General features: G+C 47.2%; 1 protein-coding gene across 2 annotated transcripts; it reads right to left on the reverse strand.

Moving 5' to 3' along the window:
- Positions 1 to 16,055: 16,055 nt before the first annotated feature.
- Positions 16,056 to 97,018, reverse strand: LOC139050047 (double-stranded RNA-specific editase 1-like). Of its 2 annotated transcripts, XM_070526187.1 has the most exons (12): positions 96,284 to 97,018; positions 88,976 to 89,096; positions 73,166 to 74,432; positions 71,562 to 71,709; positions 67,096 to 67,282; positions 64,505 to 64,516; positions 54,444 to 54,537; positions 53,455 to 53,610; positions 51,048 to 51,157; positions 47,839 to 48,021; positions 44,668 to 44,905; positions 16,056 to 26,601 (listed from the first exon to the last, which is right to left on the reverse strand). In XM_070526187.1, exons 1-12 carry the CDS (start codon positions 96,539 to 96,541, stop codon positions 26,373 to 26,375), a joined length of 3,003 nt encoding a protein of 1,000 aa, XP_070382288.1. In that variant the 5' UTR covers positions 96,542 to 97,018; the 3' UTR covers positions 16,056 to 26,372. The 2 variants fall into 2 exon arrangements, with proteins under 2 accessions (XP_070382288.1, XP_070382289.1); XM_070526188.1 differs by lacking the exon at positions 64,505 to 64,516 and having other exon boundaries at positions 96,284 to 97,017.
- Between the last annotated feature and the right edge of the window lie 29,231 nt (positions 97,019 to 126,249).

Below are 126,249 nucleotides of genomic sequence, written 5' to 3' on the forward strand. Positions count from 1 at the left end.
CTTGTTATTAGGTAAACAGAACAACGACACCTTTTCGGCCGTGCCCTTGTAGCCGGAACGGCACCCAGGCACGCAACACGTGTTCGGCATCGTTGTCCCACCCCACCACTTCAACCAAACAGCCCAACACTCGAAAAATAGCACAGCACACGCACAGAACGCACCCGAAAAGTCAGCTCGCCTCGCACTGCACGCATTTCGGTACGCGAACGATGCCCTCTGTGGCACAGTGGCGCCGCGTCGCGGCACCTTTTGGCAGCATATGAACCTCTCCCATAGCGTGACGGCGGAGTTTCGTGACCAGAAAAACATGGACGGACTCTGCTTGTATGCACGGCGGATGAGGACGTCGACCTTGTCGCGTTCCGATTTGAGAAGACGAGTATAAGGAAGGCCGTACGTGAGGCGGGAAACGACGAAAGTGTCCACTAGGCGGAGGAGATCGTGTTCGCGCATGCCCATGCGCCGCGCTCGGACACGAGCAAGCATGCGCGCGGTTTGCTGAACCGAAAGCGGGAGCTGGTCGATGGTGTGAGCATTATGGCGGTTTGACTGTACTATCAGCCCGAGCACCCGGAGATGCGAGACGACGGGAACGGGAGTGGAGTTGGCGTGAATCGTGATGGTGGGGTGAGGCGTCTTGTGGCGACGCCGGTCGGGGGGCCGCATGAGGAGGAGGGCCGATTTGGCCGCCGAGCAAGCGAGACCGGCCGCGTGCACGTGACTTGTGACGACGTCAGTTGCGCGTTGCAACGTCTGCTGCCCGTCGGAGCCAGACGTGACCCAAAGAGTTACGTCGTCCGCGTACAGGGTGTGTTTTTAGCAGAACATAGCGGGTCTGAAACCGCGCATGCGCATCACTCTATTACAGAATTTTCGCTTCGCGCGATACGTTAGGCCCTTTGCGCACGTTCCGCTTCTCCACAGAGCCGCGGTATAGCCATAAATGGCCGAAGCGCCCCGTCCCGAAGCTTTCCCGTAGATCATTTTCGGGGACGCGCTCGCTCCTGCGCGGCTGATGTCACTCGTGACGTTTCGCTGGAGCGACGGTCAATTTGCATGTACGCCGGCGCGGTGCGTGCTCGTTAGAGCGGCGCAGGAGGGCTGCCCCTGCGTGACCGAACGCCCCTGCAGGAAGACGTCACGCTTGGTGTCTCGATACGCATATATAATAATAATGGAGGTCCAAAGTGAGTGCTTGCGCACTCACTTTCTCCGGGAGAACAGCAGGTGACCCCTACTCAGAGTCGTCGCCGAGGCTGGACCCTTTGACTGCTGAGCCACGTCGTCGGGCACTCTGATTTTTGACACTCGGCGTCTATAGTTCTTGAGGAGATACTTTCTGACAACGTTTCGTTTTATTACCGAACGCCATAATTTCGTTGCAAAATGGAACTTTATTTGCATGATCCGATTTTTTCTTCGTTTTTTTCCCCCCTACAACAGTTTTATGGTGCTACAGTAGCTGATATGTTTAAAGAAAGATAACTCCCAAGACGCTGCGGTGCATCTATGCCATATATAGGAACGCTAGAAAAATCGCTCATGCAATCATTACCTGCACAGCGCTTATGCTCCATTTGGGCTATGACTTAAGGTAATGTTCTGAAATGCTTGTTTCACACGAAGCGCCCCAATATATTGCTTTACGCTGGCTCGGGTTCTTCGTAAGGCACAATGACTTCGCAATATTTTTTGTATACCCTTGTTATTTGCCTATGTATGTTATGTTCACGGATCTTGCATTGCAGCAAGAAGCTGGGCTAGTATGTGTTCCGTATATATGATGCGCGAGTCTCGCCTGCATTGCCGCGCGCCACTGATTACATACGTTTCGCCGAAACACTGAAGCACCACTGGCCGTGCGTATATACAGGGCCGGCGGCATCGACGGTAAAACGGCATCGCATGTAAATGGGCAATAGTCCGAACCTTTGAGTTTGAGTTCTAGATATGTATACCGCGCTTACAGAACAAAATATATTGAAAACGGTGATCTAAGCAAACATTGTCACCTGTTTTCTTTGTTGTTGTTGTTGTCGTTGTTACGCGACAGCACTTATTCTCATCGTTCAACGAACCTGGCTCTATGAATGTGCTCGCTACTCGTGGCAGCTACAGGAGCAACCAAAGGGTTGGGCCGAGCCCACTATAACATGCCGGGGTGAGCTGTGTCACGGTGTAAGTAGTCAAGTTTAACTAAAGCTTTATTTTTTGGCGAAGCTCATCACTGCAGCACAAGCCTGCGTAACTTTGTTTTGCTCGCTAACTCTTTCTCCGCCCTTCCTTCTGACGTTCCAGACCACATCGTGCTGCCATCAACGCATGCATTAACGCACGCGCAGCAGCGAGCACTTATAGTTTCTCGAGAATGTATTCCAGAGAACGTATTTCATAGCTTAGCACGCTGGGCAGCAACAGAAATGAATTCGCAGTTCCCCCGTGAAGGCGAAGCACAGATTGCGATAGCAAATTAGTCGGTAGCTGTACGAAGTAAGGATAGTAGTTTTAGCGGCCGTATGAACTTGTAAACATTCGCTTACTAACTAAATTAACAATGATAGAATGCCTCAGCATTACTCAACAAGGACGTAGAAAGAATCACAACCACGGAGACAGCGCTGTCTTTTGTGTCTGCTTCTTTCTAAGTCCTTGCTCAGTCGCGCTTACACATTCTATCATGGATTCAAACCTACTAGCCCGTCAACGTGTTTCAACTAAATTAACCAGCACGGTGTCACGCGCGCACAGGTAAACATGAACACACCTCGCTCGATGACAGCGGAAACTGTCTTTGAAAAGGCTGGAATTAGGAATCGCGGCAGCAGCCACGAGCCAATTGACCTCCGTGCATATGTCGTTTCAACGCGTACGAAGCGTCGAAAGCACAGCGTATACGAAACTACCGGCACTACGCGCACTCTGCAAACATCTCCGATCGCTTTGTAGATGAGGCCCGCGCGGGCGCGCACTTTAGTCACGTCGCAGATCACTTTCAAGACAAACGAGCGCCGGCAACGCGTCCCTACAGCGTCCGCCAAAGCGTCTACTGCGGCGTCCGCGATTCGCATGGCCAACGCCGTATGAGACGCCGCGGTTGTCTCCACTCTGTACGGAACGGCTGAAGAGGACAACTAGGCACTGTGGCAGCCACCGGAGAACGCCCTTCTTCTTCGTGATTTGGGAGAGGGAAAATACGCTCAGTTCTGCAGCTCATATGGGAGCACGGCGCAGGAGAACGCCCCTCCTCCCTCGCCTCACCCCCCTGCCTCGCGCGCCATAGGAGAGGGCACGCATCCGGGCCGCGTTCCTCGCTCGCGCACGCGAGATTAAGAGCAAGCTTTAGCTCGGGTGCTCCTATCTAAATACATGTAAAAGGAGAATTCGTTTTTTTCGGCAACCACTGCACTAAATTTGACTGGGTTTGCTGCATTTAAAAGAAAAACTTAAAATCTAGGGACTGTTGGTTTCGAATTTTCGAGTTAGGCCGTCAATATTTTATAAAAAAATTGACAAAAATTGCAAATTTTCAGAAAACGAAACTATCAAGTTTACAACTCTGTAACTCAACAAGAAAAAATGATATCGCGATTCTGTAAATTGTATTTGATAGCACATCTAAAGCGGACAAAATTGATATGTTACACATGAACCTCAAAAAATGTAATAATATGTAATTACAACTTTTGCAGAACCCTCGTAAACAATGTAACAAATTCACTTAAGATGTAAAATGACATATAATATTTGTCCGCTTTGAATGATCTAATGGATGCCGTTTACAGAACCGCGATATCTGTTCTTGATGCAGAGCTATTAGTTTGTAAACTTCATGCTTCTATTTTTTTCAAACTTCTGAATTTTTGAAAATCTTTCCAACAAACTTCGAGCCCTAAATCAAAATTCTGCTTCCGACAGTCACTAGAATTTATCTTACTCTCTCAAATGCAACAAATTTCATCAAAATCGGTCCAGGGGCTATCTCAGAAAAACGTTTTTGCGTTTTTACGTGTATTTGAATAGGCCGCGTCGGAGTTGGGCCCGAGCTAAAGCTTCCTCTTAAACCGCGTTCGCCGGCTCACCCTCGCACGCTTTCCCCCATACGGAACCTCACGGCGACGGCAGAAATGCGCCTGGAGTGTCCGTATAATTGCTAGCGCAGTAAAAAAGGATTGTTCCGATGCAGCAAAAAATTATTGCCTGACACTCAACTAACGACACCTAACTTGAGTTGCTCAAAAATTCTGTACGGGATTTTCTTTTTCTCTGATATGTGTTTTGAGCTTTGCGTAGGAATTTTCTTTTCCTGTGTGAGATCGACGTTTAATACAAAACTCTAAAGAAATTTCAGATGTTGAAAAAAATTCTGCACCGACCTTATGAATATTTTCCAAATCTTGCTGTGAAACGCTCGGGCGCACGCCGTAACCATTACTTGATATATGTGCCTCAACAATAGCCGTCGTTCCATCCGGCTGCCAAGTCGCCGCAGCTGAAATTGAATCAAGTGCAAAACAATGCAGTACTTCAGGTTGTTATCATTATTATTTTTATGCACCTAATTGAACCACCCGATCCTTGGCCAATGTATATATATATATATATATATATATATATATATATTGTAGCGAAGAGTTTTTAGAAGAGACGCTAGTGGGTTCAGCGCTACTGGCTCTAAACGCTAGTGGGTCGAGCGCTCCTGCTCAGCAACGGCTCTCGTGCTTGAAAGTTCTGACTGCCCTGCCCGTCGACGTTGCGCTGCTCCCGAGCTCTGCCAAATAAACACCTTTAGAATTGGTGGAGGTGCGGGGTAAAGTCAGAGGCAAAAACAACAACGTCGTCGAGATAACACAAGCACGTGTGCCACTTCAAACCGCGGAGGACTGTGTCCATCATGCGTTCAAAAGTTGCTGGCGCATTACAAAGTCCAAACGGCATGACGTTAAATTCGTATAGGCCGTCGGGTGTGACAAAGGCTGTCTTCGGCCTATCGACGTCAGCCATGGGTACTTGCCAATAGCCGGAGCGTAAATCTAGAGATGAAAAGAATTCTGCTCCTTGTAGGCTATCGATGGCGTCATCAATTCGCGGCAGCGGGTATACATCTTTGCGAGTGATCTTGTTGAGGCGGCGATAGTCTACACAGAACCGTATCGAGCCGTCTTTTTTCGTAACAAGGACGACAGGGGATGCCCATGGACTGTTCGAGGGTCGGATCACTTCGCGGCGAAGCATATCGTCCACTTGCTCATTAATCACACGACGTTCCGTCGCAGAGACGCGATATGGTCGTTGCCCCAATGGTGGTTGGGAGCCAGTGTCAATATGGTGCGTGACAGCAGACGCCCGGCCCAAGGAAGGTTGCTCGACATCAAAAGAAGAACGAAATTCTTCTAAGATGCGCAGAAGCTGCGAACGCTGAGGTGGGGTGAGGCCATCGGCAATAGATGAATCGAACACACCTGTGGGCAAAGGGTCGGACGTCGACAGAGAACCGAGCGTGTTGTAACTGGCGCAGGACGTGTCTTCGGAAACATCCGTAATTTGTACGGCGTCGAGCACTTCTACGTGGCCAAGACATTCGCCTTGAAGCAGCATCACAGGGTATGAGAAGGGGTTACATACAAAAATAGCTGTGGAGCCCTGTTTGACGTTCACAGTCGCAAAAGGCAGCAGCAGACGTTTTCGAGTGTAAAAGCGGCCCGACGGAGAAAGTAGTGCGATGGCGTCAGAGAGGCTGTTGCACTGCATTGACACAATCACTGACGAGTTGGCAGGAACGTTTGTGTCGTGCCTGACGAGTAGTTTGTTCGCAAAAGGAGCATTATCGGCAAGCGTCATATCTGCTATCGGCGACAGTTCTAGTTCGGCCCGTGCGCAATGAATGACGGCATCGTGGCGGGCGAGAAAGTCCCACCCCAGGATAACTTCGTGGGAGCACGAGGAAATCACAATAAATTCGACGGCGTATACAACGTCCTCGATGAGAACACGAGCGGTGCACGCCGCAATCGGGTGAATACGCTGTGCGCCTGCTGTGCGGAGGGCGAATCCACCAATGGGCGTCGTAACCTTTCGAAGGAAGCGACAAAGCTTTGCGTCCATAACTGATACAGCGGCTCCGGTATCCACGAGGGCAGATGTGCGCACACCGTCAACTAACACGTCTATCACATTGGTCGGGCTACGTTGAGGACTTCCGCGTTTCGACGGCGTCGCAGCCCTTGCCTCATGGACTGCGACGATTAGTTTTCCTCATCCCGAGCTTCGGGACGAGGCCGCATCGGTGATGGGGAGCGTCGGCGTGGAGAAGTTGAGCGGCGGATGTTAGCGGACCGGCGGAATGGTGGTGACGCAGCCCGAGGTTCGTCATCGTAATAAGGGCGCGGAGAACTCGCCATAGAACTTGGCCCATAAGGTGTAGCGCTAGGCGACTGCACGCGACTACAGTAGCGTGCGACGTGGCCTGCATAGCCGCACGCAAAACATATTGGTCGATTGTCCGCTGTACGCCACCGAGTCGTTGCGGGAGGTCCCATCCATGTGGAAGGACGCGTTGGACGTGGCGCCTGGTGAAGTGATTGCATAGCCGGCTGTTGTCGGGGCATAGCGAGGACTTCGGCGTACGTGAGAGGTCCCCGTTGATGGAGTGGTTGAGGCTGGGTGACGACTTCCGCGTAGCTGAGTGGCGCAGCCGTCGGCATCTGTTGGGGCCTGGCCATCACTTCAGCGTAGCTGTGAGGCGCAGCCGCAGGAACACGCTGGTGGTGCTCAGGCAAAACCTCGTACAGTTCTTGCGCTATGACGCGGCGAAGCGGAGGCGCAAAACTTGGCGTAGGCGTGTGTACCGAATGCGGCTGTGCAAAATCCATCAACGAGAGTTGCCGGGCAACTTCCTCGCGGACGAACGCCTTCATTTCTGCGAGCAACGCTGCCTGGTTGGACATGGCAGACAAACCAGCGAGGTGTTCATCACGTGGTAGAGATCGACGGGTCAGTGACCGCTGCCTGCGGAGTTCTTCATAGCTCTGGCACAGTGTGACAATTTCAGCCACAGAGCGTGGACTTTTGGCCAGCAGCATGTTAAAGGCGTCGTCTTCTATGCCCTTGAGTATGTTTCGGATGCGATCAGACTCCGCCATGGTCGAATCGACTTTCCTGCATAGATCCAGGACATCTTCGATATAGCTGGTGAACGTTTCGCCTGGCTGTTGAGCTCGTTCTCGCAAACGTTGCTCGGCACGCAGCTTGCGAACAGCAGGGCGCCCAAACACATCGGCGAGGGAAGTCTTAAATTCCGACCATGTCTGGAACTCTGCTTGGTGGTTGTTATACCACAGGCTGGCCACTCCAGCGAGGTAGAACAGAACATGGCTCAATTTGGCTACTTCATCCCACTTGTTATGGTCGCCTACTCTGTCGTACGCCGTGAGCCATTCGTCCACGTCAGTGTCGTCCGCTCCAGTGTAGATAGGAGGGTCGCGATGACGAGGCACCCCGGGACACGCAGTGGGCGCAGGAGGAGGCGTTTGCTGGGAGGCGTCTTGGGGCATGGTAGATGGTATGGTACGGGACCGGAGTTCCAGGATGATCGTCTGAGGTTACCCCGCACACTCTGATCCACAGTGTGCGCATTCGGGACTTTTCAAAACCTACCAGCGCCTCCGACGACGCCACTACTGGCGAGGAATGTACAACTACATTCAAAAGTTTGTTCGTTCATGCCACGACTGCCAGCGCCGAAAATCTTCACCCCACCTCTCGCCAGCTGGCCTGCAGCCTCTACCCTGCCCTACCCAACCGTTCGGGCGCGTTGGCATCGATTTGTATGGACCACTTCCCCTGACGTCGGCTGGTAACCGCTGGGCCATTGTGGCCGTAGATCACCTGACACGATACGCCGAAACCGCCGCTGTCCCCGCAGCTACAGCGCGCGATGTTGCATCATTCCTGCTTCGCCGATTCATTCTGCGGCATGGTCCACCTCAAGATTTGCTCAGCGATCGCGGACGCGTCTTCCTGTCGGAAGTAGTTGAAGCGATTCTCAAAGAGTGCCACGTTGTTCATCGCACAACTACGGCGTACCACCCTCAAACGAATGGCCTCACAGAACGCTTCAACCGTACGCTCGGCGACATGCTTTCAATGTACGTTGCCTCCGACCACACGAACTGGGACGCCATTCTGCCATTCGTCACCTACGCGTATAATACCGCTACGCAGAGCACCACTGGATTTTCACCCTATTTCTTGCTGTATGGTCGACACCCTTCGCACACCATCGACACCATTCTTCCGTACCGGCCGGATGCATCCGAGTACGTCCCTATTTCTGACACGGTCCGATATGCAGAAGACTGCCGTGACCTCGCACGGGCCTTTACTTCCGATGTTCAAGAGCGCCAGAGGAGCACTCGCGGTGACGCCACTGCCACGGTCACCTTCGATCCGGGAGCGCTCGTGTGGCTCTCAGTCCCTTTAACTGCCCCTGGCCTCTCATCAAAACTGGTCCCTAAGTATGAAGGCCCTTATCGTGTTCTCGAACGCGCATCTCCTGTAAACTATGTCATCGAACCAGTTGAGCCATCTGAAGACATGCGCCGCCGGGGACGCGACCTTGTCCATGTCGACCGTTTAAAGCCTTACTACGACCCGCTCATCGTGACGAACTGTTAGGTCGCCGGACGGCTCCCTTCTCGCTCCCGGGGGGTGGTTGTAGCGAAGAGTTTTTAGAAGAGACGCTAGTGGGTTCAGCGCTACTGGCTCTAAACGCTAGTGGGTCGAGCGCTCCTGCTCAGCAACGGCTCTCGTGCTTGAAAGTTCTGACTGCCCTGCCCGTCGACGTTGCGCTGCTCCCGAGCTCTGCCAAATAAACACCTTTAGAATATATATATATATATGTGTGTGTATATATATATATATATATATATATATATATATATATATATTTCTGGCTTCTATCGAAATATATATATATTTCTATATATATATATATATATATATATATATATATATATATATATATATATATATATATATATATATATATATATATATATGTATATATATATATATATATATATGTATATTTCTGGCAAAATTTCTGGCGTAGCCAGAAATTTTGTTCGAGGAAGCTTTAGCTCGGGTGGTCCTATTTAAATAGATGTAGAAGGGGAATTCGTTTTTCCCTGCAACCACTTCACCAAATTTGAGGAGGTTTGTTGCATTTAAAAGAAAAAGTTTAATTCTAGTGACTACTGTTTTCGAATTTTTCATTTAGGTGGTCAATTATTTATTAAAAATTGGCCAAATCGAAAATTTTCAGATAACGAAACTATCAAGTTTAAAACTCCGTGACTCAACAATGAAAAATGATACCACAATTCTGTGAATTGCATCCAATAGTACATCTGCAGCGGACAAAATGGATATGTTACACATGAATCTCAAAAAAAAATTTAGTATTGTGAAAATACGGCTTGTGCAGAATCCTTGTACACCACGTAACAAATTCACGTAAGATACAAATTGACATAGCAAACTTGTCCGCTTTGACTGTTATAATAGATGCCGTTTACAGAACCACAATGTCTGTTCTTCATGCATAGCTATTAGTTTGTAAACGTCGTGCTTCTATTTTTTCAAACTTTCGAATTTTTCAAAATATTTTAAACAAAATTTAGGCCCTAAATCAAAGTTGTGTTTCCAACAGTACCAGGATTTAGCTTTCTCTCTCAATTGCAACGAATTTCAACAAAAGCGATTAGTAGGATTATCTAAGAAAAGCGTTTCTGCGTTTTACAAGTATTTGAATAGGTCGCGTCGGATTGGGCCCGAGCTCAAGCTTCCTCTTAAACTATTTGTCAAGGGGTCAATCCATGAATAATAACTGCATTGTCATTGCCAAAGATGCTGCAAACGAATTCTTGAACGCCACCCACAGTCAAAACAATAAAATATATATTTTTTCATAAAAGAATATACTCGTATGTGCCAAAAATTTTGCCCAAAATAACTGATATCAATGCTTCCATATTTTTGTCTATTTAAGTAAAGAAAATATCACACGAACTTTAGAACTACATCAGTTAGAAACCAGGAAAGCAGTGCATGCCACTGATATGAAAAATTAAAAGGCAATGAACTGAACAAGTTGAGGACAAATATGTTAACCGAACTTTGTCATTCAAGAACCGTGCTTACATTCTTGTATATATGCAACGGCCAGTGAAAAATCTTAATGACGCTGTCATTTGTTTCAATGTATGACGCAGGAGCAGCTGTCACCGGTCGTGTATCGTGAGTAATTTCACCGAAATCATAGTCGCAACAGAGGGCGCGTATAAAAAGCAGGAATTCTGCAAGATATACGAGGGCAAGTCAAATGAATGTGAGCCAACAACGGGGTACTTTATTTAAAAGTAGCCTTCATGAGAATTTAGACATTTGTCCCATTGACCAACGAGCCGCGTGATTCCCGTCTTATAAAACTCCTTGGGTTTCTGCTTCAAAAAGTCTGTATCTGGTTCCCTTGAGCTGTTTTTTCGGTTGCCCCAAAATTTAGAAGTCGCAAGGTGACAGGTCTGAGCTGTATGGCGGATGCTGCAGCGTTTCCCACTTGAACTTTGCCAGTTTTGTATTAACTACATAAGCGACGTGGGGACAGGCATTGTCGTGGAACAAGATGAGCCCATTCGTCAATTTTCCACATTGTTCGTTCTTGATTGCGACACACTGCCTATCTGGCGTTTCACAATATCGGAAACAATTGATAGCCTCTGAAGATTTAGCAAATTCTATCAGTAATGGACCCTGACGACCGAAAAAGTCAACAACACCTTTCCAGCGGAAATGATGGCCTTAATATATTTGCGTTCTTTGGGCGTGGTAAATTCGAATGTTTCCACTGTAAGCTTTGCCGTCGTGTTTCAGGCTCGTAGTAGTGGCACCAAGGTTCGTCCCCGATCACAAATACAAACAAGAAGTCTTCATCCTCATTGTGATACCCGATCAGATGAGTCAAGGCAGCGCGAAACTTCTCCGCCTTCTCGCGATGGATCAAAATCATGGGGATCCATTGCGCACCAAAGAGCCGATAACCGAGAAGCTCATGAATTATGGCGTGAACCAAACCGTGACTGATGTTCATACGGTCTGCCAGTTCATCGATGCTTATCCTCCGTTCTTGTTTCATCAGCTCAAGAACCTTTGAAATTGTGTGGGGGGTGATTGCACGATGGTTTTGGCCCGGTCTTTGAATGTTTTTACAACGTCCTTTAAACCGTTTGCTCCAACGCTTCACAGTGGTCAATGAAATGCCGTGTTCAACGTAAACGGCAGCCATACGGCGATTAATTTCTGTTTTGGAAACACCTTTAGCTGTCAAAAACTTCGCGACACCGAGCTGTTCAACTTTTGAAGTGTCCATTATGTGACGCAACCATATTCAACCCAGCGTATGAGAGCATTAAAGAACAGTTATCTTCACACCTGCGTGTCACTTTTGTAAATGAGACATGCCGTTCTCCTACGCGCATGCCTCGCAGTATGAACCGTATGAACCGAACCATTATTGCGCGGTTAGGGTAGGCGCACTTTTATTTGACTCGCCCTCGTACATTAGAAATGCAGATACAATGGGATATACAAATGCGAAAATACGGCTTGATAAAGGACAAAAAAGTGTCACTGGAAACAACGTTCACTGCATGTATACACAAAACCTCGCAACAAGATATTGAAGTATACGTATAAGTCTCCAATCAGTCTATGTATGTAAGAAAAAGTAACTGTATGTAATGCGTCAAACAAAGCAAATAAACATGTTGCACAATCATAGATTCACAGAATCCTAGATTCCGCCCCCATTCCATCCACTCCCCCCGATGTATTGCGCGCGACGGAAGGCGGCGCGCTTGCTCCCCGCTTTTCTCCTTTGCGCACACAAGACTGAGCCACCATCGTCGGCTCACCCATTCCATCTCCCCTCCTACGCTTTCACTCGCAGATACAGCATGCAGCGCGTGGTCACGATTTTATCACCCTTGGACTTTATACGAAACATGAGGGCGACGGCGACGGCAGGAATGCGCCTGGAATGTCTATATAATTGCTTTCGCAATAATATAATAAGAGTACCCGGAAAGTGAAGCATCCCGTCGCCCATTACTTTCCGCAAAAGAAGTATCAAAATCGAACTTTCACCGTGCGACTATTCGTTGCGCCGCAACAATGTATTTTTTTTCTGTGGGGCGGAGGCACCGAAATGAAAAAAAGAACGCATAGGAAACTATGTTGGCCAGAATCGAATGCCTACATCGGGCACCTAATGGGGCTACGGAATTAATACCGAAGAAAACATGAGACGATTGGCCCACTGAGAACCATACACATACTGCTCAGTATCCTACACCGGCGAAACAAGACTTTCCGGAAAGGTTCCGCTCAAGGAACGCGGTGCAATCCTTCGAGTCCCCACAGTGATGGCGGCGAGCGACCATTTTTTTTTTCTTGTCTGCTAGCCAGAAAGCTTCCAAAACTGTCAGGTGAAAATCCACTCGGCCAGAGCAAACCGAACGCCCACCGAAGTGCACCGCGTGGTGGTCGGGGCCATACGAGAAAAGCATATGCGCTCTGGCTCGCTCTGGCAGCCCGCGGGTAGGGTAGCGAGAACAAAAAAAAAATGAAGGGGCTCAATGTGTCCTCGGCGAATAAAAGTCAAAGCAGAAAAAATAAATAAGAATGTAGTTACTTTGGCTGGCTTTAGTGTCTTGACATGGATGTTCTGGCGTAGGTTAAAAAAAATGTTGATATTTCTTTATGTGACATGATGGCACAAATGAACCACCCCAACTCATCGTCTCATTGGACCTCGCTGCGTGCTTTGTCAACTCGTCTGCTAGTGTGTTGATTTGGCTTGTCTCGTTGTATGTTCCGATGTAAGACTTTAGAAAAGTCAATGGACCTTTGGCGTCAAATGTTTATAACAACATTAAACCCACAAAGTTCCGCAATTGAAAATGGAAAGCACAACTTTGGAAATGTCAATGCACGTTTCACATCAAGAGCTTATGAGATATATACCCATAAAGTTTCGCAATTGATATCCATGCGCTCCATAGATTCCGTGGCCTCAGTGAGATGCCGCGGCGAGCCCACTCACAATCAAAGCGCCCTTGAAACTTTGTGCTCGAATGGGACTGCTTGGCGTTATGTGACTGCCGGTGTATGGGCGTTGCCACGAAATCCAGCCCGAGTTCGCAATCTTCGCGGTTAAATGTCTTTTTGAGCGTCAAAAAGACATTCTAGACAAAATCCAGAGTGATTTCCGGCGCGGGGGTCGCTTTGGTCGGCGGTGCATGGACAGCACGAAAAAATTTCGGGGGGGGGGGGGGCTGAAGCCCCATAAGCCCCCCCCCCCTGGCTACGCCCCTGTGTGCCACGACCACTCAGGACAACAACAACCACTTCAGGTTGAAGCACCCGGCAGTTGGAGGCATGTGAACACAGCCAATGAATCCTAATCAATAACAGGTCCAAATGCAATATACGGTTATTTAGTTTTCACTAATTGGCATTAAACAGAATGTCTCTGAAAGTATTTTTCAGTATGTTTTTAAATGTCCCCATGAGCAGCAATTCGATCACAGAAGTTGGTTTCGAGAGACCTGCGTATATGCCCCTACTACAAATGGTACAAGATCACCAGTCATGAATGGCGCATTGAATTTACCAAAGTTGTGTTTTGGAGCATTTGGCCAGTGGAATTCCATCCACGTTCACTGTGAGGAGGACGAGAGGAGGAAGGTTTTTTTTACGCGCCTTAGCGTATGCGGCAGGTCAGACACGAATCCAAAGTGTATGTACTCACGACAACAGCTGAAAATTTGTTGCGGCAGGTTTTGGCGGAAGCTGTAAGGATGCCGCCCACTTAGTTCGCATCGCACGGAAGATCCGAGAAGCCCTCTTGCTGCTTCAACAATTTTGAGCGGCCTCCTATAAAGCAACTGTTTACCGCCATAGCGCCGTAAGGAGCCACTGCAACTTTCGCCAGGCACTGCACCATCACATTCCATGGATACGGAGTGTAGTATCGCGCTGTGCTGGGCTCGAAAATCGGCGTGGCACACCCTGCTATAGCATCAGCACTGTCGCCGCTGCTGTCACTGGCATCTACTGTCCGCGTTCGGCAGGAGCCGTTGTCTGTATAATCTTCCCTCTGATTAGTTGCCGTGGCTTCCTAAGCCTCCTGCTAAGTGTTTTTCTAACCTTCCGTGGTGGGCGCAGTACGTCAGGAACCGCAGCGTCGTGCGCTCTACGCGGTTGTACGGGACTGGTGACCACGCATCGTCACGCAACTTCCCAAATAGCGACACGGGTCGGTTTTGGCACTTAAATTGATAGAGCAGTAAACGAGGAATCCGAAAGAACTGGGATTGTTCGCAAACATGTATATTTCTCAATAATTCTTCCATGGCTAATTGAAGAAACGCTACTTAATTGAAATCTTTATTTTTTACTTTCGTATGTTTTTTTGATCTTGGCAGCGTTCTTCCTGCGCTTCTGTCATGCGCGGGTACATTTGATGTGCTTCCTTGTTTGCAAAGTAAAGAAGTGGTGTATCTCACAGGCGTACCTATGAGGTACACCTTATTTCAATTCTCTTTTGCAGATTTATGCGTCCTTAAGGCGAATGGTGGCGTTATTCACATTTGTACTAGTAAAGCTACCCCCCCCCCCCCTCACTTGCATAGGAACCTTGGATTGCGCCCCCCCCCCCCCCTGAGAAAAAAGCCTGGGTACGTGCCTGCTGCAAATGCTATCATATTTCGATGCCTCTTCATGCCTCCGTAACGGAATCGTGCACCTTTTTTAAAGCAAAGCTTTCATTGCTTCTTCCTCGGGGTTTGGCGTTTGTTGCAGCTTCTTCGCCATGCATATTTGTCAACGTATTATACACAACTCGGCCCACAGGGCAAGTGCTGGCTGCTGCTTTGCAAAGTGGACAACTTGGGTCACTGTGCGTGGAGTTTGCTATTAAGATTATTTGAGGGAACTCGGGCATTGCAATCGTTTAGCTGCCATGGCAACGAAGGTTGGATTTGTCTGGTCTTCGTGCATGCGGCTTCAGACGTTCCGGTGGCTTTGTTTACTACGCTATGGCTGCTCGAATTTCGAAGCCATCAAGCTTTCGAAAATGCAGAAAGCCACAAGACTGAGCATATGCGTAATCGCTGTTGAATGTGGCATTTATAACGGAACACCGAGTAGAACACTGTCACTTTGCAAAGTCGCAAGGCCATTAGAACAAATCCATGTAATAGCCATCATTACCATGCTGGCTGAACCACCTTGCCTGCAGCATTTGTGGACGCTAGTGCCAGCAATTTTTGTGAAAAACTCTGTGCAACTAGGTATGCGTTCTTGGCGAATCCCCGAATGTATGTGCCACTTATGACACAGGGGTATGAAGAACTAAATGTATTTACATACATGTCACACTTCTCTGTGCACTTCTCCTTTCACCCTTTTTCTTTTCTTATTGTTATTCTTCGTTTTGCATTCTTCAGACTTCCCGAGCATTTCGTGTTAATTTTGCCGCATTCGCTTATTATTGCAAGAGGATGTTCACAAATTTTTTATTGAATATGATGTTTACCTATGCACTGTAATCTTTTTTTTATTATTGTTATTTCCGTGTTCTGTTGCTGCCGGTTTTTATGTGCAGGGGTGCGCCCCTCTGTCAAGCCAGTCTTAGGCGTTTTGGGTGCACCCCTAACATCCCTGATGTTGAACTAAAGGTATTTGTATTTGTATGCACCTCTCAACATTCTTCATACATCACCTTCGTCTTCGCAACGCTGATAGTTGCAGGCAACAAGGCAGAGCGCTGTGGCCATCTGCTACTGCTGATACCTCGCCAACTTTAACAGTTAAGGCTTTGCGGCATTTAGATTACAACATTGTATTTATCGACATCTTTTTTTTCCTAATGAGCACTCATCGAAGCTTAAGCAACATTCAACAAATTAACACAGAAATCACTAACAAAAGACTGTGGACTGCATTTGTGACCTTTATTCGGATATTCAGTTTACATATCACAACACTATGGATGTATTTTTTTTATTTTTTTTCTGTTTAAGTGTAGTACACAGTTCTCAAACGTGTCGCTTCTGAATTGTTCAATTTTTCATTTTCCTTTTTTTGCTCTTTTTTTTTTCAACCTGCAGGTTCGAGAAACCTGATCGCAACAAAGAAATGTGTGATGACAGAGATTTCTTTCTTTTCCGTTAAAAAAAAATGGAAAGAACACGAAATACAAAAAAAAGTAAAACAAGGATGGTCTACGAGAAATACAGCACATAAATCAGAGGCAGTTTTTTTGTTTACTAACACCATCATCATTCGTCAAACGAAGATGACAACTCTTTCGCACCAGTTTTCCAAGTCCCAGCCATGTCCTGTTTTTGGATGACTAGCATTGCAATGGGTTTGTGGAGACAAGCCCAACAAGATACAAGGAAAAACCTTTTCAAACCTGTTTTCTCTTTCTTACTCATTTTTTAAGAAAAAAAAAAAGAACCTAGCAACACACATGCATATAAAAACACAGAGACACTGTTAAAACTGACAAAAAAAAAGTTAAAGAACAAGATCACAGTTGGAAAATGTGCAGGTCATGAAAAATGCTGTGAAGGTTTCGGAGGGCAATACACAAGTCCCAAGTTTAGCTTTTAAACTTTACTTTGATTAATTTTCAACTCGCCATTTCATTTTATCAGAGGAACACATGCGATTAGACATTGGGTTAAGGAAAAAAAAAGAGGTATCGATAACACCGCAACACCTTTCTGCACTGTCTGCAACACCATCAGTTTTTTCAACAACAAATGCACCACTATATACAGCTGCACTTGATTTGTTCAGATGAAAACGAAAAACTAGCTGCATTGCTGAGATTTGACCAACAATGGCTCCAAACACCATTGCACAAAAGGGCAATGACAGGCTATGTAAACGGTGGCTCAACTGATGAGATGCTTTGCAGCCGAGCCCCTTCACGTACCCCCATTTAACACACAACTGACGGCTTGTTGCAAGCTTGACAATGACGCAGCTTAGTGAAAGATGGAACCAGCGTCCTGGACGCAGTTCACAACGGCAACTCAAGAGTGCCCCAGAACACATCAACAAATGTGGCTCTCTGCTGTACGACGTTCAGCCAGCCGTTGGACCATTTGCCATAGATGCAATTCTCCTGCCGTTTCGAAAAGAACATTCAGGAACGTTATTCTGCGAGCGACAACTGTGCCATCGCGATGCGACAGAGCGACGGTCATGGGCAAGGCATGTGACCAACACACGCAGTTATAAACGTTTGTTGAACCACCCTCGGCAATCCTTTTGACGGCTGGGGTGATATTAGTGGCCTTGCTCACTTGCTGGTTTGCTCACAAGCTCAAGTTCATCCTTGATCATACACACAAAAAATCATCATGGACTCGCTGTATCTTCAGAATGGCTGTAACACGATAGGGAAATGCATGCACGCTTTTCTTATCAGCGCCCCTTTAAAAAGTTAATTCGCTAGTTCCAAGAGCGAGCGCCGTTCTTCAAGTTCTCCTGTCAGCTCTTCACTTGGCTGATACCCGCCTCGCATTATTTACTTCAACACCACCATGCGAGCATTAAACTTCATTAACACATTACATAACATGGCCATCTACATAGTGCCTTCATGCTGTTCATAACTCATTTGATGTAAAAAAGAAAACTGCACACTGCACTTTAGCTGGCCACATGCCTCACCATGAAAGCTGATCATGCATCCTCACTAAAGCAGATTTGACTAATAAGACCTCAAGATGCATTCAAATGTTAGCCCCAGGTAACACTGCATCAGGTGCTGGTCAGGGGATGGAGCACTGAGCTTCCGGACAGAAAAAAAGAATGGAGGGCCGAAGAATCGGAAGGTTACTTCAAGTGGGACGGTTGTCACAGTCTCCGCTACCGAAAAAAACAGGTATGTATGTTCCAAGGAATATCTTACCCGAGACATGAGGTGAACACTGAAGAACAAATACACCCAGTGGACATACAACGAAAACATGACGAGGTGACAAAATAAACGTAACACGAAACGAAGAAAAACAGAGGGAGCAAAACTCCACCCCTCTTTCCCATCTGCTCGCATATATACATATATATACATATGGCTATGTACATATATATATGTATATATACAGAGAATGACACCCCCCACAAAAAGGAAGGGTCACAGATAGCGTGTCGGGACGGACGTTTCGAAACCAAAGCGCCGCCTACAAATAAGATGAAAGACAGACTCAAAAACGTACTAGGCAGAAAAGAAGTGGCCAACGGTGGTGGAGTTCAGAAACAAAAGCTAGGGCGTCGCTAGCACAGCCCCGAGATGGGATGAACAGGGCGTCCGGCATACTTATGCACCAGAGGCATGTCAGCTATGGAATGTCTTTTTCTCCTGTCATCCCACCTGGCTGAATGATAGTGACAGTTTGGAATAAAAGAAAGGGGGAAAGAAAACGAGACCCACTACTGACTGACGACCAGAGTTAGGGCTGCAGGAGGCGTGGTGGGAGCACTTGGTTTATAAATAAGATTCGTGAAGAATCGTGAATTATGCCGCCAATAAAGAAATGGCACAGAAACGACATACACAACACGGAAGGGGAAAGTCGGGAGTGATTTTAGATGCTTTCTTTTAAATGTGTGTTTCTACTGTTCTCCCAAAAGAATGAAATCTAAGTGAGGGGCCAATATGAAGTGATGGGAGACGACGTGGCTATGGGAGGCAGAGGAAAAAAGAAAAGCTAGAGAGATGATGGGGGAAAGACGGGTGGACACAGCATGACGACGGGAGATGGAACTTCACAGCATCTTACATCGTCTGCACCCTTTTTCTTTTTTTCCTTTCCTGTTGTCAGTTACACCACGGGCCCGGTTTCTACATCGCATGCCCCGCGGGTCGCCGCAATACGAAGGCAGCGAAGCACAAGGCTGTTCTTTCCTGCAGCGCGACCTCGAGAGGCATGCGAGTAAGAAAGCAATCCGTCAGACACAGGTACGACGGGGCCCATGCTAACGTCACAGAGCGTGCGAAGGTGTGCCCGCTGCGGAATGTGGACTGCATATACCAGTGTCTCGCGAGAGAGAGTGAGAGAAAAAAAAAAACAGCAAAGAGTTTGGTTCCGACCACGCCTACACGACTCCTGTTGGGAAGATGCGAGACGGGGAGGTCAGCAGCACGGTTCGGACGCGGGCTTTGTGTCTCTTGAGTCGGGCAACTGGCAGTCTTCTTGGGGTGCACTCCAATTGTCCGGATGAAAGGCAAGAACAGAGCTATTTATTTATCAGCAATGTATCGACTGTTCATGCAGGCAATGTGCTGAACCGTAGTTTTTTGCCTGTAAGGCGATACAAAATTGCACTCTGAACAATGCCTGCTTCAACACTATGTCCCTCAAGAGGTGAACAAAGTTCTGAAAGTCTCACCGCCATCGATCTCGCATTCTTACAGTAAGCTTCTGTCATATGATGCTCAGCTCTGTTAATAGTAACTCATTCAACTATGTCACCTGCGCCCTCCATTTTTGTGGTCGACGTGAGTCGCTTCCACGTGTGCCTGCTTGCACCAAGGGTGCAAGCAAGCCTTGAAGACACCGCAAAATGTGCCAGCTACCGAGAAGTACCAAGTATTTTACTGCCTGTTCGCACCAAGGAACGTGATAGGGCGCCCCGAGAACACAACCCGTACACAACGGCAATGCGGCCTGAAGACCACCACGCCTGCTTTCTGCAGTGCGTGCACATACCCCTGCACAATGCGCCAATGGTCACAGGCATACAGATCAGATAGCAGTGTTGGGCATGTTATCGCAATTTGTTACAAGATCTGAGCTCTACACAGCGCCTATGGTTAGCTCAGCAAACAAGCAGCCCCGCCCCCAATACAGCTCCAAACATGTCTACTAACTGCATTTGATTCCTGTTAAGCATGGCCTGCGTGTAACACAATACGGCCTCTCATCCTGCAGAGAATTGGAGTGCAGTTGCCCTGGGTTTGTTTTACACTGCCGACGGCTTCTCGAAGTCGGGAAGGTGTGACTCCGTTTCTTCACACACTCTTGGCGCACATGTCGCTGCTGCCTGGCCTGATGCAACAAAGTCCACGCAGTGTGCATGTGTAGCAAGTGTGCGTGTGCGCTAATTCACGCCTCTTCGTGTTCTTGATTCGCCAAGTCGGCTGTAGGTAACGAGACAGAAAGAATAAAGGAAGAAAGCTATCCACACCGGGGACTGCCAAAGGTGCCCGACTGCCACGGCGTGCGGACCCGTCTCCCAACCTTCCACGATTAAACTGAGGAAGCGAGAAAGTTGTCAGAAAGGCGCGAAGTTCAAAGAAAGGAACAAATGTTGTAGAAAGACTGTACCATGACAACAATGAAAGCCAGCAGCCAAGAAATACAGATGCCGGAAGGAAACTAAGGAAAAACAACGCCAACCAAACGTTTAGACGACGATGCCGAAACCAAGTTCTTCGTTTTACGCTTTCAGTGGTTTTGTCTCCCTTATTCGCATTTTTTTTCTCTTCCAAGCAAGAGTGTACACGCGCAGTAAGACACGCACAAAAAGCACAGACAAGACGAGAAGACACTGAACCTTGTTTCCTAAATCGCGCTTTCGCTAGATTACAACGACGCGACGATCTATCGCCGCTGTCCGCAACTACACAGGGGTCGCGGACGTCGGCCCTAGGTCGGCTTAGGTTCGAGCTTACTAACACTCACGAGATTGGTTACGTTCACGAGCTACAATAAAAACGATAAAACTACCCAGAAAGTTAGATAGAGTGAAGAGCGAGTCAAGATGCATGAGGAGGAAGAAGACAAAGGTCCCCGTGCTAGCAAGGCAACTAGGCTCTACGCACGAACAGCCTTGGCCAGACTGAAAAATGGAAAAGCGATGGAATGCCCTCCTTGGCACCGTCCGTTTGACAGTGTGATCAGACCAAAGGCAGTAGCTCCACCGTTTGCGCTAGGATCCTGGCCCTAGCAAGCCGAGGGAGCCAAGTGAGTTCACTCACCCATTGCAGAAGACAAACCAAGCTCTCCGAAAGCGATGCAGCATAAGAATGGCAATCGAACGAATCTTGACTCGAAGCTTGGTGCCCTGAAGAGCAACGAGAGTGAGTCCCTAGACAAACCACGAGAACCAAAACCCGTTTCTCCTTAGGGATCCAAACGGTGTGAGAAACGCAATAGCAGCAGACGAAAAGAATATGGTGAGAGGGTATAAGCTTACTGGTGCATTTATTATGCCTACAGAGAAGACCCCTCTATCCCAAATGGGAGGAAGGGGGCCGCAATGCTACACACGCAACTAACGAGCAGGTTAAATAGAGCCAGAGCATGCATGTATGCCTTACCTAGGCGGACACGTATCAGCAACACGAGCAGCATTCACAGACATCACGTGCACATGACAAAGAAGAGAGGGGTGCGGGTGAGTGGAGAGAGAGAGTGAAAGATATACGCTCGAGCGTTCCAGCAGAGATGGCTGCTGCCTCGGAGAAGGGTCTGCGCTAACGCTGTTAAGTATGTCCGGTCCAGACCGCCTGCGTTCCGCACCGACGACTCAGTCACAGCTCATCTTGCTGCTGCTGTCCGACCGTTTTCATGTGCACGGGGTGCATGTGACGAGTACAAAGAAAAAAACAAAGCGCGTGTGCCATGGGGCACGAAGTCCCCCACCCGACGTACATGCCACGCTCGTACGAATGCTCGTGCCTCGTCAGATGTCGACGAAACTGGCCGGGTGGCAGCCATCGATGGCCTCTGTTCTGCTCTCGGCAACCCTGCACGTCGCCGGATGCGGCCAAGGAAGGGAGGACGTGGCTGGTGGGCAGGAGCCATCTTGGTGCGCGCTGTCGTATGTGCCGTGTGTTCTTCCCCGCTGCACAAGCGGCACAATGACAGTGGCAGCGCACTGGGCCTTCCAAGCAGGCGGGAATCGGTGGCACCATCTTGTGGAGCCACATGCGCCGCGACTCGTGACAAAATGATGCTTGCCTTCTCGGCTGACCAGACCACGCACCTCTCTCTGCCCCATACTGCGCCCTGTCGGTGCGTTCAGCGATTGCAACCATGCAGACTGCGACCATGGCGGTCACCTCAATCACTTTCGTGTTTATCGTGCCTTGTCCAACCCCTGCTCAGAAAGGATGGCACGTTTAGACTTCTCTCTCCGTCGGGAGAGGATTCTCCAGCTTCTGCGCCTCTTCTTTTTTTGCTTTTTGGCACATCCTGTTTGGAGTTCTGCTTGTTTCGCAGAAGTGCGTCTTGAAACTATAAAAGAAGTAGGTAGAGCGTAAATGCAAAAAAAAAAGAAAGGCGGCTAGGACTCGAGATGTGCATTCAAAAAACCTACCGCGTGGCGCAAAAGGACAGAAACTGCTGAAGAAGCCAAAACCACCGCAATCTTCTAATACGGCAAACAAGACGTGACAACACACAATGCGACTGGGCACAGAGTTCGGTGAAAATGAAACCACTGCTGCGCAAATAGAAGTGCTGCATTCAGTTTTAAGAACAGCTATCACGCTTGCAGCAATTCATGAGGAAAAAAAAAAGAAAAATGAGGAAGAAGAATGCAGCAAAAATTTTTGCTCGTGCACATTCCTTGAACAGTGAGCTCAGCAAAAATCGGAAGCTGCAACGCTACATAAAACCAGCACGTGAGAAAAAAATGGAGGAAATCAATGCATAGCAGGACCAAAATGGGGAAAAACTAAATGGTGCATGATGACAACGCCAGGGGATGAGTGTAGGCGGTGTCTCCATGCATCTGACAAAACATTGCAACATAGACGACGAAGGTCAAACGCCTGTTCCGACATGGCGAGAGATGCATCAACTAAAAACAGGAAGCGATGCTCGGCGGCACCGCACTTATGTACAACGCGACAATGTGTGCGGCTTCGAGTGAGCCGCCAGGCATTTAAAAAAGGCGTGGTGCAGCACCTCGCTTTTGAAACATGCCACACATAAGACAGGGCCGTGCCTGACTCTTGCAGAAACTAAAATGGCATCAATGACGCTACAGCGAGAGCGATGCAACGTGAGGGTGACAAACATGTAGGAGGGGAAAAAAAAGGACAAGACGCACTGGGATGGCATCCATGCTGAACAGTTTGCAACGTAAACCCATTTCGCAAGTAACAGTAGTGACAACTGTAGGAATAAGACATGGCAACAACATGATGACTGTGAGAGAGTAATAGTGATGATACATAAGGTGAAATAGCTGCACTGTGATTACAAGAAAGAAGCAAATATATACAAAAGACTTGAAAAGGCGAAGAAAAGAAAAAAAAGTGCTGCGATTACCAAGGACATCACTCTGCATTCTGTGGACAGAATCAGCACATATAGCGGCCAATGGCCCACGAACAGATGAAACTGGTTAATGCCTTCGGCAATGGCAGGAGCCCTTTACATAGCGTGGCATTCATGACACCCGCAGGAGGTGGAGGACACATCAGTGTCGTGTTCAAGTGGAACACCACTCTGTTGTCGGCCATACAAAAGGTGTGCAGAAGACAACAAAGCAAGCGAAATAAATAAACAAAAAAAAACACAAGGGAGCGAGAGCTGAGAAGCAATGAATGTCGCTTCAAATTCACATTGTGCTGTCAGAAAGCGCCTTGTCAAGAGCAGGACCTTTTTCACAAATCGTGCAATGCAATAGAAAAAAAATGCAAGACAAGCACGACTCGCACAATGCACGAAAGCACAAGCAAATGCTGGACTTCTGTTGGCAAAATAGAGAGGGAAAAAGCGGGCTAACTTTTGAAGTTCGCCAGTGAGCAAAACGGGAAAGAAGCACGATCTACCTCACAATGCATTACAAGTAGACAGCACCCCCTCTAGCTAGGCAAACGGTGCCCCCCCGGCCCGGCAGGCTTGTTACAAAGTGAGCAAAAACGCTAGGCCTACTTTTGAGTACAACAAGCCCCGCTGGCACTGCAACCATACCTGGAACCCTGCGGCCTAGATCGCACCGACGAGACTGTAGTCATGAACCGGCACTACAATTCCTACAAGTTGGCATGCTTTAACGATAAGCAACATGCGTGGCATGCCAGGCTCGAAGAGCGTGCCGGGTACACCATTTTGGGCCTGCCATGTTTACACCGGGGTCCTCCTCGTCCACACCTGTTGCTCTTTGTACTTGCGACCTTGCGAAAACGCTATCTGTTTTGGCTACGTCAGTCACCGGCCTTTTGTACCATATGCACACAATGTATTGTGCAAACAAAGAAGACACATATAAGTGGCTCTTCCAATTAAACCATGGGTTTATCCCATTTGCGATGCACTACTTGCTGCTTTCATTCAGAATAAGTCAAGGCCACATTCCATCTGTGGCCACGTCAAGCAAGCATGTAGACCTTTTCCCAGAAATAGAATGGCCACATCATCTGACAGGGCATGATGACACTGTTCCTTTCGCTGAAAGTTACTTTTCAGGTCTCCCACCGCAGCACACAAGCAGTTTCGTTTGCAGAGATGAGTACTGTGGCTAAATATTGTAGCAAGAAAAATGCCATGCTTTTGCTGCAGAAAATTTGAGCCGGAACAAGCCTGTAATTTATCAGGAAGAGCCAATGATACCTGGCTGCCTCATTTACGCAACATTTGGTACAAAAAAAAAGGGGGAAAGGAAGGCAGCTTAATGGCAGGAGGACAAAGGAGGCCAGTACCATCACCAACGGCAATGCAATTCAGGCAGGGGCTTTGAAGCGGGGAACTTGATTTTGGCGAGCGGCCTGCAACCCAAGCACACCTGCCATAAATGCAAGTAACCCAGTAAAATTCCAAGGTGACTGCAGCTACTGCGGGTCATGCCGGGGTTGTGCGACTTCCCTTACACACGAGCTAGCCAAATTGGATGCATCGCAATGTGAACAGCTGCGGCCATCCAGTCGAAATGCTAACTGCGGGACAGCCAAGCAGATAACTGCCTAACGGACCGATATAAATGCTTGACTCCACAGCCTGGTGGATGTGCAAGAAGAGGGGAATGGGTGCGTGCCAGCGAGTCTTGTAGGATTGCGGGGATTAAGCTGATAGAGGGTAGAAGACGCAAAGTGGAGAGACAAGACGTGTTGTCCTTCCATTGCCAGTGCGCAAAGGGTCGCATCCTCCCCGATGCCCAAAGTAACGATAACATACAGGAGTAGTTGCTCTTCCTTTCATACTGCCTTAAAGGAAAACAGTAGCTCTGGGACAGGAGCACTCCTCCTAGGAGCACATTCTTTGAAGAAAAAATAAAAGGACAAAGGAACAGTTCCAAGATCTAGACATCGCCTGGCCAAGATGAACCAAGTTTCACAACAGCCTAGCTGCCTGCTTTTCTCTGCAAAGGAAAGCCCCAGCAGGCAAACTTTCTAAAGAAAAACGAGTGCCTGAACAAAATTAACATAAAACGGGTACAGCAGCAAAATTTGTTCATCATCACTGCCGTACGAAAAGAGGCATGTGCTAAATGCGTTTAGTGGGAAATTTGGGATAACCGATGTGCAAGCTACTCCATTTTTCACAACAGCGTTGACCAGCCAAGCCACTGAAATGAGCGCTGTTGTGTATCCTTAGAATCATTCCTCGCAGATGAATCAGAGCCCTGTGATGTGCCAGCATAAGAGAGAGCTGAAGCGCAAGGCTTGCGGGGAAAAAACGTTTCTCCGGGAGCAAGTGTAAACATGGTGGAGGAAAGTTTCGGCTCTTGATGTTTCCCACGCGTCCTCTGCCCTTTGTACACCGGGCGTTTCAAGTGCATCCGGGCCCAAACCAACAAAGATGGAGCACAGCTGAGAGAAGTACCTACAGGCGCATGCAGGATAATGGTGGAGGAATGCTTTCACTGCCTTCTAGAGTCACAGGCAGGCCTAAAAAGTAATACAGAGTATTAGTGTAGCTATAAAAGAGAGGGGTGGGTAAGCAAGCATACAGTGCCGGCAAAGAGCAAGTTTCCGAACATGCGGCGGTGTGGAAATGGTCGCCCGGAATGGTGCGAGTGATGATTGAAGTAATATGGCCACGAGACGAGAAGCTCCTGCCTCTGGCGACGGCACGATGAACAGGGACAAGAGTTGTGAAAAAGAAAAAAAAATGCGTAACACAAATAATGGCGAGACGATGTGAACTGATGCGTCATCAGCAGGAGGAGGAAGAAAAAAAAAGATAAAGAAATGTGACGGTAATGATGTGTGACAATGAAAAAAGAAGAAGAAAAAAAAAGGGGGGGGTAAATGAGAAGAAACAAGGAACATCCTAGTGGAACATCTCCTCTTCGGGTGGCTTCCGCACCCAGCGGCCGCGGTCCAGCTTAAGGAAGCGCTCGAAGAGCACCTTCTTGGCACCCTGGTAGCTCAGCGCCGAGTCCTTGGTCTCGCCGTACGTCTTGCACAGCAGGTCCTCGCGGCCCAGCAGCTCGCAGGTGTCCTTGAAGAGGGAGAACAGCGATGCCTTGGAGACGCGAGACTCCAGGTTGGTGCCGCTCCTGACGAGCAGAGAGAGAGAAAAAGAGCACGGTCATGGACCAGACACACATACAACTGCCTCGGGCAATGTGACAAGACAGAGAGGAAGGAGTTGACAGGACAGGACAGTGCTTCGGGCTTCCAAGTTCGCAATAGCGTCTGGCAGGAGCTGTCTGCAGTACAGAGGAACCCCATCGATACGTTCCTCGATTTTACGTTTTCCTGGCTGCTACGTCGCATTTTCGAGATTTCAATTTAAGGGGGGACGTGGCGTTCGATGACAACTTTCTTATTTATTCGTGTATTTTTATGAAAATTGGCAGACTTATCAGCAACGTTTTTGTGATACTACTGTATAAATTTCATAAAAATATCTTTAGAACTTCCTTATGTAAAATATGTTTCTTCTTCTGGCCTTGTTCCAAGCCTGAATCGCTTAAAAAAATATGACAGAACGCTTGTGAAAAGCACTGTGCGTTCTAAGATGAATGGTTGAGGTCGTGACATTCAAAAAATTTTTTTATTTGCAATGCAATTTTTTTAGTTCTCATTTTTTAAGAGGTGACTGTACCACAGGTGTTTAGGCTCTGAGCAAGTAGCCGAATCACTAATTGTAATAAAGTCAAACTGCAAAAGCAAGAGTGTCATGCCCTGGAGAGTACATCCAGGAATACAGGGGAAAAAATGGAACTGAAATAAACCTAGTGGTCACGAAGAAGTCAGTGGTACAAGCAAAGCAGGAAGCAAGAAAAGTCATTTTTGAGAAAAGGGCTTTAAAAGTTGTACCTTAGATTTTACATTATCAAAAGGCACTGGGGCTGTAGTCTTTCGCACCCTTTTCAGTTCACGGCTTCTCGAGTGCCCTGCCTTTGGTTCGATGTGCCTTGCTTGACTTCTTTTTTCCGCAGGACAGCCTTTCCCGCTGCTCTGCGAAGAGCATGTTGTCCCGGTTGCAGTCCAAGTGTTGCACAATGCTCAGCATATGCACGGCGGGCCCCAGCATTGTATTTGCAGACTGCCTCATGGACAGCTGTCTCTGTCGCAACCAAAGATGCGTTTTTATCTTTTGGCAGCAGCGACCATATCGCTGAATGAAGGCTTTGGGCAGTGTTTTGGGTTTTCTTTGCCTAGGCAACGGCTGAGGAGCTGCATGTCAGAAAGGCGTTGGTACACAAGCAGCAATGCATCGGCAACAAGCTTTCCAAGCCGGTACTGGTGAGGAGGTGGAGGCTGCTTCTCTGCTTCTGCAGCCTGATGTTGGCACCAGCTTTGGGACCCCTGCAGGCAAAGGTCATGATGGGGGACTTCATCGGTAGATGTTATATGATAATATGTTGCCATCACGGCCTTTTGCATGTCTTGAACATTGCCGTTGTCACGCAGAGCCATGGCATAGTAATTTGTCAGTTTCTTTATTAAATCTTGAGTGAGGCCACCTTTCCCTCCAAGAGGTTGCCCTTTCTTGCCTTTTGTGATCAGAGCTCGCAGAGCCATCCCCATCCTTTTCTTGACATGATTAATGCAGTCCTCCTTTGTGAACGGAATAAATCCTTAAGTCTTGTCCTGACAGAGTGCTACAGAGGTTCTAGTATCAACATCACAAACAATGTTTGTATGTCGCAAACCATGTTTGCTAAGGGACCTCCTGAATTTCAGTCAATGCTGCTTCAACCTCCATTCTGCCAGAGTTAACATCTGTGTTTTTTTGGCAGATGTGTGATACTTTCCAATCATCATAGCCTTGATCCCCTTCTTTGGGGCCAAGCGCGCAACCATGGCATCGGTTCGATAGGACCACACAGTCAAGCACCAGCCCTGTGAAAAATTATATTACAGTGCCGACACCTATGTGGGATGTATGGCCACATATTAACCATGTCCCATCATAAACCACTGTTATGTTGTTATTAAAGGCATGGTCCATCTCTCTGTAAACATTGCGCACTGCCACCACAGCATCAGAAAAAATATTGGCAGCAGCTGTCTCACTGGCAGGTCTGAACTCAGCCTTGAGATGTTTCTGAAATGTTTTATGATGCAACCCTCTATGGGAGACATTCATTATTGACCAGAAATCAGTCAAAGCCGTTGCCCCTTTGCCAATACCTTTAACAGCCTGTACAGCCCTCATATTCAAATAAAAAATTTTGCGACCTTCCTTTCGCAACGATGACCACATTGTTGTGCCGCAAAACGCACACGTCAGTATCATTTGAACTGCTAATCCATGTCTTGTTGCCAGCTGAACTGAAAGTCCTGGTTGGGAGCACTGCTGGCACTTAGATTTGCCGAGAAGCGTGTTCGGGGCAGTCATTTGAATGATGAGAAACTCCTCCGCTTGTTCCGTACCGGCAAGCACCTCGCCTTCACCCGTCAGTTCCATTTTCCGTGCGGTCGCCGGCACCGAACTTGGTTTTGCTTGCACTTTCGCGGCGACCTTCCAGGATGCTTCGGCCGATACAAAACGCGGCTCCAGGCACGCCTGAATGGTGCCGCCCATACTTGTAGACAGTGTAGCAACATCGAACTGAAACGATAATCGGACACATTCGAGGCGCGATCACTGGATGCATCCGACGATGTGGAACGCGGCATGACAAGCTCAACGGTGCCACTGCTGCTCGCACGAGATGTTTCGCCCGCGTAAGAAAGGCCAGACTCCTCAACATCGTCGACACAAGTAGGTATTCCGCCTGCGCGTGAAGTGCTCAGCGGTGGCTCCTGAATGGCATCATCGACACGCGTACGCATCCTGCTTGTATGTGGAGTCCTCGGCTGCTCGTCTGTCACTTCTGGGCTATGCTGCACAGTACTGCCACCCGACATTGAAGCAGTCTTTTTCATCATTGCCAATTTTCGCTTACGAGTCCCGTAAGCATGAGTCGTTTCGTACTTCAGTGGTCGCCGACCCAAGGTCACCAGTAAACTTCCGAAACTACGCCTCGCAAGCGCTGATGAATGCGTTGAGCTGATATGCCCAGAGTAGCGTATCACAACACAAACCAGCTTTCGAAATTATGCTCCTGATGTACTGGCAGCGAGCTGATATGTCCAGAGGCGCATATCACAAGTCAGCTAGGTTCCGCAAGTACTTGCGATCCTGGCGAGCCGAGACGCGAGGAGGCGCTTATCACTTGTGGAGTCCGCTGCCAAAACTATGCTCCGTACATGCTCATAAACAATGCGAGGCGATTGTCAGACACGCGAGTCACGGGCGATATCAGATGCAAGTTTCTGAAACTACACCGCACATACAGACGAACATAGCGCGCCAAGAGGCGTGGCCTGCATGCGGCGGCGCGGTAGCAGAAGACGCGCATCGCCAACGAGACCAATGGCGAAGCTCCAGTTGACCACGTGACGGGCGTGGCCAATAGAAGGCCTCGGAACGGCCTTGAATCATTTGCTTTTTGTGCACTTGCTTCTGAATGGAGTAAGTAGCTGGCGCGGCAAATTTAAAGATGGAGAAATGCTCTTTCCAACACAGGCAAAATGGCGGCGCTTGATTGCGCCGTTGGGAAGATATTATGGCTTGAAAAACGCTGTTTTCTCGTGATTTCTGTGTAATTTTTTTTGTCACGTTGGCTGCTACAAAAATTTTTTTTAGCACTTCTACGCGGTTTTTCAACGTTCATATTTCGGAATCAGATAAAAGAACAGTTATAGAAACGGAATATGTGCTTTTCAAGAAAATCAATTTTTTTTTGTCATTTTTCGCAATACAAAAGCCGCGTCCTCCCCTAAGGGTGGACATGGGTTGTGGAGATTATTTCCTGCATCTTATGGCCAAATCTGATGAAAATAAGCAAGCTTACTTAGTTTTTCGCACTTATTTCAAATATGCAATAATTTTTCCTGTAGCTCCATTAGTTTAGGAGATTGACAGAGCTTCCACTCTATTGTTTCCAAAGACAAAGGAAAAAAAAACTGCTCAGCAGAAAGTGATTATTGCATAGCTAGATACTACAATGTGCAATAACTGCAATGTTGCAAGAAGTTTTCAAATGAAATTCTAATTAGCCATTCTGCAGGTGATTAAAATTCTTTCCTCGTCCTAAGGCTACCACACCAAAAGAAAATTAATGAATTAGAAATACACATGCGCACAAATTTGAAATTCTGCTCTCAGCACTTTGTAATATGCAGATTAAGCTTTCAGCTAAAGAAAATTATTGCTCCAGCTGTTCTAGATGATAAGATATCGCTCCGACAGTCTGGTGAAGTGACCCAAAAACATGTTTTGAGAAAAGTGAGAAAACATGCAAAACCCTATTTTATTTACAAATTTACAGCTGGAACAGCTCAGTAGGCACCAGGCATGTACAGTCGCCGACCGTTTATTCGGACCTCACGGGGACTGCAAAAATGTCCGAATAAACAGGTGTCCGAAAAAGCAGATTAAGAAAAAAAAATGAAATCCTTTATTTCCACGCACTTATTCGGGCTCGGCAGTAGGCTTGAAGAAATCGTGAATGCGCCATTGCACGCCGTTTTTTCCGTTTACGCGCAATCAGATAAGCCTGATCTCGAAGAGGGTCGTACGATCACTATAGGTGGCTGAAGCACAGTCACTGCTTGTACACGCTCCGCATGCGACGGCAGCGTAGCACATGGTGTGTCATCTTCCGATTCAAGAGTCATCGCCCAGCGGTGCAGCAGAAATTTGACGAATGATCTCGCCGTCGTCGAGTTCTGCGCACGTCAGTACGGCAGTGTCGGCACCTGTGAAACTGTCAAATGAGACGGTGTCCGGACTCGCAATGCAACCACTGCGCAGGTCTCGGCAGAACATTTTCCGCGTCAGTAGGGAGCACATCGGAAGGCGACAAATCTTAGGCCTCCCGGCACCCGCTTGCCGGCATTCCCCAGCGCAGTCTGCGCGGGCACTGTCGGCGCCATTAGACACTTGACGCGATGTTTCCGTATGTCGCGTTGGATCACCGAAACCTCGACAAGCGCACAACGCAAACACCACCGTGCCGACACCAGTCGCACAAACGAAAAACGTGGCCTGCTCGCAGCGTCGTGCGCGAAGAAACAAATCAGCTGCTGGATTGTCTTGACATGGCTTACTAAGCTGAAACCGGAACTGTTGTAGAGCCACTCTATCGAACCAGTAGAAACGATGATGATGAGCGGGGATTTCCAGTAGCACCAGTTCGTGGGGCAGCAAGGAGGCTCCGTTCAAAACAAAAATGGCATTCAGCAAGTCGAACCATGCGCCCGTGAGAGTCTGTGCATGGTGCTCTCGATCAAGTTGGCTCAAGGAGTGTCCGAAAAATCAGACGAGAGGTTGCAAGGTGTCCGAACTTTCGGCAGTTGTTATACATTATGGTGTATGGGGAGAATGGCGGTGCCGCGAAGCTGACCGAATAATCGGGCATGTCCGAATTTTTGGAGTCCGGAAAATCGGTCGGCGACTGTAGTCCTGCTGACTCCCAGCCCCTGTGTGCCACGTTTTGAGGGATTGGCGCAAGTTTTCTAATGCTTTGCGCTTCTTGGTTAATGCTGCCATTCGACGCCTATCTTTCTCGGCCATGCGGGTGCAACTTTGCTGGCTTGGATTTCGACATAGTTCTTTCATTATGTCCTTTGAGACCCTTGCACTGCCTGCATTGAACTTTAATACTGCCTCTGTCACAGCAGCCTCCACCGTGAACAGAGAAGCGTTCAGTTCGGCGTAAAGTTCGCGAACCGACTGCTGGCGTCAACTTCGCCTTCACGTAGGTCTGCCACGTTTTCGTGTGATGAGCCGGATGGCCGATGCACATCAACGAGAAAACGTCATTGAACACGGTCTGTCAGTTCCCTGTTGCCTGCATAGCACACGTGGCCAAAACGTTCACAGCAAAGGGTTTCATTCGTTCAGCACTGTGAAATCAACGAGAAAACGTCATTGAACACGGTCTGTCAGTTCCCTGTTGCCTGCATGGCACGCGTGGCCAAAACGTTCACAGCAAAGGGTTTCATTCGTTCAGCACTGTGAAATCAACGAGAAAACGTCATTGAACGCGATCTGTCAGTTTCCCGTTGCCTGCATGGCATGCGTAGCCAAAACGTTCACAGCAAAGGGTTTCATTCGTTCAGCACTGTGAAATCAACGAGACAACGTGATTGAACGCGGTCTGTCAGTTCCCCGTTGCCTGCACGGCACGCGTAGCCAAAACGTTCACAGCAAAGGGTTTCATTCGTTCAGCACTGTGAAATCAACGAGAAAACGTCATTGAACGCGGTCTGTCAGTTCCCCGTTGCCTGCATGGCATGCGTAGCCAAAACGTACACAAAAAAGGGTTTTATTCGTTCAGCCCTGTGAAATCAACGAGAAAACGTCATTGAACGCGATCTGTCAGTTTCCCGTTCCCTGCATGGCATGCGTAGCCAAAACGTTCACAGCAAAGGGTTTCATTCGTTCAGCACTGAAATCAACGAGAAAACGTCATTGAATGCGGTCTGTCAGTTCCCCGTTGGCTGCATGGCATGCGTAGCCAAAACGTTCACAGCAAAGGGTTTCATTCGTTCAGCACTGTGAAATCAACGAGAAAACGTCATTGAACGCGGTCTGTCACTTCCCCGTTGCCTGCATAGCACACGGAGCCAGAACGTCCCCAGCAAAGAGTTTCATTCGTTCAGCACTGTGAACACGCGGCGAGCTCCACACCGACGCAATTTCTCCTCAGTTTGCGCACATAAAACGCAGCAGCTTCACAGCGAGTCCGTATTGCAGCTCGTCTCGGACGATTTCTAACGCACCATTGCAGATATTGCAGTTCGCAAACATTACTAAAGTGTTCATGGCACTCAAATCCATAATCATAAACGTAGTCCCATAAGGCGGGCGAAGTGCATCGTCGGTACTGTCACCCACGAACTCGCATTTCCTTTCAATCGCTGGAGCGGAAGACAACTCCAATAGCTTTGCTTTGGCTTTCACTTCCTCCTCCAGCTCGGTGGGTTGCCGGTAGATCGTACCTTGCCGTACGCAAGCACTAGTCCAAGGGTCCGCGGCAGCCGATGCGGTCGTTAGGCCTGCTATATCGCGTTGCCAGCATGCCTTCACAACTGCATAGTCTGTATCCAGGATCACATTGGCAGCCACAATGGTTTCGTCCACAGAAGTTGCAGAAAACAATAGTTTAGTTTTGACTTAGTGCGCACATTGGCTGTACGTGCCTTTAGAACTGTGTTACCATCATCCACGATAGCATCGATAGTGAGTGCGATATCGTCCGCAGTTGTTGCAGGGAATAATGGTTTCATTTTGACTGGGCGCGTGCGTAGGCCATGTGCCTTCTTAATGGCAAGATCATTGTCTATGACCTCATCAACAGAGACCGCGGTTTCGTCCACAGTGGTTGCAACAAACAGTGGTTTCCTTTTGACTCATGAAGAGCCCCGGCTAACATCTCAATCTGTTGGTGACAGCCGATATGTTGGCAACTAGCTCATTGGTGAAAAAATGATCGGGGCGTGCGCGCAGTTGTGAAAAGCGTCTCAGATGGAGCCGCGTACCTCGGCCGTGCTGCGAAGGAAGTCACAAGGCCTTCACTGCTGCATGAGCCAATTAGTCTAAGATTTAGTCTAAGATGATGAAGATTGCAGCTTCCGCACTGCTTTTGTGCAAAATAGAGACAGGATTTGCTCATTTATTCAGTAAATAATATAGTGTTAACGTAGTAAGCATTTGTTTATTGTTTTCTTGACACCCTCAATAATTGGACATTCATTAATTAGGAAATTTTTTTTCACTCCCATGAAGTCCGCATTAATGAGGTTTTACTTTATTTCTATTTTTGATGGCGGAGGTTCTTCCGCATGAGTATCTTTTTATGATAAAACAGAAACCGCGTCTGGAACTAAAAATTCCAAGAATCATACTAAGCCCTGAGGCTTCATAGGTCGTCACTATCACCAATCCCGTGACACTTTGTTTTGCCGTCTAGCACCACGCCACTGAAGTGTGAGACAAAGAGCACTCGCTCAAAATGTCAATGAATTTACTCCTCTGACTTGGGCGTAAGGGCCAAAACATGACCAAAAAAGCTTTGGTTCCCGGCACCTAAATGCCCAAGACAAGTAGCTAATTCCTTGCTTTACGCCTTCGCTACCACCCGCTCGGCACTCTGTTGCACCTGGTGTTCTATGTTTAAGAAAAATTGCTCCAAGATCTGCTACAGACATCGCGAGTGCAAAATGTTTGATTCATTTTGTCCCCAAAAGGCTTCCGCATCAGATGTGGCAAAAAACTAGAAAGTGAGCATAATAACAATTTTCAAGAAGGGACGAACGCAGAGTGCACTTTTGCGTGTTTCTGCACGCGGAAGACCTCTTGGGCTTTCAGTCTTGGTCCTCAAAAACTAAGTACAGCATCGAATGTTCTGCTTTGCAGTTTACAGTGGTACGTGCTTAAAAAAAAAAGTAAACGAGCCCACTCGAAAGCCTGTACGCTTTTTTTTTAAGCCCGGTGCTCTGGTTGCAATGGCTACAACAACAGAGCGGAGTCCGACCAGCATGAACCTTTCTGCAACAAGCAACCCTGGCTGAAAGTGCACACAAATATGTTCGTCTAGTGCAGGGTGTTTACCAAGTTGGCATTCCGAAATAATTTTCCAGCTTTTCCCTGAGTGCCTTTGCAATATTCCCTGAGTGACACGGAACTTTGTTTTATGTCAAGACGGGCTCCCTACATCATGTCGCCCAAAGGTGTCGGGGTAGTGTTTATTTTATTCAAAAAGAAAACAGAAGGGAGGGGCCAGTAAAATGCACAGCGAATAAAATATATTCGAAAGAAATAGTAAAACCCATTGCAAATTGAGTCGGACATTGTCAAATATGAATAAAAAAGAGATGCATACAGAATACTTTCGAACATGAACTATTTCTATCCACTGATAGCAAGCTAATTGGTAGGAGGCCTGAACTTTATCCCAAGTGAGATTCTCTCGCAACAGCAGGTAAGGCAACCTCAACTGTCCTGACATACTCTCAGCCCACGCACAAAGCCTCAGTGTTGCGTTTTACTGTTCTAAAGAGTTTTTTTTGCTTGGATGAGGGACACCTGCATCTCAGTGTCAGCCAACACTTTGCTTTTAGAGTGCAAGCCCCTTCAAAAAAGTGGCAGCATGCTTCCTTTCCGGTTCATTTCTCAATACGTAGGTCCTTTGTCTTCTTGTTCTGCTTCGACTGCGCATTCGCCACACAGACTATTTGAAGCATCCTCTTGGACAGTTGTGCAGTCAGCGTCCCATTTTTCGGGGCCGCGAAAACGTCCAAAAAAATGAATGCATGTCTTTTACAGCCCATAAGGGCTCAAATTGCCACAGGCACGCACAAAAAAGCTTTGAAGGCCTGCCAGTACACTTATTAGGCATATCAGTGCTCGTACTGTGACAGAAGGTTGTGGGTGCGCGCGTGTAATTAAGGAATACATACTGTGTCCCGTGACAGTTGCCCCTTTCCACACTTCTTATTCTTCACAGGGTACCGTATTTACACGATTGTAAGTCGACCCCTTTTTTTAAATTTGAAAGTCTGAAGTTGGGGGGTCGACTTACAATCGAAACCAAAACATGGCGCCGCCAAAAAAAACGATACCAACGGGAGCTACAATGTAGTTACAATTTTATGGTTCCTCTATGGCCCTACCCGTATCTTTTCACTATCCCGCGTGTTTGTTCGCTTTTCGGAAGGGTTTTTCAACATTTTTGAGAGTTTTACAGTGCATGCAACAATGATGGGTGAGGGGGTGTCGATAGTTGATGGAAGCGCCGCTGTTCCCATTTGCGGCGGCACCCTCAGAACGGCGGCGCTTGCGGGGAGCATCGGTAGTTCATGGAAGAGCAGACAGCGCTTGCGGGTTTCTCTTTTCTGTTAAAAGGCTAGACGCGTTCCACTTGACTGCCGGCTATGTGCTACTTCTATGCTTCCCCAGTAGTCATGAGTGCTCCAGGCCCACTAATCGTTCGGGACTCGTTCACAGCAGCGTTCAAGAGGGCTGCCATCCTTTACGCCGAAGAAACAAATCGCTGCGCAGCGGGCCGCAATTTCGATGTTTCTAAACGGGTGGTGCGAGAGTGGCGACTGCAGCGAAGCGGAATTTTCACCTGTGACGGCAAGTGAGAAATTTCCCACGTGCCGAAGTCTGGACGCTTTCCGGAGCTGTATGCTAAGCTCGCGGCGTACGTCGCTGAAATGCGTGATCGGTCCCTGCCAGTGAAGTGCGACGTGGTCATGAAACAAGCCCGGACCTTCGCCTTAATTTTAAGGTTCTGCTCCGCCGTGAGTACAACGAGTGGCTGGCGGCAGAAGACTGCGAAATTACGCTAACCGGACCTGTCAAAAGAGCCTCCCTGACGGCTGCGTGTGGTTAGGTGCATTTGGCGTGGGCTGCTGTTCTGCAAGATGTTTGCCAAATTTGAAATTTCGCTGGACCACGACGCGCTGTGGGACCGCAGCAACGATGACGATGGCAGCACTAGTGAAGACGAGTAGTCCAGTGACCATGTCAGCTACTAATAAATTTTCGTTATCGAATGCGCCCTCGGGTATGCACTCTTATTTTTTTTTTTTTTCGGTCACGCGATATGGGGGGGTCGACTTACATTCGAGTCGACTTACAATCGTGTAAATACGGTAACATTACTGTAATGAGGTGAAGCTGACTTTCGGGAACAGGCATTACGCAACGCGTCATGCTTTCCGAACTTCAAAGCCAATCGCGATGACAATAAAGGCACTGTCGGTGCCATTGCTGACAGCGGTGAATTCTTTCAATGAAAAACACGGCACAGAACGGCAAGAAGCTTAAGGGGGGACATGGGTTGTGGAGATTATTTCCTGCATCTTATGGATCTTATGGCCAAATCTGATGAAAATAAACAAGCTTAGTTAGTTTTTTGTGCTGATTTCAAATATGCAATAATTTTTCTTGTAGGTCCATTAGTTCAGGAGATTGACAGTGCTGCCACTCTATTGTTTGCGGAGACAATGGAAAAAAAACTGCTCAGCAGAAAGTGAATATTATTGCATAGCTAGATACTATAATGTACAATAACTGCAATGCTGCAAAAAGTTTTCAAATTAGATTCTAATTCGCCATTCTGCAGGTGATCAAAATTCTTTCCTTGACCTAAAGCTACCACATCAAAAGAAAATTAATAAAGTGCAAATGTACATGTGCACAAATTTGAAATTCTGCTCTCAGCACTTTGTAATATGCAGATTAGGCTTTCTGCTGAAGAAAGAATTAGTGCTCTAGCTGTTCTAGATCATGAGATATCACTCCGACAGTCTAGTGAAGTGACCCAAAAACATGTTTTGAGAAAAGTGAGAAAACGTGGAAAACCCTATTTTATTTACAAATTTACGGCTGGAACAGCTCAGTAGGCACCAGGCATGTAGTCCTGCTGACTCCCAGCCCCTGTGTGCCGCTTTTTAAGGGACTGGCGCAAATCTTCTGACGCTTTGCGCTTCTTGGCTGATGCTGCCATTCGACGCCTATCTTTCTCGGCCATGCGGGTGCAACTTTGGTCGCTTGGATTCAGGCATAATTCTCTCATTATGTCCTTTGAGGCCCTTGCATTGCCTGCATTGAACTTTAGTACTGCCTCTGCCACAGCAGCCTCCACCATGAATAAAGAAGCGTGCCTGTCTTTTGGCGCCAGTGCCCAGATCATCGAATGCAGGCTTTCATTGTTATTTTGCGTTTTACCACGCTGGCAACGTTGCAGCAGTTTCTTGTCTGAAAGATGTTCATAAATGGGACGTAAAGCCTGACAAACATGAGGAGGAAGCTTTCGAGGATGTTTTGGAACCGGCTCACCCTTGGCCGCTGCAGCATTTTGCTTGCACCAGGAGTTTGGGCCTGATGGACAAAGAGTGTGATTAGCCACATCATCGTTTGATGTCACGTGATGATATGTGACCATCACTGCATTTTGAGTGGCATCTACGTCTCCTTTGTGGGTCTTCAGAGCCCAACCATAGTAAGAGGTTAACTTGGAGATTAAGTCTGCTGTCAAGCGGCCCTTTCCACCAAGACTCTCATGTCCAGGGCCTCTATGTTTTGCCACCAAGTTGCGCAAAGCCGTCCCCATGCGCTTTTGCACATGATTCACACAGTCCTCTTTTTCAATCGGGATATACCCATACACTTCATCATCTTGTAAAGCGAGATAACTGCGGCTGTCCCCGTCACAAAGCACCGTTGTATACCGCAGATTGTGCCGCTCCAATGAACGCCTGAAAAGAATGAGGGCAGCTTCCACCTCCATCTCCCCAGCTTTCTTATTAGTGTTCTTTTGACACTTGTGGCCATTCTTCCAGGCTCCATAGGAAGGGTCACTCTCCTTAGGCCCCGACTCGCACCCAGCACAGAAATTGCTCAATACCACAAAGTCGAGCACAAGTCCGCTGAACAACTCGATCACAGTGACGATGCCGATATGGGACGTATGACCGCGGGTCATCCATGACCCGTCGTACGATACCGCGATGTTCCCAGTATGACCTACGTTCAGTTCGGCGTAAAGTTCGCGAACCGACCGCGCGCAGTCGCTCGTCAGATTACGCGCGGCGCGATCGGCCGCTGGCGTCAACTTCGTCTTCACGTAGCTCTGCCACGTTTTCGTGTGAAGCGCCCGACGGCTGATCCCCATCAACGAGAAAATGTCATTGAACGCAGTCTGCCGGTTCCCCGTTGCCTGCATGGCACGCGTAGCCAAAACGTTCACAGCAAAAGGTTTCATCCGTTCAGCACTGTGAACGCGCGGCGAGCTCCACACCGACACAATCTCTCCACAGTTCGCGCACATAAAACGCAGCTTCACAGCGAGTCCGTATTCCCGCTCGTCTCGGACGATTTCTAAAGCACCATTGCAGATGTTGCAGTTCGCAAACGCTAATAAAGTGTTCACGGCACTCAAATCCACAATTGTGAACGTAGTCCCATCAGGCGGGCGAAGTGCATCGTCGGTACTGTCACCCACGAACTCGCGTTTCCTTTCCGTCGCTGGAGCGGAAGACAACTCCGATAGCTTCGCTTTGGCTTTCGCTTCCTCCTCCTCCAGCTCGGAGGGTTGCCGGTAGATCGTATCTTGCCGTACGCGAGAGCTGATCGAAGGGTCCGCGGCAGACGGACTTGTCGCAGTATCCGCAGCAGCGGATGCGGTCGTTAGGCCTGTCGTTGCTGCATCGACGATTTCGGCATCGGATGCTGAGGTAGTGGCGTCCTGGGCGTTTTGCGGTGTTGAGCAGCGTTTTTTGAAGTTTTCGGTGAGCGCCCGTCGCACTTTTTTCGCACCAAACTTGTGCCGCGTTCGAAATTTGCGCTCCGTTTCAGACATCACGTCGACACTGGGGCAAGATGGCGCACCTCAATGCGCGGCCAGCGTGGCTCCAAGCGCGGAGCAGACGATGGCCATGCAGCTCCGCCAATCGGGAGGCAAGCTCAAGTCACGTGCGCCGAGTGACGAATAGGATGACGTTCTAGTACCTTTTTTTGCCGCGTATTTTCTAAGTGGCCAATGGCCGAACGGGGCCCGTTCTGGCGGGAATTTGAAAGGGAAAAGTCGCCTCTTTCAGATGAGACCAAGATGTCCGCGCTAGCACTACTGGAAGAGCAGGCGCGCGTTTCGGAAAATGTGCCGTTTCAGCGCAAGTTCCGCCTGAAATTCAGCTAGTACATGTCGTATAAGGCGTCACTGCGGCTAAAATACTGATGTTATCGGGATGAAATTAACAATGTAGATGCAATAATAGCTGTACACTCCAAAAATGCAATAAAAAAATATCGAGTTTTTTCGCGATTTTTGGTCGCCACAACCCGTGTCCCCCCTTAAGGGGGGACGCGGGTCTTGAAATCGCGAAAAATGGTCAAAAATGGCAATTTTCAAAAATTGCGTTTTTGAAGTCTTTAATGTCCCAACTATGCCTCTACAAAATATTATGGCTCAATTCCTACTCGAAGTATAAAATAAACGGTAATTTATAAACGTCGGTGAGCCGAAATTGAACGCCAAGCGCGAAGATTTGCCTCATTTTCAAGGTGCCGTAGCTCCGCGCGACGCCAACCGATCGGCGCCATCTTGGTCTCGTTTGAAAGCTGGTTTCCCGCTCTCCATTCTGGCGCCCCTCGGCACGCTGTAGACCCTCGTGCAGCGGAGGGATTGGCACCCGTTCTCAAGCGGGAAATCGGCGCGAGACAGCCGCTGATTGGGTGAACCGGGCGCCTCCTCGAGGCGCAGCCCTCTGATTGGCCGTGACGTATGCTTCGCCTTCCGCGGCCGCGTTGTTCGACTCCTTCACGTCGTCTGCTTTCGCCTGCACGCACGTCATTTTTCGCGCTCCTCTTTGTTTCCTAGTATTTTTCGTTCTGCCTTTTTCTTTATCGTTCTTCTAGATATTTTCGCTATTGGGTCGCTTCTTTTAACCACGAATTTCTTGCTTTTGCGTGCCTGGTGGCTTTGTTCCGCGTGTCACGATGGCGCGAGACGCGCGCTTGAAAGCAAGCACGCGAAAAGTAGTCAGCAAAAAGAGACGCGCATGGAATAAGAAGAGCGCTACATCGTCGAGAACTACAGCTTCGGTGATGCCGCAAGCTGCTGTGCCCTTGGTGGATGCGGCAGGACTGAGCTCGCCAACAACAGCTTCGCCGGTGGACGCGGCTGAAGAAACCCCGTCGACGCTAGCTTCGCCTGTGGACGCGGCTGGACAGTGCCGATCAGTGTCAACTTCGTTACCGCAAGTCTGTGCAGTGCCGATGGATGCGCCTGGACTAAGCCCGTCGAAAATGCCAACTTTTGAGACGCTGCAAGTCGCTTCGGTTTCCGTGTCGTCGGAAGCGGCCGAGCCGGCTGACCTAAGCCTAACGTCGACTTCGGCGTTCCCGCACGCCGCTTCGTTGCCGACGGACGCGGCTGAACCGAGCTCGCGTGCTCAACGCTTCGACACGGTGTTTTTCACGGAGGCGGAGTGCGCGGGGCGCGAAAAATACGCAGACAACATTAAAACTTCATTGGCGAAGAAGTCCGCGACTTCCCGCAAGTTCGAGCTAATGAACGTCGGCACAGCAAGTGAAGATGACGATCGCGGCACAGAGTACATCATCGTTGATCTCTCAGTGCTAAAGAAGATGTTTGTGTCCACAAGCTGCAGCAAGTGTGGGATGACCACTCTCCAACTCGCAAAGTGCAGTGAGAGAGAATACGGCCTAGCAGTGAAGTTGGAGCTCACATGCTCAAATTGCAATTTCGCCGAGCGGCACTTCTCGTCGCCACGAGTGCCCGGGAAATCCAACATCACGCCCTTTGAAGTCAATTTGCGGGCAATGAAGGGAATTCAAAGTATAGGCAAGGGAGCGACTGCCCTAGCAGATTTTTGTGCCACCATGAACCTCTCTCACCGAGGACTTCACCACAAGACTTTCAGGGGGCATATGTACACCATGGTGAAAGCTTGCCAGGCAGTAGCTACTGCTACAGAAGCAGCAAGCGTCAAAGTGGTGAAGGACATGTACAAGAACTTCCTGAATCCACCAGGAAATGTAGATGTAATATTTGATGGCACATGGAAAACACGTGGTCACAATTAAAATATTGCAGTTGGCTGCATCATAGAGCTATACACTGGCCTAGTACTGGACCATGTTGTGCTCTCGAGGTACTGTCGTGGGTGCCAAGGGGCACCTGATCCCAGTGATGATGGGTACGGTGACTGGGCTGTGAACCACAAGTGCATGAAAAACATCGACTGCAATGCCGGCCGGATGGAGACTGAAGCAGCAATCATATTGTTCAACAGGTCTCTGGAAAAAAATGGGTTGCGGTACACAACTATACTTTCTGATGGTGATAGCCGCACCTTTCATGCATTGACCTCGGGAGAAGTGTATGGATATATATCCATTGAAAAGAAAGACTGCTTGAACCATGTCCACAAGCGGATGGGGACGGCTCTTCGCAACTTGGTTGAGAAGAAGAAGGCACAAGGAGAATCTCTTGGCGGAAAGGGCAACCTCACCCAAGATAAGATAAAGAAAATTACTAACTACTATGGGTATGCCTTGCGGAGCCACAACCACGACGTTGCAGGCATGAAAAAGGCAGTGCATGCCACACTGTTGCACATGACCTCGACAGATGAAGCCCCAGACCACAGTTGCTGTCCTCAAGGGGTTGATTCGTGGTGTGCCTTCAATCGCGCTTTGGCGAACCAAGTGGAGCCGCCACCACACAAAAACCCTCTGCCAGGCCACGTTCGCACTGCTCTTGAGCCAATCTTTGCAAGGCTGGGCGACGAGGCCCTCTTGGAGCGCTGCAAAGATGGCATGACACAGAACGCCATCGAGTGCCTACACTCTGTCATTTGGAGCCAAAGCTCCAAGAACACGCATGACTCTTTGCTGGCTGTTGAAAGAGCTGTTGCAGAAGCAGTTTCTCGCTTCAACCAAGGAATGGCAGCAACCAGCAGAGCTGTTGCAGCACAGCTTGGTTACAGTCCTGGGAGCTGCCTCGTTCGTAGGAGCCTTGAGAAAGATAAACAGAGGCTGTGCAGGTCTGATAAAAGTCACACCAATGCTGAAAAGGTGAAGAAGAGGATGGCCAAGAAACACAAGCCTGACAGAACCCAGGACTACTGCCCAGGACTTTTGTGAATGTGTGGCAGATTCATAGAAAATAGCAGGTGACTTTTTGAGCTTTTTTTTTTTGTCAAGTGCCAACGCAATACAGAAGTTTTCACAATTTTTACATGAACAGATTTCTGTGAGTTTGGTGTTATTGTGTTCAGTAATGACTGGGCTGCATGCTAAAGCATTAAATTTTTCCATGTGATAGGTAAACAAAAGTGGCAGAGTAAGCAAAACTTTAAATGCAATTTTCTCAACTTTGCTTTTTCGATCAAATGCCTTTGCCTTACGGAACTTTTCATAATGTTTGCGTCAACTGATTTTATTGAATTAGGTATCATTTTTTTCAGTGAAACCTCAGCTACATCCTAAAGCTTTCCATTTTTCATTAAACCCAATAGACTAGCAATTAGGTCAGGTGTAAGCTAATTACTCCTGCATTGTTTTTTTCTTCCTACTTTGTGATTCATTCATGACCTATATGATGACTTTTAAAAAATTTCTTTAGCTTTAGGATGTGCAGTGGGTCCTTGGAAATGACAGCTATTCTTTAAAACTAGTTTTTTTAATTAAGAAATTACCATAATGGCCCGTAACAAAAGACCTATGTGGGATAAGTTATTTTGCGATATCTTCATTTCTAAATGAGATATATCAAATCTGAATATATATTTGGAATCAGCATTCAAAGATATATCTGCATGCGAATTTTCAGGAAGATACGTTAAGAAATAAAAAAAAAGTTTTCAAGACCCTCATCCCCCCTTAATACCGAACCTCGAAGCAGCTAGGCCTAGCATCGCCGCGGTGGTGGCTACGGCTGCCAGCGAATCTGCGTGCGAGTGTGCCGATGTGAGGCGGTGGTTGTGGCTTTTATTAATGCCGTTTCGGACCTGCAATCACGGCAAGAAGTCCAGAAAATCGGACAGCAATGGGTTCTTGCGTTCGAAAGCTCAGACGTTCTTATACAGTGACCCATGGGGTACATAGTGGTGCCGCGAAGCCGTCCAAATTATCTGGCGTCCGGAAAGTTGCTCGTTGACTGTACTCTGGCAACTCCTCCAGCCGAGGACGCGGCTGGAGGAGTTACCTCTCTGTTACTCAGGACAGCATTACCATGACTTATGGTTCCCTTTCAATAAAATTACAGCTAATTTTCCTTGATAGAAGCAGGAATTCCCCGAGTTTTTCCTGACTACTTAAAATCCCTGAGAATTCCCGGTTTTCCCGGTTGGTGGACACCCTGGTCTAGTGTGTGTGAAACTCGAAACGAGTAGAAAATAGCCCGCAATGTGCTGCCACCTATGAAAAATAGCCCAAAACAGCTGTCTGCTGAGTGGCCGGTGAATCGCTGGCTGTGGAAGCCAATGGGTAAATAAAAAAAAAACGTTGAAGAAAGGTGGCGCCAGTCGCCAGACTTCACTAGTGCATCTGAATGTGAAAGGCGCGGCTTCGGGACGCTCACCTGTCCTGGCGCATGCCGGTGCCACTGTTGGTAACCTCTGGGCGCTCATCACCCACGCACCAGTTGATGGAATAGGGCTTGGTCTTCTCGGTGTCGCGGGGTGGGTTGTGGCCGCTCACGCAGCCCAGTGTCGGGTGGTGCAGGGTGTAGCGTGTCGGCAACAGGCTATCCAGCCCGGGCTCTCCTTCCAGACGGCAACACACCGCCCGAGACAGGTGCCCGTGGTGATACAGATTACCTGCGCGCACGTGCCCCCCAGAGATGTCAAGCACACCTTGGGTCTACAAACACTTCACATTGCAAACAAAGACAGAAAGATTTCTATACTAAAGTGACTCTCTTGCTCCCTTGACCGAGACTACAAATTCAGCATCATCATCAGCTTAAGTATTTCGAGTTTCCAATCGATAATTCAGACTCGTTGTGGACCGCCAGAAAGCCCAAATTATCAGTCTAGAATGCCGGCCAGATTTGACAGAAAATAAGTGACTTTATTCCATAAGTGGCTGAGAAAAAAAAAGGTATGCTGTATTTTTGGACTGTCGCTACTAGGGTCATCCTCCACTTTACGTGTCTGACGCAAGACACGACGACATCTACGAGCGATGGCATTCTTGGCACAGTGCCAAGCATGCCAGCATTGAATAATGAATGTTCGAATAGCTTCATTCGTGAATCGAAAAGCCAGGGTTTGATTTTTCTAATATTCTACATATATTAGACGTATTCAATTCATACTATTCAATTCGGCGATATCCTGTGTATTTACGCACCCCCAGTTATCGTCCCTATTTGTAGTATCGCAATGTCCGCAAATCATTACTATCACTATCATCATCATCATCCTATTTTATGTCTACTGCACGCAAGGGCCTCTCCCTGCGATCTCCAATTAGCCCTGTCTTGCGCCAACCGATTCCAACAAGCGCCTGCGAATTTCCCAATTTCAGCGCTCCACCTAGTTATCAGAGCCTAATTTTTCCATGTGTGTATGAAACAAAACTAAAATTAAATTTGGGGGTTTTGTGAGCCGAACCACAATAGACAGTTTTAGTATAGCGTACGCTATACCATTGCGTACGCTAAAAAATAGCGGGTCGTCACTGCGCATGCGCTGAACGCTGAACGAAATAGTGGGTATAGCGGGCGTACGCAACGCAAACGAGTTAGCGTTAGCGTTTTTGCGGGGCTTGCGGAGTTTGCGGGACACATGGTGACGGTCCCGGCTGCCTGCTTCGAATTGAATTTGGCGTTGCTTTTGTAAAATGCACTTCGTTCGTAGCAAATGACTGTGTAAACGGCTATCGCTTAGTCTCAGGCCGCTTCGACGACAGAGTATTATGGATAACCTCGTGGTGTTTTCCAGATCGCTTCTTGTTTCGAACGAGTCGGAGCCTAACGAAAGAAACGTTCAAGATGTCAGCGCCACCTATCGCTACAGGCGCGAAATAGCCGCAGCGACGGCATATGGCCTCTGAGATCCGAAGATATCACCGGCCAACTAAAACTGTAGAAAACGTGCGCTGCTTAGCGTACGCTATATCACAGCGTATAGCGTACGGTATACCGTATTTACTCGCGTAATGAACCCACTCGCGTAATGAACCCACCCCCCACTTTTGTCGTCGAAAATTGAATTTTTTTTTTTACGTCGCGTAAATAACGCGCACCCGCCCGCAGGGTCGGTGTTCAGCATGTTCGCGTTATCTCGGCTCAATTGGCCGGCGCTGTCGACTGTCGACGATCATAAAATTGTCTGATCGCGCAGTGATAAAATAAACATCATTTGAAGCCAACGATGCTGAACACCGGCGTGATTTCCACCGCTTTGTCATTCGGATCCGTGAGGACAAAAAGTTCCTGCTGTCGCAAATCGGGAACGCGGACCAGACGCCTATAAACTTTGACATGCCAAGAAACAGCACTGTCGATATGAAAGGTGCGAAAAGTGTGCAGGTTAAGACGACGGGCGCCGAGAAGCAGCGGTGCACCGTGATGTTAGCTGTAACAGCGGACGGCAGGAAGCTGCCGCCGTTCGTCGTCTTCAAAAGAAAGACTCTGCCAAAGGGAACTCTTCCTGCCGGTATCCACATTCGCGCCCAGGAGAAAGGGTGGATGTCGGCCGAGCTGGTGTCCGACTGGCTGAAAACAGTCTGGGGACGGCGGCCCGGGGCTCTTCTCCTGCCATCGCTGCTTGTTATGGACAGCTTCCGCGGCCATCTGGAAAAAAATGTCCGCTGCCGAATGAGCGAGTTACGCACGGACCTCGCTATCATCCCAGGTGGCTTGACATCAGTGCTGCAGCCCCTTGATGTTTCCATTAATAAGCCCTTTAAGGACAACGTGCGCCGGCTCTATACAGAGTGGATGGCCGCGGGAAACCACGACCTGACTCCCGCAGGTAAGATTAGAAGGCCCACCATCGACATGCTCTGTCGATGGATTCTAGAAGCATGGAGTGTGATTCCCAGCGAGATGGTCGTCCGCAGCTTCAAAAAGACTGGCATCTCCAACAGCCTCGACGGCAGTGAAGACGACGCGCTGTGGGAAGACGACGACGCCGACGAAGTCGCAAGCGATATGAGTGGAAGCGTGGATTCAGATAGCGAGCCCGAGTGAGACAGACCATAAGCAGCCAGCAGCATGAAAATAAAAATGAATTTTTAATTCACATTCATCGCGTACGTGTTTTTACTATAAAGGTAAGGTTGGGATTGCGATTTTCCTATCTTCATTGTGACATGAAATTTCGACCTAAAAAATATCTAAATTTTTTTTCCCCGCGTAATGAACCCTCCCCCCAAATTTATGTCAACTTATCTGGAAAAAAGGTGGGTTCATTACGCGAGTAAATACGGTAGTTACGTACGCTAAACTAAAACTGTCTAATATGACCATTAGGCACACCGTAGTGGGGGGACTCTGGATTAACTCTGTCTGCCAGGGGTGCTTAAACATGAACATAAATCTAGCACACGAGCACTTCTGCATTCTGCCCCCATTTGAATATGGCTGCCGCGGCTGGGATCGCACCCGCGACTTCGAGCTTGGCAGCACAACACCATAGCCACTAAGCTATAACAGCAGGTTATTGTTAATTAACTTCTAATAATTGCTGTCTTAGGTGTCAATCAGAGTGCATATGCAGGGGTGTTCAGCACCACAACTCACCCAGGGTGATGGAGCTCAGATAGACAGGCTGCAGAAAGTGGCTGAGCAGAGCCCCTTGCAGACCGAGAACGTTCCAGCGAGCAATCTTATCGCTGCAGGACATGGTACGCAGTCGTTCACCTTGCAGGATGGCATCCCAGGTCTGGTAGTCTGTAGTCAGGTCCACGGGGACCGTGCCTTCGCCTAGAAGAAGCAGAGAATGCAGCCACGGACGGTTGTCACCATGGTGAAATGACGGCTGTTAAGAATGGCGAGCTGCAAGGCAAAATTGCCACCCAATTACGACAAGGGGGGCAAAACGCACATTCCGCCCTCTCCGTCGCTACAGCTAGGAGGCGTTCGAAGAAGCGGCCTTTGTGCTGAAAACCGCCTCCTTCCACCAGCCCCATCGACATTGTGACGGAACAAGTTCGGTGTGTGAACAATGGTTCTGGAGTTCTCCAGCGCGGACCTGATTTGACACGCATGGACAAGCTGCCGCGGGAAAGACGTATTTTGGTGCTTCTCATGCCTTGTCCGTGACTCAAGACAACGAGCTACCCACGATTGGCACCGATACTTCCCGGAACGGCACCCCTCCAACGCTGTCGTTTGGGCATCGGAATGTGTGTGCCTTTGTGTACGTAAACTGTTCCGCGGAGCGGCAGCAAGTTGCCGATAAGTAAACGAACAGTCGCCGCCTCGTATGGCCGGCGGACCGAGTGTATAAAAACTGTTGTGCGAATGCTGGGGACACTTCTCTTGAGCGGTCATGTTAGACTGATTCACTTCTCTCATGCAGTCATGTTGGACTGATACTCTTTTTCTCAAGCCGTCATGTTAGACTGATTTAATTTCTGTAAATAAACCCATTTTCCTCGTTCTCGATGAGAAGCAGTTCTTCACTTCACCAACGACCTCAGCGTAAATAAGTTGGACGACGGCATGGGCCAGCTACCTTCGAATTCATGCCGTACTCCAATCTTTGCAAAGGACCACGAGCGATGGGATTGAGCCCCCAATCCTGACACGGCGCACTCCGTCCCGTTTTCTAAGCTATGCATTACTGCAGTTAAAATGGACACTTGCCAAAGAGAGAGAAAACTAGAGAGATGACGACGTCCTCGGGTCCCTATGAGTACCTTGTTGCACACTTGTCTGTAGGTGCCGTGACACATCATCTAGTGAAAACCAGGAGGCAGCACTGTTTGTGGATGGACATGCAAGTTTCTCATCCCCATCTTTTCTTGGTTTGTTACTCACGTTTTGAGATCATGTACCTTATATTTTTTGCTCAATGTAAATAAAACTGTTGTTAATTGGTACATCATCCTGTGTATGTGATCGTAATTCTTCCTTTGTGTCTTGTTAGGAGTTAAGCAGCACGTCTTCGCATTCATGATAAAGAACCAATAAGCCAAAGCACAAGCTTTCCTTTCGGAAGCCCTTTACTTTCTTCCTCTCTGATCAGTATGGCCTGTCATTTCATTTTTCTGTACCCCCTTGCCGTACGATTTGTGTACGGTGACTAGTAAGTGGCAAGTTTAAAAATGGAGTCAGAAGCTCTGCCTAATGAACACGTGCTGTCCCTGCTATTCATTAATCCAGGCTCAGAAAAGGAGTGCAATCAACGAAATGTGGGAAGAAGGAGCTGCTGTTGTTTAACAGTAAAGAATGAACAAAACTGGAATTGCATACTGCATGCAATAATAGACTGGCAGCTGCGGGACAAAGAAGACTGCTCACGCACAGTACAAAAAACATTCAGGTACAATAATAGGACGGGGACTTTGACAACAGTTTTGGAGAAGAATTTATCCTGACCCAGACATGCTTTGTTTTTTGTTTTTGTTTCTAAATGATAGAAATGTTTCCAATCTTTGTATTTCCAAATGAGAGAAAGTTGCATTTCTGTATGAAATAATGAGTTGCACAGCACTGTAAAGGACTTCTCTTTAAGTCACGGAAAATGGGTGTGCGTTACAATTGAGGGCGTGTTAGAATCGAGTAAATACGGCAGTTCTATGCATTTGGTTGAACACATTGTCATGAGATACCTCTGCAAGCAATGCGGTTCACACGTAAGTCTTCTGGCACAGTCAACTTCCGTTAATTCAACCCTGATGGGACTGACATCAGCTTCGCCAAACTACAGCTGTGTTATACAGTAAAGCATAACAACGCCGTAAATGTAGTTATGGCTTCGTATTCCAATTGCACCGTGCCCACTATTTTCGGCAGAATCTTCCGGCGGAGAGGGGGGGGGGGTGCCATAGGGATCAGGCGCTTGGCATGTTGAATGGTCAAGTTTGAATTGTCCGGCAAAGGCCAATTTTAGTATCGGATCACGAAAGTTAGGGCCCATAGAAACACATGGGCGATGGCCGCGACCTTCGATGGCAATCGAATTAAGTGAAAAATCAAGTTAACCGGAGTCGAATTAACAGAAGTCTGCTGTACTATGGTGTATCTCTATGCAAGTAGGGCTCTACGATAACATTCTCTGTTGAGCTGCAATGTTGGCTACACAAAGCCACAGATGACTCAGGCTTGTCTGAACATTCCGAGCGAGTTAGGCCACTGCAGCCACCCTTGCAGTGGACAAAGGTTAAATGTAAGCAAGAGCTTTGCGTGAACACACACACATTTTTGTGTGTGTGAGAGAGAGAGAAGGTTTAGCGGTATCTGGAGACGTATCTGTGTGTGCCTGCATCTGGGCTTCATGCCAGATCTGTATCACTACTTGTTGCTGGCCTAGTGTAGCTGGCCTATACTTATTACGTCATAATAGGATGCAAAAACTTGTAAAGAAACAGTCGGACAAGAGAGAGTGCCCAGTCCAATTGTTTTTCTGTCCAGCTATTTCCTGTCTGGTCACTTCTTTACATGTTTTCACGTCTTTTCCAACCGCAGGAAGATGCTGATGTCCCCCGGCTTCAAAATGCCCAACTCTATTTGTCATTCGACTGCACCGCCATCCAGCCACACACTTCTGTCTAGAGTGCTACGCTGCAGAGAACAGAGTAACATTAAACAGGGCAGGGGTAGGAGTGCTGTGGGGCCCGCACACCCTCATGCTTTCCCTTGTTTGCAAAAACTGTCCCTCAAACCGGCTGGCAAATGCAGAAACGGCGATGTCTTTGCATCGTGGCGCACCGATTGAGTGCCCTACGGCCCCCTACATGTGATCTACTGTACTGTACTGTACGTTTACTGTACATGGCTCTCACCTGCTTCCAGCTTTGTTCGCAGGAGCCCCTGGCAGCTCTTGGTGAAGAGTGGGTGATGCTGTTCGCTGTTCTGATCCTGTGTCTTGTTCTTGTCGTCTGGCTTCGTCGTGCTGTGTGGGCAAGAAGAAAAAAAGAAAGTGTAAAGCTGAGGCCCACCTCCCAGCCAGCTCTAGCATGCAATTTCAGCAAATGTCTCGCAACATAAAAAATTCGTCTTATTAGATCCCCCGACTTATGGAGGTTTCCCTCGACTACTTCTGCTAAATTTCTGACAATGCCAAGTTTAGGGTTACCTTGAGAGGAAAGAAAATAAAGAAGTGCAGGCTATGCAACTCTAACAAGTGCCTTCATAATCATGTGTTTCCACGGAGCACAAATTTCAAAGCCCTTTGATCAATTTTCTTGTGTTTTCTAGGTAGCCCCGACAAAGCACCCGAACCAAGGAATAACAACTGCACAACAAGCTGCCTTAATGCCGATGGAAATTCCATGCTTCGTGCAGCAGATTTTCACAATGTCGCTGTTATAACATGATGTCATAATGATCAGTGCTGCTCAGCTGCAGGACCTGTGCCAGACCTCACGAGAACACTTTACTAGCACAGAAAGGTGCCCCCAATTTGCCCAACAAAATTCACAATCTCTTCCAGAAGTTACTTATTTTCTCTATTATTGCGCACTCTTTTTGCACATACAGTAGAAACTAGTTGATACGTTCCCGTTACGTACATTTTCCAGGCCCCAACGTTCGCAGTTGAGAACACAAAAAATGACCCAATAGAGTTAAGCTCAATTTTTACCGGTTCATACATTCCTTGAAAAAACGGTTTTTCAGCACGAACGTTCAGTATGTCTCCAAACTGCAATCATATGATATGTTTTTCGGCCGCTGGATGCCATGTAACAGAAAATGCAAAGAATACGCTATCACGAACTGTATATAGCTGCCCGTTGCGGCAGTTTTACCACAATACTCGCCTGCCCCTATCACGTGACGTCAGCGCACCCCGTTTCTCATTTTGGTACCAGCAAATCTTCTCCAGGGTCGGCGCACGCGGAATTCACAGCTATTACTGCCAATCCTATTGCAATAAGCATTTTCGCCAATCTGTTTCACAGCGCGTGGCGACGTCGAAAGCACAGCGCACACTTTTAATAGGCAATAACCGAAACATGCCGCCGTTCCCTGCAGCAGACTGCGATTGCATATAATTTGTGGCCGCCAGACCCCATGCGAACAAGAAAAGGCACGAGGTACTCACAAACGAGAACAGTATATAGCCACCCGTTTTACATGAAAATGATGGTACCAGCAAATCTCCACCCAGCCCCATCGCACGCCGCATTCAGAGCTATCACTGCCATACATATTGCAATAAGTATCTTCACCTATTTGTTTGACAGTGCGACGTGCGGAGTGCCATAAGTAGCATACTGCACGCTTTTAGCAGGCGATAAGCCAAACGCGCTGCCGTTCCCTGCTGTAGGTGGCCCGATGTGCACATCACGTTTTGCTTCAGCGACATCCGGCATCGCCCACCAGCTCGACTTTGTTTCGATTTCCCATCGTCCTCTTAAAGCACCCACCAATAGAAAAAGAACAAAACGCGTCCCAGGCTGCTGGAGCGCCACCAGTTCGATGGACGTCGGCGTCACATGCCACAACGACCTGCACGATGCTTCACATTACATAGATGTCAAAAACAGTTGGGTCTGTCATATTTTTTTTTTTTACTTCGGATCGTACGTCTTCCTCATAACTACGGTTTCTCTCGCGGTTTTTCCCCCAAACGTATGAACGAGGTTCTACTGTAATTCACCGAACAATGACAGAGTCGAGTATAAAATCAAAATCACTATAGCTAATGTCCCCTTCCACCAATCTCGAAGGCCATACTTAGGTGTACTGCGGATTCTGGAAGCTTCTGGCAAGTGCTGCAAGTCTGTCAACGTTGCAGAACATCTAGGACTGGTGTCTGATAAGTGATATTCGGTTCATTCAGATCAAATAAATTTTATTTTATCACGTGAAAACAAATGACTGTTTCTCTCTCTCATCATGAAAATCTGCCGAAGGAACAATTAGTGGCACTGTTTCTTGTGTCTTGTTAAGTACGAAAATTGCAGCGCCCATTACAACTAATGGCATTGCAATGTCCATTTATGGCCATGAAAAATCAGGTGCACATTAAAATCGAGGATGAACTAGAGCTGGGTATTTATTGAATTAGTAAATACGGCATAAATTTAGTAAGTACAGTGTTCCAGAACAGGTGATAAGACCAATCCCAAACAGATAAAAATTGCCACGCTCAATTCTGCTAAGGCCCTTCAAGCTTTAGCACACCATAACGAGAAAGCTGCAAAGGCGAGACAGAAGAGAGAAAGAAGTGGGAGAGGAACGCACTGGGCAAAAAGGGCCCCGTCCCCGCAGGGCGCGGTGGAAATGTACAAGTGGAAAGAGACGTCCGGCTTGATCCGGATCCGCTGACCGTCCTCCGTGGGCTCTAGGATGGCATGCTCCTTCCCCGGCCCGTAGTTCTTGAGCTGCTGGTATAGAAACCTGCAACAACGCGACCACGGAAGACAGCAAACACACACTATCAATACACGGCTTGGAGGACGGATTAAACAGAGAGAGAAAAAAAATGCAATTGCTTTCTGAATAAAGATACAATTACACCCTTCTGATAAGTAGTGCCAGAGAAAAGAGCGTAGTAGCCAAGAAAACTTAGTAGTATGCAGAAATGCTGAACATGCTGTTAGTGTCATGCAGACTCTGCGTTGAGTATACTTTAACTGGAAAAAAACGTGTTGAAGCTACAGATTATGCCTTACTTCATGTCACTGATGGTACCATCGATGACAGCATCATAAAAACCCTAAGATAAATGGTGACAGAAGCTCACTTAACCCCGCAATGGTGAACATACCATAAATGCTACGTAGCGCTTGATACCTCAAAAATTATGATTTAAGCACTGGAACTTACTGCGAAGCTGACAACTGCATGCATGATACACGGAGTGAAGTTTCATTTATGAATAGTTTCGAAACCAATCAGTACTAAGCAATTACTGCAATATCTTATATTTAACACAAATAATATTTCATTGTTTTTTGGTATGAATGTGCTCTCCATAGACAAAAATAAATATCAACAAGTTCTAGTTTTCCATGATGTGGAATGGTGTCCGGGCTCTGCGGGGTTAAAGCGGCACCAGCACAAGTCATACAGTCTTGCGTCCTTTCCGGTGTAAGCAAGCCTTGCTCTCCCCCCCACTGCACAAGTGACCCGCTTGCCATTCTAGGAGTCTAAACTACAACGTCTACATTAACTTGAATTTATGTTTGATGTCATTCTATAGGAATTCGCGAGTGCTAACGTTGGCTCACCTGAGGAAGCTCCTCCTTGTTATTACTTCTGCGTGTGAATCGTTCACCACGGTTCCATCCTGGCTTAGCTGTTCGCCAGTAATGCATCGGCTCCCTGCATCGTTCACAGGGGGCAGGAAAGCAAGGGGCAAGCAAAAGGTGCACGAGATTGAGGTAAACGTGAAACTTGAGGACAACTTTGACACAATAGTTCTGTGGAAACCCGCAACGTGGAGAGAAGTAACTTTTAAAGGAAAAATCAGACATCCACCCGTTCGTTGCAATTGCTACAAGGAAACCCATTTCAACCCAAGGTTCCTCGAAAGAAAACCTCGCAGTTGAATAAAAATTCCTCCTGGTCCGGGGCTCGAACCCGGGACTACCGCCTTTCCGGGGCAGCCGCTCGACCATCTGAGCTAACCAGGCAGCTAGCAGATGGCAGGGTGAAGTCAAATTTGTCAACAACTGGAAGCAAAAGCAAGAGTTTGACGTAATAGTTCTGTGGAAACCCACAAGGTGAAGAGAAGTAATTTTTAAAGGGAAAATCAGACATCCACCCATTCGTAGCAATTGCTACAAAAGAAACCCATACAAGTTCCTCGAAAGAAAAGCTCGTGGTTGAAGAAACATTCGTCCTGGTCCGGGACTTGAACCTGGGACCACCGCTTTTCCGGGGCAGCTGCTCTACCATCTGAGCTAACCAGGCGGCTAGCAGATGGCAGGGCAAAGTCGAATTTGTCAACAACTCGAAGCAAAGGCAAGAGTTTCCATCCTTACTTTAAACCTGCAAAAATTGGGTGCCTGTTCGATTCAAGCAAATATGATAACACAGTAAAACCTCAACCTAACAAACTTCAACATAACGAGCTTTTTGATATAACGAAGTACTTAGCTTTTCGTACTCCTGTCCATAGAAAACTATGTCATTCTGAACCTCCATATAACGAAGTCTTTGGTCAGGACGGTGTGCTAGCATGGCTGCGTGTAGCTGTCACAGTAGCCAGTGCACCTTAGTTTAGAGGTAAACCTAACGCATGTGCAAACAGTGGCCAAGCTGAGAGGGTGTTGCATCGTGCACTGTCTTCACGTGCGTTTAGTGCTGGAGGTTGCGTAATCTTGAGTTTTGGAGACCCAGTGAAGCGAGAGGAAGACAAAGCTCCCTGCTGCCAGCGCTCTTCACGATAGCGTCGTTCCCCTTTGGGAGACAGTATCGGCCACGGGGGCAGAGTAGACGCAAAAGTGTGGCTGGCTTCACTTCATACTGCTCATTTGAAGATATTGCCGACACAGCACAACACCGTACCTCTTTTCGCCAACTCTCAAATTCAACAAAATTAATTTGTTTTTCAAGCGTGCTTGCTTTTTCTTTTAGAGTGCCCGATAATCCGGAAAATTTTGCACCCCCTTCCATGTAAGATAACATACATCGAACACTGTAATTAGAGGGAACCCTCGATTATAATGAAGTCGGAAAAATTGGCAATTTGCGTCATTATATAGAAATTTGACCTTTTATGCAAATAAGTACAGTCACCGATAGGAAGGGGCCACAGAATTTTCCTAATTATCGGGCAACCGAACAAAAAAGCAAACTTGAACGAGAAAACAATTCATTTTGATCAATTTGGGAGTTGGCGATGAACGATACAGTTTCGTGCCACATCAACGATATCTTGAAATTGGCATCATGAATCAAGCAAAGCCAGCCCCACTTTCGCGTGCACTCTGCCCCAGCGGCTGATAGCGTCGCCCGAAACGGGGAGCGAATGCTTCCTCCGCCTCCTGCTCCAACGAGTCACCGAAACTTGAGATTACGCAATCTCCAATACTAAAGGCGCAGGAAGACAGCTTACACGATGCAGCGCCGTCTCGGCACGCCCGCCCTTTGCATGCGAGGAAGATTACCTCTAAAGCAGGGTGCGCGGCTGTGTATGCGCTCAGCCGCGCTTACAGCCATGTACAGCCGCGCTCAGCCGCGCTTACAGCCACAGCCGAGAGGAGAGACTCGTGCCAGAAATCGAGACGTGCGCAAACTTACCCCCAATCCACCGCCCACTCTTGATCGCGTTACTGCAAGCTCACTGCCCTCCTCCTCTTTCCCTTTGCTCGTGTGGGAAGGCGGTGCTTATGAAGCCATCATCTCTCTTGTCTCACCCTCGCACACTTTCACACGCATCGAAAGCACACAATGCGAGGGGCACGATCCCAGGAAACATGATGGGACTCCACTTCGGGGCACACTCTTGTCGCCCAGTGTGATTTGAGAGGTGCTCCTGGAAGCAGTTGCTCGTAATTCAATCATTTGACTGTCTGCATCCGCGGAAGCTTCATTCAATTGTCTCGGCATTCCTTCGCGGCAGCGGCGAAATTTCGTTATATTGAGGTTCTAAATGCATGGTTTTCTAGGGATAAGAGGTTACGAAAAGCGATATACCGTATTTACACGATTGTAAGTCGACTAGAATGTAAGTCGACCCCCCCACATCGCGTGACCGAAAAAAAAAAAGAGCAAACCCGAGGGCGCGTTCGATAACGAAAATTTATTAGTAGCTGACATGGTCACTGGACTACTCGTCTTCACTAGTGCTGCCATCGTCATCGTTGCTGCGGTCCCACAGCGCGTCGTGGTCCAGCGAAATTTCAAATTTGGCAAACATCTTGCAGAACAGCAGCCCACGCCAAATGCACCTAACTACACGCAGCCGTCAGGGAGGCTCTTTTGACAGGTCCGGTTGGCGTAATTTCGCAGTCTTCTGCCTCCAGCCACTCGTTGTACTCGCGGCGGAGCAGAACCTTAAAATTAGGGCGAAGGTCCGGGCTTGTTTCATGACCACGTCGCACTTCACTGGCAGGGACCGATCACGCATTTCAGCGACGTATGCCGCGAGCTTAGCCTACAGCTCCGGAAAGCGTCCAGACTTCGGCAGGGAAATTTCTCACTTGCCGTCACAAGTGAAAATTTCGCTTCGCTGCAGTCGCCACTCTCGCACCACCCGTTTAGAAACATGGAGAGAGAGGTTCTTGTTGGGGAAGGAAATAATTGGAAATCGCGGCCCGCTGCACAGTGATTTGCTTCTTCGGCGTAAAGGATGGCAGCCCTCTTGAACGCTGCTGTGAACGAGTCCCGAACAATCAGTGGGCCTGGAGCACTCATGACTACTGGGGAAGCATAGAAGTAGCACGTAGCCGGCAGTCAAGTGGAACGCGTCTCGCCTTTAAACAGAAAAGAGGAACCCGCAAGCGGTGTCTGCTCTTCCATGAACTACCGATGCTCCCGATGCTCCCTGCAAGCGCCGCCGTTCTGAGGGTGCCGCCGCAAATGGGAACAGCGGCGCTTCCATCAACTATCGACACCCCCTCCACCATCATTGTTGCATGCACTGTAAAACTCTCAAAAATGTTGAAAAACCCTGCCGAAAAGCGAACAAACACGCGGGATAGCGAAAAGATACGGGTAGGACCATAGAGGAAACATAAAATTGTATCTACATTGTAGCTCCCGTTGGTATCGATTTTATTGGCGGCGCCATGTTTTGGTTTCGATTGTAAGTCGACCCCCCAACTTCAGACTTTCAAATTTAAAAAAAGGGGTCGACTTACAATCGTGTACAGTGAAATCTCGGTACAACGAACTTCAGGGGACCGCGGGAAAATGTTCGTTATTCTGAAAGGTCGTTATAGTGAAAGCCCAAAAATTAGCCATAACAATAGCATTTCAGTAACGCAAGCGTCCTACCTTTGAAACGGTACCTCCTTGAACTCGTTTCTCACACAATGCACACGTGATCGTCAGACAAGGCACATTTATTTGAAATAGTCCGTGATCGTCTTCTGACGGGTGCAGCACAGACTCTGCAGCACGAACGATTCCAGACCGACCGCATTCTTATGCACGCCTTCGGCCGCTGTGCCGCGTTTGGCTATAAATATGCGGAGTTTTCGCAAGCAGTCCAACGCATCTGTGGCCGACACGGACTCGTCGCGGTCTTCGGGTGCTGCCGTAACGTGCAGCAAGATTCTTGCTGGTGCTTACAGATTTTCTCCTTATCTTTGAGAATCGTGGCGATCGTCGACCGCACCACTCCACGTTCTTTAGCCACGACGGTTTGTTTCTTCCCGTCTTCTATCTCGCGAAAAATCTCTACTCTCTCGCTCAAAGAAAACTGCTTTCGCTTCTTCACCGTGCTTAGAGTTGTTGAGCTCATGGCAACGCGAACGCCGGCACGCACTTCTAACACAATAATATAACCAGAAGAAAAACAAGATGGACAGGCCTGATACGGGTGACAGCGCGCGAACAACTGAGAAAACAAGCAAGAAAAACGTGATGCGTCGTCACCTCCGCAACAGGAAAAAAAAAAAAGGCCCACTTCAGCGTTATTTACTACTTTTTTTTTTTTCTTCTGCCGCACCGTCTCAGGTTTTACGAGCCCATGCTCCCCGCCTCTCCACTTCACAAGACCTGGTGCGTCGTTGCCTCCGCAAGGGAGAAGGAAAAAAAAAAAAAAGTCTCCGCCCGCATCTTTCTCCTTCCGCGCCATCTCAGGTTTTTGCGGGAAGCAAGTTGCAAGGCGGCCCGCTCTTCGCGCTGCGTCGTCTGCTAGCTTAGAGCTCCGACTGCCGTGACGGACACACGGAAATCTAAGAATCCTCGCATTTCGGGATATGAGTTTGTAGTACTGAGGTGTTGTTAAGATGACACGGAAATTAAATAACGATCGTTATTCTGAAATGTTCGTTATTCTGAAGTTCGTAGTAGTGAAATATTTTTACATTGAAACTATAAGCAGTCGGCACGGGATTTCATAAAAGTTCGTTAATCTGAAATGTTCGTTAATGTGGTGTTCGTTGTAACGGGGTTTGACTGTAAATACGGTATTCCGTTATAGCGAGAATTTCGTTACATTGAAGTTCGTTATATCGAGGCTTAACTGTATTTACATTAGAAATAAAATTTTAATATTACGAACCAAACTACCGATTTTAGCGAATTATAAAAAAGTTTAACTGTAAAATTGGCATGGTAACACAATTTTATTGTTTATGTGGATCATTTATTGAAATCTTGCAATTATCATTAGAAACATGCCTGCAATTGCCTATAATTGCCACTACAGGGTGTCTACCTAGTTAACATTTCCGAATTCCCTGAGTTTTCCAGGTTTTCCCTGAGTGCCTTTGCAAAATTCCGAGTGATGCAGAACTATGTTTTTTGTCAAGCCAAGCTGAAACCATATCGCCCGGTGCTGTCACTCTCTAGTAAGCATATGAAAAAAATTTTTTTTTAAATGACTCAACCCAATTTGAATACTAAGGAGTAGTGTTTATGTTATTCAAAAAGAGAATAGACGGGAGAAGTTAGTAAAATGCACAGCAAATAAAATCTCTTCGAAAAAAATTGCTAATCGAGTGGCACATTTTCAAATACAAATAAAAAAGGAGATTCATACAAAAGCAAATATTTTCGAATATGGGCTATTTGCATCAACTGATAGCAAGCTCAGTGGTATGAGGCCAGAACTTTGTCACAAGTGAGATTCTCTCTCAACAGCTTGTAAGTCAACCTCAACTGTTCTGACATACTCTCAGCCCGTGCACAACGCCTCAGTGTTGTGTTTCACCTATTTAAAGAGTTTAATTTGGCTTGGATGAGGGACACTTGCATCTCGACATCAGCCAACACTGTTTTTTGAGCTCAAGCTCCTTCAAAATGGCGGCAGCACGCTTCCTTTCCCGTTCATGCCTCAAAGCGTTGGTCCTTTCTGTTCTTGTACTCCTTCCACCACTCGTTCGCCCCACGGACCATTTGAAGCATCTTCTTGCTCAGTTGCACAGTCCGTGTCCGAGTTTTTGAACGCCTTAGGGGCCGCGAAAACGTCCGAAAAATTAGCCAGCTTGAAAAAAATGAATGCATGTAATTTACTGCCCTTAAGGGCTCAAACCGCCACAGGCACATTAGAAAACGCTCTGAAGGCCTGTCAGTACACGTATTAGGCATATCGGTGCTCGTGCTCTGACAGGAAATACCGGGTGCACGCGTGTATAATTAAGGAATGCCAGGGGCGTAGCCAGGGGGGGGGCTTATGGGGCTTGAGCCCCCCCCGAAATTTTTTCGTGCTGTCATACGCCGCTGACAAAAACAACTCTCGGCGCCGGAAATCATGCTCGATTTTGTCTAGAATGTCCTAAATTCACGCCCGAAAAGACATTTTAGCGCGAACATTGCGAAATCGGGCTGGATTTCGCGGAAACGCCCATGCATCGGGAGTCACATATCGTAACGCAAGGAGACCCACCGAGCACAAAATTTCAGGGGGGTTTTGATGGCGAGCGGGCTCGTCTCGGCATATCGTGGAGGCCGCGGAATCTACGGAGCGTTTGGATTTCAATTCTGAAACTTTGTGGGTATAAAGTTTTCATAACAGTTTGATGCGAAAGGCGCATTGACATTTCCAAAGTCGTGCTTTAAATGTTCGATTCCGGAACTTTGTGGGTTTAATGCTGTTGTAAACATTTGAAGCCAAAGGTGCATCGACCTTTCTAAAGCCTTACATCGGGATACAAGTTGACAAAGCACGCAGCGAGGTCCGATGGGACAAAGCACTGTGGTGGTTCATTTGTGCCATCAGGTAACAGAAAAGAATATGAATTTTTTTTTCACCTGCGCCAAAGCATCCATGTCAAGGCACTAAAGCCACCATTGTAACTACGTTCTTATTTATTTTTCTACCTAGACTTTTATTCGCGAGCATACATGAGGCCTCTTTCTCATATTTTTTTTTTCGTTCTCGCAACCCGCGGGCTGCCGATCCTGCCAGAGCGCATGCGTTTTTCTCTGGCCGACTGCAATTTCACCTGGCAGAGTTTTGGACGCTTTCTGGCTAGCAGACGAGAAAAAGAAACAATGTATAGTCGCTCGCCGCCAGCACTGCGGGGACTCGACGGATTGCAAACGCGTTCGCTTGTGTGCGCAAGGGAGAAAAGCAGGGAGGAAGCGCGCCGCCTTTTGCCGCACGTGATACATTTTGGGAGTGGAGGGAGGGGGGGGGGGGGTGCTATGATCTGTGAATCTGTGGTTGCGCAACCTGTTTATTTGCCTTGTTTGACGCATTATATTTAGTGACTTTTTCTTAGGTACGTAGATTTATTTGAGACTTATACGTATATTTAAACATCTTGTTACGAGGTTTTCCGTATATGCGCAGTGAACTTTGTTTCCATTGGCAATTTTTGCTTTGTATCACGCTGCTTCTTCACATTTGTATACTCCATTGGATCTCCGCATTTCTAATGTACGAAGGCGAGTCAAATGAAAGTGAGACAAGCCGCCCCGCGCAATAATGGCTCGGTTCATTATTTTCGAGGCATGCGCGTAGCACATACGCATCTCATTTACAAGTGACATGCAGAGGTGAGGTTAAATGTTCTTTAATGTTCTCATACACTGGGTTGAACAGAGTTACGTGACTTAATGGACACTCCAAAAGTTGAACAGCTTGGTGTCGTGAGGTTTTTGACAAATGAAGATGTTTCCCAAAAAGAAATTATTCGCCATATGGCTGCCGTATGCGTTGAACATTGCGTTTCAATGGCCACTGTGAAGCATTGTAGCAAACTGTTCAAAGAAGGACATGAAAGTTACAAAGACGATCCTTGGCCGGGCCAAAGCCACCGTGCAATCATCCCCAACACAATTGAAAAGGCCGTTGTTGCTCAGTGGCTATGGTGTTGGGCTGCTGAGCACGAGGTCGCGGGATCGTATCCCGGTCACGGCGGCTGCATTTCGATGGAGGCGAAATGCGAAAACACCCGTGTACTTAGATTTAAGTGCACGTCAAAGAACCCCAAATGAGGGTGACGACATTTTGTCTGCAATTGTGACCGGGGATGACTCATGGTGCCGCTACTACTAGCCTGAAACACTACGGCAAAGCTTACAGTGGAAGCATTTGAATTCACCACTCCCAAGGAAAAAAAAGGCCGTCATTTCTGCCGGAAAAGTGCTGCCTTCTTTTTAGATCCTTAGGGGCCATTATTGATCGAATTTCCTAAACCTGGAGAGACTCTAAATCGTTTCAGATATTGTGAAAGGTCGGATCGGCTGCGTGTCGCAATGAAGAACAAATGACGTGGAAAATTGAGCATTGGAAACATATTGCTTCACAACATTGCCCGTTCCTACGTCGCTCATGTGGTTAATACGAAACTGGAAAAGTTCAAGTGGGAAACATTGCAACATTCCTCATGCAGTCCAGACCTGTTGCCTTGCGTCTTCCACATTTGGCAAAATTTGAAAAAAACTGCTCAAGGGAACCAGATTCGTGTCGGAATATGTCGTGTAGTCATTTACAGATTTTTGAGGCAGCAACCCGAGGAGTTTTATGAGACGGAAATTATGCGACTCGTTAGTAGGACAAGTGTCTAAATACTCATGGTGACTACTTTTAAATAAAGTACCCCGTTTATCATATATTCGCATTGGCGCACTTTCAATTGACTCGCCCTCGTATATTTTGCAGAACTCCTGCTTTTTTACATGTGCTCTCTGTTGCGACTACAATTTCGGAGCAATTGCTCGCAATACACGAGCGGTGACAGCTGCTCCTGCGCAATACATTCTAACAAAGGACAGCGTCATTGAGATTTTCCCCTGGTCGTTGCATATGTACGAAAATGTAAACAAGGTTGTTGAATGACAGATATATATATATATATATATATATATATATATATATATATATATATATATATATATATATGCATATGTATATATATATCCCTCGACTAATTTTATAAGGAGGAGGCCGAGCTGCAAAGTGAGCCCCCCACGAACGAAATTTCTGGCTACGCCACTGAGGAATGCATATTGTGTCCTGTGGCAATAGCCCCTTCCCACGCTTGTTATGCTTCACTGCAATACTTTTGCGTATGCTTCACCAAGTAACATATCCATACGGAGGCGAAGCTCACTTTCGGGATCTGACATTAGGGACCTTTAGCGCGTCCGGTATCCGGGAAAGCGCGGGCGGTTTTCCGGTTTAGCGGGGGGCGTAAAGGTGAGCGGCCCGATCGGTGGCGCCAGCTGGTGGCGCAAAGCTCAACCACACAACCACAGAGCTAATTACTGTATTCTGCTTAGCTGCTGGGGTAAATATTCGAAAGTGGCGTAATCGTGTTCACAATTACGCCGCTGCCAAAAATTTGCACGAGTGGCGAAGCAGGATATGGTGAGTTACTGCAGTTTTAGCTATGCGTTTGTCTGGTTGAGCTCTGCAACACCAGGCGGCTTCACCGCTCACGTTTACGCCCCGACCATCCGGTAACCCGCCCAAACCGCGCCCGTTTACCGGATTAGCGTACAAGCTAAACGTCTCTATTATGCAACGCACCGTGCTTTCCAAGCTTCTAAGCCAATCGCGAAGGCCGCAAAGGCGGAGTTTGTGCCATTGCTGACAGCAGTGAATTCTTTCAATAAAAAACACGGCACCCAACCGCAAGAAGCTTCATAGCGAACGTTGAAGCAGCTAGGCCTAGCGTTGCCGCAGTGGTGGCTACGGCTGCCAGCGGATCTGGTGCAAGAGCGCCGATTTCAGGCAGTGAGGTAATCAAAATGGCAGCAGTGGTGGCGTTAATGCCGTTTCGGACCTTCGGTCACGGCAAAACATTTGGAAAATCGGACGGCGAAGAGTTCTTGCATTTGAAATTTCAGACGTTCTGATACAAATTGTCTCTATGCAACACGTGGCGGTGGCACAAAGCCGTGCAAATTATCGGGAATCCGGAAAGCCGGTCGTTGACTGTACACTGGTAGCACCTCCAGCCGACGACAGGACGTCATAGATTCCTGTCTGCTACTCGAGCCAGCATTACCGCGACTTTCAACTCTTTCAATAAAATTACACCTAATTTTCCCTGATAGAGGCACAAATTCCCCGAGTTTTTCCAGACTACTGAAAATCCCTGGGAATTCCCGGTTTTTCCGGTTGGTTGACACCCTGCACTATCTATGAATGCGCAACTGATGTCATTAGGCAAGGATGAAATTGATGCAGAAGTGTTAGAACACTCTGGCATTTACTTACGCACCCGTGAACCTTTTTCGAGTTGGAAAGGACAAAAAGAAAGCACTGAGGTCAGCCAAGGTGCTAAACTGACAAAGCTAAGCAAACCACTGAAGGTTAGACTTGAACAAAAAATCATGTGAAAGAAAGAAATTAAAGTAACTAGGGGAGTTTTAGATTTTGTGTATGAAAACAGGATTGGGTACCCAAAGAGACCTTTACATACACAAAAAGCCATGCCTGGCTTGCGCGCCTTTGTGTTCCTAAAGGTTTTTTCTTTTTTTTTTTACCTTTCTGCATTCTTTTGTAAGACCGCCGGTTTGCGTCCCCCAACTTTACGTATGCAAAATCTGAAGCTCCCCGCTTGCTTTTGAAGCCTTTCAAGCACTTTCCAAGCAGCTTTCATATATGAATGCTCTGACAGTTATTATACAGATTCTGAATAGCATAAATGTCAATAAATGTCAATGTTAACCGAAATAAATTTGTTGGCTCAAACAGCACAAGGGAGGACAAAGGCAAAGTAAAGGCATTCATCTGCTTTACTGTCCTTGAACATCTTGAGTCACTTGTGTAACCAAAACAGCATATCCAATTAACTCAAATTCTAATGCTTTAAAGGCTGCAATGGGTCGGAAGAAGTTGCACAAAGCATTCGAGGGGACTGGATCATGTAATGGGCACGAGCAAATGGGCAGTATCGGAGACTATTAGTCTGGAATTTTAGCAATGCAATGAAGCTTCAAACGCAGTGAGCAGGAACGCACAAAAAAATAAGCACTGCAGAAACTGCATATATCCCCATCATATTAACAATGTATTGGCTGCAGTGGACAGTGATGCAGTGTGGAAGTGTCAACTTCCGTTTCGAAAACTGAAATACCTTACCTAGCATTGCACAAAAAAAAAAGAATGAGAATATTGCAGCCTTCTTGGTTTCTTATCCTTGGCTCTATATAGCACGAAACGCTACAATGAATAAGTGGGCTATGCAAGGAAGGTTTGCAAAAATTTAGTTGCTGACATATCATTAACAGCAAACAACAAAGTACACCTGACAGTGCCACTTAATTTTCCTCTTGTAGGTGGTTTACTATGCTTTGCAAATGGCGGTGCAGACATGGCTGTACAGTCAAACCCACTTATAGCAATATTCAAGAGCCTAAAAAATTCTATTGTTATAATCAATAATTGTTGTAACTGGGTTGCAGAAAAAAAAATTGAAATGGAGAGATGACAGAGCTGTTATGAGAAAACTATAACGGCGGGGAGGCCAGTGCCCCTCCCCCCCACCACCTTCCTTCATCCAGCTGCTGATTGTGTTTACTCGTTTATCTGTTTAACTCAGCTTCTTGTGCATTCTGATCGCGTGTAACAAGCTGTGGCTCTCACCATTAAAGAATGGCATTGCTATAACAACGACAAAGAGGGGTCACGGACGGCAAGCGATATGCGAGCTCCATCAAGGCATGGCTTTGGTGGCCCCAAACAAGGCGTCTTAAAAAAATGTGAGAAGGCTGTCGCGGCAGCCCGTCAGCTCGAGCAATCCAGAAGAAACGCTGGGGCGAGATCACAAGTATCTCGCCATCCACGCACTTCTCACTGGCTCGCATGAGAAAACCCCATGTCCGTCTGTCTGCCTTGATTGCTTTACGCGAAGCTGGCCAACCTTCTTCTCCAAGGCGCCCAAAGTGCTCCACGTAGTGTAGAGGAAGGTTCCTCACAAAAACAAAGTCCCGGAGGGTCTGAATCATCTACAAAGCCTCCTGTGGGGACAACGTTAAGGCAGCCTACCCTATTGTTTCATCGTTGCCGTAGTCGCCATCGCTATCCGGTGCAAGCACGTTCGCGACGATCTCCTCATCAGTTAGAAGCACTTAGTTTCCAAATATATAGCATTGTGCTTTTTTTTTCACCAGCAACCCGTTTCAGCATCGAGTCAAACGAGACCAACAAACCTCGTGGCCAGGAACGACCTCATCGCAACCAACAAAGACGAGCGTCAGCGACTTAATCAGTTGACAGAACTGCGCAGAATGAGGGGCCAGCGAGCAATTTGGGAGCAGTGCAGTTGCTGCGGTCCATTCGTGTTTCGGAGGGTGGCGCACCATAGAGCTATGGGCGCAGCTCACTCATGTTCGGAGGGCAATGGGAAAGAGGCGCGCGTGGCTGGCGATGCAGAGAAGGCTGGAAAATAAACGCACGGCGGCTGCTGGAGCAGCCAGCCATCGAGCAGCGGCTCAAATTTCTCCTTTTCTTTTTTTCTGTTCAAGGATTGCACATTTCATTATCATTTAGCACGGTCACCCAGTAGCTATATTTCATCATTCTAGCTGATAATGGGGGCATTGTAGTAAGCAGGTTATTTCAACATGGAAAGCATACAAAAGTTGACGGTGCAGCAGCTTCTCATTGTTATAACCTATATATTGTTAAAACCGGTATCATTATAAGTGGGCTCGACTTTGCTGCCCTGCTTTGCTACATTGAGTAAGGATGCCGAGGGACTCGTGTAAGGAGTCTCGAGGCACAGAGAGAAGGGTGGCAAGATTGGCGCCAAGTGCACAAGAAGACCGCGAAGGCGGCGAAGCCAGAGCGCGTGCGGCACGCACCTGTGCCAAAGCAGACCACGGTGCCCCGGTCGGTGGGTCCGGTCTTCATGACGAGGGCGGCGAGCACCTTGCGGCCGCCCACGTACTCTGGCACCTCCAGCACTTTCTGGCTGAACTCGCGGTGACTTAGGGCAGCAATAATATCAAACATGGGGATGCTCTCATCCTGACTGCTCAGGATGTCCGTCTGCACAAAAGGGGGGGAAGGAGCTTGTCACGACCATGTGCAATGCACGTAACATCAAGTTGAGCACCGATGCGAAAATTTTGTGCCACACTTCTTGATGTTATTGCGTTTTTAGGTGCCCACCGACTTCCATGAGTACAGTGTGAATCCGCAATTTCTTGAGAGAGTGCAACAAATCATTAAATACACAGTCCGTCCAAACCAGCATCAGGTGCAGCACAGTTAAAACGTGAAGAATTAGACTTATCAAGTCACCAAACACGGGTGTGGCAGTCGCATGGTACCACCAACTTAAGCCCGCGTGTCGGACCAGCGTGATGGCTGAAGGCCATACAGTGACTGCATTGCCGAAAGCTGCCAAACTGGCCTTCCCAATTGATCGCTCCTCTTGTAAACACGGGGACACACTCTCCGTTTTTGTCCCGTCAAGTGCTGAATGAACCGAGATTCTGGCAGCACGGCCATCGTAAGTGTGTGCGCACTAGTAGTATCTGTTACCGTGACACCACAATAACTTTTGATGACATGAATAGCCTCCTTTTCGACGTCCGAAGCCACACTGCATTTGGTAAGCGTTTTGAATTGGTCACGTTAAAACATAATGGAATTAGTTATTTGTTGCATTTGCAGGAAATTGAGTACCCATAGCATAATTGCTAGGTTGACGGCGTAGAAATAAATACTAGACGAAACCTGTATGCCAGTACTGCTTTGGCAGGTTAACGTAGCGGAAAAGGAAAGCTGGGCTTATTCGTCTCACAGACAACTTTCTGCTGCTATGAAGGGAAAGCTACAGAGGCAAAGTGCACACATGTGAGAGCGCTTCTGAAAAGAGTCCTGGATTTTCATCCCCGTTAGTTTAAGCTGGGGAACAGAAAAAATAAACACCTTATTAGCGAAAGTTAAGTAAGACAAAACACACCAGTGAATGTAAAAGCTTACCTTAAATTCTGAGCAAGCGGCCTCGTACGGTGAAGGATAATACAAGAAAGTTTGTGGGGGGGGGGGCTTGCTTAATTGCAGAGCGAAATTTAAGGGCTATCGGCCTTGGATCCGGCGGCCAGCGAGCTAGGCCTATACTGTCTCTCAGCGATCGCAAGCCTGCATGGCTTGCTCGTTTGCTTCCATCACTGTCGACAAAATCACATGTATTGCAATTCAAGCGCAACATAATTGTGTAAACGCTGTGCTGATCAACATAGGCACTTTATTACGAGCTGCATGCACTTGTGTCGCAAGCACCACCGGTCTCAGGTTCGACAGCCCAGCGAGCTAGGCCTGCCAGCTCCTAGTCATCGGCGGCTGTCCCCGAAGCCAACACTGTGGACATGGCCTTGCGGAAGCACGTCTACACTGCTTGCATAGTCGTGTTTATATTGGCATCTTTTGTTTAAACGAGAGGGTTGTGCGAACATGTTTGTTTTCCCTTTATTTGCGAAGTCATTCTGAGCATCCATGCAGGGGCTCCAGATAACCGCTTGCTCATTCGTACCATGCGTCCCGAATCGTCATATGCGGCAAGTCGGACTCTGACGCGTCGTACGACAGATTGCACACATGATCACACCATTAATTCAAATGTGACACTTTGCATGTTTGACCAAAATGGTGACTGATAAAGGCTATGCAGATACCTGGCTATGGTGAACTATCAGTCCTCGGCAGAACTGCGGCTAAACAGTAAGTTTCTTTCTCCCTAAATTCCGTCATTTTATGCAGTTTAATATGCAATTTCAAAAGAAGTTGATAAAAAAGAAATCTGTAGCCAAGCGGTCTGGTGAAAATGAATGAAGTGGTGAATAGAGTGAAGAAAAGGAGGGGGCGTTTGCTCGGTAGTTGCCGCCACTTTCAAATCACTCGACAGTGGAGGTGGACGCTTGCCCAAGCTTGCTTGGTTGGATGTTACACTTGCTCAGGATGTTATGGTAATTATTTTGCGGCTCTTCACTTCCACATCTAGGCAAACACGAAACCATTGCATGGGGAAGCTGTGCCGATTCAGCGTCTGTTTGTGTCTGATTCAGCGGGAAAGCTCCGCCCTCGTAGCTTTCCCTTCATAGCCACAGAAAGTTGTCCGTGAGTATAGTGCTACTCATCAAGGATAACTAGCTATAAACAAACAGGATCATGGAAGCAAGAGCATGCTCCAGCATATTTCCTGTGCTCTTCTACCTTCACCCTGCCTGTTTAGTGCAGGCTGACTAAACTAATCATGATGCATAGCGTATTACACTAGTTGATGGTGCAAGTTGCATTGCTCAAGTGACACACACACACACACATACACACAAAATGGACACAGACCTCTGTGTCCGTTTTATTGTACTTGTCAGCATGCACCGATGCATGTCACCTGAGCAGCACAACACTACCATGTCAGTTACTCCTCGGCTCAAACAGGCAAACTTTGAGTGCGTTCATTGTTACAAAATGCTCCCTTAAGCTACTTTTCACTTACCTTGAATGCCAACATCAGCGTGCATGTTGCTTCCTTTAGGGAACTCATAGGGAGACGAAATTGGAGGGTAGACCTTTACTTCGACAACAGTGCGCAGTTCCCCACTAAATTTAAGACTGTATGTGCCTCCAGACCTGCAGCTAACACATGTCCCCCTCCTCCTGTTTCCACCATTTTCACGCACTCCTCGCCGGTTCACGCAAAAAAAAAAATGGACAGTGGCACTCCCCGCTCGTGCTCTCCTAAGCCACTGGCATGAGCTTCAGGTGGTTGTGTTGCACCCAAAACATTTGCTCCCCGTGTTTTTGTTGAAGTAACGCGCGCAAAGGCCGTGTTACTTTAACATGCACTTCGTACGCAGCATTGCGTGCGCCGGTCATCAGTGAGGCCATGGCATGAATCTACGTGCCCATGCATTAAGCTATGCAATGAAAACATAGCTACACTGACGCATAGATACTACGAGGAATGCACAGGTGTATGCATGGCTACAGAGATGAATGCAAAAATTACATAATGACTTAAACACTGCTGCTGAAATGAGCACCTTGCGTATGGCCAAGAATGGACTTTTTTTTTTTTTTTTGGCTTCGCTGCTGAATAAAGCAGCCCAGTCTGAGAACTCTGTAATCTAATTGACAATGCAGCCAACACTGTTGCAAAAAACTTTGTCTTTAGAGACATGCTAAGCCAACTTATTCTAATCACCTGCATGAAACACAGCATCGTTACCTGCGACAACTAAAGGCCCCTTGTCAGCCTATGCATAGCAGCATCATTCAGTCACAGTGTATGCAAAGGAAAAGCAGCAACAATTTTTCGCACGCCTAGTACAGCTCTCAGCCGCAACAACCACACACCCCTGCTGTCACTGCTAATGCATTCACAAGTCACAACGGGCAGTGTCTGTAACTGCACTTAGAAAAATTGGTGACTATGCTCAAAGCCTGGGCTATTGGGTTTCATAGGGCACTTCCCATGTAACATTGCCACCAAGGCTTCCAAACTGCGCACATTTCTAATGTGAGGCTGCAAGACCGAGACGGCTTTCCATGATGACGCAGAAAGCCCAGCTCAAGTGAATGCAACTACACTGCACAGGTATGACAGTGAACGGATGCATGACTAGGCAGAAAAGGCAGGACAGCGCCTACCAGTAAAATGAATGAATAAGAAAAGCAAAAAATTAAATGAAAGTGATGGTGTAGAGAGCACAAACTCGGGCATAATGTCCTGGGAAATATCACTAACGAAACCAAGCGAACAGACGGGTAAAACCAGAGCTGCTAAGCATGCCATAAAAAAACTGCAGGGAATACGGGACAACAGTAAATAAGTAACAGGCAAGGCGAGGCTCACAGTCAGAGGTCAAAACAAAACTGATCACAGAGAAAGGAGAGAGAAAAAAAAAAGGCCAAATAAGGCCAAAGCAAACAAAATGGGTGGAAGACAAGGTGGAAGATGGAAGATTGTTCACAACAGTGAAAGGACTTTCACGAAGAAGTAAAAGCTTGCAGCGGGCGTGGCAATGCTGCGACTTACAACAAAAACTGCTCCTAGCCAGAGCAGGTGAAAGTTCATGCAAAAGTTACTCGGGTGCACGGTGGATGCAAAGCAGTGCCACGCAGAACAGCTCGGACCAGCTGGATTCAACAAAAGCACACGCAAAGTAGGAAGTACCGCGAAGAGCAGATGCTGGTCACCTTGGCAACAAGCCAGAGACCACCCACACAGCCAGGCGTGGCTAAAAAGTGTGCAAGGATGCACACACTGGGAGAAGGCGAGGGGTGAGGGAGAAAAAAGAAATCGGGGTTTGGTCACCTCTGGGGAGGGGACGTCGGAAGCGAGGGCACCACTCGCCACCAGCTTGCGGAAGGCGAGTTCGGCGGCCTGGTGCTTGGCTTCCTTCTTGGTCTTGTCCCAGGCCTCGGCCACAGGTTTCTTGTCCAGAAATGCAACTGCTTTGAACCTGTCAAAAGTCACCAACGAGCAGAGCTCGACCTTGACAGGCTCGTGAGCCAGCGCAGCGCATGTCCCAATTTGTTTGCAAGTGGTCTGCAAAAGCACTACTCGTGGCTTACGTCGCAAAAAAAGCACTAAGAGTACTTCAAGCCAGTGTCTCAAAGAGGGAGTGGATAGTATACCCATTGCTTCGGTAAAGGAAGCAAAGGTGGCAAAGCTTTGCTTTTGCTCTGGCATGAAAAGAGGTTCAACTACCGATTTTGCCAAGGACTGTTCAAGCCCCATCAAGAGTAATGTGCCAAGCCACCCGGAGAAAGGTTCTGAACGAAATCAGCTGTAAGAAAATTGTACACTGCACCGGAAAAACACATTTTTGATGTAGTGAAGCTACACGACACACACTGCCTCAATTCCAAACAGCACCTGCAGCAAGCAACAACTTGCAAATAACTCTGCGTGCTTTGACTGAGGAGGTGGAATTCGGTGCAAGTGATTAAGTTTATGTAAAAGCACAGTCAAAACTAAAGTATAAATAACATTTGATACAATGAAATTTCTTTCCTACACATAAAGAATGCCGTCAGAAGACAGCCATTTTTCTCAATATAGAAGAACATCTATAGTGATTTACTGAGAATGTATCACAGATTTCCAGTGTACCTTGGTACTTTTCTTTAAACGTAACCCAACAAACAAGAAGCTGGTTTGTCTAGTTGGAAAGTTACCTGTTAGTTTAATCAGTGCCAACAAGAAGCAGTGGCAAAAGCAAACAACTGGGTCATTCACTGACACAAACACTTTGTGGGCATTCGCAATATGCACATTCCACTTATCGTCGTGGTATGCAATGAAATTTCTTGCTGGCTAAATTGGTCGTAAATGAGAAGCATATATATTGAAGCTATCTTTGCAGATTTCATTTCCTTATCAAACAGCCTTTAAAGGGCACATCTCAATAGATGACGTGTGGACCTATTGGTTGGCGGACAAGACACAAATCCCAGCACATGCTGCATGAAATTTTCAGTGCGCAGAGGGTTCCATGGAATTTCGAAAGTCATGCTGAGGGGCTGCCCTTGTGTTCTTAATGTTCTGGATTCTCTGCCAGTTTCGGTGAGGAGTGAGAACAGCTTTCTTCGGTTATCCCAGCTCCAAGTTCATTTACTGTGACAACGGTTACTTTTAACAATGCACTCAACTTTCTCTTCTGCAATCCTATGCACAGTCTCTGGACTAGGCTCAGTGATGGTGACATGACGGCCTAACAAGATGGTACAACAGTGAAGGCATGACACCATGCCAGCCAAGGGCATGACAGCGGCATGACGATTTAAGTGCTGTCGCAGCAAACCATTAAATGTGGCCATTTGTATTTTACGCATCATGACACATCGGGACATTGCTACGGAACAGACAGATGGGGTATACCCTGGGGCTGCGAGCAAGTGAGACGTGCCACGTACCTTGGGTTGTGGGGTGGGCCATCTGTGGCCACAATGTCTATCTTGGCCTCGACGTGCTGCATCTGGCCAAACTCGTGGAACGCGCTCACGGGGTTCTTGGTCAGGGATGCGTAGCTGGGGAACTTGGAGATACTCTGCGGTCCTGGTGGGTTGGAAGGTGGCGCCGGAGCCGGCGCAGCCGCAGGTGCTTCTTCCCGCACAGTCCCATTGCTGCCAGCATCACTGCCGTTGCTGCTGCTCTGTTGCTGCTGCTGCTGTTGTTGCTGCCCGTAGCTAACCTCTAGTGACTGCGACACCACTGACTGGGTGATCTTGAGGTTGGCTGCCGCGGCCGCCACGGAGGCTGGCGGGGCCTGAGGCGGCATGACCCCGCCGTTGGCTGCCGCCATGCCAGCCGCCGCTGCGGCGGCCTGCTGTTGCATCATCATCTGCGCGAAGGTATTGCTCAGCCGCAGCAGTTCGTGGGGGGGAAGGGGCTGCCTCGCTGGCTTCGGGGGTCCCTTGGGCCCTCCCCGCGGCCCTCCGACCCCGTTGGGCCCAGTGGCGACCATGTTCTCATCGTCGCCGCCAAAGTCCGGCGGAGCGGCTGCGTCGCGGGGTGGCGCCTGCTGCTTGCTCGCAGCCGCAGCTGCTGCGGCGGCCGCAAATAGGTTGTTTCGTTCCAGGTCGCCGTAGCTGCCCGGCACGAGGGTCCAGGCCGGTGGCGTGTCCCACACCTTGGTGAGGACGCCCCGGTCCTGGAGCCGGTACAGGATGGGGTTCACCTCGCGCTTGTGCTTGAGGCCCAGGGCCTTGACCATGTCCTTGGTGTACACGGGCGTGCCAATGGTGCGCAGGTGCGAAATGACCAGCGCCGTCAGGTCCGTCTGCAAGATGTTGTTGGAGGCCGCCACCGCAGCGGCGGGAGGGCCCGCCACGGGCTGCTGTGCCACCGCCAGAGCTGCCGCCGGGTTGTTGGCAGTCGTGACGGCTACACTGTTGGGGGCCACCGGCAACAGGGAGTTGGCGCACGGGACGAGCGAGTTGTTGGGCACGGGTGCGACCAGAGCAGAGCCCAGTGGAGGCTGTGGCTGCTGTGGCGACTGCTGCTGCGGTGGAAGAGGTGCGCCGCCCAGCTGCTGTGGAGCCAGGGAGGGAGGCGCCGCGAACCTGCCACCTCCGCGGGTGACCACCAGGTTGGGAGGTAGGTTGGGAGGAGGCGAGCTCTCGGGCAGCCGCACCGGCCCCTGCTGCTGCTGTTGCTGCTCTTCCTCATTGACCAGCGCATCTGTGCATGCAGAAGGTGCGTGGAGTCAGCGGTTTGTGCAGCATATGCATGGTTCCATTTAGTCAAGGTCAAGAATGCTGTGGCAAGTACCACTCGAAGGAAACCGTAGCATCACCTTTGTCACTGCGAGTCCTCATTCATGTTAACCATCAGATGTGGCACTAGCCACAAGTGAACAAGAACAGGCTTTTGTCACTGACCAAGCTGTATGCCCACAGCCACTGCTTTCTCGTTCTTTTCTGGAAAACAATTCTGGACATCGGCATGCCATGAAAGCTGCCATTACGTCGTCCTGCAGAACTTGCCCACATGTGCCCGCAATTGACTTGTCCGATTCTATCTTTCATTCCGTCCTCTAGTGCCACCTTTGACTCTGTCATGCACTGTCATGCTGTGAAAAGGTGTAGATGGCGTCTGAAAGATATGAACAATACACTAGGTCGTCAAAGAATAAGTTTCAGCTTTGTCACACACTTCCTTAACTGTCTGCGAGGAGGTTCTCAGGATATTAAGCAAACTCAGATATCACCCCTCCTAATCGACTCTCAAGGTTCCCCGAATACTGTGCATACCAAGGGCATGTTCGTTGTTTCTGAACCATTTGGTCATCCTGTTTGAATTACTCTCTGGGAGCGCGGAGGGATGCAGAGCAGGTGCAGCACTTTTGCAGGAGCAGCTTCTCCTGCATTCCTGACCTGCCTCCTACAGCAGGGTACTGTCAGTAGCATGGTAAACTTAGTTTCAAATGCTCGATCTCATTTGATGCCTGTGAGGAAGCCATCAAATGTCAACAGTTCTTCAATACCTCTTGGATCCAAAATTAGCAAAGTGTTGTAATTTTTCTTTCTTTTTCTTTTTCCATTTCCTGTTCGTCGTAAACAACGCTTTGGCCATGATTGATGGCACCATGAGGGACTATAGGCTCATCTCCATCACTTGCAATTTCCTAGCGCAATGTGCAATGAAACCTCAGTACACCTACATTTTATTGTGATAACTGTCACTGCACAGGCTTTCGTTGAAACATATTTGTAACAATGCAGCAATGGCACCACACTGCAATACATTAGATTCACACTGGCACATGTGAAGCAGCCACTGGAGGACTGGAAGTATTGGTGAGCAGGGTAGCTTCTTGCATGCTCCTTATCAGTCAGTAACATTTAGCTACCCAAGAGTCAATGCATATGACTTACAATGCACATGAGTGACTACTAATACTAGTGTATCCACACAACGAACTTCTCCGTGGACGGCTGTTCCAAAGCCTCTCTGGCTGCAATGAGCATCCATATGATATACGAGGCACGCAGCCAACAGAACCAGAAAAATCTTGCTACCTGCTACTGCAATACCTGCTACTGCAATGTCTCTGTTAATACTAACTTCAAACCGTCAGTACCCGTCTGTTTTGCATCATGCCGTGCCTCCCCAAGTTCTGCAACATGCTTCATCCATTCAACGCAGTGTACTAGGCAATCACACAACGCTGTCCATCAGGCTCGAGTCACCCCATTTCGAGAGCAATAAGTACAAATACATGGCAGACTACTTCAAGCAATAAAGAAAAAATCTGAATTCATTCACTTTCCCACATTTCATTAATTCGACCTATTGGGCGATTCAACCACACCTTGTGATACCACACGGGTTGAATTGATGGGGATCAACTGTATAAGCATTGCTAAAGGTAGGAAGACAGCCTGCATGAACTATGACTATGTCTTGTGGAGCATGCTTCTAGGTGTGTCCCCTATCGCTTTCCATGTTCTGCGAGGCATACGCAGGGCTTAAGCTATATGGAAATGCTAGAAAAAGAAAGAGCCACTAAGAAAAACCTGAGGTGGTCTGCCAAGATGCATCACAATACTGCCACGCAGTAAGGGGGCAATGACAATGAATGAAACACACTGCGCATGCACATTCAATCGCATTAACATTTAATTGTTTAATTTGATAGGAATGTACTCTCTGTGGCAAGAAAAAATTATAAAATTCTACTTTTCCATGATGTCAATAGAGCTTTGAGCTTAGTGGGATTGCACATATGCTTTGTAAGCATTTTCTTCGTGTTCTGGTTATAAAAAGAAGGAAGAAAATAGGAAAAAAAAGGAAAAAGAAAAAAGGTGAATGCAGTTGCACAGTTGCACTACCCGATGTAGAAGCATCGAAGATACCCGAGCAAGCTGGAGTGAATGTGCTTAAAAAAAGAAAAAAAACATTCTGGGGTTTTACCTGCCAAAACCACGATCTGATTATGAGGCACGCCGTAGTGGGGCACTCCGGATTAATTTTGACCCCCTGGGTTTCTTTCACTGGCACCCAATGCCACAGGTGTTCTTGCATTTCTCCCCCATCAAAATGTGGCCACCAGGAAAGTTGCCATTGACGATTGTTCTGCGACTGCTTGAACCCCTTCTGTGTTATGAAACAAACACCTCCTGGGAAGCGAAACCAAAACTGACCATTCTGAAAACTGCCAGCATTTTTTACTCTAGGATTTTGAGGTTGACAACCCCCAATTACAGCAAAGAAAGTTAATAGTTGAACGACTTGTCTTGTAATGCCAGTACATCTTAAACACAGTCTTCACTGCTCCGTAAAAACTTGCAGTTTACTAGTAAAACGGACTTTTGGGTGAGTTGGTACATGTTCAAAGCTAAGAAACTGAGCACAATACGAGAATGAAATGAAAATGCTTGGCTTCCTTGCTTTCGATTTATGCTGACATGTACATAAACCTCAGAAGGCAATACAAATTTGATATAGCACATGCCACATAACATGTCAAGTGTTGCCACACATGTGCTATACATGATCCCTGTGACATGCGAAAGTTTTACACCAGTCAGATGTGATGTTTTACTAGAGGCAGGTTATGCAAGCATAGAAACTTGATTTCAGGAGACACACGTGGTGATTCACCACCGGATAACAGAAACTGAATTTCCAATAAATTTAGCGCCACTACATGCAACAAAACCTCAAACTAGCTCACAACTGCTAAAGTGTATAACATAAGGATATAAGGCCATCAAAGATGCATAAGTGTACCATGGCTGCATGGCTTGCTCACGTTTTCGGTTTTATTTTTCTAGTTTCTTTTGTGCCAAATGGTGTTAGGTGAGCACTAGTTTCCCCTTTGGAAGGCCCTTCACAAGCAGTTTAAGTTAAGCCCTCGTGGTACCCACGTTTTACCCGTCTCTACGTTGTATCTTTTCACTGGTTTCGTTCGTCTGTAAGTAGCATTCATGCCTAGGTGCAATCGAAGGGAACATGCAGCCTTTGCAGTAAGAGCAAACATAATGAACCTTAGCGAAGCTGTAGTGAGAGTTACTACACTGCAAAAAGAAATGTTATTTACTTTGATGTGCATCCATGCAGGCTGCTACGCATAAATGAATGTGTCATTATGCTGTACCCCATCTTGGCTAGTAATGCCCACAGTGTCAACAGATAAGTGCCAATCCTGAATGTGCCAGGTGCTAAATATCCTGAAGAGATCCAAGGTGGCCTTGCCATAACGTTTCCGTATGCAGTAAACAACAATGGATGGAGCGTGCCTCAGCTCAAGATACAGTGAAGTGGCAAGGAAAGAAAAGGTAAGGAGTTTCTGCTGCTACAGATCATGCAATGACAAAATGCTGCACAGGCTGTGCCAGTCGTAACCACAGAGGCAGCCAACTTAGTTGGTACCAAATGAGCAAATGTGAGGACAAAAATATGCATTTCCATAAGTGCAAGCATATCTTTTACAGTGCCCATTACAAGGCCTCTAACTACCCCTGCTCTAACACATCTCGTTATTCCGACCCTGATGGGACCTGCGAAATTGATCAAATTGTATCTGGCAAATCGAATTAAAGAAGAGGAAGTGAGAAAACGCATCACTGATTCATTAGGTAGTATTTACCCATTTATTGTATAGACTCGTACACGGGCCGCATGTGTAAGGGCTGCACGGCCAACATGGCAACAATTGTGTTCAGTGTTCCGATGCTGCACGTATGCATTGGTGGATTTTCGTGTGGTGTGTACTTCCGTGTGCTGCTACTAGATGGCAAGAGCTACTAGAAGGGCTGCACCTCACCAAAATTGCTAAAAAAGGAAGTGCAGCCCTTGTATGGGTCTATACAGTATAACCTGCCCCCGAGCTGAATTTGCATCCCCCCCCCCTTTTTTGTGAAGTCACATTAGAAAACTAGTAGTGAAATGACACTAGAGCTCCTAGACAGAGTAGAAATCTAACATGCACGCAATTGTTCGCAAGAATACTGTGGCATGTCTTGGATTACGGCAATCAGAAAAAGATAATCTAAGCAAAGTTTACTTCTACAGAAAGGAAATGTATAATGTACTTAATGTTGATTGTTATCATTCTCATTTTACTGCTGTCTATGGAGCACATGTGGTCCTCTGTGGCCCACTGTACGCTTGATATTTTACATTTACCAAACAACTCTGCAACAATCACAAATGTAAAAGTCACCCATACCTTATTTACTGTATTAGTGGAATGACTGGATACAACAAAGTAAATCCAAACATTTCTCGCTGATATCATAGTGCAACGAATATAAGCTTAAAACAAATATGATGTAATGAAGGTGTCAGGGGCGACTTTGGTATAACGAGGTTCGGCACACTCACTTCAGCGGTGTTGGCACTCTCACTGGCCCATCGAGCGCGCACAGTCCCAGCGCACTTGTGTTCTCTCTCTTCGGCTTTGATAGCTGCTTTTCAGCACACCGGCATGTTGCCATTACAAATGCCTCGGGGGCAATTTATAGTCTGGTGTTTAAGCGTGCCAGGCAGCGGCCAGCGAAGTCTAATACGTCACGCCTGCGACGCCAGATTCGCTGAAAATTTGCTCCCTGTATAGTTTGGCACGTTCAATGTGGCCTGCAGCAGCATTGCCATCAGCTTTTAACACAGCACATGTGCAGTGAGCGAGCACTTATTCGTTTGGTGAAGGCACAAGCTCGGCATGCCCTCTTCAGCTTCAGTGCACCCAAGCTGTAGGCCAGCCAAGCTAGCATGCAATGCACCTTGGTCCAGCGGATTCAATACGAGGTAGAACATGATTATTTCTATGCCACACATCGCCAGTCAGGCTGACTGCGCCATGTATGGTACGTGTCCGTGCTACGTTGATATAAATTGCCTTTTTACACATTCTGAGATACTACGCAGCTGTAGGCCTTCGTCAAGGCCACCCGCTGAGTAGAGATCAGTGAGGCAGGCTTGTTGTTCCCGCCTGCGTGCGCTCAAAGGTGACGGTACACATGTGCACACAGATGCGCATCTCTCACCCAGCTCTCCTCCCTCCTGAATTTTAGGGCATCTCGATATGTGCGCCCTTCCTCCCGCCATGCATGTAGTGAGGCACCCTATGGAAGTCGGGCACTTCACATCATCTCACGTAGAGCACGCCCTTTAAGTTAGATGGCACTTGGCAGTGGCATGTCAGAAGGCGACACCTACACAGGCTAACATCCCACCCGCTTACAGCTAGTTACACTCGTCTTTTACTATATCCTTTGTTGCTGCTGACTATTGCTACGTGTTCTCGGCATGACAAAATATCATTTAATACCAATGCCATGTTCACAGGACATCTACAAGTCACCTAATTGACCATTTTGCGATGACGTCCATGCACCTACCGACTGGGACACCCCAGCGGGGCAATGACCAGGCGCCGTTAGCGTCACCTGGTGTCATGCCTATTTGTACACGTCGCAATGATTAAACGGGGATTGTACAAGGGATTCTTTGACTGTTCCCTTGCCCTTCTTTCCATGTCATCGGCCAACGACCTGCGCCCGGGCCACCGTCGACAATATCACCATTTACGACGAGGTGAAAAGGACTTTTACTACAGCAGACACTACTTCCTAACCTCACCACTGCTACGCAACTGCGTTTTTGGATTACGCTTCTGCAATGGATGCCAGGGACTTTGCTGCTACTGAGATGCAGCCCTGTTGCACTTCTACTACTGCTGCGACGCGTCCATGTTGCTGCCTATACTGTCTATGAAGGACTCCCTGCTATATACTACTGCAATGACTTACACTATGTAGGACGCTGCTCTGGCCTCATGCAGGCGCTCATCGTCGCCAGGACCAGACGGCATCACCTACGCTGCTTTATGCCACCTAGGTGAAGATGGCCGAAGCAGACTTCTGGAATGTTATAACCAGTCATGGACTGATGGCGTCGTTCCTGAGCGGTGGAAGTCCAGCCGCTTGATACCACTCCTGAAGCCTGGAAAGTCGCCACTTGACCTAGCGTCCTACCGACCCATTGCGCTGTCCAGCTGTGTTGGGAAGGTCATGGAGAGAATGATTCTCACCCGCCTAGAATGGTATCTTGAGCGCCACAACGTATACCCCGATGCCATGGCTGGTTTTAGAAGAGGCCGTTCGTCTATTGACAACGTCATCGATCTAGTCACGTCTGTACAACAAGAAAAACACCACAAGCGTATACCGGTTGCACTATTCCTCGACGTGAAAAGCGCCTACGACAATGTAACGCATGAAGCCATCCTTGATGCCCTGGAAAATAATGGAATTGGTGGACGCATGTTTCGGTGGATTCGGAGCTATCTATTCAAAAGATCCTTCTTTGTGCACAGTGCAGATGGCCGAACTACTGACCATTACACTTATCGTGGCGTCCCTCAGGGTGGGGTTCTTAGCCCCACTTTGTTCAACCTTGCAATCCTTGGCCTTGCCGACGTTCTACCGCATACAGTAAACCTCTCAATATATGCTGACGACGTATGCATATGGGCCTCGGGAGTTACACGTCTCCAGGTGCGTGCACGGCTCCAAAAAGCAGTGACTCTAACATCATCGTACCTGCGTGCGCAAGGCCTAAGCATTTCGACTGAGAAGTGCGCCTTAGTTGCCTTTACCCACAAGCCCATGACCTGGTACCCCATTTCTATTGACCACCAACCAATTTCGTACGCAAAAACTCACCGATTCCTAGGCGTTATTATAGACAGAGACCTTTCATGGAGCCCCCACATCTCATACTTGAAGAAGAGGCTTACTTCTATCTCCCATATACTAAGGTTTCTTGCCGGTAAAACGTGGGGCACATCCGTGGCATCTATGCTTCAACTATACAGGACGCTCTTCCTAGGATACTTGCGATACAGCACACCAGTGCTGTCCAATGCTAACAAAACTAGCATCCATGTCCTACAGAGCATTCAAGGTCAAGCCCTTCGAACATGTCTGGGGCTACCTCGAAATGCTTCAACCGTGGCAACAATTGCCCTCGCGAGAGACAACCTAATAAGGACCTATATAGATATCGACACACTCCGGGCGCATGTTCGCCATATATCCAGAGTCCCTGACCACCATCTCGCTCACTTGCCTGAGAAAAGACCCAAGGCAGCGTTCTCCAGATCGATTGCGGCTAACCGGCACTCTTTGTCTTTGAGGCACTCACCCGCAACAAGAACGCCATCCCCTATGTGGTGCTTGAAGAAGCCTCCTGTGTACCTTGCTGTTCCAGGAATAGTGAAGAAAGCTAGCCTGCCCACCGCGGCTCTCAAGCAGACCACATTGGAACTTCTACATTTTTCATATGCTAACCGAATTCATGTTTACACGGATGGTTCCGTGTCCGAAAATTCTACGGGCGCCGTTGTTCTACCATCTCAATCGGTCGTCATCAAGTTCAAAACTTCTCACGTAACGACATCTACAGGTTCTGAACTGGCCGCTCTTCGCGCTGCTGTCGAATACATTGAAAAAGAACCGCCCAACAAATGGGCAATATTTTGTGACTCGAAAGCAGCCCTCCAGAGCTTGCGAAGCTTACGACGTGGCAATTATGAACAGCTGGTGTCACAAATCAACGAAACCTGCCATAGCGCATCTGAACGAGGACATGACATCATATTTCAGTGGCTGCCGGGACACTGTGGCATCGTTGGTAATCACCTCGCCGATGACGCTGCCCGACGTGCCCAGGCTGGCTCACCGACAGTCCTTATACCTTTATCCAGAGTCGACGCTGCAAGAGAGCTTCGCAGTCTTGCTCGTGCAATCACGTTAGGTGTCTGGCATACACCACAGAACTCTAAGTGTCGTTTACACAGTCTCGACCCATCACTAAAACTTACATTACCAGCGAACCTTCCACGACGTGACGCAACACTGCTGTGTCGGCTGTGGGTAGGAGTAGCATTCACCAACTCCTACAGCTACCGCATTGGAATGGCGGATTCACCAATGTGCGCTAAGTGCAAGTGTGAAGAGACCATCAGTCACCTTCTGTGCCACTGTTCTCGCTTCGATAATCAACGTGAGACTCTCCAGTGTGCATTAAATAGACTGGATGACAGGCCATTCACGGAAGCGAAGATCTTGGGAGCCTGGCCTCACAGCTCATTGGCCCAAAAAGCAGTTAGAGCGCTTTTTCGCTACCTGAAGGCAACGGACTTGAGTGCCCGACTATAGACAACCTACACTTAAGTTCTCTCTCTTTCTCTCTTTCACTCCCCATTCCCCTCCCCACGCGTAGGGTAGCAAACTGGACTCAGTCTAGTTAACCTCCCTGCCTTTCCGTCTTCCCTTCTCTCTCTCTCTCTCTCTCTCTACACTACGTACTTCAGATGCCATAATGTAAACGTGTCTCTACTTCCTGCAACCCTGTTTTCGGACTTAGAACGGCTTAGATGCTACCCGGGCGCTAACCCTACTTTGAATGCTGCGGTGACATGTCCACCATGTCCACGGATCCCAGGTATGCCTCGTTTGCTGCGACGCTGCTGCTGATCTGGACGTGTCCTTTCTACGACTGATTCAGACCAATGGACACTGAATGCTACAGTGTATTTCATCAATGCTGACATGGACTTAGACACTGTCAAGGCACAGACCACTCCGTCTACTAACGCCTAGGATAGCGCTGTCTTACCGGCACTCCAGAGTACTCCTACTAAGACAAAGACCCTGTTCCAGAAGTGGTTACAAGATACCCGGATCCCAGATACGACAAATCCGTATGAAGTCAGCTAAGAAGACCTTGTCTTCAAATTGGTGGCTGCCAGTCGTGTGCTGCCGGTGGCTCTGATGTATTCCATGTTTGTTGCCAACATTCAGTGGCACTAATTTATCCCACTACAACAATAGTTGGGACAATAGTCAGTGGATGAAATTGGATGGTACTAGAGTCACTGTATAGCTCCCTTTAGGGGGCCAGAGCTGCGCCACTGTTTTCCGCACGCCGCCTTCAGTGACTTAGTGCCGGTACTCGCTGAGTGCCATCACGTGGTCAAAATGGGCTCCACTGCAATACGGAGAAGCTAGCACTTTGGAGACGCCAACACTCATTAGGAACCGGCCGACCAAGCACAATTGACCGTGGTGCTCTTATTTTTGTTGCTTGTTCCTCGATTCTGCTAGCCTAAAGATGCGTTTGCAGGGTTTTTCTTGGTTAAATTGTGGAATCAATACCTCACGATGCACTGACAACTCTTGGTACTAGTATAATGGAGTGTAAAAAAAAAGTTTTTTTTCTTGTTTCTTCTTTAAATCCAAGCATGGCACTGCAGAAGTTGCACAATTCAATACACCCACGAGAACTTGCAAAATACACATGCAATGCATGCCTCCTTAATCAGCCCGTCTGCTACATATGAGACCCTTAACACGGCTAAACTTGTCTGTGACATGTAAAACACGACAAGAGAAAACAAGCCGTACTGGAATCTGAATCAGTGGTGCCGGGGGGAGAGGGGGTCAATACAAACAATGTATGAGTGCATGAAATTCATTGTGTCATTCACCTGGATCATATTTATCTTTCATACTTTATACACAAGAAATGTTGAATGTGACAGCACTGTTTCTTGAATATGAGCATTTACATCATTTACCTGTCGCAAGCAGTGATCACATGCATGCCTAATAAGGATTATAGCTAATCTATGAAAGCTTGACATTATATTTCACACTTTGCATAGAAAGTGGAAAGGCTCACAGACGTTGCCACCACATGCTGGTGGATGTGTTCGTCACACGCTGCGCTTTCAGTAATCACGACACGAGCAATCAGCTTGTACTCGAAAAATAATAAGGAATAAAAGAAAGCAAAAAAAGAAAAAGAAAAATTGGTCCTGGCATTGCTGCACGAGTGCAGCTACTACGTGTACTGGAAATGGCTTTCCTGCGTAACTCTGGAGCCTAAGATGGCATGCCTTGCCGCAACACCGGTTCCTTAAAGGGAAGCCTATACAGTATCTCTAGACGATACCTACTGCCAACGCCTCCTTGTTTTACCTTAGTGTATTTTCACACACAAGTAGTGAATTTATTACCCCTATGTTATGAATTTCGAATCTACAAAATTGCTATATAGATATGCACTAAAAAAATTTCCTTTTCTAAATGCTTTCTTTTAATTATTTTTTGCTGGCATTTAAAGAGTTAGCAAAAGCCTATTTATTCCAAGTTGTCATCCACCCTATTTGCACATATAATTCTCCAGCAAAAATGAGGAGGCCCGTCTTCACTTAAAATCAAGAAAACTTCGTAGACCAAGTGCGATGAATAAGCATCATTTGATTGCTCTCAAGTAATCAGCTGATGGAGTTTGATGTCACGATGTTGCTTAGGGCTCTGTGGGATGCCACACTGAACAGCCAAGGATAAATTTTGAGCAGACATGTTTTAGAGCGCAGCTCTTTGGCGTCCGTTCCTGGGTTTCGCGTCGGCGTTGTCGTCGGCCTCGTAACCAGCTCCGCCCCCCTTCGCTGGAGTGGGAGACGAAGGACGCGAGCCGCGAATGGCGGAGACCAATGAGAGCGGCCCCTTCAGTGACGTGCGCGCGCGATGCTGGTGTCATGCGGACCCTCCTTACGGCTCGATGCGCACTCGTGTCTGGTCTCAGCCGATCCGCTCGTTTCGTACTATCGTCTGCTCGCGCCACAGCTCTCGCCCGCGCCTGTTTGGTTCTGTTGGGTTGGTCTCGTTCGCGCTTGTTTTGGTTGTTATTGTGTGAGATTGTTTCTTAATCTGATTGTATGCGCTATGCGAATTGTACAGTACTTTCTGGAAGCCATGCGGCACCAGCGATCACACTGGAACCTTTGACGAGTCATGTATAAACGCCGGCTCGCTTGATCCGCAGATCAGATTTTCGACCATTACCGACTCTGCTACATGTCTCTCTCAAATTCTTTGCTTCAAAATATCGCGAAATGGAAACACGTATAGAGCTGCGCTCAAATTTCGCATTAGGGAGTATCGTAATCGTCGGATAATTTTTTTTAGAAGTCTATAAATGTTTTCCGTGTGCCAATATGGTGCTCTTGTTGCAAGGAATGAATGTGCCGCTTCGGCTTCTCGAATCAGATCACCTGCACCAAAATGGACGAGTTGATGCAATCTCTGTGTTACGTTCCTGCCTGCCACACTCTCAGCATCAACCAGTGCTGACGTCACATGAGACACACCACAGTACAAAATAGGTGGCGGCACTTTGCCTATTCCTTTTCGCCATTTTCTCGCTTACAAAAGCTCTGTTTTTGCTACGAACTTTAATTTTTTATCACAGAAACCTAATCTTTCAATCTAGCTCAACTAAAATTTTTTTAAGGGGTCCTTTCAATGTGTATTAAAATCTCAGTACACGAGTGTTATTGCCTTCCGCCAGGCATTGAACTTTTGTCGTTCTGCCGAGGAGCAGACTGCCACAGCCTCAATGGCTGGAACGACAAATAACAGGCAGGTTTTGTGAACATTTGCCAGTGGCATTTGCTGACCACTAGGACACAGTATGGCCTGCAGGGCTCTTGTGAAAATACTATGCAGTTTCCTTGTCTGTTTAGCGCTGTTACTTTTCGAAACATGAATAACCACCACCTTGCCCAAGTTTCCCTTATCTCACTGTAAATTAGCATTCATTTTTTTCAATGCACATGTACTCATAGGGCAATATGAGAAGGAACACCCTAATTTATGTCAAGGGACCACAGCGGCTAAAGACACATGCCCTGTACAAGTGTACTCAGTGAGACAAAGTGTTTGGTGGGAAGGCTACTTCTCGTATACTAACACATCAGTTTTTAATCACGTAAGAGTACTGAGATGACCGTCTTGACTTTTCTTTTTTTTTTTTGCACTGAATGAAGGTCCAAACATTCCAAACCATAGAAAATATACTGGCAAGCGCCAGAGTATCCTAAATAATTTACTGGAATAGAATGAAACCTTGATGAAACAAACATGGATATAATAAAGTAAATATAAAATGTTCTTTACCACTATCAGAATGTAACACATGTATGCTCATAAACGAATATCAGATATAAGGAAAGTATTTTCAAGTCACTTGCGACTTCATTCAAAACGAAGTCCTACTGTACTTGTTTCTATATGAACTAGTTTCAGTACTGAGAAGGTGGATGCATCATAACATCATGATAGAGTGGCCGGCTCCATTCCCATAATCCGTGCAGCTGTCACCCACAAGCGCAGCCCTCTCGTTTACTGTTTTCTGAGCAATACCATCACACAAAGCCTTATTCTTATACATGTGAACAAACCTTCCTGTGTGCCATGGCATCATGATAATGTTCACGATGCCAGGTTTGGCCTTTCAAAACAACTATAGCATCAAATTAGGAGGATACAAGCATTTTCCAACCTTTACACATGCCAAGTGTCAATCCTTCGCAAGCGAAAAGGGTGCTGTAGAGCTTCTAAAACTTAGAAAATATGTGAAAATACTACTCTAATATTGAATTCGGTGTTCTCTATCATACTGCTCACGACTGTACCTCTACAATCACAAACGGGCCTTGACTCTATGCTCTTAGACTCTACCAAGGGGAGCACAGCGCAACTGTGCAAACGAGCAAGACACTATGCTTGAAGAGCCCCTTGGCCATTGCATGACGAAGACTTGCTTGAAAAACACACCTTCATGCTAATACATCCAACTATACATTCAAAGCGCCTATACTATGTTTCATACATAGCAAGCTACACTAGGAAGGCTACAGAGGCATCTCTTACTGCTGGAATTTCTGTGACCAAGAAATAGTGTAATGCATATCAAAAGAAAGATACAGGCATACCATATGTAATCGGATCCAAGATACAGTCTGATGCTTTTACGTTGTGATAGATGACGTACCGTATTTACTCGCATAATGATCGCACTTTTTTTGTCAGAAAAATTGACGCAAATTCAGGGGTGCGATCATTACGCGAGTTAAATTTCCCGCGAAAAAAAAAAAATTTTTTTTCGTACCGCGTTTGCTGCGAGATGTGAGATTGCGGGTGCGGGACACCAAAACAAAAATGGCGGCTGGCGGAGCAAGCCGAACGCGATGTTTTTTTCTTCTCGTGAGTACATTACGTGCATTGAAACACTTTCTTCCGTATCAGTGATGAATAATATCGTTAATATCGGCAAGTTTGCGGCAATAACGTAGCCATGTCCATTTTGAGGGGACAGAAACAGGTGGGCGCGCTTAGCAGCCAGTGACATATAAACACATGATGGGCATGCTGCGGAAACTGCAGCATCTGTCTTCACTACTATGCTAATACGGCACGTTTCCGCTAAGGGTGGGCGAATATCTTAGCTGTGTTACAAGCGTCGGCGTATGAATAGGGTACACTTTTAACGTATCAGAGTAAACGTGGCTAATATCATTGCCGCGCGCGATTTGTTGCGTGCTCACGAGTGCAAAAGCAGATGAAAAGAATCGAAATGGGCCTTTATTGTTTTTGTTGACATCAGCCATTATAAAGCCAACCCATAATAAAGGCAAGTTTGGTTGTACCTCATTTTGTCATAGAAGTGCGGAAAGTGATGAAAGTAATGAAATGAGGCATCTACTTAAGAATGTTTAGTGCGTGCAGGCCGCTTGGCTTGTCATAAAGAGTCGTTCGCGTAGCATTCGACAGGTGGTAAGCACGATCATTATTCGCTAGACTTAGCACACGACATATCGCTGCGACAAGTTCGGGGCGCGATCATTACGCGGGAAATAAAAAAAATTGAATTTTGACGACAAAATTTAGGGGTGCGATCATTACGCGAGTGCGATCATTATGCGAGTAAATACGGTAGTTGTTACACGGAAGGCGCAGCACATCTTAACCTATTTACCACCAAACGAGCAGAGTTACCCATTTCTGCGACCAGCAGCCATAGCAAACAACTTGCACTTACAACCAAAACGTAGTACATCACATACTGGAAGTACAAAAGTGCTCAAATAATATGCAATTATAGGCTTAAACATATGTCAGCAAGTTGTAGTTGCAACATATGACAGTAGCTATTCCACAGAAAGTGTCCCAGATATGAGCAGATTGAGGTGTGCAGAGTACAGCTACAAAGAGTTGGCTCGAGAATCGTGGGGTGCATTGGGAGTTTCCCTCAAGAGGCAGCAGTGTTATGCCCTTTCTAGAGTTGAGGCGGAATGCCAGGAGGAGGGGCGCACGGTGGTTAGAGTGAACTGTGACAAAAAAAAAAAAAGAAAGTCCACTCACCCGACACATCCGTCGCTCCCGTGGGGAAAGGTGGGGGCGGCGAACGGCCGTCTGCGATGGCCAGAGGCTTGCCAGTCGAGTTCTCGTCAGGATGCCCTCTCAACTTATGCCAACCATCGGCCTGCAAAAGACCCACCAAGAATGGCACACACAAATCAGTGACCTGCAATGCTTACCAGGTTCACAGCAAATTCTGTGTGAAAAATTTCAAGAGTTTTCAAGGACTTTCAAGGTGCTAACAAAGCATTTTCGAAAATTAAAATCCCATCATGCCTGACAACATAAAAAAAGCAGAGCACTGTCTTATATGGGTGCCACATGGCACACTTTCGGTTGCGATTGAGTACGATCAGGATTTAATTTCTTGATTGAGAATTTCAATTTGGATCGGGCTCAATCAGAATCGGAAGTGTCCGTGCAACACCGGCGTTAAACAATGAGCAAACACTGTATTGCACAGGGATTGAAAAATGAGCTCGCTAAGCCTTTTTCAGATCATCTCATCACCAGCCACCACAGACAAGTTGATTATCTATCCCACCAATTCTTACTGAACTGGCTCAACTCTTCGCTTGCACAAACAAGAAAAGATACACAAATAAAATGTACAAAGCTTAGCATAAAATAATTTGAAAATATTTAATCACACCATGTAAATTTAAGGCCTTTCAAGGCCTTGAAGATGGCTGTTTCACCCTCATTCAAGGGTTTCAAGGATCGCTAAAGCCCCGTGCTTGCAAACGCAGACCTACTAAGTTTAAAATTTGAAAACTGTTTTAGGGGAGTTGCTATGGTGAAGAAATGTCCTTTTGTTGAACTGTTGGCCCCAGCCTAGGACATCCCTTGTACACAACCACTGTCGATTGCTATGGTGTTGGGCTGCTAAGCACAAGGTCGCGAGATCGAATCCTGACCCCGGCGGTCGCATTTCAGTGGGGACAAAATGTGAAAACACCTGTGTACTTAGATTTAGGTGCACATTAAAAAACCCCAAGGGGTCCAAATTTCCATAGTCCCCCACTACAGCATGCCTCATAATCAGATAATGGTTTTGGCATGTAAAACCCCATAATTGAATTAATTTTTCTATTACTAAAAATTGCTTTATTCTACTCATGATCTTGACTTTGTTTTAAATGGATGCTGTGAATAGGTCCTCTGCTTTTTAGTTGCAGCCAGAATGATCTGCGCCACAGACAAATATAAACATTCACAGACTTTATGAAACATTCATCGAATGGCATTGAAAGTTGGGTTGCCATTATATATATTTATTATATGGAATGAGTGGAAGAGCTGCTGGTAGGTCAGAATAATTGAGTTAGTCAGAAAAATCTAGCTCTGAAAATGTTCAGAGCTAGAATTTTTTCAGAGCTAGGGTTAATCTTCTTGAGATGTAAACATCTCCCAAAACGTGTACTTGACGAATAGAATGTGCATATAATTTTAATAAGAAGAGGTATTTCTATACATTCTTTGAAGTCATTCCACTTATTTGGGGTTGCTTCGAGAGGGTCATCCACCCACTGGTTCAGATTCGCCTGGCTACTTCGGAACAAATTGTGAGGTGTTCAATTGTGTGCCATCAAGCAAGGTGCAAGTACAGGAGATGCTAATAAGAATGCTTTGCTTGTGCTAGTTGGCCCATATGTGACACTAACATTAAAACAATGCAACAGGCTAAGGGCAATGTAAAGGCACAAAGAACTGACAAAGAAGTGTCAGTTCCATGTGTCTCCATGTTGTCCAATTTAGAACTGGTGTTAAAGAGGGGTTGCCATGTAAGACAATCTCTTTCTCTCCCCCCTCCCCCCCCCCCCATTTGAATCCCGATAAACCAACAGTTCGGGGATTTTTGCATAGTGTACTATAGATTCACTATAGTCCTGTTACAATAAACTGTCTAAAAAAGTACTAGATACTTCGGCTACATGAAAAGAATGAACATTTCAGGGGCAAGTTGGTAAGGTTGCATTCTTGAAGACTGGGCATTTAAAAATTGGATATGCAAATCATGACGGGCAACAATGATTGGGGACTCAACTTTTCTTAAATCATAAATCGCAAAATAAACCACATAATCGCCCCTTCCATTTCGACTTCACTGAACAAGTCTAAACAGGAAAAGGAAAAGAGATGGAAAAGCAAAGACTACTACAGTTAATACATGACATATGAAGGTCTTGATGACCAAAGACGAATGGCAATGTGGAATCAGTTTGGCTTGACATTGTGCTATCTCATGGTTTTGCTGTATTTGCTGATGTTCTTTGCATGTGACAAGTATTGGTACCACAGGTTGTTTACTATATCGACATTTTAAAGTTCCCATGTTTTACCTGAATGTTTTATCTATGACACTGGCAGTTCAGGCACAAGGAAACAGTGGTAGCTTATAGGTTTCCAAGTTACTATGCCAGTCCACACTTCTCAGCAACAATTACCAGTAAGCTATAAAACAGGGACGCATTATCAGATTTAACTGAATTACATGCTACATGATATCGCAGCAATCTCCCCTATGTTGTCCTTGGCGTCTTTGTTTTTTTGCTTAATAGGATTAATAAAAATTGGGCCCCTCGCTTCCCTTTCTTCTCATTCATTACGTTACAAGGGTCTCGGATCTGGCAACATCGATGCCTTCAGGTAGCTGTGCGAGTTCATTGGCCAGTTGCCGTGACCCAAATAGATCACGTACTAATGACTGTGGCAGAAAGGATGTCCCCCATCCACCACTTAGGTTCGTGAGTGGTGACGCTGGCTAACACTCCCAGGGTTAGTTCTAGTAGTTAAATATAATATACCCCATAAAGTGGATGGGAAAATGGCACCGCGGTAGCTCAATTGCTAAGAGCATTGCACACGTAATGCGAAGATGTGCGTTTGTATGCTACCTGCAGCCAGCCGTTTCTTCATCCACTTTCATTTCCATTAATTTATCATTTCTTTAATTCAATTAGTAAAGTACAAGTAATTTGCCCTATGTTGCCCTAGGTGTCTCTTTGTTGTCTTTTATAATATGATTTTATATATAAATAAATATGTACACATATGTACATAGATATATATAGTAAATTAAAAAAAAAAGAATTACACGGTTCGAGGAACTGTTCAGGTTACATTACTCAACACAGAATGGAAGTCCCCAACTTGCACGTGTGGTGGTCTTGATCAAGTTGGCTGCTGTCCAGGGCATCCTTGCAATTCCCTAAGGGTATAGACTATGAATACAGCTTGGACAGCTTGATTTCTGCTAAGCACAATATTTGAACCGCTATTAGTTGTGAGATATTTAAATCCCTATCCAATGTGGCTCTCCTAGAACGCCTGAAAAGGTGTCCATCCAATTTCCTTTATCAAAAATACCAGATAATTCAAAGTTTGCATGTTCTGTTTCTGTAAATTTTCGAGGAGCATGTATAATAGATCACAGGCTGCGTCTTTTTAAGCTTCCAGTAAACAAACCAAAACGCCAGTATACTGCAGCAGCACCTTTCACTCAATACTATTCCTTTCCTGTCATCCAACAATTGCGACTGGCTGATCTCAGTGATTGTGTTGTCTGACTTCCACTTGGACCATTGACAAGAGGCGGAATGGAAAAGAGTTGATGTGGAATCAATATATTATCCTGGCCTTGTTCACCTTGACTATTAAAAAAATTTCTGAGCGAAATAGTGATCTGGGCCGCCATCTTGTATTCATTCGAAAAGCAGATGTTCGGTTTTGTCTCGCACAATTGACCTAGGCCGCGCCGATATCGCACCTAGGCCAATCAGGTGAAGCGAAACTGACTGTTGGCTTTACAAACGCATACAAGATAGCGGCCCTGCTGCCCAAGAAGGATTGGCTAAATGTTTTATCAACCGATTCTTTTATCTGCTGTCCATATTAATGCTTTCATGTCAGAATATTGTATGTAACATTGAGCCACATCGATTGCCAGAGTGTGTAGCATCTTAAAATCCAATCAATCACTGTATCTGCTAGTTTTAGTTATGCTGCTAGCTTAGGTACGCTAGCTTTAGTGGACCTGGCCATGTTTATGCATAAGCAAAGGGTGCCTAGGTACCCCCTGCGGCAACTGCTATCAAAAGATTTCGGAAAGAGATAGAATATGATGGGAATGTTTAGCAATAAACACTGTTATCTAATGAACATGGTCATTTTCCTGCTGCACCATTGGCACAACAAAACAGAGCAAGGCACATAACATCACCAAACTCAAACCTGTGGGTTACTGCACATTTGAGTGGGAGAAAATAGTGTACACAGTGCTATCATGTAGTGTTGCACATGTGTCGTAACGCAGTTACTTTGAAATTATTTCATGACACATTTCAACAAGAGAATTGTGTGAAGCCGATCCAAGCCTCACACTACCAGCACTTTTCCCAGAATTCCTCTCAATTTTTTTGCCACTGTGCACTTTGCAGCAACGTTCTGTGTACAATGCCTCAACGAAAACATCAACAGAAGGAAAATGTGCATAACGCAGGGTCACCTGCCTTTTCCTATTTCCTTGCTACTGGCTCTTTCTATATGGTGGCGAAGTCAACACACGGATGACCGGTGAATGTCATAAGGTAGCCATCGTAGCCTGCTTCACATGCAGCGATTATACACTTCGCAGCTACGATTTTGGCATTTGGAAGCACCTAGTGGAAGGATGAATTAATCTTTGTGTCACTCCGCTTCGGTGAAGAACAGGAAAACAAGCTAGACATGGTTTTCGTGAAATGTTTTTTGTGTTTGAACTCGTTACTATGCCAAAATAAAAAAAAATAATAAATATAGGCAGCGGGCCACCATGACGTGTACGGCAACCCGTGTTGTCATTGGTTGCCCGTTCATACCTGATGTGTGATTCCGCATCGAAGCGACAGACGGCTGATTTGCCGCAAATAAGAAATCTCAAGTAAAATCGCAAAAAACGGGGCTCAATTTTCCCGCACGTATTGAGAAAGCGAGCGCGAGGGAGACAACCATAAGGCAACTGCAGAAGAGAGAACGCTAATAAAGAGGTCAACTCCTATCAGATTTTTGTTTCGAGGTAACGCATGAATTGCGCCAAAAGCGTTGCACGCGGTACGGTGAAAAGAGTAAAAACAGTTGACAGTTCGTCGCACGTTCACGGCCGCGCGATAAGCGAGTATCAACGGCTCGCGAAACAGAAATCAAGGGGCACCAAGAGAAATAAAGAAACCAGAGAGAGAGAGAGAGATTTCGGCAGTCAAGCTACGCGCTACGATCGACCAAGCAGCAGCGGCAGCAGCAGTAACGGGCGGGCGTAGGGCTCATCCCCGATGCGCGATCAAGAGCGGCGGCCGACGTTTTCTACCTCATATTTTCGTTCCTTATTCCGCGGCCCCACGTCCAACATCAAAAAACACAAGAGGAAAGGACACGACGTAGTGTGGCGGCAACGTCGTGCAGCACGCGTTTCGCCGCGATTAAAGCCCGGGTCTCCGTGACTTCACGGGATTCTCGACGTTTTTTTTTTTTGTTGCTTCTCTTCCGCGCTTCTCCCCGTTTTCATTTCCTCTCTCTTTCTCTCGTAACTACGCGCACACTGCGCGATTCGTGCTGGCGCGGCGAAAACAACCCGCCCGCAGCACGCCGATGAGCGTGCGTGTTGTAGTTGCGGCACCGCCGGCGCATCGACGGCAGTGCGCCTGCGATGTGCTGAGACGGCTGGAAAGCGGAAAACACCGCCCGCGGAAAGAAAAAAAAAAACGGTACAACGCCTTTCGTTGGCTACGTCGCTCTCGTTCGCTTCAAGCGCATCAACCTTTCGGGCGGTAACAGGTTCGGCAACCAATGGATCACGGAGACGCGAAACGGCAGGGTGACGAAGAAAGCGGGGAAAAAAATATATCAAAAGAAAAATCGGAACGTCGCCGAGGCCCTTTGTCACTTGGCGAATCGCGCGGGTGGCGAACACGAAAGCGATCCTCTGCGCATCCTACGACGGCTTCGGCTTTCTTCGCCCGAGACGACAACGGCTGCGAGTCAAAAGCGAAACCGCAGAGCGAAGTGTCTGACAGCAAGCCGAGAGGACGCGCGACCGATAGGCCTAGTGAGACAGACACCGCTCTCCTAACGTCGCTGCGAGCGAGGAGCAGACGATCAGGAGGAGAGACAAAAGCGTGCCCAACGCGCCGCGTTTAGCGAAGTCCAGCTCGCGCGACGTGCTGCGATTTGACGGAACGTCAAATGCGAGCGGCGTAGCGGCAGCGCGCAAAGACGCAACGCCGATCACGACTGGAGAGGAGCGCGTCGGGATGGCTCGCGGCGGCAAAGTCCATGCGCCAAGCACAGCCGTCAAAAAGCGGCAGCGCGCCGCTGTGTCGTGAGCAGCCGCGGCGTCTCGCCCCGGTATCGACTCGCTCCAAGCGCGCTACGGGTCTGTGATGTGCAGGGTATCTCGAGCGCACGTCAGTGAGATGTGCTACCGTTGCGCTGCTACTGTGTATGTTTTCGTCGGTCGATCCCACATGCGCAACCACAAAGGAAAAGGGTCGACAAAGGGCTGGCTTCTGGGACGGACAGCCAGCTGTAGCGGCTGTTACGAGCAGTCCGAGCGAAGGAGGGAGGGCGGTGATGAAAATAATAAGAAAAGGAATATGCTATTCGTAGAGCTATATACGACATGTAGGGCCGGCGGCGAACAAGATTATACAGCATATCGGTACAGGAGCTGGGGCGACTAAAAGGAGGGAGTCCCTCGACGAAATCGGCTCGCCCGAAACACAGTCGCTACTTTGCGCCGGACGCGAGCGGGAGCCAACGAGAAAACTCCATCCAAAACATTAAGGCACGGAACAGGCGGGTAGAAGAAAGGGGGGTATCCATTCATCGATTTTCGGAGCCAGGAGAGCGGAGCAGGCAGCAGGGCCGCCTGCCTGCCCCTAGCTTGCGCGCACGGCAACGGCTCTCGCCCAGATGAACGTCAGACACGACGGGAAGGGAGGAAAGAAACAAATCAAAAATAAATGGGACGAAATCTCGCCGCGGCCTGATCGGAGACGGCACGAGGTGGTGGACTTATGCGAGTTTCCGACTCGAGACTGCACTGGCGAGATGCGCTTTCTCCCAAGCTCCGTCCGGCGAAAGGGAGCAGACAAAAGCGCTCAGTGACACTGCGCGAACCCCCCTTGCGCTGTTCGCGTCCCCAGCCGCCGGTCCACAACTTTTCACCGGCGGCGTGCTACTTCAAGCCTCGCGAGCAGCTGGGAGCGGAACAGAGCAGAGCGGCGAGCGAAAACAAAAAAGCGGGCCAACTATACGTACAGCGTAAACACTCACCGCGGCTCCGTCGTTCGGATAGCCGATCGAGTATTGCTGTTCAATGCGACTACCAGCAGATCCAGCTTCCCTCCATGTCGGCGGACTTTCGACCACTTTCTGCAGCACGCCGTCCCTTTGCAGCCGGTAGAGCACACTGTTGATTGTCTTCTTGGGTTGCTTGATCACGCGACAAAGGTCTACGGTGCGCACATTTTCGCCGGGATGCGAGTGGAAGTAATTCAGCAGCTGAGTACGGACATCCCAAACGTCCACCATGTTTGTTTGGGACCCCCCCTATGAGCGGAAGGAAAAAAAAAAAAAAAGAAAGTGCGTTGCTGTCCCTTGTCAGCCGGTGGCGCTGCGGGCAGCAGTGGTGGCTTGCTTGCTGGCTGGGCGCTTCTCCGCGGTGGCGGCGGCTTCGACAAAGCGAGGCGCACAAAGGGGGGGAGGACGAAGCTTGCGATGTCGGTGCGCGCGTTACCGCGTGGGAAAACAGAGCGTGCACCGACTCAGCGCCGGCCTAGCCCACCCGAAGCCAGCCCCGGTGCCCACAGGATCCCACCTCGCATGGCGAGCTTTTCGTCCACCGCTCGCTGCTGCTGACCGAGGCGACCGTTGCTGCGGGAGCGGCGGCGGCGGCCAACGCAGAAGCTCGCGAGTCGCGACGAGGAGGAAGGGAAAATAGAAAGAGAAAGCAAGCCGATGAGTGGATTGCGCACTCGCGGGCGAGTCGGGCCAAGCCGAGCCGCAGGCGAACAAAGGGAGAACTGAAAGCTACCGACGCGCTCACACGAGGGCGCTAGCAAACATGTTTCAGCTAGTTTCAGCATAATATATCTATTAAGCCCGTACTTGCCAAGAAGGTTTGCGATCTCGGGGGCTGTACTTCCATTTCTGCAGTGTCACACTTTGAAGTCAGATGGCGTAGTTTCCATTCCAAGTCGCACAGAGCGCCGACAAGCCTAAATATTCACTTTCCTTGGACAGAAAAGTGATTTTGCCCTTACACTTGCTCTGTTCTTGGTGAAATTTTGTTGTATTGACTGATCTGAATTATTCAACATAACATTTGACACTGATACTTGACTGGTTAGTCAAGAAAAAAAAAACTGCGCCCCACGGATATGTTACTGCACTTTAGGAATGTTACTGTTATGTTATATTACTGCAACGATTAGGAATGAATCGGAGCGGCGCAGACAAAGACAACTTTTGATTTCAACGCAATAGCGTTAAGGACCCCGTGTCTCAGAAAATCTGGTGTAGGCACTGTAGCCGCCGTTGGTGTGCTGTGAGCGAAAATATTTAGGTATATGTATATTCCACGCCTTGGTATATCGCGTGCAGTATACCATAAAATCACTAAAGTTGCTTATACCTTGTCTTACAATCTTGACAAAGTTGTTCCTCGGAATTTTGAGACTGACATCCCACAATAAAGAAATGCCATGAAACAAAACACCGGCATCACATGCCTTTTCAGTTAAATATGTTCTTAGACTGAAATATTAAAAGTGCGAAACAATAACAGGAACCTGAAAATGATGCAATTTTTGGCCGCGGCTTTTCATTGTCTCCAGGATCGGCCCACGCGCAAGAGGCCGCGTTTCTTCTAGAAAGCTCACCTTAATTCGTGCGTGGCGTTCGCCGCAAGCGTTTCCTGGTAAACAATGCGGTTACATAAGCTGCAGTTGGAGGGAAGCGTGATAACAGTCAGGATGTCAGGAACAAAGCAGCGGTAAGCGCAAAATTTTTTTCCAGGATTTTACTAGAAGAAACGCATGTTTCTGTACATTGCATTCATGACGCGTTTCTTGCGCCTCCAGTACAAAAAAGCATGGCCTTCGGAAGTTGTTACTGAGACTGGGTGAGTGATGCGAATTGCGATATCGTGTTCTAGAAGGTTAGTTGCGACTAGAGTGTACTAGCATACGTAGTTCCACGCCCCTCCACGACGGCTTCAACATACCAATGGAAAAAAAAAAATCTTATCGTGCTTTTGTGTAGTGCAACCGTGAAACGTGGTTGAAAAAATTTAATACATCATCTCCTATATTTTATTTACAGCAGCACCTCCCCTTACTTTTCCCCACAACAGGCTTTCGAGCCATTCCATCATATACAGCAAGTTTTGAAACCAGTTATGGCGGCTAGTACATGAAAGCATGGCCTTCGAGATTCATTTTTGTTCTACTCGTAGTGAGTTGTTGCATGGTGCGGAAAGTGCGATTTAGACTAAGGATATATATGGTGTATTGACAGGCGTGAATTCTTTATCTTTTTCCGGTGACAGTTTTTCACCGGCTAATCACTGTTACAAAGTTATCGCTCGGCGCAGAACGAGCTTACATGTAGCGGAACTCCTTGATTTCGACACCACCGCCCGCACTACGAGATCTCGGAGGCTATGCTTGAGCTTAAGTAGTGAGTGCTTTAGTTGAGGCGTCTAAAATTACGGCGGCGCACCGTTAGCAAACGTGCGACCTTGCGATCTCGGATGACATGGCTTCGTTATAGTTTTACTATTGATGTTCCGTGAGAAACGTGATTAGCATTCTTTCTGACTAATGAAACAGAAAGCACCGATTTCTGCTTTTACATATGCGTGTACAACGACATGCTCCAACAGAAACTCGAAAAGAATCCCGACATGTGTGTTATGCGAGAGCGAAAAGTGACAAAAAAAGAAGGAAAGAAAGAAAAGAAACCGCGCAGATACAAACAGGTATGCTCACTTTGTTGCGTTGACTAGGATGGAATAAAAATACAGAATTACTTCACGTGACAACGGGATTGTCCTCACACGGGCTATTTACGTTTTTCGCGCGTGAACGGAAATATTATTTTGGTGCAGTTAAATCAACGTAGACCTCATTTTTCTCGAACTTGGGCAATCAGATTGGTGCCTAATTAGCAGTGCCGCTTATCGAACCTCCTATTATTGACCTTACATAGCGTTTCGTTTTAGCAAAGGTAAAAGGCGAAATAGTATTACGCGGGTTCAGTTTTGATCGCAATCGAGCCAGCGGCGCTGACAAACAGCCAAATGTTTATCATTCCAAGCAGCGTTCATTCTTGTAATTCTGACAATAATGATGTCTCCTTGGGTAGGAGTGACATCGAAGGAAAACCGACACAAGCGCCAGCTACCACCCTTCATGATGCGGAAAGGCCCAGAAATCAGTCGTGGGCGCTCGCCGTGGTATTTTGACAGCTGGTATATTGCGCAATCATTAAAAAAGGGCGTTCCCAGCCAGATTCAATGCAACGACAGGTGGCTATAGCTTCCTTGCTCACGGACCTCATTTGAGTGCTCGCGCGTGCATTCATTCGCACAATGCCCCGTTTGTTCGACCGTCCTGCATAAAAGCGTCCAGAAGAGAGCCGCTAGCAGCAAAATGTTGCAGCAATTTCACAGGTGCCCACGAGATCCCTCAATTTGACGAAGATGGTTAACCTGGACAGGCGTTAAGCTGTTGTTCGCTGCCCCAAATGAGCTTTGTAGGCTGTGCAACATAAAGGCAGTCGCGAGACCAACAATTACAAAAAACAGCAGCTTAAGTAAGTATAGACAGCACTTTGTTAAGTCCAGTTGTAACGTTGTTTAACGGATACCTCTTTCCCGCGTACGTTTCTATGTCGGACAAACGGGGCGTGCTGTGAATGACTGCATGCGCGAGCACTCAAGTAAGCAAATAAGACAGCAAGTAAAGAAGAGATAGCCTTCGTCATTCCATTGCGTTGAATGTTGCTATCAGCCTCTCTTAACTGATTGCGACATACTGTAAAAATACCACGATGAGCGCGCACGACTCATTTGATTCTGAAGGCTTCCGCATCCAGAAGAGTGTATATAGAGACGCTTGCGTAAGGTTTCCTTCAATTTCGCTCCTTCCGAAGGAGATGTCATTCTCATCGGATCGATTACATTCTATTCTACCACCCACGTGCTCCCTTTATGTACTTTCTGTTTTTATTTTCTTGCGAGATACTTAGCTAGCCAAAGCCGTTCTCTGTCCCTTTCTAATGTCCAGTTATACTGCGCTGTTCCCGCTCAAGTCCTTTGTAACACTAACTGCTCAGCAGTTGGAAGGCTGTCTTGAACGAACGATTACTACATCTCCGTTTCATGCCTCGCCGAAATCGGAACTTATTCGTACACTCTAAAAACAGTTGCACCCTTTGGGGTGTATATTTGCCACGGAACCGTATTCGTCATCTGTCTTGTCCGCATTTCCTTTCTTTAACGTGGAGAGCCCGCTACTTTCCAGTAACAAACGGCATGCGCGTTATCAACATGACATAGCATTCCCGACAGGAAAGTAACGAGCGCAGCGTTTTCAAGAAAGGAAACGCAAGCAAGACAGATGACAATTATCGTTCCGTGGCAAATATACACCCCAAAGGGTGCAACCGTTTTCAGAGTGCAAGACGGATGATTATTGTTCCGTGGCAAACATACACCCCAAACAGTGTAAATTTTTCTTACACTCTTAAAACGGTTGCACCCTTTGGGGTGTATATTTGTCCCACAACAATAATCGTCATCCGCCTTGCTTGCGTTTCCTTTCTTGAAAACTCGGCTCTCGCTACTTTCCTGTCGAGAAGCTGCTGTCACACTGATAACGCGCATGCCGTTCTTGACTGGGAAGTACCGGGCTCGCAGCGTTAAGGCCAGAATACATGGAGCGAACTTTCACGACGAAGTTCGGGCGGCAGAAAATCAGCCGCGGCGCGACGCCGTATGTTCGTCGAGCTGCGCTACATGGAGCGAAGACACGGCGGCCGCCGCCGGCGAACCGCTGCGTTGTTATCAGTGTGGCTAGACGAGGCAAAAGCGCTGTAGTGAAACACATGACAAAAAAAAAACTTTAACGACAACTATTATTTCTTTTGAATTGCGGAACACTCTAAAAACGCGTAAAATTTTGTTTAGAAATGTCCCACAGTATGGCACGCGTCTGAACAGCCGAACTGAACTTGTCGTTAAATTCCAGCCGCGACGCTTTGGATACCATGAATACGAAAAGCGGGAGACCAGCGTGAACGATAGAGCGGGATCGGGATACACGGACAAGCGGGGAAGCCAGGTCGGAAGTCGGGGCGGATAGTGAGACCTGATTGGCTCGCTTTGGGGCGCCGCTCGTTTGCCGCTTCCGGTATCGCCGACGCCCGACGAACTTTTCTGCGCCAGCTAGATCGGCGGCGAACGACGATTTCTACGCCGCCGCGCGTCGCGCGTACGCCGCCGGGCGTCGAACGCCGACTATTCGTCGCATATTCGCTCCATGTATTCTGGCCTTTAAAGAAAGGAAACGCGGGCAAGACCGATGACGATTATTGTTGTGGGACAAGATAAGCCCCAAAGGGTGTAAATTTTTCTAAGAGTGTAGAGTGCAAGACAGATGATTATTGTTCTGTGGCAAATATACACCCCAGAAGGTGTAAACTTTTCTTAGACTGTAAGAGTGCCTGTGACGTCATTCTCAATTCTCTCGCCACTGGTCCGGTGGCCACGCCTCCACCGTCGCCACTCAGATGACCACCACCCGAACAGACTGCTACAAACTGTAAAAATACCACGATGAGCGCGCACGACTGATTTGATGACCACCACCTGAACGCAAATGGGGAAGTGAAGCTGAACGTTCGCCGAAAGACTGTATATCTAAAATGTTTTCATGCATGTGTTTAGAATACAATGGGCTCCTAAGAGGAAGCTTAAACTCGGGCCCAATTCCCACGCGGTCTATCCAAGTGCATGTAAAAAGCAAAAACGCTTTTCTGAGGTAACAGCTGGACCAATTTTAATAAAGATTGCTGCATTTGAGAGAGAACGTTAAATTTTAGTGACTGTTGGAAGCGGAATTTTAATTTAGGGCCTGAATTTTGTTCAAATAGTTTTAAGAAATTCGAAAGTTCGAAAAGCATAGAAGCACGAAGTTTAAATATGATTAGCTTTGCTTCAAGAACAGATATCGCGGTTCTGTCAATGACATCCATTAGATCATTTAAAGCAGACAAATTTCATATGTGAATTTATATCTCACGTGAATTTCACGTACTATTCTTTCACGTGAATTTCACGTACTAATCTCACGTACTATTAGATGCAATTCACAGAATTGCGATATCATTTTTATTGCTCAGTTAGAGAGTTGTAAACTGATAGTTTCGTTTTCCGGAAATTTTCGATTGGTGCCAATCTTTAGTAAAAAAAAATTGACGACCTAAATCTAAAATTCGAAACCAACAATCACTAGAGTTTTGAGCTTTTCTTTTAAACGCAACGAATGCAGACGACGCGTGCACCTGGCGGCAAAGCGGTAGCGATGCGGATATGACGAATATTGAGGAACCGTACGCAACAGTCGATCTCTCAGAATTGCGCCATATTGCGCGTAGGCAGCCAGGCCGATTGCTCACTCATCACTTGCGGGTTGACGGGCGTCTCTCCCGGCGTGCCTTCTTCCGGTTGGACTCGTGATTTGCGCTGCTGCAAGAAGGCCGATGCGCTGCGCGGCCGTCGGGTGCTGGAATGCGGCTGCGCAGTACACAACTCTGAGCAGACGAAAGCCGGAACACATCTTTCCTGTCACAGCTTTCAGAGCGAAAGCGTACACCGCGGCGCAGCACAACGTTAGCGCAGCAGGCAAGTGCGACGCGGACTAGCCAACGCGCACAAAAAAGCACGTAAGCTGCACTTGACGAAGCTGCAGAAGCCACATTTCAGCAGCACAGTCACTTATACACATCAAGATCTGCTTGGCAAAAGCTTATGAGAATGGAAACACACGGCCACGGCTAATCAAAACGTGCAGGACCGGATACGGACAACAAGTGGTAAACAGAACGCTACCGCATTAGCTAAATTTTTGCCAGAACAACGGTTTCGCTCCCGAAACAGCATCGAACCAGAAACTGAAATTGTTCTTCTGTGACGAAGCTCGTTTCCCATGACAGAATTTCATGTTTTTTTTTTTTCATCTCTGCGCATGTACAATCGCCCAATTTTTTAACCTGAACGCGCGAGCATCGACCGGCCAGTCGATAAGCGCCGTATAACGGAGTACAGCGGCGAAGTGTGCGAGAATACGCGCGTGCGCGCAATGCACAGTCCAATGCAGCTTCCCTCTGCCAGGCGTATTCTCGCACACTTCGCCGCTGTACTCCGTTATACGGCGCTTATCGACTGGCCGGTCGATGCTCGCGCGTTCAGGTTAAAAAATTGGGCGATTGTACGCTACAAGCATTGCAATGTACCAATGTACTGTGTCATACTACACCAATGTGTGCCGTTTTATTTTTAGTTTTTTCCTTCATTATGTAGCGCTTTTTACTTGCAGTTTTTTCATGTTTGTACGTTTCCTTTAACATTGGTCTATCACGCAGTTAATAAGCTTTTTATTTCTATAGTTACTTATTCTCACTGTTATCGACAAGTTATTGCTGCATTACTATTACTATTTGTTTGCGCTTTTTATGTTGTCATGCTAAAAGTGTCTCTGTTTCTTCTATATTGTACTCCGGGGAGCTGGGAACTAGTCAAGCTGACTTGTCAACTTTTTTTCCCGCACTCCCTCACTTCATGAGTGAAATAAAGATTATTATTATTATTAATATTATTATTATTTCTCGGGTTGACTACAAGTACTATGTGCCACGATGGCTCATGAAAACAAAAGGTATAACGTACGTTTAATAGAAAGTTGTATTCAAGGGCGATATTGTCGAACGATCATTTCTGGTAGCGCATCATATCATCGTCAGGCTATTTCGTGCGTCTTTACATGGGAGACGTCTAAGTAAACGAACGAAATCCTTTCTGACACAGCGCCAGATAGGAGCGTGAACCGCATGCTGCATTTGTCACGAAGGAGAACGCAACGCGGCGGCTGGTGTATGTAGATGCGGCGGCAAGCCAATGTAAGAAATGTCGCCAGAGCGACATGGGCGAAGCTCTACCACGGCCGCAGTTACACGTTACGAGTGCACGGCCACGTTACCACGGCCGCAGTTACAGTTACCACGGACGCACGCACCGAGTTCACGCCGATCCCCTCTAGCCCGCCCATCCAGTCTCCGCCGTGCCAAGCATCCGCTACTTATCATCTTTTACCACAGATGGCGGTAGTTGTCTGACCGGTCAACGAGCAAGGCGCTTCTAGCGTTGCCAGGCTGCGGCCGGTGAAGTCGGATGCGCCGTTCTGAGACGCCAAGATCGCGAAAATGCGCTAAAGCGCGACGATGGTTTGTTGCCGCCTCGCTAGGGGACAAGCGCGCGGCGAGCGAGTGCTTTGTTTGTGTCGATGGTTCAAACGGCAACGCGCTCCATTTACTTCCACTTACTTTCTTAACAAAAGGTCAGTTTATGCACTAAGGGACAACGTCAACTGGAAGACCGCAAAGTTCGGAAATTAATATCTCGAAACTGGTGTCCTCCTGAGAATTCGTCCCAAGTGGATCCGCCTTGCGAACTCCACGGCTAAAATTTGTAAATTTCAATATGGGCCATGATGTAATTAGTTCGAAATATAATTAGTCATTTTTAATTAGTCGATTATGCATATCAAGTTTTGTGCAAGTAGTGTCTCCCGATTCGAGCAGACCACCTAATGAACAAGAATTGTGCTATCTGCTGCAGGCAACGTGCAAGAATTTTTGAAAATGTTCGCTGAAACACCCCATATGCCTATGCGCTTCATTTCTTAAAGAAAATTTTCGTTTTTTTTATATCATCATTTTTAAAAATAGCATAAAGATGATAGCATAATTTGATGCGAAGTGGCTGCACGCTTTAGCAGTGAATAAATTTTGTCAGAAGTTAAGCAAACTGTTGTTTCGGAAACGCAAAAAGGTGCATCCACGTTGTTAAAGCGTTTTGTCTAGGGAGTGTGCTAGAGGAGCTTGTCTGCGTGGTGTACGACCTCCATAGAGAGAGAGAGAGAGAGAGGAGGCGTGGTTGTCAGCAGAGAACGTCCCCTCCCCTCTTCCCCTAAATTAATTTGTGGCTACGCCACTGGCGTGTGCGTGCGTGCGTGTGTTCGTTTTCTTTTTTGACGCGGTATGAAATCATACCATCTATGGTATGGTTCTAGAGCTGTTAGGCGAAATTTCATGAGATGGGAGGCGTTCGAAAGCGACAGAAAAGGGACGGAAAGAACGAGGCAGGACCTGCTTAGGGCCAACGCGACCAAGCCAAGTTAAACATGTTCTGGGAAAGTCATTATGCTGCCTGCCAGGCGTGCCTGTTTTTACCGGTCTTCTCCACCTACAATGTCCGTACCTACAACACCAACGTGCCTACGATGTCCGTGCGCCATTTGCTTATGTCGTATTTGTATGCATCACTTTGGAACACTGCCTTGTTACAAGAAACAAAAAAAAAGAAAAAAGAAAACAATGAAACAGTATACGTAATTTTATGTATGTATAAAAAGAGGAACAGCGCAACACAGGACGAGCAAGTAAACAGTGTGTTATGTAACAGTTATTTATCTATATCTTCTGTTCCCAGGATACTCAAATAATGTATGGGTTCTTGCCTACGCTCAGTGGGTTCTAAAAAAAAAAAGAAAGAACAATATTCCTTGAATATATGTGTATGTATCTGGCCAATTCTTGTGTCTCTGCTGGAGCATTATTAGTATTTTTTTCTGTTGCCGTATTTTTTGTGCGTTGTCACATGGCTGAAATAAATTATTTTCTCAAAAACTCAGTTTGCACGGATTCATTGAGCGCTTATGCTTCATGAATAGTCTTTCACAAACTGCAAACATTTCCACAGCCAGTAACTGAATAAATAAAATCGCACCGAGTTTATTGAACGTACTTTAACAAGTTTCTTTCATTGCGCTCTTTTCTGTCTCATTAAATTGTTCTTTAAATGCAGTGTTTCACACCATCGCTACAAAAACAATTTTCTTGCGTGTGGTTTGATAGTACGTGCATATTTACTTGACGTCTCATCGTGGAGAACACAATTAGCCGCATAGCGAACTAGCCATGGATGTGGTTGATAATTGTGGAGGCTGTTCGACGCGGCGTCACTTTAATTCCGGCTGCAGAGTTCTACTTTAGTCTTTAGATTTGTCCTGTTGCAGTGTTCTACTTTGGTCTTTAGATTTGTCCTGTTGCTCTCCTTTCCTCTTTCCTTTTTCCTCCCCACCTTCCTATCTTCCATTTCTGTGTTGGTGTCACCTCCCTGCAGAAGAGTAGGCAGGCGTTGTGCCCCTTCCGGTGGCAGTTGCCAGCCTGCTCATCGCTTTTTCTTTCCTGTTACCTGTGTATATGTGTTCAAAACAAATAATAATAATATCTGAGTGAAACAATGGATGTCCTGTGGACGAAAGAAGCCTTTTATTTTGTACGTTGCAGAAAAAAAAGTCGCAGTTTCGCCCGAAAGGCGAAGCATGGCTTGCGATAGCAAATTAGTGGACAGCTATAGGAAGCAATGACTGTAGTTTTATCGGCCGTATACATTCGTAAACATAGGCGTATTAACTAAATTAACAAGCATGGTGGTATACGCGCACAAGCAAACACGAACCCATCTCACTCGATGACCGCGGAAACTCGCTGTCAGAACGCCGGAGTGCGGAAGAGCGGCAGCAGCAGCGAGCGAATTGACCTTCGCGCTGCCTATCGGGATCAATGCGAACTAGGCCGCAAAAAAACAGCGCACTGTTCAACCTGTACCCGTCGCAGATTGTCTTTCACGATACAGCGCGGCCCGGGCGCAGGGCCCGCGGCGACGATTTTATCATCCTTGGACTTTATACGGGACATCACGGCGACACCGACGGCATAAGTGCGTCTGCAGTGTCCATGCAATTGCTATCACAATAAAAAATGGCGAGGCGCGGGCAGACGGACCTCCGTTACCCATCCAACGGGCGTGACGTCATGGCGACGTACGGGGATATTGCAAATTATTCTAGATGGCGCTATTTGTCCTCGGCTGTAAAGGTGGCTAACACTCTTGCGGTATATGGCAGATTGCACTTTAGCGGCCGCAGAACAATAGAGAGCTTTAGCAGTGCCAAGTTACCGCATGGTAAGTGCGGTAAAACCATACCGCTCGAGGAGTGCGCATGCGCGAACTTTGCCGTACGGAATGACTTTCCGTACGGCATACTAGACGGTAAGGAGTCGGTAAGGCTCGGCTGGCGCCGTGTATCGCGAGCCGAGCTGCACCAAGCGAAAACAGTGAGAAGCTAATGTCGGCCACAGGGTCCACGCCGCGCATGTTCAAGTCTCGTTTGCGTTTTTCACGATGATAGGACCAAGGCACGAGTTAACATTAATTTGCCTGCTGCGACACGACGAAGTAGCAGAGACAGAGACCCCCTAGTAGCAGAGACCCCCTTCGAAACCGGTAGGAAACTTCGGCTGAACTGAACTTGTGGCCGTACCCTTCTGACAAGCGTTTAGTATACACTGGCCGAATGAGAGAGAAAAAAAGAAAGAATATTAAGAAAGGCGAAAATCATCTAAAAGAAAAACTGAAAATAAGAAGTGGCATAAAAAAAAAACACTTCAGACTGGTGGCACCATCTAGTGACGCAGAGTTTACTTAGAGCGGACGCCGAGTTTTTATAGCAGTAACTAACTATATTCTACTTGTCTGCTGGTGTAAAGTGCCGGCAGCGGTACAACAAACGCTCCTACTTTTATATGTTACTTAGACAAAAACATCTATGTAAAAATAACGTTTTTCACGTGTTGCAAGACAAAGTGTCACAAGAGGTCGCTACCGGTCTTGTGACTGGCGTCTACGCTTGCCATAACTACAGTGTACTAGAATAGTACACTGTAGTTATTAATAGTACACTTTAGTACAATGTAGCACGCTGTAGCCATAACCCTGCACTTCCGTAAAGAATAATGTGTGTGTCGACAAGCTAAACCTTTCTAGTATTTGCCAAAATGAATATTTCGAGCTGAGCAAATAGTTATTGTATTCTGCAAGGTCCGAATGTTAACCGCTATCATCATCACATTACCGTACGCATCGAGCGGCACACTCACCTAAAACGTACTCGGTCATCGCGGTAGGTTGGTACGGAACGGTAATACCACACTTGCCGTACCGTATAGCGGCACTGCTAAAACTCTAATGAATAAGGACACGTCTGTTACTGCGAATTCGTTTTATCGTAATATATTCATCTGCAGATTCACCAGTTCTTGTTCGTGGCTCAGCGGCGCATTAGGCACTGGGCGAAGACAAATTTAGGAGCAAGATTCTCCAGCAAAAAGTACCGAGGTTTAGCACAATGCGTTGGCAGGCTAGTTGGTGCGAATTCATGAATACTTTGTTTAGCGCAAAACGACACACACAAGAAAGACGACAGGACAAAGCGCCTTGTCCTGTCGTCTTTCTTGTGTGTGTCGTTTTGCGCTAAACAAAGTATTTACCGAGGTTTATCTTATACCGCATGGCGCTCTCTGCAAAGAAACGCTTTTGAAGGCAGAGCCCTAAGATAAAATGTAGAAAAACGCATTGGCAGAGTGGCCAAAGCGACAGCCTCGGCGTTTGCGATATAGATATATAGATAGTGCAACGGACCATGTGCCAAATGGCAAGCTGCACGGTCTGCCTCCGGTGTCATAAAGCACGGGAACGGTTGCGTACGATCTCACCAAACGGGAAAGCGAGCGAAAAAGAAAAAAGTTACGCGTACAAGGAGAGAACGAAATACGAAAACAAAATTATTCTCACGAGGAAGCGGCCGAAAACGTCATGCGTGCAAGGACAACAACGAGGAAACAATTATTCGCCCAGTCTTTAGAACTGCATCACTTAAGGCTCGCTCGCACTAGGCCAACCCGACACCGATTTACGCCTGCCGACTGTCGGCATGGCATGGCATGGCAAGAACTTTGTTTTAGTCCAGAGAAACTAGGGTCCGAGGGCACAGGTCCCCAGGCCAAGTCGGTGGCTCCGCCCACGTAGGCTCCGGTAGGTCAAAGGCTTTCCCGATGTCGTGAGCTCCCCGGACGGCCAGGAGTTGATCTCGGAGGACTTCGCTGGATATGCGCCGACTCCAGTCCTCCTCACTGTCGAGATCCGGCGACACCATTTTTTACTTTCGTGTCGGCGCCTTTGCCACACTGTGCCGACGCCGAGCTCTCAGCCGACCGTCGGCAGATTGTCGGTGTCGGCACAGTGTGACAGAGGCGCCGACATGAAGGAAAATAACGCTGTCGCCGACAGTCGGCAGTCCGAAATCGGTGTCGGGTCGGCCTAGTGCGAGTAAGCCTTTAGTGGCAGTGGTGGTTCTGCTCACGGCCATTAGATTTTCGGTCACGTGTCGTCAGTGGCTTACTGCGGAGCGTGGTTTGATTCGACAGCTTGTTATCTCCGGCTATAGTAGCTATATCCATGCAAATGAGAAGGCGCGCATAAGGGGAACGCAAGAAAGAGAGGCTGTCGCGTACAAGTAATGTCAGCTGACTTCTGGTCGGTGGTTGCGAGTATCAACAAACTTCGTCGTGCTTCTAAGCTCGTCACGAATGGAGACGTAACGCAGGAAGGAAACAAACGTCAGGCAAACACGCTGCACTTCAGCGCAAGTTTAATCGACATATAGAAGTGTCCCGTAGTCATAGGCTTCTAGCTTTATATCTATCCAAATAAATTTATAATATGAAATGTAAGTAGCAAATCTGCGATGTACGAACTAGCTACTGCCGAAGCAAAAATACGGCAAGCAATGTGCAAACAAGCAAAAGGTGGGATTTCAAGCATTACGGAGAAATTGTTCAAGAATTGAGACCCACCGCATTGATAACACATGTAATCTTTAAAGCCACGGCCCTTCAATGTGCCTGATCGGAGGCCGGAAAGACAGATAAATACACATTTAGTTCAGGAAAGTGCGTGAAGTACTCAAAGAATGCTAGAGTCGCAATAAAAATGTGCAGAAACCATCGACAATTGTCAATGTAAGCGAATAGTCCGAAGGAACGAACGAACGAGCATGCGAACGAACGACTGTTTTACTTGCCGAGTCCGACCACCACGGACCACCGGCCAACAACGAAAACGGTCGAAACAGCAAAAAACTACTCGTTTTAAAATAAATGAAGGGCACAACGTCAGCGTGATCTAGATTCGTTTGCTGCACTCATATCTGCGATGTCTTGCTGTCCGTCTGCATTGTCTCGCTCTTTTTCATCAGACGGTATATATGTTGTATTTCCCTAAACGTTCGTGCGTCAACCATGAGATGTCACTTTGTAGATATGTATGCGCGCCTGTCATGTAACTAAGTGCACTTTGCCTTTATCAGAACGGGGAATACTGTAGTTGTTCTTTCCTATATGGTAGCTTGCCGAATAAACCGTTCCATCTGTTGCGTTGGCCTTTGGTATGGCCGGTGCGGCCACAACACAATACGTGATGTTTTACGCTGGTCGAGTCACAAATTCATTTATAACACACTGCTCCGGAAAGTCTACGCGCGAACTGAATGCCTGCAACATACGCATAACCATTGCGGTGGCAAAGTCGCGGTCGTCGAATGAGCAATAGGCGTGAACTCCTGACGTTGGCAACATAAAAACGCGTACTCTGCACGGCAATTCATCATCAGCCTATTATATGTCCATCTGCAGGACGAAGGCTTTCCCCCTGCGATCTCTGATTACCCCTGTCCTGCGCCAACTGATTACAACTTGCGCCTGCGAATTTCCTAATTTCCCCGCTTAGTCTCCCGCCCTCCTCGAATGCACTTCCTTTCCCTTGGCACCCATTCTGTAACTGTAATAGTTAATCGGTTATCTGCCTTTCGCATTACGCGGCCTGCCCAGCTCCATTTTTTTTTTATATCCTGCATGGAATTCCTCGCCCTCATACATGCCTGATACACAGACTGCGATTAGGCGTCGCCTTCACGCGCAAATATTTGCACATTATTGGACGGACCGACTCCCCGGACTGTTCAGTGTGTGGTACTGTAGAGACTATAGAACATGTGCTCGTGATATGCCCTGAGTATGCGCGCGAAAGACTGACAATGGTAGATACATTGAGACATTTACACAATGGACCACTGTCGGAGGACCTCTTGCTAGGCGCATGGCCACAGAGTTGGCAGACGACAGAGACAACGCGTGCTCTTTCACGTTTCCTAGGTGACACGGGCCTGGAATCACGCCTGTGATACCAGTTGTGTAATGTGTCATTCACCTCGTTCCTCCCATTATCATCCCCATTGTGACCCTTTTTCTTCCCGTCTTCCCCTTCCCTTACGTAGAGTAGCAGGCCAGATGCTTCATTATCCGGCCGACCTCTCTACATTTTCCAGTCATTAAAGTACTTCTTCTTCTTGGCTCTCTTAATGTGAACTATAGAATATCGGCTGTCAACGTTTCCTCTCTGTTGCACACCGCGCTCATCCTGTCTCTTAACGTTATGCCTCACATTCTTCGTTCCATTGCTGTTTGCGCAGTTCTTAACGTGTTCTCGAGCTTCGTTGTCAACCTTCAAGTTTCTGCCCCATATTTTAGCACCGGTAGAATGCATTGATTGTGCATTTTTCTTTTCAATTATAGTGGTAAGCTTCCAGTCAGGATCTGGCAATGTCTGCCGTATGAACTCCAACCCATTTTTATTATACTGTAAATTTCCTTCTCATGATCAGGGTCTCCTGTGAGTAATTGGCCTAGGTAAACGTACTCCTTTACAAACGTTAGAGGCTAACTGGCGGTCTTGAATCCTTGTTCCCTTGCCAGGCTATTGAGCATTATCTTTGTCTTCCGCGTGTGAATCTTCAACCCCACGCTTACACTTTCTCTGTTAAGGTCCTTAATCATTTGTTGGAATCTGTCGCCAGTGTTGCAGAACAGGACAGTGCCACCTGCAAACCGAATGCTGCTGACATAGTCGTTGTTGATCCTCACTCCTAAGCTTTACCAGTTTAATAGCTTGAATACTTCTTCCAAGCATGCTATGAATAGCATTGGCGAGGTTGTGTCCCCTTGCCTGACCCTGTTCTTTCTACTTTTCTTGTGGAGAATCAAGGTAGCTGTGGAATCTTTGTAGATATTTTCCAAGATGTTTATGTATGCCTCCTGTACTCATTGATTACGTAACGACTCTGATTGCTGGGGTCTCTACTGAATTTCACTGAATCAAACGAATTTTCATAATCTATGAAAGCCATATACAGAGGCTGATTGTACTTTGCAGATTTCTCGATTACTTGATTGACGACATGGATGTGATACATTGTAGAGGATCTCTTCCTGAAACCAGCTTGCTCTCTTGGTTGACTGAAGTCAAGTGTTGCCCTTATTTTATTGTAAATGACCTCGGTGAATATATTATGCAATACTGAAAGTAAGCTAATGGGCCTATAATGTTTCAATTATTTAACGTCTCCTATTTTGTGAATTAGTATAATGTTGGCATTCTTACAGTTCTCTGGTACTCTTGAAGTCGTTAGACATTTCGTATAAAGGGCCGCAAGCTTTTCAAGCATATCTACATCTTTGATTAAATCGACCGTTACTCAATTTTCGCCTGCCGCTTTTCCCTGGTCCATGCCTTGCAAGGCCCTTCAAACTTCATCGCTGGTTATAGAAGAGGCCTCTGTGTGCTGTTCATTACTACTTCGAATGGAGGTAGCGTGGCTGCTCTGGGCACTGTTCAGGTCAGTATAGAATTCTTTCGCTGCCTTTACTATATCTTCTGAATTGCTGATGATATTACCCTGCTTATCTTTCAGTGCATACATCTTGGCTTGTGCTATGCCAAGTTTTCTCGTCTCTGATTTTATGCTGAGTCAATTTTTCGCTGCTTCCTCAGTCTTTTTCACGTTATAATTGTGAGGCGCTGAGTGACGGAGGTACAATGTAGCAGGACTTCCGTTATGGCGACAATGGTTAGAAGTGGCCAGAAATCAAGCGCGTAGTGCGCTGACTGCCAACTTCCAGTTGGCAGTCAGCGCTTGTCTGTGGTTTTTGTTTCCTCGTGTCCGTGTTTTATTCGCGCTGTTTAACCTCAGTTTCAGTGACCCATGTCGGCATCAAAGAGGTTCGTTGAGGAGCCGCACATGGGTACACGCATTGCCGCATACCCGGTGACTCAGGTCGGTGCGATCGGTTGGTTTTGAACCCTGTTGTGCCCCCAGTGCAGCAGCCCGGCGCGCCACCCATTCGATGATGGACGACCCAGAGACCCAGGTTTTCGGGAAATTGGTCTGAGACATAGATATATAGACAGATAGATAGATAGATAGATAGATAGGTATATATATATATATATATATATATATATATATATAGATAGATAGATAGATAGCTAGACATATAGATAGATAGATAGATAGATAGATAGATAGATAGATAGATAGATAGATAGATAGATAGATAGATAGATAGATAGATAGATAGATAGATAGATAGATAGAAACGAGCTTTAATGGTATGCTGCAGATGTTGGCCTGGCTGTTCGCCTGACATGCCTGACATACATAGACAGAGACACAGTGAGCTCATAAGGGCTGGACACGCGAGCGTAATTTTGTTTTTTATCCCGCGTTCGCGAAATCTGTAGCCAACACAGGGAAAATAGTTCGTGACAATATTTTCCGTAGCTTTTCTTTTTCTCACTGTCACGTGTTTATCGAAGTTTCCAGTGTAAGGTCTCTCTACTCTTTACTGGTCATAAGGTAGGTACAGTAAGCACGGATTTCTTAATTTTCCCCGCTCTTCGGAGGTGAACTTTCGGCATACCATATTAAAATTATATCGCTTTCGAATGGCATTAAACCAGCTTCGCCATTTCTACAGAGCAAACAAGTTAAGGAGGAGCCGGCGAAGAAAAGTTATTCGCACGTTTCTTTTTTGTTTTTCTCATCTTACCAGTTAGAGGTTCCAAAGTTGAGGAAAGAAAACGGAGCTACGGGGCGGTCACCGCGGTGAGAGCGACAGCCTTGCGAGAAAGGGTGAGCGACTACGCCAGGGCAGCGGGCGATAAGCCAAAGCGGTAAGCAGATGCAGCGAGATTTTTTTCTCCCTGGCTCAGCACTATTGGACGCTGCCGAGATAGCACAGGCCGACTTGGAAAGCCGGGGCGCGCAAGGGGCCACGCGGAGGCAACATGGAAGGCGCGGTTAACACTTTCAGTAGGGTGAACACACTCTGGGGAAGGCTCGGAAGTGAATAGTACTCGGCCCTTATTAGCATCGTGTGCTTCTTTTCTTCGAATCTTCTCAAAATAAATTTACATTCCTTAAAAAAAAAAGAAAACTGCGCCTTTGGTAGCTAGTATACAATTTTGTTCAGTGAGCTGGATTGCTAGCGGTGGCGGGCATTATTGGTACGAGAAATCTAAATGCGTAAATGACTAATTTAAAGAAATTGCGGATTCCACGCGCTGTTGGAATCGATTTCAGCAAAGCTCTCTCTGCTTTCTTGTGAAGAACGCTGGGGATGGGGTGGCTATCCGTTGCTCAGCGATCATTGGCAAGTTGGAGCACACAATCAAGTTGGACACAACATTCAGCGGGAGACGCCTCACAGACCATAAATTCGCGGCGCTCGAACATGCGGATCCCACATGTGACGTCAATGGAACGACGATGGGACGACGGCGATATAATGCGCCACGGCACGACGACGACGATTGTATGACAACGATGGCATTGACGGCAAATGAGATAACGACACTAGAGCCTCTATAAGATAAAGGACGATGAGGATAGAATGACCACTACAGCACGACGCCGACGTATTGACGAGGACGTTCTAAGGAGAGTAGTAGGACGACGCTGAAATGACGATGACCTGACGACGGCTACGTAACGATAATGGGGTTATGACACTGGAATGTCAACCGCGATGTGACGACGCCGGAACGATGGCGATAGCATGACAACGACGGCGTGGCTGTGACTGCATGACGACGATGAGACGACGATGACGGCTTCGTGACGTCTTTATGACGACAACGCAAGGACGACAATGGCGTGCTGAAGACGGCGAACTACTAATGAGTGACAAGATTGCATCAATACGACAGCTTGGCGACGTCGGCTCGATAACAGTGGAATGACGACAACATTACGATGGCCGAATGATGGTGACAGCGCGATCAATGCGGCGTGATGACGACGAAATGGCAACCCAGTGACGACGACACGGTGAAGACTGCGGAACGATGACAACGGCACGACTACGAAATCCCGATTGCAACGGAAGGAAGGCGATGAAATGGCGACGACTGCATAACGAGGATGGCATGTTCATGTTGGAGCTCACGACCGCGTATGCGTGCACCAACTGCCTCCCTGGGCCGCCTCGGTTGGAACTACGTCCGGTGCTTGTTTCACAATATCCGGTACGAACCAATCGTGCGAGATAGCAGCCAACAAGCAAAAGCCAGCAGCTAGCATCAGAAAAGTGAGGCGAAGATGCAAATAAGGCATCGCTTTGAAAATGCTCATTAAACAGTCACGAGGCGATTGTGGCTTTATAAATGATAAACCTAACAAAGAAAACTTTGCTGTTGCTTCCACGCAATAGCGAACAACTGAAGCATACACAGCCATTGCCAAAAAAAAAGTTCTGAGATTGAGTTTGTAGAAACGCACTTACTCAACTTACAAACTAATGACTTCAGGCCTTGTTAAAGTACGCCCTTGGGATTTCTACTCACAGCTACCACCGTTTCTGAAGGTCATGGAAGCAAGGAGAAGGAAGCTTCACTTGCAATTCTCTTCAACACATTAGCCACAGCAGTTTACATTGCTGCTCTTCACGACGCTTTCTCTTTAAGCGGAATTTTCACACGGGTAAACAAGAAGAAGTCACGTGGCAACAGGTCGTGCGAACAAAGGGAATGTCATTGAGCATGGCATGTGGTGTGATCCCACCTGGACTGATACAGCAGTGCGGGCCTCATGCTGCTCTGCAAACGAAAACCACAGTTCAGAGGACGACACGTCGGCACGGTGCCGTAGAATCGTTCGGCGTAAACGTCTGAGCCCGTAAGCGTGGAACTTTTCCTTTATTGCCTGTCCTTCAGGCTGGATTTCATGGTGCGCCAAGCTTGCAGCATCAAAAAATTCTAATTATCTTTCCATTAATTATTGATGGTTAAGGCTTCGGTTTTCTGAAGAAAAGTGAATTTTCACTTCATCCTTTGTTGCTTTGCCATCGTATCTTTTTTTTTTTTGAGGGCAATACTGTTTAGCGACCCATTTCAGCACTGGCAGTGATGTTTACCACAAATTCGGAACCACTTTTGTCCCTTTCTGAAGGTTCAGCAGCAATTGTTCGTGTTCCTTTTTGTTCGTCTATCAGTCCGTCCGGCACCAATCTTCGGATTCAATTTACATTTCCCCAAAACGTTGCGCAGTACCTGGGACACCAGCCGTGTTCAATTTCACATCTTCTGATACAAAGCGGACAATCACACTGCGTTTCTCCTGTAACAAATCTTCAAACATTGTACATTTGCAGTGGTATGTGCGTATTCGACTCTGGGATGCTCTTACGCCGAATATCTGCCCTGCCGAAATCTTTCGTGCCTTTCAAAGACACGGCTTTTCGATAACACTTCGTCACCGTGTTCTTGATGAATAATTTTCCATGTCGCACTGGATGGATTCCCAAGCATATCTCCAAAAATTATTGCTAACTATCTGCTCAAACTTTGTGTCCATCACGTCACTCTTGTAACGCCCAGTTAAATTTGAGAAAGATCCGTACAATGGGTCGCTAAATGCTGCTGTCCCGCCTAGCGAGTTTACATGGCAACCCATCTGAGGCTACGTCTGCTCTAATCACATGCGAAGTGACTCATTAACGTCTATTGAATTTGAAGGTTATAGAAAAAGAACGAAACAATCAGTCAGGGAACATTTCTAACAAAGGGCATGTGCATTGAAATTCGTCAAGTCATTTTGACGCGCTGACGCTCAAGTTTCAGCGCAAACTTTAAAAATGGAATGTCTGGCCTTCATTTTCTCCTCTAATAACCAGCGCTTTCCAACGAATTGAATGACGGTGGTGTTCTGACACAATAGTTCGCTAGTCCAGCTGATGTAGGGTTGCTTTTTAGCATCCCATTTACCATTCAACGTTCTAGACTCTGATACGGTGCCAGACAAAACAGAAGGTGTCGTCAGTATTGCTCAAGTGATTCAAGGCGGGCAAGAAAGGGATAGTAATACAGTAGTGGAACACATTCCTGAATTTGAAGGAACTCTACCACATATGCTCCTCGCATATAAAAACAAAGGATGGCAAATAGCATATATGAAAGTTGATCGACAGATATTTTAATTTGGTGCTGAAGTTGGCTTCCCAACATACGACCGATAGTGTCGCCGATACTGTCGTGAGGTCATAATACAGAGCACATTTTGTTTCACGTCCTGTGCAAACGATGCTAGGAAAGGCGACGCTCTTAATAAAGAAATAAACAAGAGTGTTGCGTCCGCTTTGTTGGTCTGCGCTCGCGCGTAACACTTGCAGCGATCGCAGAAACGGAGCGAGCTAACATGAATTATGACGTCACTACGCACCGTCTTCTTGGGTAACGAAATATCTGGATCCACATTAATAAAACTCGCTCACGCTGCAATTGCTCGTCGGAGAAAACTGCATCGCCAATCCTGACGTCCGACATATCGTTAGCAAAGGTGGACAACTAGTGACAACGAGAACTTGCGAACGATGAAGCTTGTCAAGAGAGGCCCCGGTTCGCAGAAACGAGAGTTGCGGTAAATGATTTAGGGCACGCTTGGCGCTTGTCGATAATGTCGCGCGAGCACGCCTTGACGTCACGTTGTGCACACGACGTGACGCGTACACGTTAAAAAGCGCACGGCGGAAAATGGGCGCAACGACAACGTTGACACGCTGACCACACTGAAATGACGAATCTCCCGTGTGTGTCGTGTCGGAAGGTGACCGAATAGTTTTCTTCCGCTCGAAGTTGACTGCGCGGCCAGCGAACTCGGAAGGGCCTTGGGGCAGCAGTCGCACGGGCTAGCTTATCGATGCACCGCCGCAAGCACATCAGAAAACGGCGTTTTCAGCCGTCAACAGGGGTAACTTAGCACGCCCGCTGCAGGCAAGTTTCACACAGGACGACAACTCCGGCTGTTGGCAACTCCGCACCGGGCTGGGATAGGCGCGTTTCGAGTATTTCACCACGTGTCAGCGTCGTTTTTTCCCCTTCCCGCTGCTATAGTGCCGAACAACAACCAAATATTTATATCGGGATGTAAGTGAACTTCTACGAACAGAATTTGTCGCACATATGGGTAGACTTGCGAAACGAGTTAAGCGGCACTAAGTCGAGTGCTTCTTGGCAGACAACATGTGCTTTGTTTTTTTTTTAACTGCGACATCAGTAGAACGAGGGCCTGCAAACCGGAACACGATACCACCAATAAACAGAGAAAGGCAGATGGTGATAGTTTAACCTCATATTTGTTGGAGATTTCACTGTCTTGAGGTAAAATGTACGTCAGCCAAACGGGGTGATGCCTTAATGAAGACAGCAAAGCTACAATGCTAACTGCAAAACAAAAAAAAAGTGGTCATCTTGTCATTCATCGAAGTGACTGCTTTTTAAAAACAACATCGGGCGCGCGCTTAATCTTATGCCGAAAAACGCCAGCCTTGCTTCATCGTCAAAACATTGTCGTTACCGTGTCACCGTTGTCAGGAGGCACCCTTTTCACCACGGCTTCACCCTCGTCAGCTCCAGTGCATTAGATTTGGACTTCTGTCCCTACATCAGTGTCCATTTGGGAAAGCAAGGACGAAATGCTTACAGTAGCAAAAAACACAGTACAAGTGTACGGTCCGGAAAACTTAAACACCTATATAAAGAAAGAAAGAAACCAACGAAGAGCGTCGATCGTTAGAACAGATTGCTTGCTAGAACGAGCAAGTCGCTAGAGCGACGTGGTTCATTGTTGACATACATATAATGAGATTGCGCACCGTAGTAGGCGAGGACGGATACAGGAGAACACACAAACAGCGCTTCTGTGCCTTTCCTTCTGCCTCCATGTTGGCTTACTGCAGTGCAAAAGATTATCTGTCGCAAGTGCATTGTTGTATCGCGCGTTGGGGAATTACGTTTTCCTGGAGGAAGCGCGGCCTATCTATCCATTCCTCTCGCCTTCCAGAAAATATGCGAGTCAATAACAACAACAGCAAAAAAGTATAAGGTGGCGCAACAGTGTTTGTCTAGAGTTAAATGAAGCTACGTAACTGGTTAGGATTAGTTTCGAAGTTTTTTTTTTGCAGATGTTCGTTTTAGAACACTAAAATATATATACTGCATTCCTGCATAAATGAAACGATGAGCAGTAGGCTCTGGCCATTGTCTTTGTGCATGAGCTTTAGGGAACAAAGAATCCATTAGCCTTGAGAATGAAGCCTAACGATATTCCGGAGACAATTTTTTCTTAACACGCTGCAAAACACCAGACAATTGACTGCTTCGGCTTGGAATACGGCGTACTGCCATGGAAAGAGATGCACGAATAACCGCCGTGATCAACGCCTTGCGACTTGAGCTAAATAAATTAACATATCGGAAACCTAACTTGAAGAACTTAAAGCGCAATAACTAGTTCCTTTTGCTCAGATTTGGCTTTCAGTATTTGCGCGGGCTGTCTTGTGCCACACGGACTCTGCAAGCGGTGACGTCTCTACGTGTTCCTTAAAACGACGTAGTGTGAATTGCGAAGAAGTTGTTCTTCACGAGGTGGCGGTGTTCGCAGTGAGTGTTTGCTATGCTGTCGTAGTCGTTCCGAGTTTAGAGGTGGAGGAATCGGTTATGTCTGCGGCTTTTAATTTCTTTTTTTCTGGCGTGATTGCGAGACAAGAAGCTTTTAGGCTCTATTTTTTGGCCCTGTAGAAGCTGCATCCTAGGGACGTATGTGGTGCTTCTGAAGAAAAGGCACTGTAATCTGAAAGTGGGCGCAAATGAAACCGTCGTTGACGGCCCTGAAGACAAAGACAAACCTCAACATCAATTAGAACTGTTTGAAGAAGTGTGAGGCACGTTGTAGGCATAATTGTTTTTACCAGGGCTCTTGCTTGTGACGCGCCATCTTGGGGTGGAGAATCGTGCATCCAGCGCGTGGATGAGATACAGTCGCAAGATGGGAAATAAAATCGAATTGCGCGAACCTATTACATAATTACGTCACTGATTACGATAAAAAACGACGGTAATATTGAATAAATCGTTCGAATAGGATTTTTGTCCTCTTTGTGCTTCTGCTAAATCCGTTCAGTATTTTTTGTGAAGTCACACTCTCCCAGAATTGAAGTGTCTTTTTTATCGTTTTTATTGTCCTGCTAATACCCTGTGATGTTTTATTTTTTGTCTACGCAGTGTAAAACCATACCCGCCGTGGTTGCTCAGTGGCTATGGTGTTGGGCTGCTGAGCACGAGGTCGCGGGATCGAATCCCGGCCACGGCGACCGCATTTCGATGGGGGCGAAATGCGAAAACACCCGTGTGCTTAGATTTAGGTGCACGTTAAAGAACCCCAGGTGGTCGAAATTTCAGGAGTCCTCCACTACGGCGTGCCTCATAATCAGAAAGTGGTTTTGGCACGTAAAACCCTATAATTAAAAGAAACACACGCTTGTGTGGGCATTTGTTGTGATAAGAGCTCCAAGTATGTTGTTGTCTATGAGTGGGTGTTCGTGCTCCACAAATGCTGAAATGCCCTGTAACAGGGAGTAATGAGAGTGACCCTTCGTCAAGGAGCTGCTGTGGCTTTTAGTCCCATCACCTCCTTTTCAACGAAAAAAAATGAATGAATGAATGAATGAATGAATGAATGAATGAATGAAATAATAAAGCTTCACCATTGTGCTTCGCATTCGGATGGCCCCAAGAAAGCGTCAATAAAGAAGGCGAGTTTCTGCCGCGGAAGCGCTGTCGATACTCTTTTTTCTCCCCAGCCTCTTGCGTATCAGCGGCGTGTGTTTGTTACAAAGGCGGGGAACTAAGACGGGCATAGATATCTCTCCGAGTGGCCCAGCTCTGTGCGTTGCCGTTTCTTATCGAGGCAGGGTTCAGCTCACGGTTCGGCTGCCTCCTAAGATGACGTATGTTGCCGCATTAGTCGGCCTTCTGGAGCGCCATCGAAAACGAATTCAGCGCGACTTCGATGAGATTAGCTGTCTTGCTACCTTGCCTATTGACAGCCATAGAGACATTCTCAACTTCAGTATCTGACGTCTTGCGGATGCGACGGATATTAAAAACAGCGCAAAGGGCGTTTCCCGTGTAACTAGATCAGGACTGATTTGAGATAGGGAGGGAAAACCTCTGCACCTGCTTTCTTTTTCTACTTGGTTATCTCCCCCGGTCATTGCCCGCTGCAGTGTTTCATGGAGGTAGACGAACTTGTGAGAGTCTTCACTTTAGTAACCCCGTGCGCGACACATCTTGCATGTGTTTTCACATCTACTTCAGGGCTTTGTGATGCTAGGAGTGCAGCTCTCAGCACTCCATCATCGAAGATGCCAACGGGCCTGGCCAACACCACCTAGATACCACAAGGCCTTTTCACCCCGATCCATGACGTCATCTTACCTGGCCCTACGGCCATGGAACCTAATGAGGATGCTCCCGAGTAGGCAACAGGGATTTTGACATCACCGCTTTCATCACGCCAGCTTGTCAATGGAAATTTCGGGCAGTAGCTTGACGTCATGGATCGGAGTGAGCAGGCCTTGTGCTATCTAGGGGGTGTTGGCCTGGCCAGCCTTAGTGGCGCCGAAAACGGTCAGATAAACTGGCCAGAACACGTTAAATATCTGTTTAGAAAGCGTTCACAGAGGTTTCGCGATTGCACTACTGAAACTGCGACTTTGACCAGCGAGAATATACCCAAGAGCGAGAGTCCCTGAAACAAAGTATTTTAAAATTGTTTCTCAGTCATCAAGATTACGTGGCGTAGTGAAACGGCAGCTGCATTAGACATTTCAGCTCTAAAAACTGCTGCAACACGCCACGGTGCGATACTGGCTTTGGCGTTGCGATGCTAAGTCCGAGGGCGCGGGTTCGAATTCCGGCCCCGGCCGTTTCGTTTTGATGGAGGCGAAACGAAAAAATAAAAATAAAAAACCCGTCCGTTTACCATGCATTGGATGCAGGTTAAACAACCCCAGGCAGTAAAATATAATCCGCAGGGTGGTTTTGGCACGTCAAATCACAGAATGTATATTTAATTGAAAAAATGTGGCAGGCCCAATAATGGTTATTGAAGAACTATTGGTCGCAGCAACAGATTCCGTTGATTGATATATAATTTATTTGTAGCACCGATAAAATGTCATCAGTAGTGAATTCACACCGGTATAGCTACAAACGGAGAAAAAAAAAACATATGACCTTTTTCAACTACAGCACAGTCTAACATCTAGATAAAAGCCCGCAATGCTTCACCCTAATGGCAACACTTCTCGATGGGTAATTTCACTAGCTCATAAAGAAAGGGTGACATTTTATACACTGTGTTACTTGCACCCTCAAGCTTCAAATTTTGTGCAAGAAATTTAAACTGAATTGCTCTTTACTTTGCGTTCAGATTGCACAGCCTACTTAATATTTGTCGCGTCTGCTCAGCATTCTTCCTGTTGACCTTTTACATTAAGTTTAGCATGCTTCACTCTGCCACTCCGTACAAGTTATCGCAATGCTTACCGGTTAATTTTCTGGCTATCTTTCTCTGTTGCGACCCACCAGTGTTCTTCCTAGAAAACGACATTAAAAACTCGCATGTCACTGAACTTCAGTATCAAAGCCAATGCGGAGAATACTGGAGAATCAACGCGGATAGATGTTTAGTTGATGATCGTGTACTGGGAGACGGTGAGAGAGGCGTGCAGAAAGTGCACGATGAGAAAAAAAATGTCTGTGCACAAATTCGTTCAAACAACGTCCAATGTGTGTTGTGCAGTCCCGATGTAAATACGCAGGCACGCGCATTCAGCAACGCACGCACGCACGTACGCACATACGCACTCACAATTTTCAGCAGCATAGCAGCATACTCACTGAATTTGAGTGCTCAAATCATTCTTGAAGTCACGCCCTCTTTTAGTATTCGCTTTATAGTTAATGCCCCCTCGATCACCTACAAGGGGAAGGAGACAGTGCCGGCCGAAGACTGAGACGTAGCCATACGATGAACCCTTATGTAATGTTACGTCATGGCTGCTGTAAAAGCTACTGTGCCTGAGGGCATAACTTAGACACCTTTTAGAAGTGTATGTCATATGTAGGGCACTCTTGCTACCATGTCTTTTACTGCATGATTGTTCGTGACTAACAATATTTCGCTGAACGGCGAACCAATCTTATGCCCGAACAGTTTATGTATCTGGCAACAGCCTATGAGAGGTAGCTTGGTGCTGCTAGCAAAATATATCTACCATACAGTTTCAACATTCGAGCAGAGCTTTACGTCTTTACTTTTTTGAACTAGCGTGGTACCTTCTTTAGTTTCGCAAAGCTTGTCGGATCAGCGACCATAAAATTTGGTTTCCCAGAGCGGAAAATCACTAGTGACGGGAATAGTTGGGCAACGTTAAAGCTGAAATATCACCGAGTCATCCTCATACACGCTACTGAGCCAGTCTGCCCATTAAAATCGCTGGGTACATTTAGTACAACCTGAATTAGCGATGTCAGAAGAAAGCAGAAATAAACTTACAGTGAGTCACTAGTGACTCACTGTAAGCTACCAGTGAGTCACTACTAGTGAGTCGACTCACTCACTAGTGAGTCGACTCCCTCAGACTAGGTTCGACCAAGAGTCTGAGTCTGAGTGTGCCCGACTGAGTAGAATGCTGGTGAATTTGAGTCCGAGCGCGCCCTCGGCGAAAATATATATTTGTTGAGTGAGTCTGAGCGAGCCTCGTTTGTTTTGCCGTCCTAAGCCAGCAGAACGGGATAATGAGGACAAATCGCGCTGCAGCGTATGTGTTTTTTGAACTCAGACTGAACCGGAACAAAGCTAAAGTATACGTTGAAGTAAAACTGACCAGCTACTGTTTTCAGTTCGAAGCCCTTTAAATGACTGAAAGAGGCTCGCGAGAGAGAAAAAGCAAGTGTAACCCGTTACAAACAATAATACAGTAAGTGTGACATGTTAATGCATAAGCATTTTTTGGCGAATATCCCGAAGAAACCGTGCCTGTTCCGTAACGTCTTGTAACTGGGAACTAAGTGCGGAATAGGTCAAGTTAAGACATTCAGTCATTGTAGTAGCGTAACTGTAGATAATTGGTAACTTTAGAATCGATTGAAGAAGTAGTGGTCACGTCGCAATCACCTCGACATAGAGATTTGATGCAATAAAAGGTATAAAATGATAAGAATAACTGATCGAATAAGAATAGCTAAGGTAGACGTGGTTTGACGCAAAATGCGTTGTGATAGCGGTTATAGGCTCACTATACACGATCTCCTTGAAGGGGTAGAATAAGTAGAGACCACTTCTTGTAATGGCACCAAAGAAACGCAAACTAGGCGAACTGGAGAAGCGGCGTAAGAACGCTGAACGACATCGGGAGCATCGTAGTCGGCAGGAGGAACAACGATAAAGGCGACAGGAACTAGAAGATAATCAACAGCAAGAAGATGAAAGGAGGCGTTCAGAAGCGGATCGGAAACCACGCTATAGAGTGACGCTTGATAAAAAAGAAAAATAGTACAGAAATTCTGGGAATTGCCTATACTAATGCGTAAGCATTTCCTGGCTCCGGAAAAAAGCGATGAGTAGGCATGCATGAGCTATGTACGTAAGTAAGCAAAATCGGAGTAACAGCCGAACCAAAGGATGCTTACGCATTAATAGACAACTCTCAGAATCACTGTTGCATTTTGGGGAGGTTTGCGCATTGATTCGTTTGAGTGGGTGTGTAAGAGGGAAGAGACGGTTGGCACTCGCGTGGGCCGTGAGAGCTTTCCTTCGGCTTGTCTCATTTTCCTTTTCTACCTTCTCAAACAAAGAGCTCATCGGCGCAAAGCATGCGTAAGTGAAAGCACTTGAGTGGCGTGTGCAGGAGAAGTGTGCTTAGAAAGACTCGGGCATCGTAGGCGTAGAGAGCGCAAGGAATACAAATCAGTTCAGTGACTGGAATACATTTCGCAAGAAATCAGCTACACAAGTGACTGCCTTGAAGCTTACGTCTTCAAAATTTGATACAAATGACGTAAGCCCTTTGTTCACATGTCCTCACTCAAGCTTATAAGGAGATCGAACGGACGCCGTTAGTAAATTATACACGCAATAAGACTCACCGTGTTCATTTAGATTCAGTTTCAGACTTAGTTTCGCGAGTTCGAAAAAGACATGGAGTCGTATGTGGGATTCAGACTCACTCATGAGAAGACACACTCAGACTCAGACCGACCCATGAGTGTGAGTATGAGTGAGCCTAGCTGAGTAGAGTCTGAGTCTGAGTCAGAGTGAGGGGGCCCGACTGAGTAAAATTTTGTTGGGTATCAGTCCGATTAAGTCCTAAGCAAAAATATATTTTGACTGGGTCTGAGTGAGTTCCGTTTATTTAGCGAAGACATTGGTCAGCACACACCTTGCTTGGTAGTTAAAGACTGATTGTTGGAAAAGCTAGCCTATTTCCACAGGAACAAGAATGTTTGCATTCCAGAACCTTAATTTCTGCTAACAAATATGCTTCCTAGTGGCCGCGCCAAAGTATTTCGACGGTACTTGTCAACGTCACAACTTCTCTTTTTTCAACGTTACATTGACTTCTCGTGGAGAGAAGCTCGTTCCGGTAGAATGTCGGCTAAATAAAGTGTTTACTTTCGTCAGAGTTCCCAGCTACGCTCTAGACAGTAGCAAGGCACAAGCGATGCCTTAAACCCGGACAACTCAATACTGTCCTTCGGCGGTGTCGCCAAACTGGAACACGCAGAGCCTTCCTTTTGCACAAATGGCCCTGCATAT

The sequence above is a fragment of the Dermacentor albipictus genome, chromosome 9 (genome assembly GCF_038994185.2).
Source record: "Dermacentor albipictus isolate Rhodes 1998 colony chromosome 9, USDA_Dalb.pri_finalv2, whole genome shotgun sequence".
Classification (NCBI taxonomy): Eukaryota; Metazoa; Arthropoda; class Arachnida; order Ixodida; family Ixodidae; genus Dermacentor; species Dermacentor albipictus.

Excerpts from the sequence above, each read along its gene's own strand:
- LOC139050047 (XM_070526187.1), bottom strand. The coding sequence starts at position 96,541 with ATGGTGGACGTTTGGGATGTCCGTACTCAGCTGCTGAATTACTTCCAC. Across the intron at positions 48,022-51,047 it reads GCGAACAAAGCTGGAAGCAG|GCGAAGGCACGGTCCCCGTG; the intron begins GTGAGAGCCATG and ends TGCTTCTTCTAG. Across the intron at positions 26,602-44,667 it reads ACCGGCATGCGCCAGGACAG|GAGCGGCACCAACCTGGAGT; the intron begins GTGAGCGTCCCG and ends TCTGCTCGTCAG.